The sequence below is a fragment of the Oncorhynchus kisutch genome, linkage group LG18 (genome assembly GCF_002021735.2).
Source record: "Oncorhynchus kisutch isolate 150728-3 linkage group LG18, Okis_V2, whole genome shotgun sequence".
NCBI lineage: Eukaryota > Metazoa > Chordata > Actinopteri > Salmoniformes > Salmonidae > Oncorhynchus > Oncorhynchus kisutch.
The window spans coordinates 4,357,983-4,502,161 of record NC_034191.2 but is presented as its reverse complement, the minus strand read 5'-3'; the positions used below and the strand labels follow the sequence as shown (position 1 = coordinate 4,502,161).

Here is a 144,179-nt window from a genome sequence, read left to right as displayed (position 1 = left end):
CTGCAGTCTACCCAAGAGCCTCTCGGTGGATGCTGCAGTCTACCCAAGAGCCTCTAGGTGGATGCTCCAGTCTACCCAAGAGCCTCTCGGTGGATGCTGCAGTCTACCCAAGAGCCTCTCTGTGGATGCTGCAGTCTACCCAAGAGCCTCTAGGGGGATGCTGCAGTCTACCCAAGAGCCTCTAGAGGGATGCTGCAGTCTACCCAAGAGCCTCTAGAGGGATGCTGCAGTCTACCCAAGAGCCTCTAGGGGGATGCTGCAGTCTACCCAAGAGCCTCTAGGGGGATGCTGCAGTCTACCCAAGAGCCTCTCGGTGGATGCTGCAGTGTACCCAAGAGCCTCTCGGTGGATACTGCAGTGTACCCAAGAGCCTCTAGGGGGATGCTGCAGTGTACCCAAGAGCCTCTCTGTGGATGCTGCAGTGTACCCAAGAGCCTCTCGGTGGATGCTGCAGTCTACCCAAGAGCCTCTAGGTGGATGCTGCAGTCTACCCAAGAGCCTCTAGGGGGATGCTGCAGTCTACCCAAGAGCCTCTCGGTGGATGCTGCAGTGTACCCAAGAGCCTCTCGGTGGATGCTGCAGTCTACCCAAGAGCCTCTCGGTGGATGCTGCAGTCTACCCAAGAGCCTCTCGGTGGATGCTGCAGTCTACCCAAGAGCCTCTCGGTGGATGCTGCAGTCTACCCAAGAGCCTCTCGGTGGATGCTGCAGTCTACCCAAGAGCCTCTCGGTGGATGCTGCAGTGTACCCAAGAGCCTCTCGGTGGATACTGCAGTCTACCCAAGAGCCTCTAGGGGGATGCTGCAGTGTACCCAAGAGCCTCTCTGTGGATGCTGCAGTGTACCCAAGAGCCTCTCGGTGGATGCTGCAGTCTACCCAAGAGCCTCTAGGTGGATGCTGCAGTCTACCCAAGAGCCTCTAGGGGGATGCTGCAGTCTACCCAAGAGCCTCTCGGTGGATGCTGCAGTGTACCCAAGAGCCTCTCGGTGGATGCTGCAGTCTACCCAAGAGCCTCTCGGTGGATGCTGCAGTCTACCCAAGAGCCTCTCGGTGGATGCTGCAGTCTACCCAAGAGCCTCTCGGTGGATGCTGCAGTGTACCCAAGAGCCTCTAGGGGGATGCTGCAGTCTACCCAAGAGCCTCTAGGGGGATGCTGCAGTGTACCCAAGAGCCTCTAGGGGGATGCTGCAGTGTACCCAAGAGCCTCTAGGGGGATGCTGCAGTGTACCCAAGAGCCTCTCGGCGGATGCTGCAGTGTACCCCAGAGCCTCTCGGTGGATGCTGCAGTGTACCCAAGAGCCTCTCGGTGGATGCTGCAGTCTACCCAAGAGCCTCTCGGTGGATACTGCAGTCTACCCAAGAGCCTCTCGGTGGATGCTGCAGTCTACCCAAGAGCCTCTCGGTGGATGCTGCAGTGTACCCAAGAGCCTCTCGGTGGATACTGCAGTGTACCCAAGAGCCTCTCGGTGGATGCTGCAGTCTACCCAAGAGCCTCTAGGTGGATGCTGCAGTCTACCCAAGAGCCTCTAGGGGGATGCTGCAGTCTACCCAAGAGCATCTAGGTGGATGCTGCAGTGTACCCAAGAGCCTCTCTGTGGATGCTGCAGTGTACCCAAGAGCCTCTCGGTGGATGCTGCAGTCTACCCAAGAGCCTCTAGGTGGATGCTGCAGTCTACCCAAGAGCCTCTCGGTGGATGCTGCAGTCTACCCAAGAGCCTCTAGGTGGATGCTCCAGTCTACCCAAGAGCCTCTCGGTGGATGCTGCAGTCTACCCAAGAGCCTCTCTGTGGATGCTGCAGTCTACCCAAGAGCCTCTAGGGGGATGCTGCAGTCTACCCAAGAGCCTCTAGAGGGATGCTGCAGTCTACCCAAGAGCCTCTAGGTGGATGCTGCAGTCTACCCAAGAGCATCTAGGTGGATGCTGCAGTGTACCCAAGAGCCTCTCTGTGGATGCTGCAGTGTACCCAAGAGCCTCTAGGTGGATGCTGCAGTCTACCCAAGAGCCTCTCGGTGGATGCTGCAGTCTACCCAAGAGCCTCTAGGTGGATGCTCCAGTCTACCCAAGAGCCTCTCTGTGGATGCTGCAGTCTACCCAAGAGCCTCTAGGGGGATGCTGCAGTCTACCCAAGAGCCTCTAGAGGGATGCTGCAGTCTACCCAAGAGCCTCTAGGGGGATGCTGCAGTCTACCCAAGAGCCTCTAGGGGGATGCTGCAGTCTACCCAAGAGCCTCTCGGTGGATGCTGCAGTCTACCCAAGAGCCTCTCGGTGGATACTGCAGTGTACCCAAGAGCCTCTAGGGGGATGCTGCAGTGTACCCAAGAGCCTCTCTGTGGATGCTGCAGTGTACCCAAGAGCCTCTCGGTGGATGCTGCAGTCTACCCAAGAGCCTCTAGGTGGATGCTGCAGTCTACCCAAGAGCCTCTAGGGGGATGCTGCAGTCTACCCAAGAGCCTCTCGGTGGATGCTGCAGTGTACCCAAGAGCCTCTCGGTGGATGCTGCAGTGTACCCAAGAGCCTCTCGGTGGATGCTGCAGTCTACCCAAGAGCCTCTAGAGGGATGCTGCAGTCTACCCAAGAGCCTCTCGGTGGATACTGCAGTCTACCCAAGAGCCTCTCGGTGGATGCTGCAGTCTACCCAAGAGCCTCTCGGTGGATGCTGCAGTGTACCCAAGAGCCTCTAGGTGGATGCTACAGTGTTCCAAGTGGCGTCAGGAGCAACTGCTTGCACGCGCGTTACCACTCCACTATGTCTCCCTGTCATGGATCTTGTTCCATCAGTACAGATACCAACACATCTTGACCACCAAAGATCACTTGATGTCACAAAGCTGTCCAGTACTTTAGAAAAATCCTCTCCTGTTGTCCTGGTTTCCAGAAGAGGATGTCTTCCTTAATTGACCCCCCATAAACATAGCAGACATATACCAGGAGCTGTGCCAGGCCCGGCACGTCTATTGACTCCTCCAGATGTAACAGACATATACCAGGAGCTGTGCCAGGCCCGGCACGTCTGTTGACTCCTCCAGATGTAACAGACATATACCAGGAGCTGTGCCAGGCCCGGCACGTCTGTTGACTCCTCCAGATGTAATGGACATATACAGTGCCTTGCGAAAGTATTCGGCCCCCTTGAACTTTGCGACCTTTTGACACATTTCAGGCTTCAAACATAAAGATATAAAACTGTATTTTTTTGTGAAGAATCAACAACAAGTGGGACACAATCATGAAGTGGAACGACATTTAGCCACTCCTCTACAATAGTATGGGGCTTGCCTGTCCTAGCCACTCCTCTACAATAGTATGGGGCTTGCCTGTCCTAGCCACTCCTCTACAATAGTATGGGGCTTGCCTGTCCTAGCCACTCCTTTACAATAGTATGAGGCTTGCCTGTCCTAGCCACTCCTCTACAATAGTATGGGGCTTGCCTGTCCTAGCCAGTCCTCTACAATAGTATGGGGCTTGTCTGTCCTAGCCACTCCTCTACAATAGTATGGGGCTTGTCTGTCCTAGCCACTCCTCCACAATAGTATGGGGCTTGCCTGTCCTAGCCAGTCCTCTACAATAGTATGGGGCTTGCCTGTCCTAGCCAGTCCTCTACAATAGTATGGGGCTTGCCTGTCCTAGCCAGTCCTCTACAATAGTATGGGGCTTGCCTGTCCTAGCCACTCCTCTACAATAGTATGGGGCTTGCCTGTCCTAGCCACTCCTCTACAATAGTATGGGGCTTGCCTGTCCTAGCCAGTCCTCTACAATAGTATGGGGCTTGCCTGTCCTAGCCAGTCCTCTACAATAGTATGGGGCTTGCCTGTCCTAGCCAGTCCTCCACAATAGTATGGGGCTTGCCTGTCCTAGCCAGTCCTCTACAATAGTATGGGGCTTGCCTGTCCTAGCCAGTCCTCCACAATAGTATGGGGCTTGCCTGTCCTAGCCAGTCCTCTACAATAGTATGGGGCTTGCCTGTCCTAGCCAGTCCTCCACAATAGTATGGGGCTTGCCTGTCCTAGCCAGTCCTCCACAATAGTATGGGGCTTGTCTATCCTAGCCAGTCCTCCACAATAGTATGGGGCTTTGCCTGTCCTAGCCAGTCCTCCACAATAGTATGGGGCTTGTCTGTCCTAGCCACTCCTCTACAATAGTATGGGGCTTGCCTGTCCTAGCCAGTCCTCTACAATAGTATGGGGCTTGCCCGTCCTAGCCACTCCTCCACAATAGTATGGGGCTTGTCTGTCCTAGCCAGTCCTCTACAATAGTATGGGGCTTGCCTGTCCTAGCCAGTCCTCTACAATAGTATGGGGCTTGCCTGTCCTAGCCAATCCTCCACAATAGTATGGGGCCTGTCTGTCCTAGCCAGTCCTCTACAATAGTATGGGTCTTGTCTGTCCTAGCCACTCGGTAGCTCACCATATTTGACGCCTCCAGCCCATTGCAATGCTGTAGACTGCCTGTCACTACCTGTAGACTGCCTGTCACTACCTGTAGACTGCCTGTCACTACCTGTAGACTGCCTGTCACTACCTGTAGACTGCCTATCAGCACCTGTAGACTGCCTCTCAGCACCTGTAGACTGCCTCTCAGCACCTGTAGACTGCCTCTCAGCACCTGTAGACTGCCTCTCAGCACCTGTAGACTGCCTCTCAGCACCTGTAGACTGCCTCTCAGCACCTGTAGACTGCCTGTCAGCGCCTGTAGACCGCCTATCACTACCTGTAGACTGCCTGTCACTACCTGTAGACTGCCTATCAGCACCTGTAGACTGCCTATCAGCACCTGTAGACTGCCTCTCAGCACCTGTAGACTGCCTCTCAGCACCTGTAGACTGCCTCTCAGCACCTGTAGACCGCCTGTCAGCGCCTGTAGACTGCCTATCACTGCCTGTAGACTGCCTATCAGCGCCTGTAGACTGTAGACTGCCTATCAGCGCCTCCTTGTTCTACACACATATAGACATGGCTCCTTGTTCTACATACATATAGAATAGACATGACTCCTTGTTCTACACACATATAGACATGACTCCTTGTTCTACATACATAGACATGACTCCTTGTTCTACATACATATAGACATGACTCCTTGTTCTACATGCATATAGGCATGACTCCTTGTTCTACATACATATAGACATGACTCCTTGTTCTACATACATATAGAATAGACATGACTCCTTGTTCTACACACATATAGGCATGACTCCTTGTTCTACATACATATAGGCATGACTCCTTGTTCTACATACATATAGACATGACTCCTTGTTCTACATACATATAGAATAGACATGACTCCTTGTTCTACACACATATAGACATGACTCCTTGTTCTACATACATATAGAATAGGCATGACTCCTTGTCCTACATACATATAGACATGACTCCTTGTTCTACATACATATAGACATGACTCCTTGTTCTACATACATATAGAATAGACATGACTCCTTGTTCTACATACATATAGAATAGACATGACTCCTTGTTCTACATACATATAGAATAGACATGACTCCTTGTTCTACATACATATAGAATAGACATGACTCCTTGTTCTACATACATATAGAATAGACATGACTCCTTGTCCTACATGCGTATTTCTATCTGAACGTAACAAAACGTCGTCCTGCTGAAAGCAGTTCAGAGGATTCGTTTACATTGTCCTTCATGGTGACACCTTTTCCTGTTGTTTGTGTCATGGCGTTAATTATTTACACGAGGTTGAATCAAAACCGTAGTGAAGAGCATTCGAGCACCAGTCGTGGGTTCTTTCTTTCATATGAGAATAGTACAGTCTGGACCCTACAAGTCCACAGCTAACCTGACACTGCTCTGTTCCATTCCAACTCACATCCATCCCACTGTTATCAAAGTAGATTTTCAGAGCTGATCTGATTGGTCAAAAGACCAATTTGGTGAGGGGGGGGGGGGGGAGATCAGAATTGTTCTGGGTGTGTAAACACAGCTGAAGCCTCTTGTGGCAGACCAGCGTGAGATTAATACAGTTTAAACTAGATCTGCCCTGACACTGTCCTCTCTTCCACGTGTTCTGATGAATACAATAGTAGTTGAATTGAAACCATGATCAACAGCATTCCAGGACCAGAAGGCATGTTAGGAGAAACAGTTACCACACCTTCCACTGACATTCTCCTTCCGTCCCATCCCTCAGGATTGGTCACCACAGCACCAGCGACGACAGCTCGGCCTACCGCTCCGTAGATGAGGTGAACTACTGGGACAAACAGGACCACCCCATCTCTCGGCTGCGCCACTACATGACGGCCCGCTCCTGGTGGTCCGAGGAGGACGAGAGGAGCTGGAGGAAACAGAGCCGTAAGATGGTGATGGAGGCGTTTGAGAAGGCCGAGAAGAGACACAAGCCCCACCCTGACTTGATGTTCTCTGACGTGTATGAAGAGATGACCCCTAACCTGGTCAAGCAGAAGGAGGCCATGTGGAGGCACGTCCAGCAGTATAAAGAGCATTATCCCCTGGATGCCTACGCCAAGTAAACACAGGAGTACGCTACAAAAAGCAGGTTCAATGAGTTAGCCGGCTAACTTTTGATAAGCAACCAGTAAAAAAAATAAACTTTTTGTTTGTTGAATCAATTAGACCAAGTTTATTTGTCTAAACAAAATATAATATTTAGGCTAGTTAGCTGGCTAACTCGTTGGTCCTGCTGATAGTATATCCTTCAGGTTCTGACAGAGTACCACATGGCATCCTACTCTAGATGGCACCCTATTCCCTACTCTAGATGGCACCCTATTCCCTACTCTAGATGGCATCCTACTCTAGATGGCACCCTATCCCTACTCTAGATGGCATCCTACTCTAGATGGCATTCTACTCTAGATGGCACCCTATTCCCTACTCTAGATGGCATCCTACTCTAGATGGCACCCTATTCCCTACTCTAGATGGCATCCTACTCTAGATGGCACCCTATTCCCTACTCTAGTTGGCACCCTACTCTAGATGGCACCCTATTCCCTACTCTAGATGGCATCCTACTCTAGATGGCTCCCTATTCCCTACTCTAGATGGAACCCTATTCCCTACTCTAGATGCACCCTATTCCCTACTCTAGATGCACCCTATTCCCTATTCTAGATGGCACCCTATTCCCTACTCTAGACAGAAGTAGTGCACTATATATGGAATAGGGTGCCATTTGGTAAACACTGTACAGCGTTGCAGGTAGAAATGTCACAAATAGAACTGACATGATTCCTTTTGCTTCCTTGTCAGAGAGGCATGTTTGTTCTATATAAAATATTTCTATCTGAACGTTCCACAACATTGTGCCATGTTGAATGTGGCCTAGGCTGGAGCAGGGTGTGGAGGCGAGGAGAGGCTGCTGGGTTAGATGGGACTGTTGTTGCACACTTTGTATTCTACTGTTCTGCATAGAGTTATAGTTCTGGTATTCTGACCAGGCTAGAATTCTTTTCTGGTATTCTGACCAGGCTAGAATTCTTAGCATTCTGCCCAGTAGTGGGAGGGAGTGGCTAATGTTAAGGATGGTTTTGTTCTAATTGACCACTTTGGGCCTCTAGTTTTTTTGTGTGAATGAGAGTCTGACCCAGTCAGTCCTGTGGTTTTTGTTGTTAACCCCTCCTCGGCGACACCCAGCTTTTATCAGTGTATTTAAACAACTTCAGAGCTAACACACGATTATCAGACGCCGTGATTTCAGGGTTAAAACATCTGTGAGTTCCAGGGGAGAGGTTTGAGTTAGTCGGTTGATTCTAGTAGGCAGACCGTATTTAAAAAAAAAAAAACACCTGTGTTAAAACAGGATTTTCCTGCTGGCTCAACAAATGAGTAGTTGAATGGTCTTCATTAGTCATTTATCAGTGCATGAGTCTACCCAATGAGCAAAAGGCATATAAATCCATTTTTTCCTCACTGGTTATTCATACCTGAGTGATGCAGGCTGGGGGAAATAGGACTGAACATGACTTAATCTACCCACACCAGTGGTGTTGTCATGCATACCTAGAACTCTTAGCCAATTTCCTCTTTTACAGAGAACGTTTATTCGGCAATACTGTAGCCTCCCACTCGTTTCGTATGCATAGTTTTCTAGCTGTTTGGTATCGGGGTCTATGGCTGAGGTGTTTGAGTTTAATAAAAGTTTGACTATACTCCCAAAAATGTGTCCAGGTTACTGAATAAACATCTAGAAAGCAGCTGACTGATCAGTTGGGACGGGGACAGATGGCACACAAAGCCATAATGAACTGTTGAGACTACTTGTTGGTGTTATAATATACACCACAGTGCAAAACCAACCATGACCCTCCATCTGGCATTGTGATTTAATTTGAAACGGTCTTGTGAATTTTAACCACCCTTTTTCCTCCCCAATTGGTAGTTTACGATCCTGTTTTTTTTTTATCGCTGCAACGTTCATACATATTTTTCATGAGAATAGTACAGTCTGGACCTACAAGTCCACAGCTAACCTGACACTGCTCTGTTCCATTCCAACTCACATCCATCCCACTGTTATCAAAGTAGATTTTCAGAGCTGATCTCATACGTACATGCTCTGTTGCTTAACACAGTGCTCAGTTTATTACATTCTAGTTAAATAATCGCCTTCCCATAACACACAACGAAAAGTTTCAAATTAAATGACTGCAAGATTTATTTTTTCACGCTCAAGTCATATTTTTAGACAATCATTTCACTTTTAAAAAATTAATTGTAGGTCACTGACATTCGCCCTAGTTGTTTTGAAAGGAACAATGAGTTTCACAGTATTTTATTACATTTTCTGAATAATGAAAAGTACAGTCCTTAGTCCCCTGAGGAGAATATCAAACCGATCTGTTACATATAACTACATCTTTACGTAATGTCAGACTTTTTTTTTTTATCCACCTCCCCACTCAGAAATAAAACATTTAAATAATTTACAATAAAGTATACAACATTTTATTGTCCTCAGGCAGTAAAACACATCCTGGATGTAATTTAGAACAGTGTCCCCCCCCCAACAGCATATTTATGTTGACGTCCCAAACGTACTGCCCTGATTGAGGGCTTGATGATTAGTTGAATCAGGTGTGCTGGTGAAGTTACTCGAGGACTTGTGTTGGGGATAAACGATCTAGAACAGTATGCAGACACAAAACTCACCAATAAAAGATGTCAACTGGTACTTGAATGGAAAACCTTTTATAATAATCTTGTGAGTTCAGTTTAAAAAAACAACAACAAAAAAAAAAAAACACCTGAAGCATTGCCCAACATATTTACATATAAACCTTTACCTGGTAATCCAGTACACCTGTAGAAACAGTTCCAGTACATCGTTGATCGGACAGAGTCGTGCCTCGGGTTGAAAAAAAAAAATCGCCTGGTTTTCAAGAAGAAAACACACTTCCTAAAAACAAGGAGTGAATAAAGGGGAGTCCTCCAACCAGGATTTCTGGGAAAGTTACTGGATTTTTTTGACACCGTTGTCGTGGAAACCATCCCTGAGTGAGTGAAGCTAAAAAGGTAGAGGTGGCCCTCAGATCAGATCTTAACCATTAGGGGGTGGAAAGAGGTGGCCCTCAGATCAGATCTTAACCATTAGGGGGTGGAAAGAGGTGGTCCTCAGATCAGATCTTAACCATTAGGGGGTGGAAAGAGGTGGCCCTCAGATCAGATCTTAACCATTAGGGGGTGGAAAGAGGTGGCCCTCAGATCAGATCTTAACCATTAGGGGGTGGAAAGAGGTGGTCCTCAGATCAGATCTTAACCATTAGGGGGTGGAAAGAGGTGGCCCTCAGATCAGATCTTAACCATTAGGGGGTGGAAAGAGGTGGCCCTCAGATCAGATCTTAACCATTAGGGGGTGGAAAGATATGTCTCAATCAGGCCATTCAGCATATGAACAAGGCTTGTGTGGTCAGCTGCAACAAACAAAAACAAATCTGGTTGCAAAATTTCACAAAATTCCCTGGTTTTCCCGAATCCCGGTTGGCAGATTCCCGCAATCAGGAAGGAATATGCAGGCAATCCAGGGACCCTCCAACCAGGATTTCTGGAAAACTTGGGAATTTATTGAACATTCCCAAAAAACATGCAACCATAGTTCAGCATATGAATTGAGGAAACTGGTTATTTAATATCTGACCCTGTGTCAGTGGTGAGGGGTCAACATCTACCACCGAGGCTCAGTGAGACCCTAGCCCTCAACATGGGGGGGTCAACATATGAGCACGGGGTTGTGTATGCTCCGCCACAGTCTAATGATCTGCCGCGGGCTCCGCCGGTGCACCAGCAGCAGTTCCTTATGGACGCACGGGTTCTCCCGGTCCTGCTCGCGAATGTCAAACGTCTGGAAGCCATCGTGTGCCTCTGGAAGTATTCCCAGTGCGTTGAAGCACATCCCAGAGTAGACGTCGTCGATGGGGTAGAAAGGGAGGAACTTGGAGACGCTGTAAAGCGGTCTGATCAACGACCCCGAGAAGAGGTAACCTCCTCCTCCGGCGTACGCAGGGTAAGGCCCGTCATAGAAGGTCGGGGGGATGTAGTACTTGCTCTTAGAGTCGCGGAGGGGACTAGCAGTGGAGATGATCTGGCCCAGGTAGAGCGTTGAGTTCTTGTTAGGCTCCAGGGACTGCAGGTAGCCCAGTATGGCCTCAGTGTTGGCGAAGACGTCGTCGTCCCCTTTAAAGACAAAGGAGACTTTAGGACAGCGGCTCAGGACCCACCTGTAGAACACCTGCTCCTTTAGCGTGAGGTTGAAGAACGAGTCGTGGAAGTCCCATTGGAGGAGGTCGCCGTGGTGATGCGCCTCAAGCACCAGTAGCTGGCTCAGGTCGGGCTCGTCCAATGACGAGGATCCCAGCAGGAACACTATACGAACTCTGACCCCTCCTCCATACAGCGCTTCTCGCCCCCACGTCTCCCGTACCGCCTGTCTCTGCTCAAAGTTCCTCGGGGTCGACTTGATGGCGAAGAGGAGGAAGGTTTCTCCGTCTTCCGAGGTGCACTTCTCTGGTTGGTCAATCAGGATAGGAGGGTTTCTACACTCCATCCCAAGCAGGAAGTCCTGGTGGAGTTCTGGATAGGAAGTAAAGTCATGAATGTTTGTCCGCAGCTGCTCGGTGTCGTGTCGGCAATGGGACCAGTCCAGTCCCTCCGGTCTTGTTGAGTTTCCCCCCTTGTCCAGTCGTCTGATGCCAGAGTAGAAAACACGGTTCCAATAGGCTGTGTTCTGAGGTATAGCCTTCTTGAGGGCGGCAAAGACAGCAGCTTGGTGGAGATCAGGAGTAGGTGTAACAGTGACCTGAATAGGGACACTTTTTGTACTGTCCTTGGTAAGGGTCAGTCTGGGGTAAGTTGGGACCGGCTTGGCGGACAGTGTTTCAAAGCTGATCTCGGACCTGGGGTTGGCTGAGACTTCCAGTAGAGCTCTGTGTCTGTGGGCCAGATGGAGGTTGAGTGAGGAGTACAAGAAGATGAGGCAGAGGCTGCACAGGAAGGCCATGACGACGAGGGCCTTGATACGTCTCATCCTCTGGGTCCTGGGTGGGGTTCACCTGCAGTACAGCATGGGAGTGGGAGGGTTCTAGAATGAGGCAGGATTCTAGAATGGAGGCAGGGTTCTAGGAATATAACCATCCAGATATCCCAGACAATCCTGTTTGTGATCCTTCAGTTTGATTCTGCAGTGCCTGTTGTCTTGTGTTTCCCTGGTGACGAGAAAGCAAACAAAATCTTTAAAAAGTCAGTGTTCATTTTGTCTAGTTGTAAAAGCACTTGTCTTTCACAGCTTAGTAAAGAATCCAAACTATCTGCCATCAAATGGTCTTTTAAGGGATAGGGGGATAGAACCCTCTGTTTGGCTATAGGCTAGTCTCAGTACAATGTTCCAAAGCCTTAGCTTGCTACAATGACTTCTATCAAAAGGGCAAGCGGTGGACACAAAAGGAAAACTAAAACGAGTTGGCTGATTTGCAGAAACTAAAAGTCGAGCAGGAAGACAGTCAAATGGAGAGTGTAGAGGTTTTCCTGTGGTTTATACTGTGGTCTAAATGTGTCACGAGAGAAAGAACTGCTGTGTGCTGATAAAGACTAAAAACAAATCCAACATAACCCAGAAACAGTGTTGAACATGAGGATAATAGATGAGGTTTAAGACGGGGCTTGTCAATTCCAGAGTAATACTTTAACTGGAATAGGTGGGAGCTCAAACTGGACAGGCCACTGGAGAGAGGGCAACATGTACAGTGTATTCAGACCACACTGGACAGGCTACACTGGACAGAGGGCAACATGTACAGTGTATTCAGACCACACTGGACAGGCCACTGGAGAGAGGGCAACATGTACAGTATATTCAGGCTACACTGGACAGGTAAGTAGAATTGTACCAATACAATGTTGTTATTTGTGTAGGAGATTCCAATTCCATTTCAAAATGTAACCAGCAAGCTACACTGGAGAGAAGGCAACATGTACAGTGTATTCAGGCTACACTGGAGAGAAGGCAACATGTACAGTGTATTTAGACCACACTGGACAGGCTACACTGGACAGAGGGCAACATGTACAGTGTATTCAGACCACACTGGACAGGCCACTGGAGAGAGGGCAACATGTACAGTATATTCAGGCTACACTGGACAGGTAAGTAGAATTGTACCAATACAATGTTGTTATTTGTGTAGGAGATTCCAATTCCATTTCAAAATGTAACCAGCAAGCTACACTGGAGAGAAGGCAACATGTACAGTGTATTCAGACCACACTGGACAGGCCACTGGAGAGAAGGCAACATGTACAGTATATTCAGGCTACACTGGAGAGAAGGCAACATGTACAGTGTATTCAGACCACACTGGACAGGCTACACTGGAGAGAAGGCAACATGTACAGTGTATTCAGACCACACTGGACAGGCCACTGGAGAGAGGGCAACATGTACAGTATATTCAGGCTACACTGGAGAGAGGGCAACATGTACAGTGTATTCAGACCACACTGGACAGGCCACTGGAGAGAAGGCAACATGTACAGTATATTCAGGCTACACTGGAGAGAAGGCAACATGTACAGTGTATTCAGACCACACTGGACAGGCTACACTGGAGAGAAGGCAACATGTACAGTGTATTCAGACCACACTGGACAGGCCACTGGAGAGAGGGCAACATGTACAGTATATTCAGGCTACACTGGAGAGAAGGCAACATGTACAGTGTATTCAGACCACACTGGACAGGCTACACTGGAGAGAAGGCAACATGTACAGTGTATTCAGACCACACTGGACAGGCCACTGGAGAGAGGGCAACATGTACAGTATATTCAGGCTACACTGGAGAGAAGGCAACATGTACAGTGTATTCAGACCACACTGGACAGGCCACTGGAGAGAAGGCAACATGTACAGTGTATTCAGGCTACACTGGAGAGAGGGCAACATGTACAGTGTATTCAGACCACACTGGACAGGCTACACTGGAGAGAAGGCAACATGTACAGTGTATTCAGACCACACTGGACAGGCCACTGGAGAGAAGGCAACATGTACAGTGTATTCAGGCTACACTGGAGAGAGGGCAACATGTACAGTGTATTCAGACCACACTGGACAGGCCACTGGAGAGAAGGCAACATGTACAGTGTATTCAGGCTACACTGGAGAGAGGGCAACATGTACAGTGTATTCAGGCTACACTGGAGAGAGGGCAACATGTACAGTGTATTCAGACCACACTGGACAGGCCACTGGAGAGAAGGCAACATGTACAGTGTATTCAGACCACACTGGACAGGCTACACTGGAGAGAAGGCAACATGTACAGTGTATTCAGACCACACTGGACAGGCCACTGGAGAGAAGGCAACATGTACAGTGTATTCAGGCTACACTGGAGAGAGGGCAACATGTACAGTGTATTCAGACCACACTGGACAGGCCACTGGAGAGAAGGCAACATGTACAGTGTATTCAGGCTACACTGGAGAGAAGGCAACATGTACAGTGTATTCAGGCTACACTGGAGAGAGGGCAACATGTACAGTGTATTCAGACCACACTGGACAGGCCACTGGAGAGAAGGCAACATGTACAGTGTATTCAGACCACACTGGACAGGCCACTGGAGAGAAGGCAACATGTACAGTGTATTCAGGCTACACTGGAGAGAGGGCAACATGTACAGTGTATTCAGACCACACTGGACAGGCCACTGGAGAGAAGGCAACATGTACAGTGTATTCAGGCTACACTGGAGAGAGGGCAACATGTACAGTGTATTCAGGCTACACTGGAGAGAGGGCAACATGTACAGTGTATTCAGGCTACACTGGAGAGAGGGCAACATGTACAGTGTATTCAGACCACACTGGACAGGCCACTGGAGAGAAGGCAACATGTACAGTGTATTCAGGCTACACTGGAGAGAGGGCAACATGTACAGTATATTCAGGCTACACTGGAGAGAGGGCAACATGTACAGTGTATTCAGACCACACTGGACAGGCCACTGGAGAGAGGGCAACATGTACAGTATATTCAGGCTACACTGGAGAGAGGGCAACATGTACAGTGTATTCAGACCACACTGGACAGGCCACTGGAGAGAGGGCAACATGTACAGTGTATTCAGGCCACACTGGAGAGAGGGCAACATGTACAGTGTATTCAGGCCACACTGGAGAGAGGGCAACATGTACAGTATATTCAGGCTACACTGGAGAGAGGGCAACATGTACAGTGTATTCAGACCACACTGGACAGGCCACTGGAGAGAGGGCAACATGTACAGTGTATTCAGGCCACACTGGAGAGAGGGCAACATGTACAGTGTATTCAGGCCACACTGGAGAGAGGGCAACATGTACAGTATATTCAGGCTACACTGGAGAGAGGGCAACATGTACAGTGTATTCAGACCACACTGGACAGGCCACTGGAGAGAGGGCAACATGTACAGTGTATTCAGGCCACACTGGAGAGAGGGCAACATGTACAGTGTATTTCAGGCCACACTGGAGAGAGGGCAACATGTACAGTGTATTTCAGACCACACTGGACAGGCCACTGGAGAGAGGGCAACATGTACAGTGTATTCAGGCTACACTGGAGAGAGGGCAACATGTACAGTGTATTCAGACCACACTGGACAGGCCACTGGAGAGAGGGCAACATGTACAGTGTATTCAGACCACACTGGACAGGCTACACTGGAGAGAGGGCAACATGTACAGTGTATTCAGACCACACTGGACAGGCCACTGGAGAGAGGGCAACATGTACAGTGTATTCAGGCTACACTGGAGAGAGGGCAACATGTACAGTGTATTCAGGCTACACTGGAGAGAGGGCAACATGTACAGTGTATTCAGGCCACACTGGAGAGAGGGCAACATGTACAGTGTATTCAGGCTACACTGGAGAGAGGGCAACATGTACAGTGTATTCAGGCCACACTGGAGAGAGGGCAACATGTACAGTGTATTCAGGCCACACTGGAGAGAGGGCAACATGTACAGTGTATTCAGGCCACACTGGACAGGCCACTGGAGAGAGGGCAACATGTACAGTGTATTCAGGTCGTGAAGTGAACCAGTCCCTCCTGCAGTAAAGCACCTCCACAACATGATGCTGCCTCCCCCTGTGCTTCGCGGTTGGGATGGTGTTCTTCAGCTTGCAAGCCTCCTATTTCCTCCAAACATAACGATGGTCATTATGGCCAAACAGTTCTATTTTTGTTCCATCAGATCAGAGGACATTTCTCCAAAAATAAGATCTTTGTTCCCATGTGCAGTTGCAAACCGTAGTCTGGCTTTTTAATGGCGGTTTTGGAGCAGTGGCTTCTTCCTTGCTGAGCGGCCTTTCAGGTTATGTCGATATAGGACTCGTTTTACTGTGGATATAGATACTTTTGTATCGGTTTCCTCCAGCATCTTCACAAGGTACTTTGCTGTTGTTCTGGGATTGAGTTGCACTTTTCGCAACAAAGTACGTTCATCTCTAGGAGACAGAACTCGTCTCCTTCCTGAGCGGTATGACGGCTGCGTGGTCCCATGGTGTTTATACTTGTGTGCTATTGTTTGTACAGATGACCGTCGTACCTTCAGGCGTTTGGAAATTGCTCCCAAGGATGAACCAGGAGGTCTACAATTTATTTTCTGAGGTCTTGGCTGAAAAAGAAAATGTCAATTAGCCTGAGTGAATTGGAGGTGTATCTGTGTATGTCAACTAGTTTTAATGACTCCAACCTGAGTGGATGTAAACTAGTTTTAATGACTCCAACCTAAGTGTATGTAAACTAGTTTTAATGACTCCAACCTGAGTGGATGTAAACTAGTTTTAATGACTCCAACCTGAGTGGATGTAAACTTCAGACTTCAACTGTTACATTATGTCAGGATATTTTACTGTTAACCATCAGGGATCCTCTGGGAGGAGAAGAGACAGTCTGGTACCAGTCACCATGACAGCCGTGAGATGGGGAGGAGTGAGCACTTTGGGGTGAGAGGTCAGGTCATATGAAGTGAGGAAGAACAGATATCACTAAGGTTGTCTAGCAACAGAGATGCATTGGCTGTTTAGATGTGTAGGAGGAGACTCAGCATAGGAGGAATGGTTAAATATCAGTGCGTGTGTGAATATGGTCTTTTTCGATTCAGCTGCTCGATCCTTCGGGAAGAATAAATGTAATAAACATTGAGTTCTTACTCTAATAATTAAAACCTATCCCATAATGACAAAAGCAAAAACAGGTTTTCAGAAATGTATTCAGAACCTTTGCTATGAGACTCAAGATTGAGCTCAGGTTCATCCTGTTTCCATTGATCATCTTTGAGATGTTTCTACCTGTGGTAAATTCAATTGATAGGAAAGGCACAGACCATATAAAAGGTTCCACAGTTGACAGTGCATGTCAGAGAAGAAAAACAACCCATGAGGTTGAAGGAATTGTCCGTAGAGCTCCGAGACAGGGTTGTGTCGAGGCACAGATCTGGGGAATGGGACCAAAACATTTCTGCAGCATTGAAGGTCCCCAAGATCTTGCAAATCATTACAGACTACAAAATGGAAGCACAGCTGAAAGCTGCTCAGTGACCTGAGACTACCAGACGAGCTAAACTACTTCTATGCTTGCTTCGAGGCAAATAACACTGAAACATGCATGAGAGCACCAGCTGTTCTGAAAGGCTGATCACGCTCTCCGCTACGACCTTTAAACAGGTCAACATTCACAAGGCCGCAGGGCCAGACGGAGTACCAGGACGTGTACTGCGAGCATGCGCTGACCAAATGGCAAGTGTCTTCACTGACATTTTCAACCTCTGAGACTGTAATACCAACATGTTTTAAGCAGACCACCATAGTGCCTGTGACCAAGAACACTAAGGTAACCTGCCTAATTGACTACCGACCCATAGCACTCACGTCCGTAGCCATGAAGCGCTTCGAAAAGCTATTCATGGCTCACATCAACACTATCATCCCAGAAACGCTAGACCCACTCCAATTTGCATACCGCCCAAACAGATCCACAGATGATGCAATCTCTATTGCACTCCACCCTGCCCTTTCCCAGCTGGACAAAGGGAACACCTATGTGAGAATGCTATTCATCGACTACAGCTCAGCGTTCAACACCAGTGCCCTCAAAGCTCATCAATAAGCTAAGGACCCTGGGACTAAACACCTCCCTCTGAAACTGGATCCTGGACTTTGATGGGCCGCCCTCAGGTGGTAAGGGTAGGCAACACCACATCCGCCACGCTGATCCCCAACACAGGGGCCCCTCAAGGGTACATGCTCAGTCCCCTCCTGTGCTCTCTGTTCACTCATGACTGCACGGCCAGGCACGACTCCAACGCCATCATTAAGTTTGCCGGTGACAACAATGGAAGGCCTGATCACCGACAATGACGAGACAGCCTATATGGAGGTCAGAGACCTGGCCGTGTGGTGCCAGGACAACAACCTCCCTCAACATGATCAAGACAAAGGAGATGATTGTGGACTACATTAAAAAGAGGACCGAGCACGCCCCCATTCTCATCGACGGGGCTGCAGTAGAGTAGGTTGAGAGCTTAAAGTTCCTTGGTGTCCACATCACCAACAAACTAACATGGTCCAAGCACACCAAGACAGTCGTGGAGAGGGCACGACAAAACCTATTCGCCCTCAGGAGACTAGAAAGATAACTACATGTACATATTACCTCAACTAATCGGTGCCCTTTCTATAGAGAGGCGTACCGGTACATAGTCTCGCAATTGTTATCTCTCTGCTGCTCTTTAATTACTTGTTACTTTTATTTCTTATTCATATTTTTTCAAACTGCATTGTTGGTTAGGGGCTCGTAAGTAAGCATTAAACTTAAAGGTCTACTACACCTGTTGTATTCGGCACATATGATGAATACAATTTGAACAGTGGCCTCCATCATTCTTAAATGGAAGAAGTATGGAACCACCAAGACTCCCAGAGCTGGCCACCCGGCCAAACTGAGCAATCAGAGGAGAAGGGACTTGGTCAGGGAGGTGACCAAGAACCTGATGGTCACTGACAGAGAGCCAGAGTTCCTCTGTGGAGATGGGAGAACCTTCCAGAAGGACAACCATCTCTGCAGCACTCCACCAAATCAGGCCCTTATAGTAGAGTGGCCAGACGGAAGGCACATAACAGCCCGCTTGGAGTTTGCCAAAAGGCACCTAAAGGACTCACTGACCATAAGAAACAATACTTTTTGGTCTGAATGCCACACCTGGAGGAAACCTGGCACCATCCCAATTGTGAAGCATGGAGGTGGCAGCATCATACTGTTGGGATGTTTTTCAGTGGCAGGGACTGGGAGACTAGTTGGGATCGAGGGAAAGATGAATGGAGCAAAGTACAGAGAGATCCTTGATGAAAACCTGCTCCAGAGCACTCAGGACCTCCGACTGGGGTGAATGTTCACCTTCCAACAGGACAACAACCCTAAGCACACAGCAAAGACAACGCAGGAGTGGCTTCGGGACAAGTCTCTGAATGTCCTTGAGTGGCCCAGCCAGAACCCGGACTTGAATCCAATCAAACATCTCTGGAGAGACCTAAAATAGCTGTGCAGCGTCGCTCCCCATCCAACCTGACAGAGCTTGAGAGGATCTGCAGAGAAGAATGGGAGAAACTCCCCAAATACAGGTGTTCCAAGCTTGTAGTGTCATACCCAAGAAGACTCAAGGCTGTAATCGCTGCCTAAGGTCCTTCAACAAAGTACTGAGTAAAGGGTCTGAATACTTATGCAAATATGATATTTAAAGAAAACAATGCTTTGTCATTATAGGGTATTGTGTGTAGATTGATGGGAGAAAAACAATTGAATCAATTTTAGATTAAGACTAACATAAAATGTGGAAAAGGTAAAAGGGTCTGAATACTTTTCAAAATACACTAAATATCAAGATTGTATGCATGTAAATAAAAAGGTATGTTGAACAGTTAGAATATCTAGAGAGGACTGCACCTTGTGTACTCCACCTCACCTGTGAGTCATTAGGAACTCCTACAGGCAGAGTAATCAACAGTTCTCATTCCTGAGGGGCCAGCTAGAGTCAACACCTAGAGAACAGAGGCTTTTGCATCCTACATGAAACCCTATTCCCTACATGAAACCCTATTCCCTACATGAATGCACTACATGGCACCCTATTCCCTACATGAATGCACTACATGGCACCCTATTCCCTACATGAATGCACTACATGGCACCCTATTCCCTACATGAATGCACTACATGGCACCCTATTCCCTACATGAATGCACTACATGGCACCCTATTCCCTACATGAATGCACTACATGGCACCCTATTCCCTACATGAATGCACTACATGGCACCCTATTCCCTACATGAATGCACTACATGGCACCCTATTCCCTACATGAATGCACTACATGGCACCCTATTCCCTACATGAATGCACTACATGGCACCCTATTCCCTACATGGCACCCTATTCCCTACATGAATGCACTACATGGCACCCTATTCCCTACACGGCACCCTATTTAATACACTACTTTTGACCAGGGTTTGGGACACAACCAGGACCTTGTGTTTGCTATTGTGAGAGACGAGAAGGAGGGAGAGGGGAAGGAGGGAGGGAGAGGGGAGAAGGAGGGAGGGAGAGGGGAGAAGGAGAGAGGGAGAGGGGAGAAGGAGAGAGGTAGAGGGGAGAAGGAGGGAGGGAGAGGGGAGAAGGAGAGAGGTAGAGGGGAGAAGGAGGGAGGTAGAGGGAGAAGGAGAGAGGTAGAGGGGAGAAGGAGAGAGGTAGAGGGGAGAAGGAGAGAGGTAGAGGGGAGAAGGAGAGAGGTAGAGGGGAGAAGGAGAGAGGTAGAGGGGAGAAGGAGAGAGGTAGAGGGGAGAAGGAGGGGGAGAAGGAGGGGAGAAGGAGGGAGGGAGAGGGGAGAAGGAGGGAGGGGGGGGGTGGAGGGAGAGGAGAAGGAGGGAGGGTAGTGTTTGTTATTGTGAGAGAGGAGAAGGAGGGAGAGGAGGGATGAGGGGGAGGGGTAATACCTCAACTGTCGTTAAGGAAAAGGCACCATCCACTTGCCCAGATTAAAAATATTGAAATGGAAAATGTGGATTATAATAGTTGTACAGCATCCATATAACACAGATTAAAAATAACTAACCCACCGCCAGGCAGATATAACGACACAGATCAAACTAACCCACTGCCAACACAGATACCACTGCCAACACAGATACAACAGGTGCCACTGCCAACACAGATACAACAGGTGCCACTGCCAACACAGATACAACAGGTGCCACTACCAGGCAGATAAAACGACACAGATTAAACTAACCCACCGCCAGGCAGAGTGAGACGTGGGAAAGGTCACCTGACCAACGAATCGATTTGTAGGTTAAGCAGTTACTAGGGAATAGTCTTCACAGAACGTTTCTCTGAAGGGGATTTACTTTGGCTTTTCTTTATAAAAAAATAAAATAGCTTAGTCATGTGGTTGGGTTAATCATTTAACAACTATTATTTCCAAGGAGAGTCCCGAAATAAAATAACTGTATTGCACCAATCAAAGCCCTACCGGCAATAACCTCGTTTAAATTTGTCAAAAGTTGGCTAATGACCTAACAGTGAAACAATGGTTCATGTCTACGTCTCTGTAACTGTACATGTAGCAATGTAAACTAGGGACCGTGCGCTGAAATAAGTGACTATCGTGCAATCTCGGTGACGTTTTTAAAAGAAAAGTATATTGGACTGTGAATAATATGTCAGTCTGCCCGAGCGACCAATCGTAGACGAATCCGTCTTTGTAACCTCGAATTAAATATGTTAGAATTAAAATAATTATATGGGGGTAGATGGATTTAAAATTGTTTAGTAGCTCCAACTTCATTATAATGTTGTTTCTGGCGATAAATGTCTTTAGGCATAGTTCAAATGCAATATTTTATAACATAATTAGTATACAACGGTTACAATTCACAGAAAGCTAGGGTGGAAAAAAAACGTTACTTACGGTACGGGAACTTTTCCTCCAGTTCCTTCCTTTTCAGTGTCGGCTGATCATGTCCCTACGGTGTCAAAAACGTTTTGTAGGCTGCATTTGATCAACCGCAGGACTGACAAGCAAAAAGACTTCCCATAATTATCTCAAGGAGTGGCAACAGCATATTTTCCGGCAAGCTCACACAGGCACAGGAGCTGCGACCAGCACCATAGAGAATGATAGAGGCCTCTAGTGGCCTAAAAGCTATTTTGCCATGGGCACTGCCATTGAAGGGCTTTCACCATGCTGCAGCCATTTTAAAGTAGTCAAGTTGGTGGGAATTCCTATGTGTTGTAGTCTCAATGGCGCTGCCCATGCTGTCACAGATGCTATAGCAGCACAGATGTAAAGATGAGTCCTCTATCTACCTCTATGGCGCTGCCTTCTGCGTGTGTGGGATCCTACTGGGCAGGGTGGCAACATCAATTAACATGTCCAAACAACTGCCTATCACACTGAAATAATCTCAATTGCATACTCCTCTGGTCCTCTCTCCTCCCCACCTCCTCAAAAACCATTTGAGGAACAGGTCAGAGGGGCAGACCTCTGTCTTTCTCATCCAATTGGTTGAGGAGAGAGGACTCCAGGAGTATGCAATTGAAATTCCCATATTGAATAACCAGCAATGGAGGCTGGTGGGATGAGCTATAGGAGGACAGGTGTAACAGTTTAGCTTCCCGTCCCTCTCCTCGCCCCTACCCGGGCTCGAACCAGGGACCCTCTGCACATCCGTTACACCAGCACCACCGCTAACTAAGCTAGCCGTTTCGTATCCGTTACACCAGCACCACCGCTAACTAAGCTAGCCATTTCACATCCGTTACACCAGCACCACCGCTAACTAAGCTAGCCGTTTCACATCCGTTACACCAGCACCACCGCTAACTAAGCTAGCCGTTTCGCATCCATTACACCAGCACCACCGCTAACTAAGCTAGCCATTTCGCATCCGTTACACCAGCACCACCGCTAACTAAGCTAGCCGTTTCATATCCGTTACACCAGCACCACCGCTAACTAAGCTAGCCATTTCACATCCGTTACACCAGCACCACCGCTAACTAAGCTAGCCGTTTCGCATCCGTTACACCAGCACCACCGCTAACTAAACTAGCCATTTCGCATCCGTTACACCAGCACCACCGCTAACTAAGCTAGCCGTTTCGCATCCGTTACACCAGCACCAACGCTAACTAAGCTAGCCGTTTCACATCCGTTACACCAGCACCACCGCTAACTAAGCTAGCCGTTTCACATCCGTTACACCAGCACCACCGCTAACTAAGCTAGCCGTTTCACATCCGTTACACCAGCACCACCGCTAACTAAGCTAGCCGTTTCACATCCGTTACACCAGCACCACCGCTAACTAAGCTAGCTGTTTCACATCCGTTACACCAGCACCACCGCTAACTAAGCTAGCCGTTTCACATCGTTACACCAGCACCACCGCTAACTAAGCTAGCCGTTTCACATCCGTTACACCAGCACCACCGCTAACTAAGCTAGCCGTTTCACATCCGTTACACCAGCACCACCGCTAACTAAGCCAGCCGTTTCACATCCGTTACACCGGCACCACCGCTAACTAAGCTAGCCGTTTCACATCCGTTACACCGGCACCACCGCTAACTAAGCTAGCCGTTTCACATCCGTTACCCCAGAACCACCGCTAACTAAGCTAGCCGTTTCACATCCGTTACACCAGCACCACCGCTAACTAAGCTAGCCGTTTCACATCCGTTACACCAGCACCACCGCTAACTAAGCTAGCCGTTTCACATCATTTACACAGGATCATTGTAATGGCTAAAATGTAATAAATGGAACGGGATGGAACGCGTGGTTTCCATGTGTTTGATACGTTTCACTTAAATCCATTCCAACCATTCCAATGAGGCCGTCCTCCTATAGCTCCTCCCACCAGCCCCCCTCTGATATGCAGGTAGCCTACGGATACAGACAGTCCTCGACTTCCTCGATCTGCCGCTCTTGCTCTCTCACTCTCGTACATCTAAGTAGCCTATGGAATACCATTGGTGTGAGTCTTAATACCCATAAAACCTAGCGGTCAAACGAGGGAAATACATTCCATCCCTTTTTCCCATAGTTTTTTTTTAGAAACACTTGAAATAAGTGTTTGTGTTTTGTGACATAACCTGGAATGTTGTTTTGCTAACCTTGTACATTTCTCTCGGAAATGGGGATTGGAAATCATTTCCGTTTGACCGCTAGGTGTTATGGGTATTATGACACCTCCACTGTGGGTCTCTATTACATTCGCCAGTTGAGAACACCTTTATTTAACCAGGTAGGCCAGTTGAGAACACCTTTATTTAACCAGGTAGACAAGTTGAGAACAAGTTCTCATTTACAATTGCGACCTGGCCAAGATAAAGCAAAGCAGTGCGACACATACAACAACACAGAGTTACACATGGAGTAAAACAAACATACAGTCAATAATACAGTAGAAAATGGTGGCAAAGTAATTACAATATAGCAAATAAACACTGGAATGGTAGGATGTGCAGAGGATGAATGTGCAAGTTGAGATACTGGGGTGCAAATGATCAAGATAAATAAATAAATACAGCAAGGGGATGAGGTAGTTGGATGGGCTATTTACAGATGGGCTATGTACAGGTGCAGTGATCTGTGAGCTGCTCTGACAGCTGGTGCTTAAAGCCAGTGAGCCACAGACCCGTAGCACTCATGTCCGTAGCCATGAAGTGCTTTGAGAGGCTGGTCATGGCTCACATCAACACCATCATCCCAGACACCCTGGACCCACTCCAATTTGCATACCGCCCCAACAGATCCACAGATGACGCAATCTCTATTGCACTTCACACTGCCCTTTCCCACCTGGACAAAAGGAACACCTTTGTTAGAATGCTATTCATCGACGACAGCTCAGCGTTCAACACCATAGTGCCCTCAAAAGCTCATCACTAAGCTAAGGACCCTGGGACTAAACACCTCCCTCTGCAACTGGATCCTGGACTTCCTGACGAGCCGCCTCCAGGTGGTGAGGGTAGGTAGCAACACATCTGCCACGCTGATCCTCAACACGGGTGGGGGCTCCTCAGGGGTGCGTGCTCAGTCCCCTCCTGTATTCCCTGTTCACCCACAACTGCATGGCCAGGCACAACTCCAACACCATCATTAAGTTTGCAGACGACACAACAGTGGTAGACCTGATCACCGACAACGATGAGATAGCCTATAGGGAGGAGGTCAGAGACCTGGCCGGGTGGTGCCAGAATAACAACCTATCCCTCAACGTAACCAAGACTACGGAGATGATTATGGACTACAGGAAAAGGAGGACCGAACATACCCCCATTCTCATCGCCGGGGCTGTAGTGGAGCAGGTTGAGAGCTTCAAGTTCCTTGGTGTCCACATCACCAACAAACTAGAATGGTCCAAACACACCAAGACAATCGTGAAGAGGGCACAACAATGCCTATTCCCCCTCAGGAAACTAAAACGATTCGGCATGGGTCCTCAGATCCTCAAAAGGTTCTACAGCTGCAAAATCGAGAGCATGGTTGCATCACTGCCTGGTACGGCAATTGCTCGCAAGGCACTACAGAGGGTAGTGCGTACGGCCCAGTACATCATTGGGGCAAAGCTGCCTGCCATCCAGGACCTCTACACCAGGCGGTGTCAGAGGAAGGCCCTAAAAATTGTCAAAGACCCCAGCCACAGACTGTTCTCTCTACTACCGCATGGCAAGCGGTACCGGAGGACCAAGTCCAGGACAAAAAGGCTTCTCAACAGTTTTTACCCCAAAGCCATAAGACTCCTGAACAGCTAATCAAATGGCTACCCGGACTATTTGCATTGTGTGCCCCCCCAGCCCCTCTTTTACGCTGCTGCTCTCTGTTCATCATATATACATAGTCACTTTAACTATACATTCATGTACATACTACCTCAATCAGCCCGACGAACCGGTGTCTTTATATAACCTCTCTACTGTATATAGCCTCTACTGTTATAGCCTCTCTACTGTATATAGCCTCTCTACTGTATATACTGTATATAGCCTCACTACTGTAGCTAGCCTCTACTGTATATACTGTATATAGCCTCTCTACTGTATAGAGCCTCTCTACTGTATATACTGTATATAGCCTCCCTACTGCATGTAGCCTCTCTACTGTATATAGCCTCTCTACTGTATATAGCCTCCCTACTGTATATAGCCTCTCTACTGCATGTAGCCTCTCTACTGTTATAGCCCCTCTACTGTATATAGCCCCTCTACTGTATATAGCCTCTACTGTATATAGCCTCTCTACTGTATATAGCCTCTACTGTATGTAGCCCTTCTACTGTATGTAGCCTCTACTGTATATAGCCTCTACTGTATATAGCCTCTACTGAATATAGCCTCTACTGAATATAGCCTCTACTGTATATAGCCTCTACTGTATCTAGCCTCTACTGTATAAAGCCTCTCTACTGTATATAGCCTCTCTACTGTATATAGCCTCTCTACTGTATATAGCCTCCCTACTGTATATAGCCTCTCTACTGCATGTAGCCTCTCTACTCTTATAGCCCCTCTACTGTATATAGCCCCTCTACTGTATATAGCCTCTACTGTATATAGCCTCTCTACTGTATATAGCCTCTACTGTATGTAGCCCCTACTGTATGTAGCCTCTACTGTATATAGCCTCTACTGTATAAAGCCTCTACTGAATATAGCCTCTACTGAATATAGCCTCTACTGTATATAGCCTCTACTGAATATAGCCTCTACTGTATATAGCCTCTACTGTATATAGCCTCTCTACTGTATATAGCCTCTCTACTGTATATAGCCTCTCTACTGTATATAGCCTCACTACTGTTATAGCCTGCCTACTGTATATAGCCTCTCTACTGTATATAGCCTCTCTACTGTATATAGCCTCCCTACTGTATATAGACTCTCTATTGTATATAGCCTCTACTGTATATAGCCTCTACTGTATATAGCCTCTCTACTGTTTACAGCCTCTCTACTGTATATTGCCTCTCTACTGTATATAGCCTCTCTACTGTTTATATCCTCTCTACTGTATATAGCCTCTACTGTATATAGCCTCTCTACTGTATATAGCCTCTCTACTGTTATAGCCTCTACTGTATATAGCCTCTACTGTATATAGCCTCTCTACTGTATATACTGTATATAGCCTCACTACTGTATCTAGCCTCTACTGTATATACTGTATATAGCCTCTCTACTGTATAGAGCCTCTCTACTGTATATACTGTATATAGCCTCACTACTGTATCTAGCCTCTACTGTATAAAGCCTCTCTACTGTATATAGCCTCTCTACTGTATATAGCCTCTCTACTGTATATAGCCTCCCTACTGCATGTAGCCTCTACTGTTATAGCCCCTCTACTGTATATAGCCCCTCTACTGCATGTAGCCTCTCTACTGTTATAGCCCCTCTACTGTATATAGCCCCTCTACTGTATATAGCCTCTACTGTATATAGCCTCTCTACTGTATATAGCCTCTACTGTATCTAGCCTCTACTGTATATAGCCTCTACTGTATATAGCCTCTACTGTATATAGCCTCTACTGAATATAGCCTCTACTGTATATAGCCTCTACTGTATATAGCCTCTACTGAATATAGCCTCTACTGTATATAGCCTCCACTGTATATAGTCTCTACTGTATATAGCCTCGACTGTATATAGCCTCTCTACTGTATATAACCTCTCTACTGTATATAGCCTCTACTGTATATAGCCTCTCTACTGTATATAGCCTCTAAACTGTATATACTGTATATAGCCTCACTACTGTATCTAGCCTCTACTGTATATACTGTATATAGCCTCTCTACTGTATAGAGCCTCTCTACTGTATATACTGTATATAGCCTCACTACTGTATCTAGCCTCTACTGTATAAAGCCTCTCTACTGTATATAGCCTCTCTACTGTATATAGTCTCTCTACTGTATATAGCCTCCCTACTGTATATAGCCTCTCTACTGCATGTAGCCTCTCTACTGTTATAGCCCCTCTACTGTATATAGCCCCTCTACTGTATATAGCCTCTACTGTATATAGCCTCTCTACTGTATATAGCCTCTACTGTATATAGCCTCTACTGTATATAGCCTCTCTACTGTATATAACCTCTCTACTGTATATAGCCTCTACTGTATATAACCACTCTACTGTATATAGCCTCTCTACTGTTATAGCCTCTCTACTGTATATAGCCTCTCCACTGTTATAGCCTGCCTACTGTATATAGCCTCTCTACTGTATATAGCCTCTCTACTGTATATAACCTCTACTGTATATAGCCTCTCTACTGTATATAGCCTCTCTACTGTATATAGCCTCTACTGTTATAGCCTCCCTACTGTATATAGACTCTATTGTATATAGCCTCTACTGTTATAGCCCCTCTACTGTATATAGCCTCCCTACTGTATATAGCCTCTCTACTGTTATAGCCCCTCTACTGTATATAGCCCCTCTACTGTATATAGCCTCTACTGTATATAGCCTCTCTACTGTATATAGCCTCTACTGTATGTAGCCCCTCTACTGTATGTAGCCTCTACTGTATATAGCCTCTACTGTATATAGCCTCTACTGTATATAGCCTCTACTGAATATAGCCTCTACTGAATATAGCCTCTACTGTATATAGCCTCTCTACTGTATGTAGCCTCTCTACTGTATATAGCCTCTACTGTATATAGCCCCTCTACTGTATATAGCCTCTCTACTGTTTATAGCCTCCCTACTGTATATAGCCTCCCTACTGTATATAGCCTCTAGTGTATATAGCCTCTACTGTATTAAGCCTCTACTGTATATAGCCTCTACTGTTTATAGCCTCTACTGTATATAGCCTCTCTACTGTATATAGCCTCTACTGTATATAGCCTCTCTACTGTATATAGCCTCTCTACTGATATAGCCTCTACTGTTATAGCCTCTCTACTGTATATAGCCTCTACTGTTTATAGCCTCCCTACTGTATATAGCCTCCCTACTGTATATAGCCTCTAGTGTATATAGCCTCTACTGTATTAAGCCTCTACTGTATATAGCCTCTACTGTTTATAGCCTCTACTGTATATAGCCTCTCTACTGTATATAGCCTCTCTACTGATATAGCCTCTACTGTATGTAGCCCCTCTACTGTATGTAGCCTCTACTGTATATAGCCTCTACTGTATATAGCCTCTACTGTATAAAGCCTCTACTGAATATAGCCTCTACTGAATATAGCCTCTACTGTATATAGCCTCTACTGAATATAGCCTCTACTGTATATAGCCTCTACTGTATATAGCCTCTCTACTGTATATAGCCTCTCTACTGTATATAGCCTCTCTACTGTATATAGCCTCACTACTGTTATAGCCTGCCTACTGTATATAGCCTCTCTACTGTATATAGCCTCTCTACTGTATATAGCCTCCCTACTGTATATAGACTCTCTATTGTATATAGCCTCTACTGTATATAGCCTCTACTGTATATAGCCTCTCTACTGTTTACAGCCTCTCTACTGTATATTGCCTCTCTACTGTATATAGCCTCTCTACTGTTTATATCCTCTCTACTGTATATAGCCTCTACTGTATATAGCCTCTCTACTGTATATAGCCTCTCTACTGTTATAGCCTCTACTGTATATAGCCTCTACTGTATATAGCCTCTCTACTGTATATACTGTATATAGCCTCACTACTGTATCTAGCCTCTACTGTATATACTGTATATAGCCTCTCTACTGTATAGAGCCTCTCTACTGTATATACTGTATATAGCCTCACTACTGTATCTAGCCTCTACTGTATAAAGTCTCTCTACTGTATATAGCCTCTCTACTGTATATAGCCTCTCTACTGTATATAGCCTCCCTACTGCATGTAGCCTCTACTGTTATAGCCCCTCTACTGTATATAGCCCCTCTACTGCATGTAGCCTCTCTACTGTTATAGCCCCTCTACTGTATATAGCCCCTCTACTGTATATAGCCTCTACTGTATATAGCCTCTCTACTGTATATAGCCTCTACTGTATCTAGCCTCTACTGTATATAGCCTCTACTGTATATAGCCTCTACTGTATATAGCCTCTACTGTATATAGCCTCTACTGAATATAGCCTCTACTGTATATAGCCTCCACTGTATATAGCCTCTACTGTATATACCTCGACTGTATATAGCCTCTCTACTGTATATAACCTCTCTACTGTATATAGCCTCTACTGTATATAGCCTCTCTACTGTATATAGCCTCTAAACTGTATATACTGTATATAGCCTCACTACTGTATCTAGCCTCTACTGTATATACTGTATATAGCCTCTCTACTGTATAGAGCCTCTCTACTGTATATACTGTATATAGCCTCACTACTGTATCTAGCCTCTACTGTATAAAGCCTCTCTACTGTATATAGCCTCTCTACTGTATATAGTCTCTCTACTGTATATAGCCTCCCTACTGTATATAGCCTCTCTACTGCATGTAGCCTCTCTACTGTTATAGCCCCTCTACTGTATATAGCCCCTCTACTGTATATAGCCTCTACTGTATATAGCCTCTCTACTGTATATAGCCTCTACTGTATATAGCCTCTACTGTATATAGCCTCTCTACTGTATATAACCTCTCTACTGTATATAGCCTCTACTGTATATAACCACTCTACTGTATATAGCCTCTCTACTGTTATAGCCTCTCTACTGTATATAGCCTCTCCACTGTTATAGCCTGCCTACTGTATATAGCCTCTCTACTGTATATAGCCTCTCTACTGTATATAACCTCTACTGTATATAGCCTCTCTACTGTATATAGCCTCTCTACTGTATATAGCCTCTACTGTTATAGCCTCCCTACTGTATATAGACTCTATTGTATATAGCCTCTACTGTTATAGCCCCTCTACTGTATATAGCCTCCCTACTGTATATAGCCTCTCTACTGTTATAGCCCCTCTACTGTATATAGCCCCTCTACTGTATATAGCCTCTACTGTATATAGCCTCTCTACTGTATATAGCCTCTACTGTATGTAGCCCCTCTACTGTATGTAGCCTCTACTGTATATAGCCTCTACTGTATATAGCCTCTACTGTATATAGCCTCTACTGAATATAGCCTCTACTGAATATAGCCTCTACTGTATATAGCCTCTCTACTGTATAAAGCCTCTCTACTGTATATAGCCTCTACTGTATATAGCCCCTCTACTGTATATAGCCTCTCTACTGTTTATAGCCTCCCTACTGTATATAGCCTCCCTACTGTATATAGCCTCTAGTGTATATAGCCTCTACTGTATTAAGCCTCTACTGTATATAGCCTCTACTGTTTATAGCCTCTACTGTATATAGCCTCTCTACTGTATATAGCCTCTACTGTATATAGCCTCTCTACTGTATATAGCCTCTCTACTGATATAGCCTCTACTGTTATAGCCTCTCTACTGTATATAGCCTCTACTGTTTATAGCCTCCCTACTGTATATAGCCTCCCTACTGTATATAGCCTCTAGTGTATATAGCCTCTACTGTATTAAGCCTCTACTGTATATAGCCTCTACTGTTTATAGCCTCTACTGTATATAGCCTCTCTACTGTATATAGCCTCTCTACTGATATAGCCTCTACTGTATATAGCCTCTCTACTGTATATAGCCCCTCTACTGTATATAGCCCCTCTACTGTATATAGCCTCTCTACTGTATATAGCCTCTTTACTGTATATACTGTATATAGCCTCACTACTGTATATAGCCTCCCTACTGTATATAGCCCCTCTACTGTATATAGCCTCTCTACTGTATATAGCCTCACTACTGTATATAGCCTCCCTACTGTATATAGCCCCTCTACTGTATATAGCCTCTCTACTGTATATAGCCCCTCTACTGTATTTAGCCTCTCTACTGTATATAGCCCCTCTACTGTATGTAGCCCCTCTACTGTATGTAGCCCCTCTACTGTATGTAGCCTCTACTGTATATAGCCTCAACTGTATATAGCCTCTACTGAATATAACCTCTACTGTATATAGCCTCTACTGTATATCGTCTCTACTGTATATAGCTTCTCTACTGTTTATAGCCTCTCTACTGTATGTAGCCTCTCTACTGTATATAGCCTCTACTGTATATAACCTCTCTACTGTTATAGCCTCTACTGTATATAGCCTCCCTACTGTATATAGCCTCTCTACTGTATATAGCCTCCCTACTGTATATAGCCTCTCTACTGCATGTAGCCTCTCTACTGTTATAGCCCCTCTACTGCATATAGCCCCTCTACTGTATATAGCCTCTACTGTATATAGCCTCTCTACTGTATATAGCCTCTACTGTATGTAGCCCCTCTACTGTATGTAGCCTCTACTGTATATAGCCTCTACTGTATATAGCCTCTACTAAATATAGCCTCTACTGAATATAGCCTCTACTGTATATAGCCTCTACTGAATATAGCCTCTACTGTATATAGCCTCTACTGTATATAGCCTCTACTGTATATAGCCTCTACTGTATATAGCCTCTACTGTATATAGTCTCTACTGTATATAGCCCCTCTACTGTATATAGCCTCTCTACTGTTTATAGCCTCCCTACTGTATATAGCCTCTACTGTATGTAGCCCCTCTACTGTATGTAGCCTCTACTGTATATAGCCTCTACTGTATATAGCCTCTACTAAATATAGCCTCTACTGAATATAGCCTCTACTGTATATAGCCTCTACTGAATATAGCCTCTACTGTATATAGCCTCTACTGTATATAGCCTCTACTGTATATAGCCTCTACTGTATATAGCCTGTCTACTGTATATAGCCTCTTTACTGTATATACTGTATATAGCCTCACTAATGTATATAGCCTGTCTACTGTATATAGCCTCTTTACTGTATATACTGTATATAGCCTCACTACTGTATATAGCCTCCCTACTGTATATAGCCCCTCTACTGTATATAGCCTCTCTACTGTATATAGCCTCACTACTGTATATAGCCTCACTACTGTATATAGCCCCTCTACTGTATATAGCCCCTCTACTGTATGTAGCCTCTCTACTGTATATAGCCCCTCTACTGTATGTAGCCTCTACTGTATATAGCCTCAACTGTATATAGCCTCAACTGAATATAACCTCTACTGTATATAGCCTCTACTGTATATCGTCTCTACTGTATATAGCCTCTCTACTGTTTATAGCCTCTCTACTGTATGTAGCCTCTCTACTGTATATAGCCTCTACTGTATATAACCTCTCTACTGTTATAGCCTCTACTGTATATAGCCTCCCTACTGTATATAGCCTCTCTACTGTATATAGCCCCTCTACTGTATATAGCCTCTACTGTATATAGCCTCTCTACTGTATATAACCTCTCTACTGTTATAGCCTCTACTGTATATAGCCTCCCTACTGTATATAGCCTCTCTACTGTATATAGCCTCTACTGTTATAGCCTCTCTACTGTATATAGCCTCTCTACTGTATATAGCCTCACTACTGTATATAGCCTCCCTACTGTATATAGCCCCTCTACTGTATATAGCCTCTCTACTGTATATAGCCCCTCTACTGTATGTAGCCCCTCTACTGTATATAGCCCCTCTACTGTATGTAGCCCCTCTACTGTATGTAGCCCCTCTACTGTATGTAGCCCCTCTACTGTATGTAGCCTCTACTGTATATAGCCTCAACTGTATATAGCCTCTACTGAATATAACCTCTACTGTATATAGCCTCTACTGTATATCGTCTCTACTGTATATAGCTTCTCTACTGTTTATAGCCTCTCTACTGTATGTAGCCTCTCTACTGTATATAGCCTCTACTGTATATAACCTCTCTACTGTTATAGCCTCTACTGTATATAGCCTCCCTACTGTATATAGCCTCTCTACTGTATATAGCCCCTCTACTGTATATAGCCTCTACTGTATATAGCCTCTCTACTGTATATAGCCTCTACTGTATGTAGCCCCTCTACTGTATGTAGCCTCTACTGTATATAGCCTCTACTGTATATAGCCTCTACTGAATATAGCCTCTACTGTATATAGCCTCTACTGAATATAGCCTCTACTGTATATAGCCTCTACTGTATATAGCCTCTACTGTATATAGCCTCTACTGTATATAGCCTCTCTACTGTATGTAGCCTCTCTACTGTATATAGCCTCTACTGTATATAGCCCCTCTACTGTATATAGCCTCTCTACTGTTTATAGCCTCCCTACTGTATATAGCCTCCCTACTGTATATAGCCTCTAGTGTATATAGCCTCTACTGTATTAAGCCTCTACTGTATATAGCCTCTCTACTGTATATAGCCTCTCTACTGATATAGCCTCTACTGTTATAGCCTCTCTACTGTATATACCCTCTACTGTTTATAGCCTCTCTACTGTATATAGGCTCTCTACTGTTTATAGCCTCCCTGCTGTATATAGCCTCCCTATTGTATATAGCCTCTAGTGTATATAGCCTCTACTGTATTAAGCCTCTACTGTTTATAGCCTCTACTGTATATAGCCTCTCTACTGTATATAGCCTCTCTACTGATATAGCCTCTACTGTATATAGCCTCTCTACTGTATGTAGCCTCTCTACTGTATATAGCCTCTACTGTATATAACCTCTCTACTGTTATAGCCTCTCTACTGTATATAGCCTCCCTACTGTATATAGCCTCTAGTGTATATAGTCTCTACCGTATTAAGCCTCTACTGTATATAGCCTCTACTGTTATAGCCTCACTACTGTATATAGCCTCTCTACTGTATGTAGCCTCTCTACTGTATATAGCCTCTACTGTATATAACCTCTCTACTGTTATAGCATCTCTACTGTATATAGCCTCCCTACTGTATATAGCCTCTAGTGTATATAGCCTCTACCGTATTAAGCCTCTACTGTATATAGCCTCTACTGTTATAGCCTCACTACTGTATATAGCCTCTCTACTGTATGTAGCCTCTCTACTGTATATAGCCTCTACTGTATATAACCTCTCTACTGTATATAGCCTCTCTACTGTATATAGCCTCTTTACTGTATATAGCCTCTCTACTGTATATACTGTATATAGCCTCTCTACTGTATATAGCCTCTCTACTGTATATACTGTATATAGCCCCTCTTACTGTATATAGCCTCTCTACTGTATATAGCCTCTCTACTGTATATACTGTATATAGCCTCTCTACTGTATATAGCCTCTCTACTGTATATAGCCTCTCTACTGTATATAGCCCCTCTACTGTATATAGCCCCTCTACTGTATATAGCCCCTCTACTGTATATAGCCTCTCTCCTGTATATAGCATCTCTACTGTATGTAGCCCCTCTACTGTATATAGCCCCTCTACTGTATATAGCCCCTCTACTGTATATAGCATCTCTACTGTATGTAGCCTCTCTACTGTATGTAGCCCCTCTACTGTATGTAGCCTCTACTGTATATAGCCTCTACTGTATATAGCCTCTACTGAATATAGCCTCTACTGTATATAGCCTCTACTGTATATAGCCTCTACTGTATATAGCCTCTACTGTATATAGCCTCTCTACTGTATGTAGCCTCTCTACTGTATATAGCCTCTACTGTATATAGCCCCTCTACTGTATATAGCCTCTCTGTTTATAGCCTCCCTACTGTATATAGCCTCCCTACTGTATATAGCCTCTAGTGTATATAGCCTCTACTGTATTAAGCCTCTACTGTATATAGCCTCTCTACTGTATATAGCCTCTCTACTGATATAGCCTCTACTGTTATAGCCTCTCTACTGTATATACCCTCTACTGTTTATAGCCTCTCTACTGTATATAGGCTCTCTACTGTTTATAGCCTCCCTACTGTATATAGCCTCCCTATTGTATATAGCCTCTAGTGTATATAGCCTCTACTGTATTAAGCCTCTACTGTATATAGCCTCTACTGTTTATAGCCTCTACTGTATATAGCCTCTCTACTGTATATAGCCTCTCTACTGATATAGCCTCTACTGTATATAGCCTCTCTACTGTATGTAGCCTCTCTACTGTATATAGCCTCTACTGTATATAACCTCTCTACTGTTATAGCCTCTCTACTGTATATAGCCTCCCTACTGTATATAGCCTCTAGTGTATATAGCCTCTACCGTATTAAGCCTCTACTGTATATAGCCTCTACTGTTATAGCCTCACTACTGTATATAGCCTCTCTACTGTATGTAGCCTCTCTACTGTATATAGCCTCTACTGTATATAACCTCTCTACTGTTATAGCATCTCTACTGTATATAGCCTCCCTACTGTATATAGCCTCTAGTGTATATAGCCTCTACCGTATTAAGCCTCTACTGTATATAGCCTCTACTGTTATAGCCTCACTACTGTATATAGCCTCTCTACTGTATGTAGCCTCTCTACTGTATATAGCCTCTACTGTATATAACCTCTCTACTGTATATAGCCTCTCTACTGTATATAGCCTCTTTACTGTATATAGCCTCTCTACTGTATATACTGTATATAGCCTCTCTACTGTATATAGCCTCTCTACTGTATATACTGTATATAGCCCCTCTTACTGTATATAGCCTCTCTACTGTATATAGCCTCTCTACTGTATATACTGTATATAGCCTCTCTACTGTATATAGCCTCTCTACTGTATATAGCCTCTCTACTGTATATAGCCTCTCTACTGTATATAGCCCCTCTACTGTATATAGCCCCTCTACTGTATATAGCCCCTCTACTGTATATAGCCTCTCTCCTGTATATAGCATCTCTACTGTATGTAGCCCCTCTACTGTATATAGCCCCTCTACTGTATATAGCCCCTCTACTGTATATAGCATCTCTACTGTATGTAGCCTCTCTACTGTATGTAGCCCCTCTACTGTATGTAGCCTCTACTGTATATAGCCTCTACTGTATATAGCCTCTACTGAATATAGCCTCTACTGAATATAGCCTCTACTGTATATAGCCTCTCTACTGTATATAGCCTCTCTACTGTATGTAGCCCCTCTACTGTATATAGCCTCTCTACTGTATATAGCCCCTCTACTGTATATAACCTCTCTACTGTATATAGCCTCTACTGTATATAGCCTCTACTGTATATAGCCTCTACTGTTTATAGCCTCTCTACTGTATATAGCATGTGTACTGTATATAGCCTCTCTACTGTATATAGCCTCTACTGTATATAGCCTCTCTACTGTATATAGCATCACTACTGTATATAGCCTCTCTACTGTATATAGCCTCACTACTGTATATAGCCTCTCTACTGTATATAGCATCACTACTGTATATAGCCTCTCTACTGTATATACTGTATATAGCCTCACTAGTGTATATAGCCTCTCTACTGTATATAGCATGTGTACTGTATATAGCCCCTCTACTGTATATAGCCTCACTAGTGTATATAGCCCCTCTACTGTATATAGCCCCTCTACTGTATATACTGTATTCAGCATTTCACTGTGAGGTCTACTACACCTGTTGTATTCAGCATTTCACTGTGAGGTCTACTACACCTGTTGTATTCAGCATTTCACTGTGAGGTCTACTACACCTGTTGTATTCAGCATTTCACTGTGAGGTCTACTACACCTGTTGTATTCAGCATTTCACTGTGAGGTCTACTACACCTGTTGTATTCAGCATTTCACTGTGAGGTCTACTACACCTGTTGTATTCGGCATTCACTGTGAGGTCTACTACACCTGTTGTATTCAGCATTTCACTGTGAGGTCTACTACACCTGTTGTATTCAGCATTTCACTGTGAGGTCTACTACACCTGTTGTATTCAGCATTTCACTGTGAGGTCTACTACACCTGTTGTATTCAGCATTTCACTGTGAGGTCTACTACACCTGTTGTATTCAGCATTTCACTGTGAGGTCTACTACACCTGTTGTATTCAGCATTTCACTGTGAGGTCTACTACACCTGTTGTATTCGGCATTTCACTGTGAGGTCTACTACACCTGTTGTATTCAGCATTTCACTGTGAGGTCTACTACACCTGTTGTATTCAGCATTTCACTGTAAGGTCTACTACACCTGTTGTATTCAGCATTTCACTGTAAGGTCTACTACACCTGTTGTATTCGGCATTTCACTGTGAGGTCTACTACACCTGTTGTATTCAGCATTTCACTGTGAGGTCTACTACACCTGTTGTATTCAGCATTTCACTGTGAGGTCTACTACACCTGTTGTATTCAGCATTTCACTGTAAGGTCTACTACACCTGTTGTATTCAGCATTTCACTGTAAGGTCTACTACACCTGTTGTATTCAGCATTTCACTGTAAGGTCTACCTACACCTGTTGTATTCGGCACACGTGACAAATAAACTTAAGATTTGATCTGCTTATTAGCCCCACCCCACAGAGGTTCCTTTGCCAACCAGAGGAGGATGTTACATGTTGTCTTGGCAACGGAACCACCTTAGGCAGGGCGAGGGCAATAAACAGACCAGATCGCAGCCCCACCTCACCATCGCTCAACCTGCTCCACTACAGCCCCCACCTCAAGTAGAGACACCCCCCCCCCCCCCCCCCCCCCCCAATTGCTAAAGGCCTGTATGAACTATGCATAGAGAATGATAGAGGCCAAAAAGCCATTTGAGAAACAGGTCAGAGAAAAGCATGCGCAGTACCATTGAGAGTTTCCACCATTTTTAATGTAGTCAACTGGGTGAGACTTCCCAACTTCATTGGCTGATCCCTCCTGGTGACCCTGTTGGACATGACCCTACGATCAGCCAATCGTAAAGAAGAACATGTTGTACAACTTCAAAATGGAGATAAGAGAGAGTCTCAATGGCACTGGCCATTCTGTCACAGACTCGATAATGGCACAGCTACAAAGATAGGGTGATAGAACAATTCTGCATTTACCTATTTGTTATTAAATGGTTAACAATTAATACTTAACTAATAGTAAGACATTTCTGTCCTGCTAGTGTCTGTGTTTATAATGGTCTCCACTCTAGTTCCCTGCAGCTAATCTGGGCGTATGGTCACTAGAGATGTTTTGAGCCGACAAAATGAGTTAAAGACTGCATTACATAGACAATAATGTGTTTTATTAGCGTATGGGGGGGGGTAGAATAATCCCTCATGGTCTCTAAATTGCCCTTGCATCTGGGAAACTAAGCCAGGGTGGGGTTAAGACAACCCAGGACAATGATAGGATGAACCCAGAGTGGCTTATGATGCTCCTTGGTCTGCATGGGGGGAGGGGGGGCTAAATTATTGAACCAAACATTCCTGAGCATTCTTAGTGTCAGCTATATAAAGAACTCTGCATTTGTGTAAAGGTTTGGTTACTCAGTCCAACACTCAAGGATGGGGGGGGGGGGGTCGACCAGCCTCATTATTGCAATAATTTATCGATTTGAAATAAAGATGATTGTTTTTGAAGAAATGACAGAGTCTCTCAGTATGAATTTCTCTCTCAGTATGAACTCACCATCTTTATAAACGGCATATGTTGCCTGGCTGCCCATACCCCTTGCTCCAGGCAAACACGCTACACCACAGACAGCGTTGACCTGTAAGAAACGGATCTAAACCCTACTGCTTACCGACCTAACTTCAAAATGGGGGTAGACTCCGATAGAGCAGCTGGAGAATTCAGTTTGAGTCGTCAAAACAACGTGATCATACGTTTTATTTTCCACAACAATTCTTTATTTAAATGTTTTTAATTACAGAGTCACAACCGTCTCTGTCTTTATAGGTTTAATTCATCTGTGCTCGTCTGTATTGAAGAGAAAGAGACCAATATTTATACACGGACTTAAACAACGTCCTTTAATCAAATGCTTGTCTATCTTTACATGTCAAAATAAGTTGAAATCAAATCGCTTTCCCAATAAAAAATAAAAATAAGCTTTTTAAAGTATAGTAAGCTGGTATAGTCAGTAACACAAAGGAGAGAGGAGATGAATGGACATAAAACACAGGTAGTATTGAAGGAAAATAAAGAAATAAGAGAATTGGAATAGAAATGGGAAAACTGAAAAAAATTAATTGTAAAACCATAACTAGGATATTTTCTGTATGGGTAATTGATTCATCTATATCTGTAACCTGGTTTAAAAAGACTTTGTAAATGACATTTTATTATCAATTATTAAAGGTCTTTGAAGGCCACTGTGTGAATACATGTATTTCCTCAATCGGGTTCAGCAGTCCAGCATTCCTGAGGTCCCAAAGCAGAAAGAGTACAGGGTTTAATCAGGGACATTCCCCTTCCGATTAGCTCTGCACTTTGTCGTGTGCAGTCCACAGCACATCATGATTGTCTGGTTTCATTCTGAAAGGCACTCTGCAGTAACTCTCCCACTATGGTACAGTCCACAAGTTAGTGTTCTGATTAGCGTCTGATGGCCACAGCCATCACTGTCGGTGGTACAGTTTGGCACCATGTTCAGCAGAACAGGAGAGGCACTGGGACTAGCGTTGATGACCTGATCAACACCGGGGTGATGAGAGGAGATACACTGCAAAGGCAAGATGAGCTACCCTGCAAAGGCAAGATGAGCTACCCTGCAAAGGCAAGATGAGCTACACTGCAAAGGCAAGATGAGCTACACTGCAAAGGCAAGATGAGCTACACTGCAAAGGCAAGATGAGCTACACTGCAAAGGCAAGATGAGCTACACTGCAAAGGCAAGATGAGCTACACTGCAAAGGCAAGATGAGCTACACTGCAAAGGCAAGATGAGCTACACTGCAAAGGCAAGATGAGCTACACTGCAAAGGCAAGATGAGCTACACTGCAAAGGCAAGATGAGCTACACTGCAAAGGCAAGATGAGCTACACTGCAAAGGCAAGATGAGCTACACTGCAAAGGCAAGATGAGCTACACTGCAAAGGCAAGATGAGCTACACTGCAAAGGCAAGATGAGCTACACTGCAAAGGCAAGATGAGCTACACTGCAAAGGCAAGATGAGCTACACTGCAAAGGCAAGATGAGCTACACTGCAAAGGCAAGATGAGCTACACTGCAAAGGCAAGATGAGCTACACTGCAAAGGCAAGATGAGCTACACTGCGGCAAGATGAGCTACACTGCAAAGGCAAGATGAGCTATCTGCTGTAAAAAAAAAAGGCACAAGAGTAGAAGCCAGGGTGTAGGGCCTGAGGCAACGGGGGGGGGGGGGGGGGGGGGGGTGGCAGCGTTTCCCTAACTCGGTCCTCGGGACCCCCTAGCACTACACAACACATTCAAAATGATTAAAGCTGGATGCTTAGTTGGTTATTTAAAAAAAATCAGCTGTGTAGTGCAAAAACCCAAAACATGACCCCCTTTGTGGTCCGGAGGACCGAGTTTAGGAAACCCTAGGGTAGGGCTGTGACGGTCATTAAACACGTTAAGCATCTTCTCCGGGCCGACCACTGACGCGGACCATCGTTGTCATGCTTCTACTGGAACGTCTACATTTTTGGGGGTAAGAAAAAAAAAGTCTAATTCATTCAATATAGCCGACTCTATCACCATAAATTCATTAATGAATCATTTTTTATATAATAATAATAATAATTAATAATTTGGGCATCATTCCCAGGTGATTCATATTTTCACCCATCAGACTATTTTCCATTAAACTTTACAAATACTAAATAATGTGTGTGAAACGAGTTCTGATTTAGAATGGCCCATTAACATGCACCGGTCTGAACGGGCAATTTAAAAATAAAAAAAAGTCATCTGTATGCACTCGAATGGCAAATGGAGGACGCGTTTCCCATGGTTCAATTTCATGCCAGCCAGGACGACGACTCCGGTTGTAACGTGCTTAATAATATTAGTAAAGTTGAGAAATAAATAGTCGGCCTAGCCTATAGAAAGCTGATGGGATCCTCCTCTTTTTAACAGAGGCCATCAAAACTGTTTTCCTCACGCAATTGCATAACATAGGCTTTAGAAATGTTGCCCCAAAAGAGCACATATTTAACTCCATGCATCAACCAGCTATGAGGAGCTGGCTCTCGCTGCCCAACAGGTGATCCTATTCCACTCAACTCTTGACTGCCAGGGCTCTCAGGAAGTGTTTGATTTGATTCTCCACTGTATTTGCATTAAGTGATTGCAGGGACAATAGAGCGCCGATTACCAATTACCAACAGCGGCATTACAGCTCAGTTTTGGAGAAGCCTAGTTTTACCTTGACTCATGGGGAATTTGACTGCAATCATGACTGGTGACTGCTGGGGAGGTGGGAATACGGTCGCCTTAACCGCCCTAGGTATGGATGAGGTTTTGGTCGGAGAAATGGGTATAGGGGTTTGGGTGGGGGGGGGGGGGGGTAGGTGTCTAGTGACATTAAGGCCATTAACGCAGGTCACTCTCGTCTTCCTCTATGGTCTTCTTGATGCGGAGGAGCATAGTGGTCAGCCACTGGTCCAACCTAGAGATAGTGTCATATTCCTTCACCTGAGAGAGAGGAGAGAAGAGACGGAGAGGAGAGAAGAGAGACAAACAGAGCGATGGGGAGGGAGAGAGGAGACAGAGTTCATGTCAGACTTCCTCAGTGGCGGACCAGCGTTTGCGGTCTTTTCATGTATTTGCATGACTTCAGTAACTTCCTCATTCACAAATAAAGACACAAAACTAAAAAACTTTGAGAGTAACTACTCACGGCATCAGTATATACATCCACATTCTGTTCTTCACACGCATCTAGAAGTTTCTGCAGAGAAATAAAGACATTTATTCTATTAGAAAACATATAGTTTGGAGTTGAAAGACCTTAAGAGAAAAGACAACAAAAAAAGTGGATGAGCTTGGTAAAGATGAGGGGTTAGATAAGACTAAACAGACTTCCTTACCTTCAGCAGTTTACATTCCCGAGAATCTGAGAAGGCAGGGAACATTTCTTCGTACTTCTGCAAGGCCAGCTAGATGGCAGGAGATAGGGTTGTTTAGTCAAGAGAAGAAACCTAGAAACCTCGTGGAGGATTTGAAACAGACGTCAGAAGTCAGTTTTAGGGCGTACTTTGGCATTGAGCATGTCCACACAGAAGTGGCAGAGAGCTGCCTTGAAGAAGTAGTCCTTAGCGCTGTACTTTAGCAACGTGCTGTCCATCGCATTGGTCCCAACCTTTAATACAACACACACACACACACACACACAAAACATATTTACAAGGAACTGTCATTGACAGATCTCACCTGTTCGCAGATCTCACCTGTTCGCAGATCTCACCTGTTCGCAGATCTCACCTGTTCGCAGATCTCACCTGTTCGCAGATCTCACCTGTTCGCAGATCTCACCTGTTCGCAGATCTCACCTGTTCATAGATCTCACCTGTTCATAGATCTCACCTGTTCATAGATCTCACCTGTTCATAGATCTCTATGGCCTTCTGGTACTGTTCCAGTTGAGCTGCATAGACAGCCACCTTCAGAAGGCACTTGTTAGCAGAGCTGAGAGGACATGGAGAAAGGGGAGGTAGAGGTACAGGGAGAGTAATTATAACAACCAGTCACAAAACATACAGGCAAATATAACAGGGTCTGATTCAGTAGGACAGAACAGCCCAAATATAACAGGGTCTGATTCAGTAGGACAGAACAGCCCAAATATAACAGGGTCTGATTCAGTAGGACAGAACAGCCCAAATATAACAGGGTCTGATTCAGTAGGACGGAACAGCCCAAATATAACAGGGTCTCAATAAGCTCACAGTAAGGGGTCACGTGGACTCACAGTACGGGGCCACGTGGACTCACAGTACGGGGTCACGTGGACTCACAGTACGGGGCCACGTGGACTCACAGTAAGGGGTCACGTGGACTCACAGTACGGGGTCACGTGGACTCACAGTACGGGGTCACGTGGACTCACAGTACGGGGTCACGTGGACTCACAGTACGGGGTCACGTGGACTCACAGTACGGGGTCACGTGGACTCACAGTACGGGGTCACGTGGACTCACAGTACGGGGTCACGTGGACTCACAGTACGGGGTCACGTGGGCTCACAGTACGGGGTCACGTGGGCTCACAGTACGGGGTCACGTGGGCTCACAGTACGGGGTCACGTGGGCTCACAGTACGGGGTCACGTGGGCTCACAGTACGGGGTCACGTGGGCTCACAGTACGGGGTCACGTGGGCTCACAGTACGGGGTCACGTGGGCTCACAGTACGGGGTCACGTGGGCTCACAGTAAGGGGTCACGTGGGCTCACAGTACGGGGTCACGTAGACTCAGTACGGGGTCACGTGGACTCACAGTACGGGGTCACGTGGGCTCACAGTACGGGGTCACGTGGGCTCACAGTACGGGGTCACGTGGGCTCACAGTACGGGGTCACGTGGGCTCACAGTACGGGGTCACGTAGACTCACAGTAAGGGGTCACGTAGACTCACAGTAAGGGGTCACGTGGACTCACAGTACGGGGTCATGTGGGCTCTATTCATTACATTTCTGTCTCTCTGTAGCTCCCACCATAGATATAAAACCCTACAGAGATGATGTGCGGTCCAGCGGTATGAGCCGCTGACCCCATGTATGCCAGAGTCGGAGTGGGTTGGAATCCAGACCACTGCCCTTCGACCCCCCCTCCCCAACACTGTTCAAGCTCTTTAATTAAGCTACACGATTAAGGATTGGGAATACCATACTCCTTCAAAAAAGACCTTTCCCCCAAAAATGATGAATATAGTGTCTGCGGTTCTACCTTGTGGACTCTTCTCCTTTGTAGTAGTCTGCTGCCTGTTCATAGTGAGCTATAGCCTGCAGACAGAGACAACATTTAGACATGCCTGACCCACACAGTCCCCCCCCCTCACACCTGACCCACACAGTCCCCCCCCCCCCTCACACCTGTCCCACACAGTCCCCCCCCTCACACCTGTCCCACACAGTCCCCCCCCCTCACACCTGTCCCACACAGTCCCCCCCCCCCTCACCTGTCCCACACAGTCCCCCCCCCCCTCACACCTGTCCCACACAGTCCCCCCCCTCACACCTGTCCCACACAGTCCCCCCCTCACACCTGTCCCACACAGCCCCCCCCCTCACACCTGACCCACACAGTCCCCCCCCTCACACCTGTCCCACACAGTCCCGCCCCCTCACACCTGTCCCACACAGTCCCCCCCCCTCACACCTGTCCCACACAGTCCCCCCCTCACCTGTCCCACACAGTCCCCCCCCCTCACCTGCCCCACACAGTCCCCCCCCCTCACACATGACCCACACAGTCCCCCCCCCTCACACATGACCCACACAGTCCCCCCCCTCACCCACACAATCCCCCCCTCACACCTGACCCACACAGTCCCACCCTCACACCTGACCCACACAATACCCCCCTCACACCTGACCCACACAGTCCCCCCCTCACACCTGACCCACACAATACCCCCCTCACACCTGACCCACACAATCCCTATATAAAAGGCTAGCTGGAAGACAGATACAGGCTGTGTGCCCCCCCCCCCCCCCAATCCCTATTTAAAAGGCTAGCTGGAGGACAGATACAGGCTGTGTGCCCCCCCCCCAATCCCTATTTAAAAGGCTAGCTGGAGGACAGATACAGGCTGTGTGCCCCCCCCCCAATCCCTATATAAAAGGCTAGCTGGAGGACAGATACAGGCTGTGTGCCCCCCCCCAATCCCTATTTAAAAGGCTAGCTGGAGGACAGATACAGGCTGTGTGCCCCCCCCCCCAATCCCTATTTAAAAGGCTAGCTGGAGGACAGATACAGGCTGTGTGCCCCCCCCCCCCCCCCCCCCCCCCAATCCCTATTTAAAAGGCTAGCTGGAGGACAGATACAGGCTGTGTGCCCCCCCCCCCAATCCCTATTTAAAAGGCTAGCTGGAGGACAGATACAGGCTGTGTGCCCCCCCCCCCCCATATAAAAGGCTAGCTGGAGGACAGATCTGACCGTATCAATGTCCACCAGCTCCGTCTCGTAGATCTCTGCGATGGAGATGTGATGTTTGGCTGCGATGGTGAACCGTCCCTAACGAGTCCAAATAGACAGGGGGAAAACACAGAGGAAGCAGAACGGGAGGAGGGAAAACACAGAGGAAGCAGAACAGGAGGAGGGAAAACACAGAGGAAGCAGAACGGGAGGAGGGAAAACACAGAGGAAGCAGAACGGGAGGAGGGAAAACACAGAGGAAGCAGAACGGGAGGAGGGAAAACACAGAGGAAGCAGAACGGGAGGAGGGAAAACACAGAGGAAGCAGAACGGGAGGAGGGAAAACACAGAGGAAGCAGAACGGGAGGAGGGAAAACAGAGGAAGCAGAACGGGAGGAGGGAAAACAGAGGAAGCAGAACGGGAGGAGGGAAAACAGAGGAAGCAGAACGGGAGGAGGGAAAACAGAGGAAGCAGAACGGGAGGAGGGAAAACAGAGGAAGCAGAACGGGAGGAGGGAAAACAGAGGAAGCAGAACGGGAGGAGGGAAAACAGAGGAAGCAGAACGGGAGGAGGGAAAACAGAGGAAGCAGAACAGGAGGAGGGAAACACAGAGGAGGAAAACAGGAAGCAGAAAGGGAGGAGGGAAACAGAGGAAGCAGAAAGGGAGGAGGGAAACAGGAAGCAGAAAGGGGAAACAAAAAGAAGGATGAGAGAAGCAACAGAACACCAGACCTAGGCTCATATCAGCTCTCTATGGTACTGTGCTTCAGATACAAGCTGCCCATTGTTTTACTGTGTTGAACCAATAGGTACAGTCAAAGAGGAGGGTATCATCGGGCCTCTATCCATACTAACACTTCTCACCATGTCTGTGTAGATCTCGATGGCTCGGTTCAGACAGTTGATTGCCTCTGTAGGGAGGATACATCAGATGCATTATCAACTCACAGAGAGACCCCTTTTATTCACTCTGATCTGCAGGAAAATACCAAGATAATGTTTCATTTCTTTGGAGAAATATTAACTGCTCTCTTAGCGTTTGGTTGAGTGTCTACAGTGGTAGGAGGGGAGGGAGGGGGGGTAATGTTTCTCAGAAGAAATGAAACATTAACCAAAATGCTGAAAGAACAGTTGAGTGTCTACAGTGGTAGGGTAAAGACAGCCCTAACATGGGAGGTAATGGTTGTAAAGTCCATGGTGAGATACACAGAGAGAGGGAGAGACAGTGGAATACCTTGTGGGTCAGCTTTTTTGAAGGCGTTTCCAGCGTCTATGAAGTTAGTAGCGGCATCGTGTTTACTCTGCATCTGCAGGTGGAGCCGGGCCGCCTGGGAGAACGCATTACCTGCAGCTGGAAACACAGACACATTGCCACAATACAGACACATTATCACAATACAGACACATTATCACAATACAGACACATTATCCAACTATCACAACACAGACACATTATCCAACTAACACACACATTATCCTACTATCACAACCAACTATCACAACACAGACACATTATCCAACTATCACAACACAGACACATTATCCAACTATCACAGACACATTATCACAATACAGACACATTAACTATCACAACACAGACACATTATCCATCGCAACACAGACACATTATCCAACTACCGCAACACAGACACATTATCCAACTACCGCAACACAGACACATTATCCTACTATCGCAACACAGACACATTATCCTACTATCACAACAGACATTATCCTACTATCACAACCAACTATCACAATACAGACACATTATCCAACTATCACAACACAGACACATTATCCAACTATCACAACACAGACATGATCCTACTATCACAACACAGACATATTATCCAACTATCACAACACAGACATATTATCCAACTATCACAATACAGACACATTATCCAACTATCACAATACAGACACATTATCCAACTATCACAATACAGACACATTATCCAACTATCACAACACAGACATATTATCCTACTATCACAACACAGACATTATCCTACTATCACAACCAACTATCACAACAGACATATTATCCAACTATCACAACACAGACACATTATCCAACTATCACAACACAGACATATTATCCAACTATCACAACACAGACATATTATCCAACTATCACAACAGACATATTATCCAACTATCACAACAGACATATTATCCTACTATCACAACACAGACACATTATCACAACACAGACACATTATCCTACTATCACAACACAGACACATTATCACAACACAGACACATTATCCAATTCAGACCCCTTGACAACCCCCCCCCCCACACACACACATTTTGTTATGTTACAGCCTTATAAAATTAATTACAACAAAATTACTAATCTACACACCATAATGACAAAGTGAAAACAGGTTTAGAAATGTATTACAAATAATAAACAGAAATACTGAACAGAAATAATTTACATAAGTATTCAGACCCCTTTACTATGAGACTAGAAATTGAGCTCAGGTGCATCCTGTTTCCATTGATCATCCTTGAGATGTTTCTACAACTTGATTGGAGTCCACCTGAATAAGGGGAAATGTCAAAGGGTCTGAATACTTTGAATGCACTACATCCACTACGACAACGCAGCCGTATCCACTACGACAACGCAGCCGTATCCACTACGACAACGCAGCCGTATCCACTACGACAACGCAGCCGTATCCACTACGACAACGCAGCCGTATCCACTACGACAACGCAGCCGTATCCACTACGACAACGCAGCCGTATCCACTACGACAACGCAGCCGTATCCACTACGACAACGCAGCCGTATCCACTACGACAACGCAGCCGTATCCACTACGACAACGCAGCCGTATCCACTACGACAACGCAGCCGTATCCACTACGACAACGCAGCCGTATCCACTACGACAACGCAGCCGTATCCACTACGACAACGCAGCCGTATCCACTATGACAACGCAGCCGTATCCGCTATGACAACGCAGCCGTATCCACTTCAAGATCCTTCTTCTTTGGCACCAAAAATCGACGTTGTCGTTAAAACTAGCGTCGCTCGTGTTTCTCCGACTCTCATTCTGCCTACGATGGAGCTACGGCGAGGAGGGGCCCTTTCTCTCCTCACCGGCATCTAACGCCACGCTGTTATCCGAATTCAAATCGTGCCGCCCTAGAAGGAGTTCATTTTGAAGAAGAAGTGACTGCTAAAACGCTAACTCCTTTCTGTATATAAACTGGCAGCATAGCACAGCTAGCATGAATCAAATTGGGTGGTGGTAGCCAGTCGTTTTTTTAACTGCAATGCGGTTGCTTGGTGACGAGCGGTATATATATATTCTGCTTTTTACCTCAACATAGAGACAATAACCTAGATGAGGAGATTCATAATCTTTCCAACACGTGTTTCATTCCCATTGTTTTGGTCGCGTTCCATTGATCTCACTACCGCATCTATATAGATAAACAGTAGTATTTTCGCTAAACCGATTCTTTTATGGACGCAGTCTATCACAGTGCCATCCGTTTTGTCACCAAAGCCCCATATACTACCGACCGCTGTGACCTGTACGCTCTCGTTGGCTGGCCCTCGCTTCATATTCGTCGCAAGAACCCACTGGCTCCAGGTCATCTACAAGTCTTTGCTAGGTAAAGCTCCGCCTTATCTCAGCTAACTGGTCACCATAACAACACACACCCGTAGCACGCGTTCCAGCAGCTATATCTCACTGGTCATCCCCACACCAGTTCTATATGGCTACTAGACAGTGTTCCCCCCCCCACACCAGTTCTATATGGCTACAAGACAGTCCCCCCCCCCCCCCCCCCACACCAGTTCTATATGGCTACAAGACAGCCCCCCCCCCCCCCCCACACCAGTTCTATATGGCTACAAGACAGTCCCCCCCCCCCCCCCCCACACCAGTTCTATATGGCTACAAGACAGTCCCCCCCCCCCCCCCCACACCAGTTCTATATGGTTACATGACAGTGTTCCCCCCCCACACCAGTTCTATATGGCTACAAGACAGTGCCGCCCCCCACACCAGTTCTATATGGCTACAAGACAGTGTTCCTCACCACACCAGTTCTTCGCCATCTTGTACATGTTGGCAGCCCTGGCGTACATATCACAGGCCTCCTCCATCTTGGATGAGCCTCTGCATCAACAGAAGAAGAGTAAGCAATGAGCCAGAGGCACTAAACCGGTGGTATCAGGACTAGTAACAGTGTAGGAACAATCATAAGGTATAGGCTTCGTTTAAAACATTGTCAAGTATAATCACTGAGTGTATTGGTAAAAGAACTACCGTCAGAATAGCAGTTCAAATGTGTGCATGAGATGACAACAATTATCATTAATTAGACCTATTAACTAACCAACCCAAGGCAGTCGTATGATTGAGAAACATTATGAGTAAGAAATCATTGTTGATGTTTACAATAAAGTGTGAAGACAAAAAAAAAAAGGTCTTCAGTAGTGGAATGGGGAACAGAATGTAACAGCCAGACCCTAACGTAGACGTCATCATTTCCAAAGCAGCTGATGAAGTCATTTCCCAATAGCAGCATATTATGCTGGCTGTGTAGTCGCAGGATCTTTTATTATTATTATTTTTCAAAATAAGTGTCCACCTGCAGAGACTTCCTAACTTTGGGAATATCACATATTTTTTTACATTCTAGCACCTAAGGGGATAATTTAATACATTTTCGTTTGAATATTGTATTATTCATACCAGTATTTCTTTGAAAGTTTACACAAATAGGGGGTGGCAGGGTAGCCTAGTGGTTAGAGTGTAGAGGTGGCAGGTAGCCTAGTGGTTAGAGTGTAGAGGCGGCAGGGTAGCCTAGTGGTTAGAGTGTAGAGGTGGCAGGTAGCATATTGGTTAGAGTGTAGAGGCGGCAGGTAGCATATTGGTTAGAGTGTAGAGGCGGCAGGTAGCATATTGGTTAGAGTGTAGAGGCGGCAGGTAGCCTAGTGGTTAGAGTGTAGAGGTGGCAGGTAGCCTAGTGGTTAGAGTGTAGAGGTGGCAGGTAGCCTAGTGGTTAGAGTGTAGAGGCGGCAGGGTAGCCTAGTGGTTAGAGTGTAGAGGCGGCAGGTAGCCTAGTGGTTAGAGTGTAGAGGAGGCAGGTAGCCTAGTGGTTAGAGTGTAGAGGCGGCAGGTAGCCTAGTGGTTAGAGTGTAGAGGAGGTAGGGTAGCCTAGTGGTTAGAGCGTAGAGGAGGTAGGGTAGCCTAGTGGTTAGAGCGTAGAGGAGGTAGGTAGTCTAGTGGTTAGAGCGTAGAGGAGGTAGGGTAGCCTAGTGGTTAGAGCGTAGAGGAGGTAGGTAGTCTAGTGGTTAGAGTGTAGAGGTGGCAGGTAGCCTAGTGGTTAGAGTGTAGAGGCGGCAGGGTAGCCTAGTGGTTAGAGTGTAGAGGCGGCAGGGTAGCCTAGTGGTTAGAGTGTAGAGGCAGCAGGTAGCCTAGTGGTTAGAGTGTAGAGGTGGCAGGTAGCCTAGTGGTTAGAGTGTAGAGGTGGCAGGTAGCCTAGTGGTTAGAGTGTAGAGGTGGCAGGTAGCCTAGTGGTTAGAGTGTAGAGGCGGCAGGGTAGCCTAGTGGTTAGAGTGTAGAGGCGGCAGGTAGCCTAGTGGTTAGAGTGTAGAGGTGGTAGGTAGCCTAGTGGATAGAGTGTAGAGGTGGTAGGTAGCCTAGTGGTTAGAGCGTAGAGGTGGTAGGTAGCCTAGTGGTTAGAGCGTAGAGGTGGTAGGTAGCCTAGTGGTTAGAGCGTAGAGGAGGTAGGTAGTCTAGTGGTTAGAGTGTAGAGGTGGTAGGGTAGCCTAGTGGTTAGAGTGTAGAGGTGGTAGGTAGCCTAGTGGTTAGAGTGTAGAGGTGGTAGGTAGCCTAGTGGTTAGAGTGTAGAGGCTGCAGGGTAGCCTAGTGGTTAGAGTGTAGAGGCTGCAGGGTAGCCTAGTGGTTAGAGTGTAGAGGTGGCAGGATAGCCTAGTGGTTAGAGCGTAGAGGCGGCAGGGTAGCCTAGTGGTTAGAGCGTAGAGGCGGCAGGGTAGCCTAGTGGTTCGAGCGTAGAGGCGGCAGGGTAGCCTAGTGGTTAGAGCGTAGAGGCGGCAGGGTAGCCTAGTGGTTAGAGTGTAGAGGAGTGTTGGACTAGTAACCGGAAGGTTGCAAGTTCAAACCCCCGAGCTGACAAGGTACAAATCTCTCGTTCTGCCCCTGAACAGGCAGTTAACCCACTGTTCCTAGGGTCGTCATTGAAAATAAGAATTTGTTCTTAACGGACTTGCCTAGTTAAATAAAGGCAAAATAAATAACTAAAATACTGGTATGCTGAAAGCTAATTGTGTAGGACAGGCTATATTGAAAATAAATATACTATAAAAAAATATATATATTTACTCAATAGAGTCTGCAGAACTTAAATGGGTCTCTTGTGATTTGTGCTGGGCAACGGGTTTAATACAGTGTACTGAGGATTCCTTACTCCACCCACTGCAATGCAATACAGGGTATATGGGATACTTATTGGCTTGTAGAGAGAACATTTATACCCGTCTTTTTAAGGCCAATAAAAAAAAAGACAGTGATACTGGTGTGTTGAGAATATTGGACTGTAGAGAACGTTTCTGCCTGTCTCAGATAAGGTGGGTGGGAAATACTCAGCAGGGTCTCTAACCAAATAGGGTTAGTTTGGGGGGGGGGGGGTCAGTCCCCCTCCAAAACTAATCCGATTTGGTTAGAGACCCTGCTGAGTATTTCCCACCCACTTCAGCTCAGACAGGCAGAAACGTTCTCAACACACCAGTATCACTGTCTTTTTTAATTAAAAAAGAAATGTAGGCATCTTTCCTATTTCTTTTCATAAAATACTTACTAGATATTTTTTGCACTATAAAAAAGTAGATATTGATTAAAATCCCAATATCTTTTGAACGAGTTATCCACAAGGCAATGTTTTTGAAATGCAGACTTCTATTTGAAAGATGTCGTCATGACCCTACCAACGTGACGTCATCCGTCTGTACTGCTGGCAGAAAACCATGAGCCATAAAATAAAATATCAAAATAGGTTTCCTTTTACTTTACTCTCCTGTGTTACCAACCAATATAGAAATACAACTTAATCCACGTAAAAAATAAAAAAAAGCTTTTCAAAAACCTCACCTAATTTCAACTGTTATTAGGTAACTTTTTGTTGTTGTCCAACAGGCTAAAGTTAGCTAGCTAAATTACCTTGTTGACTTGTTTGCTAGCTAAGCTAACTGCTGTTAGCTGGATGAGGAAATTGCACTAACGTTAGTAGACCAATACTATATAACTTTTTTCCATCGACAATAAACGTTAAATTGTAGTTGGTAACTAATAGCGACCAGTACCTAACTTTCTTCACTGTACTATTTGCGATTTTTAGCAAAACTACCAGAGACTGGCTAGCTGGAATGCTCACCCAAACAACGCCCCGAAAAACGACTGAGAAGATTTCAGTTTCTTTTCAGCCTCAGCGATCAGAGCCGAGGCTTCCTTCTCTTTTCCAGAGTTGTCCATGTTTGTAACAACTAGGTATACTTTAGAAATGTAGTAAAGCAGCAGTTGATGTCTTGTTCTTGGTCTTCTTCTTCTTCTGTGGATTTTTTCTTTTTTAATGTCAGTTGGCAACCAACTTTAAGGTGCTTTACCGCCACCAACTGGACTGGAGTGTAGACCAGAGACAGGAAAGGTCTTAACTCAACCAATATTCTTGTCTCGCTAAGGAAACGAAATACATCATTAAATACTACATCCCCTGGTGATTTCCCCAGCAGTTCACTTAATCCTGGCTGTTAAACCCCATTACTCCACAAATCTAATAACAATCGCTCCCCTTTCCCTCACATATTTCTGGCACTGAAGTAGAACGTGTTCCACTGATTCCATCTCCTCCTGACAATGATCACACCTCACAGTGGGATGTTTCACCACCAATTCAACTGTACTATTGAGCTTTGTGTGTCCCAGTTTCAGCCTTGTGATTACACTTTCCTTCCTTCTCTCTCGGCTTGATGACCTCTCCCGGCCCCCACCTTTTCCCGAATCTTAGAAAGGTGTCTTCCTTTTGCCTCTCTGTTCCACAACTCTTTTGCCGTTTGTTTTTAACCACTGTAACCTAATGAGGATGATCCATACCTGTTAACAGTCTAGATTAACCTAATGATGGCCCATACCATGGCCATGGCTGACAAGGTAAAAAGAAAACTGTCATTCTACCCCTGAACAAGTCCGTTAACCCACTGTTCCTAGGCCGTCATTGAAAATAAAAACTTGCCCAAGTTAAATAAAGTTTGATCTTTCTTTTTTAAATACCTGCCAACAACTTAGATGAACCTAGGGAGTTTTCCCTTCCCTAGGGAGTTTTCCCTTCCCTAGGGAGTTTTCCCTTCCCTAGGGAGTTTTTCCTAGGGAGTTTTCCCTAGGGAGTTTTCCCTAGGGAGTTTTCCCTAGGGAGTTTTTCCTAGGGAGTTTTCCCTAGGGAGTTTTCCCTAGGGAGTTTTTCCTAGGGAGTTTTCCCTAGGGAGTTTTCCCTAGGGAGTTTTTCCTAGGGAGTTTTCCCTAGGGAGTTTTCCCTAGGGAGTTTTTCCTAGGGAGTTTTCCCTAGGGAGTTTTTCCAAGCCACCGTGCTTCTACACCTGCATTGCTTTGCTGTTTGGGGTTTTAGGCTGGGTTTCTGTACAGCACTTTGAGATATCAGCTGATGTACGAAGGGCTTTATAAATCAATTTGATTTGATTTGATTTGATGAACCTAATCGTCATGGCGATGGAGAACCTCGACACATTGAAATCAGCCCAAGGCCAGCCTTGATATGGGCCCCAAAAAAATGCATCAGGTCAATCGCTTGGCCTGACAAAAACACATATCGAAAAAACAAATCATGTTGCTATAGGTTTATATCACCGCAATCATGCATAGCCTTCCAGCAATTTTGTTAAACCCACCATTAGTTACAATTCATGGATAATAGCCCATCTCTACAAAATTGTAATTTGTGAGAAAATACAAGTGATCACTTGCCCTTTTAGCAACATCAATGTGTAGCGTTCCACTTCCAAACACAACATTGACGTTCTTTTAAAGCAAATGATTACAAAATGTAAAGGTATTACAAAAGTGACATACAGTAAGTGTGCAGCATTGATCAGTAGACCAGCCGTTTGGACTAGCACTCCAGATATTCTTGAACTTTCTGTTTCTCTCGTGGAAGATCAAAAGTCACCATTGTAATGTGAAACGCTGTATCCCCATCTCACTTTAATGACCTTCCAGCAGTTGGCGAAGACAGGTTGACCTACCGATAGAGCTCAGGAATCTGTCATTCGGGGATAAACAAAAGGACACCAGTGGGGCCCGTCTTTATATTTGACTCTCTTAATTATTACAGCTGATAATCATCATCTCTATAGAATCTACAAACATTGAGGACCCAGCAGGAATTCTAGAGTTTTATGAATAATGTAATGAGTTCCGGAATTGACGTTATTCCATTATGTAACTATTTCCTCCAGCCTCTTGAGGGTAAAACCTTTCCTGTTTTGACATTTCTGAAGAAAATATCCACTTTCAAAGAATGTCACAAAAGGATGACTTAATTAAAGCAAACCGTGTGAGTCCAAATCAGCAATTGAGCAAAGTCATTTCACAGTTGGATGCAGGGAAAACTGGACAGACTACACAGACATTTCTTCAACACAGCGATATGTGTGTCATTGTAAATTATTTTGTGAAGGAAATGCTACCTGCATATTTATTAGCTAATGTTCTCCTCCACATGTACAGTTTATGCTCCCCAAATTGCAGTCAGTGCAAGAAACCCATGTATTGCCAGGGTATTTTTTTTTTTTAAATAGTTGAAACAAGTCATATTTGAGAAAGAGGTGTCAAAGATTTAATTTCACTCCAAGCATCACAAGAAAACTAGATTTGTAAACAACTTTCAGTTGTCAAGCTTTAATGTAATCCTTGTTTCATATATTACTTGTGAAGGTACAGTAGACAGGCCAGCAGAGAGCTGTTTAAAGAAGAGCTTGAATTTGTTTTGAATTTTTTATTTCACCTTTATTTAACCAGGTAGACCAGATCACCTTTATTTAACCAGGTAGACCAGATCACCTTTATTTAACCAGGTAGACGCCAGATCACCTTTATTTAACCAGGTAGACCAGATCACCTTTATTTAACCAGGTAGACCAGATCACCTTTATTTAACCAGGTAGACCAGATCACCTTTATTTAACCAGGTAGACCAGATCACCTTTATTTAACCAGGTAGACCAGATCACCTTTATTTAACCAGGTAGACCAGATCACCTTTATTTAACCAGGTAGACCAGATCACCTTTATTTAACCAGGTAGACCAGATCACCTTTATTTAACCAGGTAGGCCAGTTGAGAACAAGTTCTCATTTACAACTGCGACCTGGCCAAGATAAAGCAAAGCAGTGTGAACAGACAACAACACAGAGTTACACATGGAGTAAACAACAACACAGAGTTACACATGGAGTAAACAACAACACAGAGTTACACATGGAGTAAAACAAACATACAGTCAATAATACAGTAGAAAAAAAGAAAGTATATATACAGTGTGTGCAAATGGTGTGAGGAGGTAAGGCAATAAATAGGCCATAGTAGCGAGGTAATGAAAGTTTAGCTAATGAACACTGGAGTGATAGATGTGCAGATGATGATGTGCAAGTAGAAATACTGGGGTGCAAAAGAGCAGAAAAGTACATTTAATTTAAGCAATATGGGGATGAGGTAGGTAGATTGGATGGGCTGTTTACAGATGGACTATGTACAGCTGCAGCGATCGGTTAGCTGCTCAGATAGCTGATGTTTAAAGTTAGTGAGGGAGATATGAGTCTCAAGCTTCAGTGATTTTTGCAGTTCGTTCCAGTCACTGGCAGCAGAGAACTGGAAGGAAAGGCGACCAAAGGAAGTGTTGGCTTTGGGGAGGATCAGTGAGATATACCTGCTGGAGTACATGATACGGGTGGGTGTTGTTATGGTGACCAGTGAGCTGAGATAAGGCAGAGCTTTACCTAGGATAGACTTATAGATGACCTGGAGCCAGTGGGTCTGGCGATGAATATGTAGCGAGGACCATCCGACTAGAGTGTACAGGTCGCAGTGGTGGGTAGTAGAAGGTGATTTGGTAACAAATCGGACGCCACTGTGATAGACTGCATCCAGTTTGCTGAGTAGAGTATTGTAAACTATTTTGTAAATGGCATCGCCGAAGTCGAGGATCGGTAGGATAATCAGTTTTATGAGGTTATGTTTAGTGGCGTGAGTGAAGGAGGCTTTGTTGCGAAATAGGAAGCCAATTCTAGATTTAATTTGGGATTGGAGATGTTTAATATGAGTCTGGAAGGAGAGTTTACAGTCTAACCAGACCAGACACCTAGGTATTTGTAGTTGTCCACATATTCTAAATCAGAACCGTCCAGAGTAGTGATGCTGGGCGGGCAGGTGCATTTGGTTTTACTAGCGTTTGAGAGTAGTTGGAGGGCACGGAAGGAGTGTTGTATGGCATTGAAGCTCATATGGAGATTAGTTAACACAGTGTCCAAAGAAGGGCCAGAAGTATACAAAATGGTGTCGTCTGCGTAGAGGTGGATCAGGGAATCACCAGCAGCAAGAGCGACATCATTGATATATACAGAGTCGGCCCGAGAATTGAACCCTGTGGCACCCCCATAGAGACTGCCAGAGGTCCGGACAATAGGCAATAGGCCCTCCGATTTGACACTCTGTCTGAGAAGTAGTTGGTGAACCAGGTGAGGCAGTCATTTGAGAAACCAAGGCTGTTGCTGCTGCCGATAAGAATGCGGTGATTGACAGAGTTGAAAGCCTTGGCCAGGTCGATGAAGACGGCTGCACAGGACTGTCTTTTATCGATGGCGGTTATGATATCATTTAGTACCTTGAGCGTGGCTGAGGTGCACCTGTGACCAGCTCGGAAACCGGATTGCACAGTGGAGAAGGTCAAGTGTGACCTCACCTCCTGGCTACACTAGTGACCATATCCCCCGTGCATCCCGCAAAGGCGGAGGTGTTGCTAACATTTACGATTTCAATTTACCCAAAAAATAAAGAAAAATACATTTTCGTCTTTTGAGCTTCTAGTCATGAAATCTATGCAGCTACTCAATCACTTTTTATAGCTACTGTTTACAGGCCTCCTGGGCCATATACAGCGTTTCTCACTGAGTTCCCTGAATTCCTATTGGACCTTGTAGTCATAGCAGATAATATTCTAATCTTTGGTGACTTTAATATTCACATGGAAAAGTCCACAGACCCACTCCAAAAGGCTTTCGGAGCCATCATCGACTCAGTGGGTTTTGTCCAACATGTCTCTGGACCCACTCACTGTCACAGTCATACGCTGGACCTAGTTTTGTCACATGGAATAAATGTGGTGGATCTTAATGTTTTTCCTCATAATCCTGGACTATCGGACCACCATTTTATTACGTTTGCAATTGCAACAAATAATCTGCTTAGACCCCAACCAAGGAACATCAAAAGTCGTGCTATAAATTCACAGACAACACAAAGATTCCTTGATGCCCTTCCAGACTCCCTCTGCCTACCCAAGGACGCCAGAGGACAAAAATCAGTTAACCACCTAACTGAGGATCTCAATCTAACCTTGCGCAATACCCTAGATGCAGTTGCACCCCTAAAAACTAAAAAAATGTCTCATAAGAAACTAGCTCCCTGGTACACAGAAAATACCCGAGCTCTGAAGCAAGCTTCCAGAAAATTGGAACGGAAATGGCGCCACACCAAACTGGAAGTCTTCCGACTAGCTTGGAAGGACGGTACCGTGCAGTACCGTAGAGCCCTTACTGCTGCTCGATCATCCTATTTTTCTAACTTAATTGAGGAAAATAAGAACAATCCAAAATTCCTTTTTAATACTGTCGCAAAGCTAACTAAAAAGCAGCATTCCCCAAGAGAGGATGACTTTCACTTTAGCAGTGATAAATTCATGAACTTCTTTGAGGAAAAGATTATGATTATTAGAAAGCAAATTACGGACTCCTCTTTAAACCTGCGTATTCCTCCAAACCTCAGTTGTCCTGAGTCTGCACAACTCTGCCAGGACCTAGGATCAAGAGAGACGCTCAAGTGTTTTAGTACTATATCTCTTGACACAATGATGAAAATAATCATGGCCTCTAAACCTTCAAGCTGCATACTGGACCCTATTCCAACTAAACTACTGAAAGAGCTGCTTCCTGTGCTTGGCCCTCCTATGTTGAACATAATAAACGGCTCTCTATCCACTGGATGTGTACCAAACTCACTAAAAGTGGCAGTAATAAAGCCTCTCTTGAAAAAGCCAAACCTTGACCCAGAAAATATAAAAAACTATCGGCCTATATCGAATCTTCCATTCCTCTCAAAAATTTTAGAGAAGGCTGTTGCGCAGCAACTCACTGCCTTCCTGAAGACAAACAATGTATACGAAATGCTTCAGTCTGGTTTTAGACCCCATCATAGCACTGAGACGGCACTTGTGAAGGTGGTAAATGACATTTTAATGGCATCGGACCGAGGCTCTGCATCTGTCCTCGTGCTCCTAGACCTTAGTGCTGCTTTTGATACCATCGATCACCACATTCTTTTGGAGAGATTGGAAACCCAAATTGGTCTACACGGACATGTTCTGGCCTGGTTTAGATCTTATCTGTCGGAAAGATATCAGTTTGTCTCTGTGAATGGTTTGTCCTCTGACAAATCAACTGTAAATTTCGGTGTTCCTCAAGGTTCCGTTTTGGGACCACTATTTGTTTTCACTATAAATTTTACCTCTTGGGGATGTTATTCGAAAACATAATGTAAACTTTCACTGCTATGCGGATGACACACAGCTGTACATTTCAATGAAACATGGTGAAGCCCCAAAATTGCCCTCGCTAGAAGCATGTGTTTCAGACATAAGGAAGTGGATGGCTGCAAACTTTCTACTATTAAACTCGGACAAAACAGAGATGCTTGTTCTAGGTCCCAAGAAACAAAGAGATCTTCTGTTGAATCTGACAATTAATCTTAATGGTTGTACAGTCGTCTTAAATAAAACTGTGAAGGACCTCGGCGTTACTCTGGACCCTGATCTCTCTTTTGAAGAACATATCAAGACCATTTCGAGGACAGCTTTTTTCCATCTACGTAACATTGCAAAAATCAGAAACTTTCTGTCCAAAAATGATGCAGAAAAATTTATCTATGCTTTTGTCACTTCTAGGTTAGACTACTGCAATGCTCTATTTTCCGGCTACCCGGATAAAGCACTAAATAAACTTCAGTTAGTGCTAAATACGGCTGCTAGAATCCTGACTAGAACCAAAAAATTTGATCATATTACTCCAGTGCTAGCCTCTCTACACTGGCTTCCTGTCAAAGCAAGGGCTGATTTCAAGGTTTTACTGCTAACCTACAAAGCATTACATGGGCTTGCTCCTACCTATCTCTCTGATTTGGTCCTGCCGTACATACCTACACGTACGCTACGGTCACAAGACGCAGGCCTCCTAATTGTCCCTAGAATTTCTAAGCAAACAGCTGGAGGCAGGGCTTTCTCCTATAGAGCTCCATTTTTATGGAACGGTCTGCCTACCCATGTCAGAGACGCAAACTCGGTCTCAACCTTTAAGTCTTTACTGAAGACTCATCTCTTCAGTGGGTCATATGATTGAGTGTAGTCTGGCCCAGGAGTGGGAAGGTGAACGGAAAGGCTCTGGAGCAACGAACCGCCCTTGCTGTCTCTGCCTGGCCGGTTCCCCTCTTTCCACTGGGATTCTCTGCCTCTAACCCTATTACAGGGGCTGAGTCACTGGCTTGCTGGGGCTCTCTCATGCCGTCCCTGGAGGGGGTGCGTCACCTGAGTGGGTTGATTCACTGTTGTGGTCATCCTGTCTGGGTTGGCGCCCCCCCCCCTTGGGTTGTGCCGTGGCGGAGATCTTTGTGGGCTATACTCAGCCTTGTCTCAGGATGGTAAGTTGGTGGTTGAAGATATCCCTCTAGTGGTGTGGGGGCTGTGCTTTGGCAAAGTGGGTGGGGTTATATCCTTCCTGTTTGGCCCTGTCCGGGGGTGTCCTCGGATGGGGCCACAGTGTCTCCTGACCCCTCCTGTCTCAGCCTCCAGTATTTATGCTGCAGTAGTTTGTGTCGGGGGGCTGGGGTCAGTTTGTTATATCTGGAGTACTTCTCCTGTCCTATTCGGTGTCCTGTGTGAATCTAAGTGTGCGTTCTCTAATTCTCTCCTTCTCTCTTTCTTTCTCTCTCTCGGAGGACCTGAGCCCTAGGACCATGCCCCAGGACTACCTGACATGATGACTCCTTGCTGTCCCCAGTCCACCTGGCCATGCTGCTGCTCCAGTTTCAACTTCCACCTGACTGTGCTGCTGCTCCAGTTTCAACTGTTCTGCCTTATTATTATTCGACCATGCTGGTCATTTATGAACATTTGAACATCTTGGCCATGTTCTGTTATAATCTCCACCCGGCACAGCCAGAAGAGGACTGGCCACCCCACATAGCCTGGTTCCTCTCTAGGTTTCTTCCTAGGTATTGGCCTTTCTAGGGAGTTTTTCCTAGCCACCGTGCTTCTACACCTGCATTGCTTGCTGTTTGGGGTTTTAGGCTGGGTTTCTGTACAGCACTTTGAGATATCAGCTGATGTACGAAGGGCTATATAAATAAATTTGATTTGATTTGATTTGATTTGATTCAAAATGGTCAGTGATCTGTTAATTAACTTGGCTTTCGAAGACTTTCGGAAGGCAGGGCAGGATGGATATATGTCTATAACAGTCTGGGTCTAGTGTCCCCGCCTTTGAAGAGGGGGTTGACCGCAGCAACTTTCCAATCTTTAGGGATCTCGGACGATACGAAAGGGAGGTTGAACAGACTGGTAATAGGGGTTGCAACAATGGCATCGGGATAATTTTAGAAAGAGAGGGTCCAGATTGTCTAGCCCAGCTGATTTGTACGGGTCCAGGTTTTGCAGCTCTTCCAGAACATCTGCTGTTTGGATTTGGGTGAAGGAGAAGCTGGGGAGGCTTGGGCAAGTAGCTGTGGGGGGTTCGGAGCTGTTGGCCGAGGTTGGAGTAGCCAGGAGGAAGGCTTATTGAAATTCTAGATTATCGTGGATTTATCGGTGGTGACCATGTTACCTAGCCTCGGTGCAGTGGGCAACTGGGAGGAGGTGCTCTTGTTCTCCATGGACTTTACAGTGTCCCAGAACTTTTTTGGGGTTAAAGCTACAGGATGCAAATTTCTGTTTGAAAAAGCTAGACTTTGCTTTCCTGACTGACTGCGTGTATTGGTTTCCTGACTTCCCTGAAAAGTTGCATATCGCGGGGACTATTTGATGCTAGTGCAGTCCGCCACAGGATCTATCCTGCATATATAACATACAGTACATGTCTTAGAATTCTGTAGCATTATAGCATTTTATAGCATTTGATAGCATTTTATAGCATTTGATAGCATTTTATAGCATTTGATAGCATTTTATAGCATTTGATAGCATTTTCATATAATTACATTTGTGATGTCACTACATGACACGTTCTGCTATATCGACTCAAGTATCAACATTATTATTTACCCTTATTTCAACAGGGAGGTCATATTGAGACTAAAGTCTTTCTTACAAATGAGCCCTGCACAATACAAAAAGAAGTCCACACAACAGGCAAGTACAGATCAACATAAACATAGACAATATACACATTAAGATACAAAACAGTCAATTAAAACAAACACATTCTTCATGATTGAAAATCCTCTTTCAGCTGTATGTATGTATGTATGTATGTATGTATGTATGTATGTATGTATGTATGTATGTATGTATGTATGCCCTAGGGACTTCAAAGCATCCAATTAAAACATATTTTGTAGATTAGTCAATCACGACTCAGGATATGACCCAGGTGCAGACATGGGAGGCGGTTAGTACGGTTCTCAGATTATTCATTAGAAACACGGGGCAGGCAAAGGGCAGGTTGAGGGCAGGCAAGGGTTCGTAATCGGGTCAGAGTCAGGCAGGTACAGGATGGCGGGCAGGCTCGGGGTCAGGGTCAGGGTCAGGGTAGGCAGAATGGTCAGAACCCGGGAAAAACTAGGAAACAGAACTAGAGAAACAGGAAGGCGAGAAAGAACGCTGATAAGACCTGACAAGACAAGACGAACTGGCAGCAGACAAACAGAGAACACAGGTATAAATACACTGGGGATAATGGGGAAGGTGGGCGACACCTGGAGAGGGGTGGAGACAAGCACAAAGACAAGTGAAACAGATCAGGGTGTGATGTATTCCAAACATAGGGTGCAAGGGAGTTGCAAAGGAGTTTTCAACGTTAACCAACCCTGTGAACAGGTTTGATAACTTGTTAAATCTTAACAATGATGTTAGGTAAGTCCATAAGCCATAAGTCCATAAACAAACATAATGTAATGATGTGATTGGTCTGCACGACTTTAACGAGGTCCAGACAACTTTTTGGGTAAAGAATGCAGTAATAAAACTGTCTCCTGTGATAAAACGAAGGGAGCTCATAAACGGCATCCAGAGGTTTAAGACTAGTATTACCATAATCAAGAACAGCTAGAAAGGTTGACTGCACAATGTGCTTCCTGCCGACTAGAGAGAGGCAAGATAAAAAAATATTTAAAAAAGACTACTTTAAATCTTAGCTTCTTAACAAGCTCATTCTTATGCTTTTTAAACATTAAATCATTGTCAAGGTTTTACAGTCCACTTCACGCTAAAAATGTGTCTGACAGCAATATCCAGGAATTTCACAGGATCAAGGTCAATGTGTAATTAAATTGTTAAAATGCTTTGTATGTGACATAACAATGAACAACAGGATCATCAACGCAAGGAAAGAAAGACAGTGTTTTGTGTCACACGATATTTGCCAAACCTTGTGACAACTCCAAGCACGAGAAAGGCTTTAAACACAGGGTTTTCGATTCAACTCGTGAATTATATTGAATGTATCTATGTTCCCCCTTTATATCTTACTCACATTTTTCTATTGTGTTATTTGGCTATATGTTTGTTTACGTGTAACTCTGTGTTGTTGTTTACTCCATGTGTAACTCTGTGTTGTTGTTTACTCCATGTGTAACTCTGTGTTGTTGTTTACTCCATGTGTAACTCTGTGTTGTTGTTTACTCCATGTGTAACTCTGTGTTGTTGTTTACTCCATGTGTAACTCTGTGTTGTTGTTTACTCCATGTGTAACTCTGTGTTGTTGTTTACTCCATGTGTAACTCTGTGTTGTTGTTTACTCCATGTGTAACTCTGTGTTGTTGTTTACTCCATGTGTAACTCTGTGTTGTTGTTTACTCCATGTGTAACTCTGTGTTGTTGTTTATTCCATGTGTAACTCTGTGTTGTTGTTTACTCCATGTGTAACTCTGTGTTGTTGTTTACTCCATGTGTAACTCTGTGTTGTTGTTTATTCCACGTGTAACTCTGTGTTGTTGTTTACTCCATGTGTAACTCTGTGTTGTTGTTTACTCCATGTGTAACTCTGTGTTGTTGTTTACTCCATGTGTAACTCTGTGTTGTTGTTTACTCCATGTGTAACTCTGTGTTGTTGTTTACTCCATGTGTAACTCTGTGTTGTTGTTTACTCCATGTGTAACTCTGTGTTGTTGTTTACTCCATGTGTAACTCTGTGTTGTTGTTTACTCCATGTGTAACTCTGTGTTGTTGTTTACTCCATGTGTAACTCTGTGTTGTTGTTTACTCCATGTGTAACTCTGTGTTGTTGTTTATTCCATGTGTAACTCTGTGTTGTTGTTTACTCCATGTGTAACTCTGTGTTGTTGTTTACTCCATGTGTAACTCTGTGTTGTTGTTTACTCCATGTGTAACTCTGTGTTGTTGTTTACTCCATGTGTAACTCTGTGTTGTTGTTTACTCCATGTGTAACTCTGTGTTGTTGTTTGTGTCGAACTGCTTTGCTTTATCTTGGCCAGGTCGCAGTTGTAAATAAGAACTTTTTCTCAACTGGCCTACCTGGTTAAATAAAGGTGACCTGGCCTACCTGGTTAAATAAAGGTGTTCTCAACTAGCCTACCTGGTTAAATAAAGGTGACCTGGCCTACCTGGTTAAATAAAGGTGACCTGGCCTACCTGGTTAAATAAAGGTGAAATATATATTTTTATTAAATAATACAAATTATGAGCATGCTGTTACTGTAATTGTTTAGCTGACAGATATAGCCTAGCTACCTAGCTAACCATTGGTCATCTTATTAAATGATGCTACACAGCAAAAACCAACAGTATCTATTGCTAGATTAGAGATATGCCCTAGTTATAGAGTACGACAGTACAAGTCATAATACCCATAAAACCTAGCAGTCAAACAAGGAAATGGTTCCAATTGTTTTTCCACCATTAATTTTTCCCATAGGGGATTTTGGAAGTGCTTAAAATAATGGCTGTGTTGTGTGTAGGCTTACCCTGGCATGACGTTCTAATAACCTAGACAAGGTGACTTTTATCAATATATTTGGATGTATTTACCCCCCCCAAAATGTAATGCTTATTAGCTGCTAATGTGGCTATCATAAAGAACTACAAATGCCATGATGTTCTGGACGAAACTGCCGAATTGAGACAAAGGTAGTAATCTCTGGATTAACTATCTAATGTTAGCTCAATTTAGTAATTAATAAATTGGCTACATTTCTTTAAATGTACAATTCTGTGAACTGTCTTTTGCAAGTTTGTGTCAGCTCGAGATGAGGTGCAGGAGCTTGCTAGGATTTGTAGTTTTACATGATGTCTATTTTGGTTCTAATTAGCATTTTCTATTCTGAAAGTAAATCGAGCTGAATATATTGATAAAAGTCTTCTTGTCCTCGAGAGATTTACCTGGTTATCAAAACATCAGACCAACACGAAACACAGCCCTTATTTTAAGCGTTTCTAAAATCCCCTATGGGAAAAATTCATGGTGGAAAAATGATTGGAACCATTTCCCTGTTTTAGACCACTAGGTTTTATGGGTATTATGACACCTCCACTGTGGGGCTCTATGGTTAGTCAGTGGTTGCACATCTAACTAGCTGGAATGCAGCAACGGTGTGAATAATAGACTAAATATAAGTCATTCACTGTTTACAGCATGTCTCCAGCTACCCAGACCTGTCTGATCAGCCTGTTTGGGTGCAGTAGGTGTGTCCAGTTTACACCTGTGAAAATATGTGTGTGTGTGTATAGCAATGGAATGAAGTGTTTTGGGTTCCTGTCCAGAAACAACCCTGAAATCCTACCCCTAGACACCTGTGGAGATCTGAGAGAATTAGATAGGTGTATAGCAATACCACCAAAATTCCACCAAACCTTTCAGAGGGTAAGGTGGAGCTCTCACCATGTCACCACCCATCAATCCCTCTCAGATCTCCACACGTGTCTAGCCTCTGGACAGTAGGGGCTGGGGGTTGTTTCTGGACAGGCCATGGGTATTATAGTAGCTCAGTCAGTCACTGTCATCAGTTCCTCTCAGTGTCTAGACTCTGGACAGTAAGGGGCTAGGGGTTGTTTCTGGACAGGCCATGGGTATTATAGTAGCTCAGTCAGTCACTGTCATCAGTTCCTCTCAGTGTCTAGACTCTGGACAGTAAGGGGCTCGGGGTTGTTTCTGGACAGGCCATGGGTATTATAGTAGCTCAGTCAGTCACTGTCATCAGTTCCTCTCAGTGTCTAGACTCTGGACAGTAGTGGCTAGGGGTTGTTTCTGGACAGGCCATGGGTATTATAGAAGCTTAATCTGTTATAGTAGCTGTCAAATACTTGCTTCGTCTGTCCTTGGGAGAATCTAAATTGCATTTCCTTGATTTGTTGGGTCCTCTTGTCTCCTTCTCAAAACCCATTGAATGAGAAGGTCAAAGGTCCCTCCCCTCTCACTTTCTTATCCAATGAGTTTTGGGAAGGAGGTGAGGAGAGAGGACCTGAGGAATCAAGGAAACGCAATTGAGATTCTCCCCTGGTTTCATCCATTCCTCACCTCCTTCTCAAAAGCTCATTGGGGGAGAGGAGGGACGGTTCCTCCCCTCAGGCTTCTCTGCACATTCAAGGAGAGGCAAGGAGTGGAGGAAACAAGGACAGAGGAAGCAAGAATGTGATGTCTAGATTTCAGACACACACACAATGCTTGGAAGTGTTTACATATTATAATGATTTGGTTATTATTATTATTGTCATTGATTTGTTGACAGAACCCATTGTATTATATTACTGTATTATATTATTTTATATCAATGATTAAAATATATAGAAATGCTGTTGTTTATCTTTTTCATTCTTCTGAAAGGTTTAGCGTGGCTATGGATGATAGAGAAGTTGACTCAAGCACAAGCAGACCTGGTTACTAGGCAGGACAAAGAAACATGCATGTTTCAAGTGACATTTTTGAATGACATGTAGATGTTGTTGTTGCTAGGCGTTATGGTCTCATTGTGCCCATCTAGACTCTTATTCCTGCAACTACACATGTGAAGCTGCAAAAAAATCCTATTTAAGTTAAATGTATATCAAACTATTTTGAAATGTTGACTCTGATGTCACACATTGGCCCCTTTTATTTATAGAAAGACACCCATAACCACAAACTCACTTCGTTAACAACTTTCTTCACAACAACTCTGGTCTGCTCAGGGAAACGCAAGGAGTCTGAATGCCCTGACTTCTGCAGAGGCCGCATCGCAGTAAACACTGTACGGCCAACGCAGATCGCCAGAACGACCATAAACCGTTTTTTAGGGTAGGGTTAAGGTTTGGTTAAGGGTAGGGACATCCCAAGGATACCAGATAGCACTAAACATACTTTGATGCAAGCTGAATTTCTCTAAATTATGGAAAATGATGATTATCATTTTGGCAGACCATTTTTATTTTATTGATTGTTAGCTACACAATTATCCAGTTGCTGCGTATTGCTTCCAGAAGCAGATTGTGGGCAGGACCACATAATGCTATTGATATGTGATACACTTATTTCACGCTAATCCGATACGAAGTGATTTTCGTAGCAGGTAAGGAGAGCATTATCGCTAAACCCAAACTGTTTTTCCTAACCTCTGCTTCGTAAGTTCTCCTTAACCTGCTACGAAAAGTAACAAAAGTGGCATGAAAAGAGTGTTTCTCAAATTGATATAACTGCTGTAGCACGCAGCTGCTGATAACAGGCATGAAGGCTCTGGTCTGGATAATATGATTTACTACCTGTCCTTGAAAATGCTGCTGAAATCAATCGGTTTGTGCCCTCTAGTGGAGAATGTATGTAAAATAGAGGTGCAGAAGACATGAGGACATCATCTGTGTATGTTAAATTCATAACCGTAAATTTCTAAATGCTTGGTTAATTAACAGTGCCGATTTTAGCAAGTACATCTGGCTAAAATCGGCACAAACAAAAATTGGGGGATGCATGCCAGCACAACACTAAACAATACATTAATTGCACTATATCGGTGACAAACTGTGACCACAAACTGTTTGGGCCAACATAAAGCTGTCCCAACAGCAGAGTCCCAACACCTTACCACTGCTACACCTGGCTATCAGTGGAGCCTTGTCTGGAAGCTAAACAGTTAATTCAGCCTCATTTACTGACAGGTAAAAAAACATAGCTGATATGGCTGACGTGCTTAAATAAATGTGGTTTCTACTGACAATTGAGATGTACAAACTATGGCATAAGGGGATGACAAGTGGATAAGAGGCCATCCGTAATTTAAATTAAGACACAAATGAGCGAGCTAAGATGGACATAGTCAATATAACTATTTATTCAGCACTTTTGAAATGTACAGTGACAAAATGTAAAACATGGGCCGTTCTTACAGTGTTCTCCCTGTACACCAAGTCAGAACTGTAAGATAAATAAAGGGGGCATATAAGCAGACAATTAAAGCTCTTACAATATTAGATGATGACATTTCTCTAAAACAGGTTATAGGCTACAGGTGAAAATAAGAGGGGAAATAGACCAAATAATTAGGGTGAGGCACATGGGCTACTATCAGCTTACTACACAACATACACTTAGTATTATTTTCTTAGCTACAGTATACATATCTCCCTGGCATATTACATCATTCATGCAGCAGAATACAATACATGTTTGGATTCACCTTGTTGTGCTGTGCTCACTTGAACAGGACGGTGGAGTGGCGGTCCTTTGTGGGAAAATTTTGCCATCATAATTTGTCATCAAAGTCTGGCATTCTCTGGATTTATTGTGCTTTCAAGACAACTGGGAACTCTGAAGAAAAAAAACCAAGGTTGAATCATGATGATGTCATTGATCTTCATGCCGTAGCTCTAGAAAGAGACCCGAGTTCCCAATTTACAATTCCGAGTTGGACGACCAATCAAAACGTATTTTACCAGTCGAAGCTAAATTTTTTCCAGAGTTCCCAGTTGTCTTGAACTCACTGAAGTCAGATTTCTCAGTTCCAAGTTAACAGTTGTTTTGAGCACGGCAGAAATCATGCTGGATTGACAGCATGGCCAATGTTGAATGTTTATAATTTTAAGCTTGGAAAAGAGACCCTTAAACACAGAATTGGTACCACACACACACTCCATTGAATAGCAGGCTAGTGATTGCCTTGCAATGCTTGCAGTTAACCACTGATTACTTCCAAACCACTCATTGTTGAATTTGCAATTTCCAACTTGTTGTGTAATGTTTATGTCCAATGGCCGATGAGCACTGATACATTTTATCTATAATTTCTCTTCATTATTTCTCTTCATATGACAACGATTTGCCAGTAGATTGTCGACTTGATTCATTGCTAGCTAAGATTTTGAAAGTATGACGTTGACATGATCAGTCCAATCAAAGCTACGGTAGATATCACGTGATTTGACGTCATTTTATCTGTGGACAATGACCTTGAGCCTTCTTGGATGGGCACTTCTAATGTAACTCTATGGCAGCACTCAAGGGGCTTGAATTTTCGAGCTCTACCCTTAGATTGTGCGTTGACGTAGTGTCCCCATGAGTGACAGAACACAGAGCCAATCACAGTGCAACCAGAGAACATTACCAACCCTTACGCTCCGTATTTTCCGCTGGCTGCCCAAACCACCACAGAAAGCACTGAGCTGGACTGAAACACCTGCATTTTGGAGCTGCCAAACCACCACAGAAAGCACTGAGCTGGACTGAAACACCTGCATTTTGGAGCTGCCAAACCACCACAGAAAGCACTGAGCTGGACTGAAACACCTGCATTTTGGAGCTGCCTTACTCAATCAAGCAAAAAAGAGACCATGTTTGTATGCGGCTTTATTAACTCAGTGAATTATATATATTTTTTTGCATTGTTTGCAAACTGATATGTAACACATATTAATGCCAAAATAACATACAAAACAGGCAACCCCCTGAAGGACGGCTCACCACTGATGGTTTAAACATGCATAGATATCAAGGAAGTAGCTCGCAAAATACCTTTGCTCGTAATCGTATGCTGAGTGATATGACCTTTCTCAGAGTTGGCCACATGCCAGTGGTCGGATATTCTAAATGTCCTCTAAATGCTGCATTCACATGACATGTTTCATTCAACACCATGGGTGTATGATTTTTATGACAAGGCCAATGTGTGTAAAATTTTCATAATATATGATTAGAATGTAGTGTCAAAATCAGCTAGAAGAACATTCTGTAACCACACCCAAATGGACAAACGATCTCTGAGTCCTCATTCAAATTCAACCAATCACTGAGTGTAAACAACAACCCAAACCACGCCCCTAGGAAAAATAGCTCTTTAAAACTGCCCATCACTTTCCCTGTATGCTGGAGGGAAATGACCTAACACACATCTTTTTGTAGTCATCATTTGAACTGATCATGCCCCCTTTTTTATAAAAAAAACAATGTGTTATTGATATTGGCCAATCACATAACAAGATATATTTAATCACAAATAAAATAGCTTTGTCACTAATGCAGCTCCGAGGCAGAGGTGGATAGGCTGTGTATTTACTTCAGGACACATACCTACTGGTATTTTAATGCTATGGACAAAACATTAAGAACACCTGCTCTTTCCATGACATGGGCTGACCAGGTGAAATCTATGATCATTGTTAAATCCACTTCAGTGTAGGTCAGTGTTCTCCAACTGGAGCAAAAACAACAACATTTATTTATTTTCATGTTTGGACATAAAACACTGTACAAACTTAAGGAAATCAACTCCCAAGTTATTTTCATTTTTACAAATATGTTCCCTAGTATTCTCACGCATAATAGAGACACGTGATTGTATGCAAATGTAAACAAGGTTTGAAATTATTAGGTTTTAGTCAAATATTATATATGTTTGGGCTTCTTGCATTCAATTTGCAGTCTACAAATGATCTGTAGTTATGTTCGGGACCCTGACCATCCGCCGAAGAAAAAAACTCGTCCTGCAGCTGAAGATGAAGGGGAGAAGACAGGTTAAAGAAGGACGTTTAAGCCTTGAGACGTGGATTGGTTACTACCACAATCTCAGACATAAAATGCTAATAGCATTACCGTAACCCAGTTGAATTATGATGGAAAATACAAGTGATAATGTCTCTATTAGTTTCTAACAGTGAATATACACTTGAAGCTATTACAAAACTGCACACTGTTTAAATGTTTTGTTTATTGACAGTAAAATAAAGGTTTGCAACCATATACTCATCTGTATGACAGAGAAATCATTTGAAACCTAAACTAACATTTTTTACTTGCCTAAACTGGATCATTGGCTGTTTTACTATGATCGATAAACTGGCGCTCAGGGTTCATGAAAGGTTGAGGGATTTTTTTCTATTGAATGAATGCACACAAAACAATGATTTTTGGGCAGGCGAACTCAACGGTCCTCTGTTTCCTGCCTGTATCCGGGTCCTGTATGGAAGCCCGTGCGAGGCTGTCCCGGAGACCCCGCGCTGCCTGCACCTCTATCGTCTCGGGTGAGTTTGTTACAATGTAGCAATTTCTCTATTAATCTGAATAACTATATTAAAGCTGCAACATTTGCGTACTGCAAGCGGATTGCAAACCTCGCATCTGCCTTGATCTAAATCCCGTAGTCCTGTACGGCGAGACAAACCGTTTCATTTTCCAACGAATTCCCAAGCAAATACCCCCTGGTCCAAGAGTATTCCAACATTAACTCATATTTTGCTTGCAAGGAGAGCTGGCTTACGCAATTGCATTTTATTAAGGCAAACAAAATAATGCATCGGGAAAGCTAGGATGCAACGCTACCGTGCATTACAAGCGTTTCGATAGTAAACCCTCTTGTGACGTTTTTACTTGTCAAATGTCTGAATCTGTTAACACCAGAATGTTGATAGAATGTTAGCTACTTAGCAGCTAATGCTAACGAAATGAACGCTATGCATCAAAAGGCTCACAAATAGCTAGCCGATTCAGACAAATAGACATCAAACGAACACGCGAATTGTTTTAGAGGAAACCCAGTAGCAACAGGGCAAAAACAATTATATGATCGTGTCACTACATTGGAGGCATTCAACGTTAAGTGAAAGCACCTAAACTAGCCAGCCGCTCGCAGTGTCCCTCCCATTCATATGCTGCGCACCGCTCTTCCTCTCTGCCCTGCTGGCTGTGCAATGGCTACGACCGCTTTAGCTACCAACCAACATTATGGAGAGCGGCAAATGGAGATTTGTCCTCTATATATATATATATCTAAGTGGGTTTTTTTTTTCTCTCGGCGCAAGTCCGCTGCTGCTCGTCTCCGCCTCTCTGATCTCAGAATCTACTAGTTTATGTCGAGACGATACGAGCAGAGAGATTTAAAACATAGCTGGTTTCAGCAACATCTCCGTACTGTTTACTGGTAACATGAACAATCGGCCTCTCTGACTATAGCTATTATTCTTCTATCTACTCGTGTATGTGTGTGTGTGTATATATATATATATATATATGAGGGATTTTACATTATTATATATATATATATATAATAAAATGTAAATAAATCTGAACATTGAATGATAACCGAGTGAGTGAAAAACGCGCGTTTTTAACCCAGAAGGTGGTTTGCTCAAGGAAAGAGTATCACATTTGATTGTGATCAGATCGTGGTGACATTCAAGCAGAGGTGTTATGTTGTATGCATGCTTAACTTGGCCTACAAAAATAACTTTCTTATTGTAATGCTCACATTTTTTTTGGGGGGGGGGGGATTTAATAGCAAGATAACTAATTCAAGAGCATCAATTAAGATTTCAGATCACTGATCATCAATAGGCTATGTATGTCATTAGTCCTGACCTTCTGGGCGAGACAAGTTAAATAAATCTGGAAAGTAAAAAAACTAAAACATTTTTCCTGTCCTATCTATATTTCAACCTGGTTGTTCTCTGGTGGTTTTAGTGTGGCGAAAACAACATAGCTCTGTTCTGCTCAGATCTGTGACGAATCGTAAGTAGCTCGTTTGATCTTGTTCTTGATACCACGAGGTGTTTTGACTGATGTCACGTTTATGCTAATATTTGTTAGTAAGTAAACGTCAACCAACTGTAACGATGTATTTGAGAGACAAGTGCACATTGTGCCACTTTAATTATGTTTTCAATAAACATTGGAGACAAAATATAGTTTCCATGTTAACAACCTAAGCCAACCCCATCTGTTTTGCCCCAACCCCTGTGCAACTGTGGGGCAGAACAGACAACACTTAAACTCAATTTAGTCTCGAAATGTTTATAAAAATATAAATACATTTGCGCTTGTATCTCAAATACATTGTTAGTTGTTGGTTAGCTTGCTAGCGAATTTGAGCCATATTAGCATAGACATGACATCAGTCAAAACATCTCAAAACAAGACGTGGTATCAAGAACAAGATGCAACTAGCTGAAAGAACCACCTACAACTCGCCACTTGACAGCTTCTTGTCATTGTTGCTAGATATCTGACCATTCAGAATCACAACAATGAAAGCCTTCCGGACACATCAATGCGCTGGCATCATTTTGGTGACGTTTTATTTTGGGGGGGGGGAATCGAAGTATCGTGGTATCGCAAAGCTTTGTTTATATTCCCGCCCCTTGTGACTAACATACTGTATCCTAGGACCTCGGTGCAAATATTTATTTTATTTTTTATATCGAACAGAAAATGTAGAAAAATAAAACAACTTCCCCCTAAAAAACGGTTATCAGACTGTCACCGTAGCCAAGTTGGAAGAACAATCACACAGAGAACCTCACACAGCACTTCCTGGATGGTTGGATTCTGGGAACTTATAAAGCCCCTTTAAAGAGATGCACGTTAGAATGCACTACCCCCCCCCCCCCCTTATTTATACTGGAGTGGTGAATGCAATGATTGATGTATTGAACTAAATATTATTGGGGGGATGTTTAATGTGTTTTCAGTTGACATGGACGATGAAGATGGCAGGTGCCTGCTAGATGTCATTTGGTGAGTTCATATATCCAAGCTATTCATCCTCGTCAAACTATTGATTTATATTCTACTATCCACTGTACACAACATCTAGTATACCTGACCAAGAAATTGGTTTAGTCTATGTTGTAGGCTTGGGCAGGTATACTACCCCTATACCTAAGGGGGGGGGGGGTGTATTTCTAAAATAGCCACAGGATGTTGTTGTTTTTAATACCGTCACAGGGTTCGACATTAATGCTTGTCAAGTAAAACAGATTATCCATTACTCAGATCATAGAGACTAACAGTGGAAATTATATTTCAATCTATGGACAACTTGTTACAGCTGTTGAAAAGTCATTTGATAATAATCTGCCAGTTATTTTCATGTAATTACATTTAAGATATATTTGGGAACATGGGTATATTCTAGAGGTCGACTGATGATGATTTTTCAATACCGATACCGATTATTGGAGGACCCCCCCCCCCCCCCCCCAAAAGCCGATACCGATTAATCGGCCGATTTAAAAAAAAAAAAAAATTTTTTATTTGTAATAATGACAATTACAACAATACTGAATGAACACTTATTTTAACTTAATATAATCCATCAATAAAATACATTTAGCCTCAAGTAAAATGAATGAAACATGTTCAATTTGGTTTAAATAATGCAAAAACAAAGTGTTGGGGAAGAAAGTAAAAGTGCAATATGTGCCATGTAAGAAAGCTAACATTTCAGTTCCTTGCTCAGAACATAAGAACATATGAAAGCTGGTGGTTCCTTTTAACATGAGTCTTCAATATTCCCAGGTAAAAAGTTTTAGGTTGTAGTTATTATAGGACTATTTCCCTCTATACCATTTGTATTTCATATACCTTTGACTATTGGGTGTTCTAATAGGCACTTTAGTATTGCCAGTGTAACAGTATAGCTTCCATCCCTCTCTTCGCTCCTCCCTGGGCTCGAACCAGCAACACAACAACAACAGCCACCCTCGAAGCAGCGTTACCCATGCAGAGCAAGGGGAACAACCACTCCATGTCTCAGAGCGAGTTGAAACGCTATTAGCGCGCACCCCGATAACTAGCTAACCATTTCACATCGGTTACACCAGCCTCATCTCGGGAGTTGATAGGCTTGAAGTCATAAACAGCTCAATGCTTGAAGCACAGGGAAGACACAGGAAAGTGCTGTTTGAATGAATGCTTACGAGCCTGCTGCTGCCTACCACCACTCAGTCAGACTGCTCTATCAAATCATAGACTTAATTATAATATAATAACACACAGAAATGCGAGCCTTTGGTCATTAATATGGTTGAATCCGGAAACAAGACGTTTATTCTTTCAGTGAAATACGGAACTGTTTCGTATGGGTGGCATCCAAGTCTAAATATTGTACAAGCTTCAATGTTATGTCATAATTATGTAAAATTCTGGCAAATTAGGCGGCCCAAACTGTTGCATATACACCGACTCTGCGTGCAATGAACGCAAGAGAAGTGACACAATTTCACCTGGTTAATATTGCCTGCTAACCTGGATTTCTTTTAGCTAAATATGCAGGTTTAAAAATACATACTTCTGTGTATTGATTTTAAGAAAGGCGTTGATGTTTATGGTTTGGTACACATTGGAGCAACGATACGAACAGCATTGATTATATGCAACGCAGGACACGCTAGATAAACTAGTAATATCATCAACCATGTGTAGTTAACTAGTGATTATGATTGATTGTTTTTTATAAGATAAGTTTAATGCTAGCTAGCAACTTACCTTGGCTTACTGCATTCACGTAACAGGCAGGCTCCTCGTGGAGTGCAACGAGAGGCAGGTGGTTATAGCGTTGGACTAGTTAACTGTACGGTTGCAAGATTGGATCCCCCGAGCAGACATGGTGAAAATCTGTCGTTCTGCCCCTGAACAGGCAGTTAACCCACTGTTCCTAGGCCGTCATTGAAAATAAGAATGTGTTCTTAACTGACTTGTCTAGTTAAATACTAGACAAGTCAGCCATTCCGATTAATCGGTCGACCTCTGGTATATTCAATACAATTCACGAGTTGATTTAAAAATCTAAGCTTAACCCTTTATCGTGGTTGGTTTCTTGACAGATTTGTCCAAAATGGTCTGATGTAGAACATTTACTTTTCTGTCCTTGCATTTATGGCAGTGAAAGATGTTCTTATATCATAGATGAATCAGTTAAATTAGACATTGAATCCTGGATCGGACAGTTGTCGGACATAATCTCATAACATTCAGTGTTTCCTTTTGTTACACAACAGTTTTCAACAACAGGCTCGCAAATCCCCAAAAATGTACGCAATTGCAAAATCGAATGCTTCACGCCGAAAGAGTCACCTTACCTTGATACTTAAAATCCAAGTCGATAGTGTCATTAACGTGGCAGAATACCTATGCACGGACCAACTGGCGAGTGTCTTCACTGACATTTTCAACCTCTGGTCATGGTTCACATTAACACAATCATCCCAGAAACCCTAGACCCACTCCAATTTGCATACCACCCCAACAGATCCACAGTACAGATGATGCAATCTCTATTGCACTCCACACTGCCCTTTCTCACCTGGACAAAAGGAACACCTATGTGAGAATGCTGTTCATTGACTACAGCTCAGCATTCAACACCATAGTGCCCACAACACTTATCACTAAGCTAAGGACTCTTGGACTGAACACCTCCCTCTGCAACTGGATCCTGGACTTCCTGACGAGCCGCCCCCAGGTGGTGAGGGTAGGCAACAACACTTCTGCCATGCTGATCCTCAACATGGAGGTCCCTCAGGGGTGCGTGCGCAGTCCCCTCCTATACTCCCTGTTCACCCACGACTCCAACACCATTACAGCGGTAGGCCTGATCACCAACAACGATGAGCCGGCCTATATGGAGGAGTGGTGCCAGGACACCAGCCTCCCTCAACGTGATCAAGACAAAGGAGCTGATCGTGGACTACATCGATGGGGCTGTAGTGGAGCAGGTTGAGAGTTTCAAGTTCATTGGTATCCATATTCCCAACAAACTATCATGATATAAACACACCAAGACAGTCGTGAAGATGGCACGACAACGCCTATCAGGAGACTGAAAAGATTTGGCATGGGTCCCCGATCCTCAACTAACCTGTACCCCCGCACATTGTACTGGTACCCGGTACCCCCTGTATATAGTCTCCACATTGACTCTGTACTGGTACCCCCTGTATATAGCCTCCACATTGACTCTGTACCGGTACCCCCTGTATATAGCCTCCACATTGACTCTGTACCGGTACCCCCTGTATATAGCCTCCACATTGACTCTGTACCGGTACCCCCTGTATATAGCCTCCACACTGACTCTGTACCGGTACCCCCTGTATATAACCTCCACACTGACTCTGTACTGGTACCCCCCTGTATATAGCCCCCACATTGACTCTGTACCAGTACCCCCTGTATATAGCCTCCACATTGACCCTGTACCGGTACCCCCTGTATATAGCCTCCACATTGTACTGGTACCCCCTGAATTTAGCCTCCACATTGACTCTGTACCGGTACCCCCTGTATATAGCCTCCATATTGACTCTGTACCTGGTACCCCCTGTATATAGCCTCCACATTGACTCTGTACCGGTACCCCCTGTATATAGCCTCCACATTGACTCTCTACCGGTACCCCCTGTATATAGCCTCCACATTGACTCGGTACTGGTACCCCCTGTATATAGCCTCCACATTGACTCTGTACCGGTACCCCCTGTATATAGCCTCCACATTGACTCTGTACTGGTACTCCCTGTATATAGCCTCCACATTGACTCGGTACTGGTACCCCCTGTATATAGCCTCCACATTGACTCTGTACCGGTACCCCCTGTATATAGCCTCCACATTGACTCTGTACTGGTACCCCCTGTATATAGCCTCATTATTGTTATTTTATTGTTACTTTCTATTACATTTTTTACTTTAGTCTTTTTAGTAAATATTTTCTTAACTCTATTTATTGAACTGCCTTGTTGGTTAAGGCCTTGTAAGTAAGCATTTCACGGTACGGTCTACACTTGTATTCCACACATGTGACAAATACGATTTGATGTCGAGCTGTTTTTAATTAAGTTGTGATATTTTCACACATCATCTGATTTTTTATTTTTAATGACAGTCAAGTGATGAAAAGAGGATGTTGCATTGGATGCACTAACAGCCCATGTCAAGTGATGAAAAGAGGATGTTGCATTGGATGCACTAACAGCCCATGTCAAGTGATGAAAAGAGGATGTTGCATTGGATGCACTAACAGCCCATGTCAAGTGATGAAAAGATGATGTTGCATTGGATGCACTAACAGCCCATGTGAACCCCAAAAGAATGTCAGAGAGGAATATCCATGATAATGTTGCAATCTTATTTGTTATATGGTGAAAACGTCCCTAGTGACTTGATGTTGATTATCCGTTGCTGTCTGCTTCATTTACAGCAGGGTCTCGTTAGATTTAACAGAGAAAGCGTCAATGTAATATTTTCATATGTTTTTGCACCTCGGATTGGACACAGAGCCTCCTGTGGATCACTACTGGCTGTAAGCGAACGAGTGATGCGCGTTTGTAAGCGAACGATACTGGCTGTATCCAAGGCTCAGCCAATCGTTCCCATATTAACAGAATGCAGCAGGAGACTGAAGAGAGAAGAGACAACCAATTTACTCATTACAGCATCAAAAAGACAACAGTTTGTCATTTAATTTACAGCAGCGCGTCCCCTGAACGATAACGAAGAGGTAAGCGAGAAGCCTGACCACGGAGACCGGGGTAAGAAGGTGATGAAGCCTACTTCATGAGCTGTAACCAGGAAAAACAACTGGCTTTTTGGAAAGTTTGAGATGAGGGAGAAAGTGTGTTGGAACAAGTCTTTTTTTGCATTGTTAAGTAATCTTGCTATAGTAGCTGGATCGAATTCTCCCGTTAGCTAACCAGAGAAATGTTGGGCAACATTAGCCAATTTAACTGATCAAATCATTGAGTTTGTTTGACAATTAGCTGATTAATAAAGTCAGACAGCCAGCTAGTTAATGTTACAACATCAGGTAAGCTAACGGTGGGTTAGGGTTAGGGTTACCAGCTAACGGTGGTAACCAGCTAACGGTGGTAGCCGGCGTCGGTAACCGATGGGCCGGCGTCGGTAACCGATGGGCCGGCGTCGGTAACCGATGGGTGGTAACCATTGCTGCAACTTGCTTGCTAGTTGTTTCTGCTCAGTTTAACATACATATCACTGATCTTAGTAGCAGAATTTGTATTTATTTGTGTCCTTCAAGGCAGCTGTCAATGATCACGTTAGGCTGCGTTTAATTCCTTTTCTTTATGGCGGTTTGATCATGGTGTAGGCGCTAGTAATGTTTGCGGTTTTAGGGTTTGGCTATTTGTTTCAAGTTTATTAGTCTATAAATAGATCTCTTTGCCAAAATTCATCATCTCTCCCATGTCTCATTCAACTAGTAGTTGTTGTGAAATGTTTATTGCTTGCGTTTCACTCACTCTGTTTAATATAACACACATTAATTACCCCCCCCCCTTCATTTCACTCACTCTGTTTAATATAACACACATTAATTACCCCCCCCCCTTCATTTCACTCACTCTGTTTAATATAACACACATTAATTACCCCCCCCCTTCATTTCACTCACTCTGTTTAATATAACACACATTAATTACCCCCCCCTTCACTCACTCTGTTTAATATAACACACATTAATTACCCCCCCCCTTCACTTCACTCACTCTGTTTAATATAACACACATTAATTACCCCCCCTCCCCCCTTCACTTCACTCACTCTGTTTAATATAACACACATTAATTACCCCCCCCCTTCACTCACTCTGTTTAATATAACACACATTAATTACCCCCCCCTTCACTTCACTCACTCTGTTTAATATAACACACATTAATTACCCCCCCCCTTCATTTCACTCACTCTGTTTAATATAACACACATTAATTACCCCCCCCCTTCATTTCACTCACTCTGTTTAATATAACACACATTAATTACCCCCCCCTTCACTCACTCTGTTTAATATAACACACATTAATTACCCCCCCCCTTCACTTCACTCACTCTGTTTAATATAACACACATTAATTACCCCCCCTCCCCCCTTCACTTCACTCACTCTGTTTAATATAACACACATTAATTACCCCCCCCCTTCACTCACTCTGTTTAATATAACACACATTAATTACCCCCCCCTTCACTTCACTCACTCTGTTTAATATAACACACATTAATTACCCCCCCCCCTTCACTTCACTCACTCTGTTTAATATAACACACATTAATTACCCCCCCCCTTCACTCACTCTGTTTAATATAACACACATTAATTACCCCCCCCCCCCCTCACTCTGTTTAATATAACACACATTAATTACCCCCCCCCCTTCTATTTTGGGACTGCAAGGCCTGGCACACTTCAGAATAATGTTCGTAGCTCCAGTAGTGTGTGCCACAGAAAGTATTTGACTCTAGCCACAAAATGTAAGGGAATTAGAAGGGGGGGGGGGGGGTGGATTTCGGCAGGCAAGAAAATGCCCCCCCTCTAATTTTCTTACATTTTGTGGCTAGAGTCAAATGGCTATGCCAAATTTTGGCAGGGGGGAAGAATTTAGGCACAACACAGTTCCTGAAGTTATAACGTATTAGTTGCTTACTGGACCCTGGCAATCTGTGGGAAATGTTAACTAGCTAACGAACTGTCTGTGAACTCATGTTTTCCCTCTACAGTATGTGGTTAATTTTCAGAATGAGAGAATTAGGTGAAAAAATGAGGCGTTGCTTGTTAAACAAGTGGATTCAGGGATCAAGTGTAGCTGAAGCTGGGCCTGGTTTAAACTGGATGCCACTATAGAGGTGAAAGGAACCCCATACACTTTCCCTCTTTCAATACAGTGGATAAGAATACAGGGGATAAGAATACAGGGGATAAGAATACAGGGGATAAGAATACAGGGGATAAGAATACAGGGGATAAGAATACAGGGGATAAGAATACAGGGGATAAGAATACAGGGGATAAGAATACAGGGGATAAGAATACAGGGGATAAGAATACAGGGGATAAGAATACAGGGGATAAGAAGGGGTATGCCAGGTGTGTTCTCTGCCTGAAAGACAAAGAGATCAATTATACCAACGAAGGGTCTCCTCCTCTGCTGGCACTTTGTAGAACAGATGTCCCCATGGCAGAAAGTGTGTTAGTGTGTTAGTGTGCAGTGTGTTAGTGTGCAGTGTGTTAGTGTGCAGTGTGTTAGTGTGCAGTGTGTTAGTGTGCAGTGTGCCGTGTGTTAGTGTGCCGTGTGTTAGTGTGTAGTGTGTTAGTGTGCAGTGTGTTAGGGTGCAGTGTGTTAGGGTGCAGTGTGTTAGTGTGCAGTGTGCCGTGTGTTAGTGTGCCGTGTGTTAGTGTGCCGTGTGTTAGTGTGCCGTGTGTTAGTGTGTCAGTGTGCTAGTGTGCAGTGTGTTACTGTGCAGTGTGCAGTGTGTTGGTGTGTTAGTGTGTTAGTGGTTAGTGTGCAGTGTGCTAGTGTGCAGTGTGCTAGTGTGCAGTGTGTTAGTGTGCAGTGTGTTAGTGTGTTAATGTGTAGTGTGCAGTGTGTTAATGTGCAGTGTGTTAATGTGCAGTGTGCAGTGTGTTAGTGTGCAGTGTGTTAGTGTGCAGTGTGTTAGTGTGTTAGTGTGCAGTGTGTTAATGTGCAGTGTGTTAGTGTGCAGTGTAGCCCAAAGAGAGGTGTTTTTATTGTGTTGAACTTGACAGTAACACGTGTGAGTGGGGGGGGCAGGGTTATTATATGGTGTTGCGCAACACAACACCATATATGTGAAGCCCTATATGTACAACTATTATATAAATTATACAATTATATAACATTGAGGTCTTTCGAAATTACAATTTAAGTGCTTAAAAAAGTTGCTGAAAGTCATTGAATTTTACTTGCCAATATCTGTATGCGCTTAACATGTTATAGTCCTGTGTTTTTGTGTTTGTGTAGTAATGGATATATATATATATATATATATATATATATATATATATATATATATATATATATATATATATATATATATATATATATATATATATATATATATATATATATATATATATATATATATATATATATATATATATACCTCTAAGTACACACAAGGAACTGCATAAATATCCTTTGTATTTTTCTGTTTCAATCCATTTTGACATTTTGATTTCGATGTCAAACATTGGCCCCGAGTTCCAAACTGCCTCTTGAAGCAACGTCGGCACAATAACTGTTCGTCGGGAGCTTTGTGAAAATGGGTTTCCGTGGCCGAGCAGCCGCACACAAGCATAAGATCACCATGCGCAACGCCAAACTTCAGCTGGAGTGGAGTAAAGCTCCCCGCCATGGGCAGTGCCTTCAGGATGTATTCATACCCTTTGACCTCTTCCCACTTTTTGTTGTGTTAAATGTACTAAATTTCAAATGGATTTCTCACCCTACACACATATACACTATACATCCCATAATGACACAGTGAAATGTTTTTAGAAATGACTGCTAATTTATTGAAATTATTATTTTTATTTTTTTTCTGGTAAACTCTCCCGTCCTTAACAATGACGACAAGCATACCCATAACATGATGCAGCCACCACTATGCTTGAAAACATGGAGAGTGGTACTTTTGTAATGTGTTTTATTGGATTTCCCCCAAACATAACGTTTTGTATTCAAGACAAAAAACGTATTTGGGCTGTAACACAACAAAATGTGGAATAAGCCAGGCTAAACGCAGGCTAAACTCCAGTCATGTTTGATTAATGTACAATAATGACAAATAATTACAATTTTAACATCTACAGACTTAATTATGTGGACATAAGCGAGGCTCTGGTTCTGATCAAATGGTCACAAGACCCAAGAGTAAAGGGCCGTGCCACCTTGAATCAGAGCAGAGGCCGTCAGTATTTGGAAGCAATTTAACCATAAAGTTAATTGTTTAAAACCTGGGATGTTTTATGTAATTTTATGAACCATGTCTGCCGTAGTTTCAAACTATCCTCGCTAAAATACGGCCATAGAAACGTTGAGGGAATTATTTCATAAAAACATAATGTTGAAACCAGCTTTTTCTCTCATGTTCTATTTTCAAATCTACTTTCATTTATTGTCCAGCAGCCAAAGGCATAATCCTGGTTTTATTAATCCTGGTTTTATTAATCCTGGTTTTATTAATCCTGGTCTGATTGATGCGTCTTTCAGATCTCCTCGCTTCATTTCTAATTAATATTTTCATCTCCGTCACATGAAACAGCTTGTGCCTGTGGTGGTCTTTTGTGTTTATCCGCTTATTTCATTATTTAGTTAGGCTACCAAGTGTGTTATTTAGTTAGGCTACCAAGTGTGTTATTTGGTTGTAATTGTAATGTTTTGATAGGCTACCAAGGGTGGCCAACCATCCTCCAGGATAAACTTAAAGGGGCAGTGTTGTCTTTTGAGACGGGCTTGAATATGGAGAGAAGCCAATGGGCAGAGTGTGGCCTCCATTTAGTTTTATTCTCTATGTTAAAAAGTATGGTAATGGATTTTTATTTTTTGGGGGGGGAGGACACACAAGTGACGAGCTTTCGTAAAAAACAATCTTGCCTACTTAATGTTAAAACAATTTCTTTGAAGTTTTTCAATACATTTGAATATATGTAGCTACTAAAGTAAATACCTGCAGTCCACTTGTGCAATACGTTAGGAGATAAAGGGTTCTTCATTTCACCTGTCACATTATTTGACATTATGGAGCTCACCGTAGTTCCCCAGAACAGTTGAGCCAGTCACGTGTTGTTTTTGTTGTTGTAAATGGCTCAACGGGAGAATGTGTGAATCCAGGTGTGTAACTTGCTAGTTATCTCAGTAAGTAGCTGAATTAATAAGGAGACGGGGGGGCATCGTATCACAGGAGGTTGGTGGCACCTTAATTAGGGAGGATGGGCTCGTGGTAATGGCTGGAGCAGAACGGTATCAAATATATCAAACATGGTTTCCACGCCGTTCCATTCGCGCCGTTCCAGACATTATGATGAGCCGTCCTCCGGTGCATCATACATAAAGTGATAGATTTCTGTTGTGTTTTGAGAAGTCCTAGGGCTTTGGATGAATTTTGTCCCTCTCACCTTTTTTACATTTTGGTTAGCGTTCTGATAATAAATGTGGGTGGTTGTTTTAGCGCCCCCTTGTGAATTTCGTCAGTAATAGCGTAAATCCCAGGATGAGAGAAGGATGGTAATGACGATATGAACATCTGGATAACGGTTCAACTCTACTAGGTAGTAAGTGTGGATACTGGGACAGAGAAATAGACCTCAATGACTACCTGTCTGACCAATGTTCCTCTCTCCACAGTGACCCAGAAGCACTCAACGATTTTCTTCATGGATCAGAGATACATGTACGTGGCTGCTAATTAACCTGCATGGATGGTTATGATGCTTCTATTGTACTTACCAAAGCTAAGGAGGTAGCTGGATTGTGTTTCATAGCAGTTGACTTGACAATGAGGATGGGTGTGATTGACGTCCAAGTACCAGATATCAGCTAACAGAACAGGCTACTTCTCTTGGGCCGTAGCGTCAGTGACACATTGAGGTCAACACGTACACTGGCTACCACACACACACACACACACACACCTCCCCGTCCCTCCAACGGGGTTTCTGCGTCCATGGCTCTGCTACTGCTTATGGTTTCTTGCTTTGTGTCTGGTCTGTGTGGTGGATCCGTGTGTCTGGTCTGTGTGGTCGGTCTGTGTGTCTGGTCTGTGTGGTGGATCCGTGTGTCTGGTCTGTGTGGTCGGTCTGTGTGTCTGGTCTGTGTGGTGGATCCGTGTGTCTGGTCTGTGTGGTGGATCCGTGTGTCTGGTCTGTGTGGTGGATCCGTGTGTCTGGTCTGTGTGGTGGATCCGTGTGTCTGGTCTGTGTGGTCGGTCTGTGTGTCTGGTCTGTGTGGTGGATCCGTGTGTCTGGTCTGTGTGGTGGATCCGTGTGTCTGGTCGGTCTGTGTGTCTGGTCTGTGTGGTGGATCCGTGTGTCTGGTCTGTGTGGTGGATCCGTGTGTCTGGTCTGTGTGGTGGATCCGTGTGTCTGGTCTGTGTGGTGGATCCGTGTGTCTGGTCTGTGTGGTGGATCCGTGTGTCTGGTCTGTGTGGTGGATCCGTGTGTCTGGTCTGCGTGGTGGATCCGTGTGTCTGGTCTGCGTGGTGGATCCGTGTGTCTGGTCTGTGTGGTGTGTCTGGTCTGCGTGGTCGGTCTGTGTGATTTCAACCCTGCCTTGTCACCTGATTAATCCACCAGGTCTGTATGGTGGATCCGTGTGTCTGGTCTGTGTGGTTGGTCTGTGTGATTTCAACCCTGCCTTGTCACCTGATTAATCCACGATGACCAGTACTAGTCTAACACTAGCCCTCTTCTGCTTCGCTTTCCTCCCTCCCTCCCTCCCTCCCACCTTTAAACCACTTTGCTGCCCCTCCTCAATTCCGGGTCATTGGTGGGTTTGTCTGTCTGTCTCGCTCTCCCTGTCTGTCTCGCTCTCCCTGTCTGTCTCGCTCTCCCTGCATTTTTTGGCTGTCCATGTGGTGTGACCTCCCTCCGGCCTATCCTGTCTGTCGTTCTGTCCTATCCTGTCTGTCGTTCTGTCCTATCCTGTCTGTCGTTCTGTCCTATCCTGTCTGTCGTTCTGTCCTATCCTGGCTGCGTCTGTCGTGTCTGTCTGTAGCTGGACACTGACGACCTTTTGGATGGCTCTAACGACCCCTCCAGCTCGTTCTTCTCTTCTGTTGGGGTGAGTAACGGCTCTTCCCCACTCTGACCTCTGACCCTCCTGTCTCCATTCATATATGTAGCATGCATCTCTCCCCCACCCTGCCAGTAACACACATCCACACACACCAAGCTCTGATGGCCCTGGGCTGGTTGGTAGGAGCCATGACACTGTGGGGGTCTAAGGGTCCTGTCTGGTCAACATCTCCACGTGTGAGGCCTGTCCGGTCAACATCTCCACGTGTAAGGCCTGTCAGGCCTGCTCCGTTCAACCCATTCCTTCCCATGTCTCCTCATCTCTCCTCTCCTCATCTCTCCTCTCCTCCTCTCTCCTCATCTCTCCTCTCTCCTCATCTCTCCTCTCCTCATCTCTCCTCTCCTCATCTCTCCTCTCCTCATCTCTCCTCTCCTCATCTCTCCTCTCCTCATCTTTCCTCTCCTCATCTTTCCTCTCCTCATCTTTCCTCTCCTCATCTTTCCTCTCCTCATCTTTCCTCTCCTCATCTTTCCTCTCCTCATCTTTCCTCTCCTCATCTTTCCTCTCCTCATCTTTCCTCTCCTCATCTTTCCTCTCCTCTCCTCATCTTTCCTCTCCTCTCCTCATCTTTCCTCTCCTCATCTCTCCTCTCCTCATCTTTCCTCTCCTCAGCTCTCCTCTCCTCATCTTTCCTCTCCTCTCCTCATCTTTCCTCTCCTCAGCTCTCCTCTCCTCATCTTTCCTCTCCTCATCTTTCCTCTCCTCTCCTCATCTTTCCTCTCCTCTCCTCATCTTTCCTCTCCTCAGCTCTCCTCTCCTCTCCTCAGCTCTCCTCTCCTCTCCTCAGCTCTCCTCTCCTCATCTTTCCTCTCCTCTCCTCTCCTCAGCTCTCCTCTCCTCATCTTTCCTCTCCTCATCTTTCCTCTCCTCTCCTCATCTTTCCTCTCCTCATCTTTCCTCTCCTCATCTTTCCTCTCCTCATCTTTCCTCTCCTCTCCTCATCTTTCCTCTCCTCTCCTCATCTTTCCTCTCCTCAGCTCTCCTCTCCTCATCTTTCCTCTCCTCATCTTTCCTCTCCTCATCTTTCCTCTCCTCTCCTCATATTTCCTCTCCTCATCTTTCCTCTCCTCTCCTCATCTTTCCTCTCCTCTCCTCATCTTTCCTCTCCTCAGCTCTCCTCTCCTCATCTTTCCTCTCCTCTCCTCATCTTTCCTCTCCTCAGCTCTCCTCTCCTCATCTTTCCTCTCCTCATCTTTCCTCTCCTCTCCTCATCTTTCCTCTCCTCAGCTCTCCTCTCCTCTCCTCAGCTCTCCTCTCCTCTCCTCAGCTCTCCTCTCCTCATCTTTCCTCTCCTCTCCTCTCCTCAGCTCTCCTCTCCTCATCTTTCCTCTCCTCATCTTTCCTCTCCTCTCCTCATCTTTCCTCTCCTCATCTTTCCTCTCCTCATCTTTTCTCTCCTCATCTTTCCTCTCCTCTCCTCATCTTTCCTCTCCTCAGCTCTCCTCATCTTTCCTCTCCTCTCCTCATCTTTCCTCTCCTCAGCTCTCCTCTCCTCATCTTTCCTCTCCTCATCTTTCCTCTCCTCATCTTTCCTCTCCTCTCCTCATATTTCCTCTCCTCTCCTCAGCTCTCCTCTCCTCAGCTCTCCTCTCCTCAGCTCTCCTCTCCTCTCCTCAGCTCTCCTCTCCTCAGCTCTCCTCTCCTCTCCTCATCTTTCCTCTCCTCTCCTCATCTTTCCTCTCCTCAGCTCTCCTCTCCTCATCTTTCCTCTCCTCATCTTTCCTCTCCTCTCCTCATCTTTCCTCTCCTCTCCTCTCCTCAGCTCTCCTCTCCTCATCTTTCCTCTCCTCTCCTCATCTTCCTCTCCTCTCCTCTCTCAGCTCTCCTCTCCTCATCTTTCCTCTCCTCTCCTCATCTTCCTCTCCTCTCCTCATCTTCCTCTCCTCTCCTCATCTTTCCTCTCCTCTCCTCATCTTTCCTCTCCTCATCTTTCCTCTCCTCTCCTCATCTTTCCTCTCCTCAGCTCTCCTCATCTTTCCTCTCCTCTCCTCATCTTTCCTCTCCTCAGCTCTCCTCTCCTCATCTTTCCTCTCCTCATCTTTCCTCTCCTCTCCTCATATTTCCTCTCCTCTCCTCAGCTCTCCTCTCCTCTCCTCAGCTCTCCTCTCCTCATCTTTCCTCTCCTCTCCTCAGCTCTCCTCTCCTCAGCTCTCCTCTCCTCTCCTCATCTTTCCTCTCCTCAGCTCTCCTCTCCTCTCCTCAGCTCTCCTCTCCTCAGCTCTCCTCTCCTCAGCTCTCCTCTCCTCTCCTCAGCTCTCCTCTCCTCAGCTCTCCTCTCCTCTCCTCTCCTCTCCTCTCCTCTCCTCTCCTCTCCTCTCCTCTCCTCTCCTCTCCTCTCCTCTCCTCTCCTCTCCTCTCCTCTCCTCTCCTCTCTCCTCTCCTCTCCTCTCCTCTCCTCTCCTCTCGTCCTCCATCACAACGCTTCACTGTTCTTCCTTCTCTCTCCTTCATAGTGCCACGTTCCAGAGGTCCCACCCCCAGTCCAGCTGTCGTCCAATGAGCAGCAAGGCCTGCCCCGGGTCAGCGTGGACCTGGACTTCCTGGAAGATGATGTCATCCTGGGCGGGTCGCCGGGCGACGACGGTAGCAACGCCATGGAGCCATGCGACATCCTGCAGCAGAGCCTGGCGGAGGCTAACATTACAGAGCAGTCCCTGCAGGAGGCCGAGGCAGAGCTGGACCTGGGCTCCTTCGACCTCACCATGCCAGGTCTGACTCAGGTGGTCCAGACCCTGCCCTGTACAGACAGCCTGACTGGGTCTGGAGGGACCGCTGTGGGGGTGGGGCTCTCCATCTTCCCTGAAGCTCAAGGCTCCTCCCCTCCCCAGGCCACAGCTGACATGCTGGGCTCGGTGCTGGCCCAACAGGGCCTGGAGTTTGGGCCACAGGTCATGAACAAGGCCCAGGCCATCAGTATGCAGCCTTTCATGCAGCAGGTGGCAGGCCTGGGTAACGTCACCCTTCAGCCAATCACCTCCCTCCAGGCTCTACCTAACGGCTGTCAGTCAGGACACCTGGGGCTGGGACTGGGGCAGATACAGGTGATGGGCCAGCCCACTGTGATGACTATGAACCAATCAGGACAGTCCATCCTGGCCAAGGGTATGGGAGGATACCAGCTGCACCAGCCTGGCCCCGAGGTACAGGGGGCTGGTGGGCAGGGTGGACTTGGAGGAGGACTTCTGATCCAAGGGGGAAAAGCCACTCTGGGACCTCCTGCTTTAAACGGACCAGCGGTGTGCGGTACCACAGGAACCTTGGTTGGGTTCAGTAGCCCCGGACTGGCACAACATGGGCAGAACCATCCCCAAGGACAGATCATGCAGAACTTGATCGTCCAGCGAACTCCGACCCCCATCCAACCCAAACCCCCTCAGGGGGGCGCAGCCATCCAGCCCAAACTGTTTAAGCAGCAGCAGCAGGCCCAGCCACACGCCTTCCAGAATGAAGCCAACAAGGCTCTAGGGGTGCAGCATGTCCCTGTCTCCACTGCCCAGAATGTAGCCTTCCTGACAGGCAAGCCTGGCGCCAACGTGGTCCTGACCTCCCAGGCAGGGCTTCCCCAACAGGCTCTGTTCAAACAGCAGACAGCCCACCACCCTTCTGGGAAAGCACTCAGTGTCCACCTGCTCAACCAGCCCGGCAGCATCATGCTGGGGGGCCAGAACCACCAGTTCCTCCTGCCACAGCAGCTAGCCGGGGGTCAGATCCTCACGCAGCACCCTGGGGGCCACATCATCACCTCCCAGGGGCCTGGGGGCCAACTGATAGCCAATCAGATCCTGGCTCAGCACCAGAACATCAACCTGGGCCAGGTGCTGATGTCTCAGGGCCACATCCAGCTGCAGCCGGGTCAGATGGGTGTGGGACATCAGCTTTTCCAGATGCCTGTTACCCTCTCCCAGAGCCAGACCCACCCGGTCACGGGCCACCAGGCCCACACGGTGATCCAGGGCATGCCCCTGCAGAACTCCCTGGCCATGCTGAGCCAGGTGGAGGGGGTGAGTCCTGCTGTCAGCCTGCAGCCCGCTCTGCAACCGCAGCCGGGGGGCGTTCCCAGCAGCGGGATGGGTGGGGCAGCTGCCATGGCACAGGGCCAGCCTGGGGAGAGTGGGAGCTGTACAGACCAGGCAGCCCATCCTGGACAACCCCCCCAACACTCCTCCATCCTTTCTATGCAGACTGGGCCCTCTGTCTCTGTGGCTGTCTCTGTCTCCTCCTCTTCTCCATCCTTATCTGTGTCCTCCACGTCAGCCCAGCAACAACACAGCCCCGGGAGCAGGGTGCTCTTCACAGGGCCACAGGGCTCTAGCATGATCCTCAGCCAGGAACACCTACAGATGTTTCTCCAGCAGGTCAGTATGGCCCAGCATCTACCCCACCTTTCTACCTCTCTACCTCACCATCTCTCTACCTTTCTACTGCTCTACCTCACCATCTCTCTACCTCACCATCTCTCTACCTCACCACCTCTCTACCTCACCACCTCTCTACCTCACCACCTCTCTACCTCAACACCTCTCTACCTCACCACCTCTCTACCTCTCTACCTCTCTACCTCACCACCTCTCTACCTTTCTACCTCTACCTCACAATTCTACCTCTCTACCTTTCTACCTCTCTATGTCACAATTCTACCTTTCTACCTCTACCTTTCTACCTCTACCTCACAATTCTACCTCTCTACCTTTCTACCTCTCTACCTTTCTACCTCTACCTCACAATTCTACCTCTCTACCTCTCTACCTCACCACCTCTCTACCTTTCTACCTTTGTACCTCTACCTCACAATTCTACCTCTCTACCTTTGTACCGCTCTCCGTCACAATTCTACCTTTCTACCTCTCTACCTCACCACCTCTCTACCTTTCTACCTCTCTACGTCACAATTCTACCTCTCTACCTTTCTACCTCTCCACGTCACAATTCTACATCTCTACCTTTCTATCTCTACGTCACAATTCTACCTCTCTACCTTTCTACCTCTCTACCCCTCTACCTCACCACCCCTCTACCTCTCTCTTTCCCCCCCCACCTCTCTACTTGGGCGGTGGCGGTCATGACATGTTGTCAGCCAGTTATTGTCATGAAAAGTCTGCCGGTTTAATGGTAATCGACTGTTAATGAACAAACCCGTTGAGCATCTCCAGGCCTCCACACAAACAGGCTGTTCACCCGCGCCTTAGGAGCATCTCTATTTCCTACTGTATGTTATCTGGCTATTCTCCATGGTACAGACTGTAGGCTTGATACTGTATGTTACCTGGCTATTCTCCATGGTACAGACTGTAGGCTTGATACTGTATGTTACCTGGCTATAGACTCTAGATGTGTTCATTTATCAGACTAGATACTGTATGTTATCAGACTAGATACTGTATGTTATCAGACTAGATACTGTATGTTATCAGACTAGATACTGTATGTTATCAGACTAGATACTGTATGTTATCAGACTAGATACTGTATGTTATCAGACTAGATACTGTATGTTATCAGACTAGATACTGTATGTTATCAGACTAGATACTGTATGTTATCAGACTAGATACTGTATGCTATCAGACTATAGACTGTAGGCTTGTTCATTTATCAGACTAGATACTGTATGTTATCAGACTAGATACTGTATGTTATCAGACTATAGACTGTAGGCTTGTTCATTTATCAGACTAGATACTGTATGTTATCAGACTATAGACTGTAGGCTTGTTCATTTATCAGACTAGATACTGTATCTTATCAGACTATAGACTGTAGGCTTGTTCATTTATCAGACTAGATACTGTATGTTAACAGGCTATAGACTGTAGGCTTGTTCATTTATCAGACTAGATACTGTATGTTATCAGACTAGATACTGTATGTTATCAGACTAGATACTGTATGTTATCAGACTAGATACTGTATGTTATCAGACTAGATACTGTATGTTATCAGACTATAGACTGTATGTTATCAGACTATAGACTGTAGGCTTGTTCATTTATCAGACTAGATACTGTATGTTAACAGGCTATAGACTGTAGGCTTGTTCATTTATCAGACTAGATACTGTATGTTATCAGACTAGATACTGTATGTTATCAGACTAGATACTGTATGTTATCAGACTAGATACTGTATGTTATCAGACTAGATACTGTATGTTATCAGACTATAGACTGTAGGCTTGTTCATTTATCAGACTAGATACTGTATGTTATCAGACTAGATACTGTATGTTATCAGACTATAGACTGTGGGCTTGTTCATTTATCAGACTAGATACTGTATGTTATCAGACTATAGACTGTAGGCTTGTTCATTTATCAGACTAGATACTGTATGTTATCAGACTAGATACTGTATGTTATCAGACTAGATACTGTATGTTATCAAGACTATAGACCTGTAGGCTTGTTCATTTATCAGACTAGATACTGTATGTTATCAGATAGATACTGTATGTTATCAGACTATAGACTGTGGGCTTGTTCATTTATCAGACTAGATACTGTTATGTAATCAGACTAAGACTGTAGGCTTGTTCATTTATCAGACTAGATACTGTATGTTATCAGACTAGATTACTGTATGTTATCAGACTAGATACTGTATGTTATCAGACTAGATACTGTATGTTATCAGACTAGATACTGTATGTTATCAGACTAGATACTGTATGTTATCAGACTAGATACTGTATGTTATCAGACTAGATACTGTATGTTATCAGACTAGATTACTTATGTTATCAGACTAGATACTGTATGTTATCAGACTAGATACTGTATGTTATCAGACTAGATACTGTATGTTATCAGACTAGATACTGTATGTATCAGACTAGATACTGTATGTTATCAGACTAGATACTGTATGTTATCAGACTAGATACTGTATGTTATCAGACTAGATACTGTATGTTATCAGACTAGATACTGTATGTTATCAGACTAGATACTGTATGTTATCAGACTAGATACTGTATGTTATCAGACTAGATACTGTATGTTATCAGACTAGATACTGTATGTTATCAGACTAGATACTGTATGTTATCAGACTAGATACTGTATGTTATCAGACTAGATACTGTATGTTATCAGACTAGATACTGTATGTTATCAGACTAGATACTGTATGTTATCAGACTAGATACTGTATGTTATCAGACTAGATACTGTATGTTATCAGACTAGATACTGTATGTTATCAGACTAGATACTGTATGTTATCAGACTAGATACTGTATGTTATCAGACTAGATACTGTATGTTATCAGACTAGATACTGTATGTTATCAGACTAGATACTGTATGTTATCAGACTAGATACTGTATGTTATCAGACTATAGACTGTATGTTATCAGACTAGATACTGTATGTTATCAGACTAGATACTGTATGTTATCTGGCTATATACTGTATGTTATCAGACTAGATACTGTATGTTATCAGACTAGATACTGTATGTTATCAGACTAGATACTGTATGTTATCAGACTAGATACTGTATGTTATCAGACTAGATACTGTATGTTATCAGACTAGATACTGTATGTTATCTGGCTATAGACTGTATGTTATATTTTATATTTTATGATTTTATAGTAAGAAGAATATAATTGAACTTAGCTTAATAAAATATAAAGGATATTTTTCCCATTCGGAAGTGTCTGTCCATGGGCGTCTGTCCATTCGGAAGTGTCTGTCCATGGGCGTCTGTCCATTCGGAAGTGTCTGTCCATGGGCGTCTGTCCATTCGGAAGTGTCTGTCCATGGGCGTCTGTCCATTCGGAAGTGTCTGTCCATGGGCGTCTGTCCATTCGGAAGTGTCTGTCCATGGGCGTCTGTCCATTCGGAAGTGTCTGTCCATGGGCGTCTGTCCATTCGGAAGTGTCTGTCCATGGGCGTCTGTCCATTCGGAAGTGTCTGTCCATGGGCGTCTGTCCATTCGGAAGTGTCTGTCCATGGGCGTCTGTCCATTCGGAAGTGTCTGTCCATGGGCGTCTGTCCATTCGGAAGTGTCTGTCCATGGGCGTCTGTCCATTCGGAAGTGTCTGTCCATGGGCGTCTGTCCATTCGGAAGTGTCTGTCCATGGGCGTCTGTCCATTCGGAAGTGTCTGTCCATGGGCGTCTGTCCATTCGGAAGTGTCTGTCCATGGGCGTCTGTCCATTCGGAAGTGTCTGCCATGGGCGTCTGTCCATTCGGAAGTGTCTGTCCATGGGCGTCTGTCCATTCGGAAGTGTCTGTCCATGGGCGTCTGTCCATTCGGAAGTGTCTGTCCATGGGCGTCTGTCCATTCGGAAGTGTCTGTCCATGGGCGTCTGTCCATTCGGAAGTGTCTGTCCATGGGCGTCTGTCATTCGGAAGTGTCTGTCCATGGGCGTCTGTCCATTCGGAAGTGTCTGTCCATGGGCGTCTGTCCATTCGGAAGTGTCTGTCCATGGGCGTCTGTCCATTCGGAAGTGTCTGTCCATGGGCGTCTGCCCATTCGGAAGTGTCTGTCCATGGGCGTCTGCCCATTCGGAAGTGTCTGTCCATGGGCGTCTGCCCATTCGGAAGTGTCTGTCCATGGGCGTCTGCCCATTCGGAAGTGTGCGGATATGAAGTGTCTGTCCATGGGCGTCTGTCCATTCGGAAGTGTGCGGATATGAAGTGTCTGTGTTGAGCATAAAAGTCATCATTTGAAACAGGTCTTATACGCTAGATTTAGAGATATTAAACAACTTTAGTTGTAAATTATACAAACCTTAGAATGTGTTAGAAATCAAAAGATATATCGGCTGCATGCTGGGACTATCGACTACTGATGATTTCAGTAAGTTTGCTGTCTGTTCCTTGCCTCAGGCTGCACAAACTGTTCTCTCATCAAGAGATCACATTTTCACCTATCAGACTATCCTCAGTTGAATATTGTCTTTGTTCATATTTATTTAATTATTAATATGTACAATTAGTTGTGGTTTCAAATGGCCAATTTATCAAATGGACAAAGACAGGGGCGAGACAAAGACACATTATGCGACTGGAGGCCACTTTTCCTCCGTTTTTCATTCATGTCAGGCTGGCTACTCCAGTGGTTTTGCTGTGGGACAGGTGAACATCCCAAACTGTGATGTTGCTGTGGGACAGGTGAACATCCCAAACTGTGATGGTGCTGTGGGACAGATGACATCCCAAACTGTGTATACCGTGATGTTGCTGTGGGACAGGTCACATCCCAAACCGTGATGTTGCTGTGGGACAGGTTACATCCCAAACCGTGATGTTGCTGTGGGACAGGTGGCATCCCAAACTGTGATGTTGATGTGGGACAGGTGACATCCCAAACTGTGTATACTGTGATGTTGCTGTGGGACAGGTCACTTCCCAAGCCGTGATGTTGCTGTGGGACAGGTCACATCCCAAACTGTGTATACCGTGATGTTGCTGTGGGACAGGTCACATCCCAAACCGTGATGTTGCTGTGGGACAGGTGACATCCCAAACTGTGTATACCGTGATGTTGCTGTGGGACAGGTGACATCCCAAACCGTGATGTTGCTGTGGGACAGGTAGAATCCCAAACTGTGATGTTGCTGTGGGACAGGTAACATCCCAAACCGTGTATACCGTGATGTTTTTGCGGGACAGGTGGAATCCCAAACTGTGATGTTGCTGCGGGACAGGTGACATCCCAAACTGTGTATACCATGATGTTGCTGTGGGACAGGTGACATCCCAAACCGTGATGTTGCTGTGGGACATGTGCCATCCCAAACTGTGCTTACCGTGATGTTGCTGCGGGACAGGTGACATCCCAGACCGTGATGTTGCTGTGGGACAGTTGTATCCCAAACTGTGATGTTGCTGTGGGACAGGTAACATCCCAAACCGTGTATACCGTGATGTTTTTGCGGGACAGGTGACATCCCAAACCGTGTATACCGTGATGTTTTTGCGGGACAGGTGACATCCCAAACTGTGTATACCATGATGTTGCTGTGGGACAGGTGACATCCCAAACCGTGATGTTGCTGTGGGACATGTGCCATCCCAAACTGTGCTTACCGTGATGTTGCTGCGGGACAGGTGACATCCCAGACCGTGATGTTGCTGTGGGACAGTTGTATCCCAAACTGTGATGTTGCTGTGGGACAGGTAACATCCCAAACCGTGTATACCGTGATGTTTTTGCGGGACAGGTGACATCCCAAACCGTGTATACCGTGATGTTTTTGCGGGACAGGTGACATCCCAAACTGTGTATACCGTGATGTTTTTGCGGGACAGGTGACATCCCAAACTGTGTATACCGTGATGTTTTTGCGGGACAGTTGAAATCCCAAACTGTGTATACCGTGGGCACTCCAACCCTGCAGCCCAGTGCTTCATTTGAGGAAACTAAGTGAAATCTGTTAGAGAACATCAATAGTAATGTGTTTTCACAACATTACAGAGTGTTTTTCACAGATTTCTAAAATTAAATGGTGTTTTTAATTTTTGTTTTTCACAGGGCAATCAGAAAGTATTCAGACCCCTATATATCCACATTGTGTTACGTTACAGCCTTATTCTAAAATGGATTAAGTTGTTTTTTCCCCCTCATCAATCTACACACAACACCCCATAATGACATCACAATACCCCCTAATGACATCACAATACCCCATAATGACATCACAATACCCCACAATGACATCACAATACCCCATAATGACATCACAATACCTCATAATGACATCACAATACCCCATAATGACATCACAACACCCCATAATTACATCACAACACTCCATAATGACATCACAACACTCCATAATGACATCACAATACCTCATAATGACATCACAACACCCCATAATTACATCACAACACTCCATAATGACATCACAACACCCCATAGTGACATCACAATACCCCATAGTGACATCACGATACCCCATAATGGCAAAGCAAAAACTGATTTTTAGACTTTTATTTCTAATTTATTAAAACTAAAATATCACATTTACATAAATATTCAGACTCTTTAATCAGTACTTTGTTGAAGAACCTTTGGCAGCGATTACAGCCTCAAGTCTTCTTGGGTATGAAGCTACAAGCGTGGTACATCTGTATTTGGGGAGTTTCTCCCATTCTTCTCTGCAGATCCTCTCAAGCTCTGTCAGGTTGGATGGGGAGTGTTGCTGCACAGCTATTTTCAGGTCTCTCCAGAGATGTTCAATTGGGTTCAGGTCCGGGCTCTGGCTGGGCCACTCAAGGACATTCAGAGACTTGTCCCAAAGCCACTCCTGCGTGGTCTTGGCTGTGTGCTTAGGGTCGTTGTCCTGTTGGAAGGTGAACCTACACTCCAGTCTGAAGTCCTGAGCGCTCTGGAGCAGGTTTTCATCAAGGATCTCTCTACTTTACTCAGTTCATCTTTCCCTCGATCCTGACTAGTCTCCCAGTCCCTGCTGCTGAAAAACATCCCCACAACATGATGCTGCCACCACCATGCTTCACCGTAGGGATGGTGCCAGGTTTCCTCCAGATGTGACGCTTGGCATTCAGACCAAAGAGTGCAATCTTGGTTTCATCAGACCAGAGAATCTGGCTAACTCCAAGTGTGCTCTCATGTGTCTTTTACTGAGGAGTGGTTTCCGTCTGGCCACTCTACCATAAAGGCCTGAGTGGTGGAATGCTGCTGAGATGGTTGTCCTTCTGGAAGGTTCTCCCAACTCCGCAGAGGAACTCTGGAGCTCTGTCAGAGTGACCATCAGGTTCTTGGTCAACTCCCTGACCAAGGCCCTTCTCCCCCGATTGCTCAGTTTGGCCGGGTGACCAGCTCTAGGAAGAGTCTTGGTGGTTCCACACTTCTTCAATTTCAGAATGATGGGGGCCACTGTGTTTTTGGCAACCTTCAATGCTGAATTATTTTTGATATCCTTCACCAAATCTGTGCCTCGACACGAACCTGTCTCTGTGCTCTATGGACAATTCCTTCAACCTCATGGCTTGGTTTTTTGCTCTGACTTGCACTGTCAACTGTGGGACCTTATATAGACGTGTGTGCCTTTCCAAATCATGTCCAATCAATTGAATTTACCACAGGTGGAAACAGGATGCACCTGAGCTCTATTTTGAGTCTCATAGCAAAGGGTCTGAATACTTCGATTTTTTTCAAAAATGTCTAAAACCTGTATTCACTTTGTCATTATGGGGCATTGTGTGTCTTGATGTTTAATAAAAAATAGTTTCAATTTTAGAATAAGGTTGTAATGTGGAAAAAGGTCATTAGGACCTGATGGTAGTTAGAGCCCTGAGTACCAGGCCATGAGGGCCCGCTGGTCGTTAGAGCCCTGAGTACCAGGCCATTAGGACCTGATGGTAGTTAGAGCCCTGAGTACCAGGCCGTGAGGGCCCGCTGGTCGTTAGAGCCCTGAGTACCAGGCCATTAGGACCCGATGGTCGTTAGAGCCCTGAGTCCCGGGCCATGAGGGCCCGCTGGTCGTTAGAGCCCTGAGTCCCGGGCCATGAGGGCCCGCTGGTCGTTAGAGCCCTGAGTCCCGGGCCATGAGGGCCCGCTGGTCGTTAGAGCCCTGAGTCCCGGGCGCCCGCTGGTCGTTAGAGCCCTGAGTACCAGGTCGTTAGTACTACCAAGGTCTGTCCAGAGTGCATAAGAGGAGATTACAGTGGTTCAATGGTCACATATAATTTGAATGTGGTCAGGACCCATGACTGCCGCTATGGCAGGAATACTGTCACCGCAACAGCCCTCCTCTCTACCTCCCCTCTCTACCTCTCCTCTCTACCTCTACCTCCACCCCTCCTCTTTGCCTCTCCTCTCTACCTCTACCTCCACCCCTACTCTCTACCTCCACCCCTACTCTCTACCTCTCCTCTCTACCCCTCCTCTCTACCTCTACCTCCACCCCTCCTCTCTACCCCTCCTCTCTACCTCTACCTCCACCCTCCTCTCTACTCCTCCTCTCTACCTCCACCCCTCCTCTCTACCTCTACCTCCACCCCTCCTCTCTACCCTCTACCTCCACCCCTCCTCTCTACCTCTACCTCCACCCCTCCTCTCTACCTCTACCTCCACTCCTCCTCTCTACCTCTCCTCCTCTACCTCTCCTCTCTACCACTCCTCCTCTACCTCTCCTCTCTACCACTCCTCCTCTGCCTCTCCTCTCTACCACTCCTCCTCTGCCTCTCCTCTCTACCACTCCTCCTCTGCCTCTCCTCTCTACCACTCCTCCTCTGCCTCTCCTCTCTACCACTCCTCCTCTGCCTCTCCCCTCTACCACTCCTCCTCTGCCTCTCCTCTCTACCACTCCTCCTCTGCCTCTCCTCTCTACCACTCCTCCTCTGCCTCTCCTCTCTACCACTCCTCCTCTGCCTCTCCTCTCTACCACTCCTCCTCTGCCTCTCCTCTCTACCACTCCTCCTCTGCCTCTACCTCCACCCCTCCTCTCTACCTCTCCTCTTTACCTCTACCTCCACCCCTCCTCTCTATCTCTCTTTACCTCTACCTCCACCCCTCCTCTCTATCTCTCTTTACCTCTACCTCCACCCCTCCTCTACCTCTCCTCTTTACCTCCACCTCCACCCCTACTCTCTACCTCTCCTCTCTACCTCTACCTCCACCCCTCCTCTCTACCTCTCCTCTCTACCTCTCCTCTTTACCTCTTTACCTCTACCTCCACCCCTCCTTTCTACCTCTCCTCTTTACCTCTACCTCCACCCCTACTCTCTACCTCTCCTCTCTACCTCTACCTCCACCCCTCCTCTCTACCTCTCCTCTCTACCTCTCCTCTTTACCTCTACCTCCACCTCTCCTCTCTACCTCTCCTCTTTACCTCTACCTCCACCCCTACTCTCTACCTCTCCTCTTTACCTCTACCTCCACCCCTACTCTCTACCTCTCCTCTCTACCTCTCCTCTCTACCTCTCCTCTCTACCTCTCCTCTCTACCTCCACCTCTCCTCTCTACCTCTCCTCTCTACCACTCCTCCTCTACCTCTCCTCTCTACCAATCCTCCTCTACCTCTCCTCTCTACCACTCCTCCTCTACCTCTCCTCTCCTCACTATCTCTACCACTCCAGTCTCTGTTGACATTGTTGTTGATCTGAAGTGAACAGTTAATATTGGCCAACGAGATAACAGAGTGATGCATCATGGATCATAGACTGATTCCAATGGTACCTGACCTACCTACCTCTGGTTTCCTATTTTACTCATCTTCTCCATTTCTCTCTGGTCTCCCTACCTTCCTCTCTCTCTCTCTCTCTCTCTCTCCCCCCCCTCTCCCTCTCTCTCTATCCCCTTCCCTGCCTGCCTCCCCCTCTGCCCCTCTCTCCATCTCTCTCTCTCTCTCTCTCTCTCTCTCTCTCCCCTGCCCCTCTCTCTCCCTGCCTCTCTCTCCCTGCCTCTCTCTCCCTGCCTCTCTCTCCCTGCCTCTCTCCCTCCCTGCCTCTCTCTCTCTCTCATCTCTCTCTCATCTCTCTCTCATCTCTCTCTCATCTCTCTCTGCCTCTCTCTCCTCCCTCTCTTCTTGAATCGTTAATGTGCCCATGTCAGGACCAGCGACAGACAGAGAATGACCCCCGCCCCCTCTGTCTCAGTGGGCGTGCCAGCGTCCGTTATCGTCAGCAGCAACAGCAGCTCTGGCAACACACCCTCGGGCCTTGACAGCCAATTAGCTGAGGCAGCAGTGGTAAACCAGGTAGACAATATGCCCCTTAATGCTAAGCCCCACCCCCTGTTGCTGCCACTCTGTTAGGACATTGTCTGCCTCTCTCACTCCCTCTCACTCCCTCTCACTCTCTCTCACTCACTCCCTCTCACTCTCTCTCACTCTCTCTCACTCACTCCCTCTCACTCTCTCTCACTCTCTCTCACTCTCTCTCACTCTCTCTCTCTCTCTCTCACTCTCTCTCACTCTCTCTCACTCTCTCTCTCTCTCTCCTCACTCTCTCTCTCTCTCTCACTCCCTCTCTCTCTCTCACTCTCTCTCACTCTCTCTCACTCTCTCTCTCTCTCACTCCCTCTCACTCCCTCTCACTCTCTCTCACTCTCTCTCACTCTCTCTCACTCCCTCTGCACAATTTGTTTTCTCTAAATCACCAGTCCGTTGTCATAACTCTCACTTTGTTTCACATGCATGTGTTCCTGAATGTGACATCACTACTCATGTATAATACTAGACCTGTCATATCTCATCATACTAGACCTGTCATATCTCATCATACTAGACCTGTCATGTCTCATCATACTAGACCTGTCATATCTCATCATACTAGACCTGTCATATCTCATCATACTAGACCTGTCCATATCTCATCATACTAGACCTGTCATGTCTCATCATACTAGACCTGTCATATCTCTGTATAATACTAGACCTGTCATATCTCATTGTATAATACTAGACCTGTCATATCTCATTGTATAATACTAGACCTGTCATATCTCATTGTATAATACTAGACCTGTCATATCTCATTGTATAATACTAGACCTGTCATATCTCATCATACTAGACCTGTCATGTCTCATCATACTAGACCTGTCATGTCTCATCATACTAGACCTGTCATGTCTCATCATACTAGACCTGTCATGTCTCATCATACTAGACCTGTCATATCTCATCATACTAGACCTGTCATATCTCATCATACTAGACCTGTCATATCTCTGTATAATACTAGACCTGTCATATCTCATCATACTAGACCTGTCATATCTCATTGTATAATACTAGACCTGTCATATCTCATTGTATAATACTAGACCTGTCATATCTCATTGTATAATACTAGACCTGTCATATCTCATCATACTAGACCTGTCATATTTCATTGTATAATACTAGACCTGTCATGTCTCATCATACTAGACCTGTCATATCTCATCATACTAGACCTGTCATATCTCATCATACTAGACCTGTCATATCTCATCATACTAGACCTGTCATATCTCATCATACTAGACCTGTCATATCTCATCATACTAGACCTGTCATATCTCATCATACTAGACCTGTCATATCTCATCATACTAGACCTGTCATGTCTCATCATACTAGACCTGTCATATCTCATCATACTAGACCTGTCATATCTCATCATACTAGACCTGTCATATCTCATTGTATAATACTAGACCTGTCATATCTCATTGTATAATACTAGACCTGTCATATCTCATCATACTAGACCTGTCATATCTCATTGTATAATAATAGACCTGTCATATCTCATCGTATAATACTAGACCTGGCATATCTCATCATACTAGACCTGTCATATCTCATCATACTAGACCTGTCATATCTCATCATACTAGACCTGTCATATCTCATCATACTAGACCTGTCATATCTCATCATACTAGACCTGTCATATCTCATCGTACTAGACCTGTCATATCTCATCGTACTAGACCTGTCATATCTCATCGTACTAGACCTGTCATATCTCATCGTACTAGACCTGTCATCCTCATCGTACTAGACCTGTCATATCTCATCGTACTAGACCTGTCATATCTCATCGTACTAGACCTGTCATATCTCATTGTATCATACTAGACCTATCATATCTCATTGTATAATACTAGACCTGTCATATCTCATCGTACTAGACCTGTCATCTCATCGTACTAGACCTGTCATATCTCATCGTACTAGACCTGTCATATCTCATCGTACTAGACCTGTCATATCTCATTGTATCATACTAGACCTATCATATCTCATTGTATAATACTAGACCTGTCATATCTCATTGTATAATACTAGACCTGTCATATCTCATTGTATAATACTAGACCTGTCATATCTCATCATACTAGACCTGTCATATCTCATCGTACTAGACCTGTCATGTCTCATCGTACTAGACCTGTCATATCTCATTGTATAATACTAGACCTGTCATATCTCATTGTATAATAATAGACCTGTCATATCTCATTGTATAATAATAGACCTGTCATATCTCATTGTATAATACTAGACCTGTCATATCTCATTGTATAATACTAGACCTGTCATATCTCATCGTACTAGACCTGTCATATCTCATCGTACTAGACCTGTCATATCTCATTGTATAATACTAGACCTGTCATATCTCATCGTACTAGACCTGTCATATCTCATCGTACTAGACCTGTCATATCTCATTGTATAATAATAGACCTGTCATATCTCATCGTGCTAGACCTGTCATATCTCATCATACTAGACCTGTCATATCTCATTGTATAATACTAGACCTGTCATATCTCATTGTATAATACTAGACCTGTCATATCTCATTGTATAATACTAGACCTGTCATATCTCATCATACTAGACCTGTCATATCTCATTGTATAATACTAGACCTGTCATATCTCATTGTATAATACTAGACCTGTCGTATCTCATTGTATAATAATAGACCTGTCATATCTCATTGTATAATAATAGACCTGTCATATCTCATCGTACTAGACCTGTCATATCTCATCATACTAGACCTGTCATATCTCATTGTATAATAATAGACCTGTCATATCTCATCGTACTAGACCTGTCATATCTCATCATACTAGACCTGTCATATCTCATTGTATAATACTAGACCTGTCATATCTCATCGTACTAGACCTGTCATATCTCATTGTATAATAATAGACCTGTCATATCTCATCGTGCTAGACCTGTCATATCTCATCATACTAGACCTGTCATATCTCATTGTATAATACTAGACCTGTCATATCTCATTGTATAATACTAGACCTGTCATATCTCATTGTATAATACTAGACCTGTCATATCTCATCATACTAGACCTGTCATATCTCATTGTATAATACTAGACCTGTCATATCTCATTGTATAATACTAGACCTGTCGTATCTCATTGTATAATAATAGACCTGTCATATCTCATTGTATAATAATAGACCTGTCATATCTCATCATACTAGACCTGTCATATCTCATTGTATAATAATAGACCTGTCATATCTCATCGTACTAGACCTGTCATATCTCATCATACTAGACCTGTCATATCTCATTGTATAATACTAGACCTGTCATATCTCATTGTATAATAATAGACCTGTCATATCTCATTGTATAATAATAGACCTGTCATATCTCATCGTACTAGACCTGTCATATCTCATCGTACTAGACCTGTCATATCTCATCGTACTAGACCTGTCATATCTCATCGTACTAGACCTGTCATATCTCATCGTACTAGACCTGTCATATCTCATCGTACTAGACCTGTCATATCTCATCGTACTAGACCTGTCATATCTCATCGTACTAGACCTGTCATATCTCATTGTATAATACTAGACCTGTCATATCTCATTGTATAATACTAGACCTGTCATATCTTATCTCATTGTATAATACTAGACCTGTCATATCTCATTGTATAATACTAGACCTGTCATATCTCATTGTATAATACTAGACCTGTCATATCTCATTGTATAATACTAGACCTGTCATATCTCATTGTATAATACTAGACCTGTCATATCTCATTGTATAATACTAGACCTGTCATATCTCATTGTATAACTATCTCATTGTATATACTAGACCTGTCATATCTCATTGTATAATACTAGACCTGTCATATCTCATTGTATAATACTAGACCTGTCATATCTCATTGTATCATACTAGACCTGTCATATCTCATTGTATAATACTAGACCTGTCATATCTCATTGTATAATACTAGACCTGTCATATCTCATTAATACTAGACCTGTCATATCTCATTGTATAATACTAGACCTGTCATATCTCATTGTATAATACTAGACCTGTCATATCTCATTGTATAATACTAGACCTGTCATATCTCATTGTATATACTAGACCTGTCATATCTCATCATACTAGACCTGTCATATCTCATTGTATAATACTAGACCTGTCATATCTCATCATACTAGACCTGTCATATCTCATTGTATCATACTAGACCTGTCATATCTCATTGTATCATACTAGACCTGTCATATCTCATTGTATCATACTAGACCTGTCATATCTCATTGTATCATACTAGACCTGTCATATCTCATTGTATCGTACTAGACCTGTCATATCTCATCGTACTAGACCTGTCATATCTCATTGTATAATACTAGACCTGTCATATCTCATTGTATAATACTAGACCTGGCATATCTCATTGTATAATACTAGACCTGGCATATCTCATTGTATAATACTAGACCTGTCATATCTCATTGTATAATACTAGACCTGTCATATCTCATTGTATAATACTAGACCTGTCATATCTCATCGTACTAGACCTGTCATATCTCATCGTACTAGACCTGTCATATCTCATTGTATAATAATAGACCTGTCATATCTCATTGTATAATACTAGACCTGTCATATCTCATTGTATAATACTAGACCTGTCATATCTCATCGTACTAGACCTGTCATATCTCATTGTATAATACTAGACCTGTCATATCTCATCGTACTAGACCTGTCATGTCTCATTGTATAATACTAGACCTGTCATATCTCATTGTATCATACTAGACCTGTCATATCTCCCTCCTTGCTCCTCTCCCCTCCTACGGCTCCTTGCTCCTCTCCCCTCCTGCTCCTCTCCCCTCCTACGGCTCCTTGCTCCTCTCCCCTCCTGCTCCTCTCCCCTCCTGGCTCCCTGCTCCTCTCCCCTCCTACGGCTCCTTGCTCCTCTCCCATCCTGCTCCTCTCCCCTCCTGCTCCCTGCTCCTCTCCCCTCCTCTCCCCTCCTGCTCCTCTCCCCTCCTCCGGCTCCCTGCTCCTCTCCCCTCCTGCTCCTCTCCCCTCCTACTCCTCTCCCCTCCTTGCTCCTCTCTCCCCCTCCTCTCCCCCCCTCCTCTCCCCTCCTTGCTCCTCTCCCCCTCCTCTCCCCTCCTTGCTCCTCTCCCCTCCTTGCTCCTCTCCCCTCCTGCTCCTCTCCCCTCCTACGGCTCCCTGCTCCTCTCCCCTCCTGCTCCTCTCCCCTCCTACGGCTCCCTGCTCCTCTCCCCTCCTGCTCCTCTCCTTGCTCCTCTCCCCTCCTAAACCTCCCCTCCTACGGCTCCTTGCTCCTCTCCCCTCCTGCTCGTCTCCCCTCCTACGGCTCCCTGCTCCTCTCCCCTCCTACGGCTCCCTGCTCCTCTCCCCTCCTACGGCTCCCTGCTCCTCTCCCCTCCTACGGCTCCCTGCCCCTCTCCCCTCCTACGGCTCCCTGCCCCTCTCCCCTCCTACGGCTCCCTGCTCCTCTCCCCTCCTGCTCCTCTCCTTGCTCCTCTCCCCTCATACGGCTCCTTGCTCCTCTCCCCTCCTGTTCCTCTCCCCTCCTCTTCCTCTCCCCTCCTCTCCCCTCCTACGGCTCCTTGCTCCTCTGTTGACTACAGTGACTGTGATACCCCCCCTTTGCTACAGTCTCTCTACCCCTCTCATGCAACAACTGGGTTTTGCCCCAAACCTAGATGCCCACCCCCTTCTATTCCCAGAAACCCTTGGCTTAAACCTTCCCAGAACCCGCGTCCACCGGTTCCCCTCAGCATAATAACACAAGATCATCTCTCCTCCTTTCAACTGTCTCTCGCAGGCCAGGCAGAATGCTACACCTTTCTGGTTTCTCATCGTGTTGTGTTTCAGGTTGGAGGATGGACTTGTTCTTTTCCACAGGCAGTAGTGTAACACTAGCCCTAGTTTTCCTGTAGAAACTGACCAGCAGGGTGCTTGTGTCGCTGTGTGGTCCTCACAACCTCTTCTCTCTGAAAGTTGATCATGTGTGTCATCATGCTGTCCCCCTGTATATAGCCTCCACATTGACTGCTGTTTTCTGCCTGATGTCCTGTATCTGCTTGTCCTCTCCTCCTCTCTCCTGCTTTCCTCCTCCTTTCTGTCCTCTCTCTCTCCTCCTCTCTGTCCTCTCTAATCCTCTCTCTTCTGCTCCTCTCTCTCCTCCTCTGCTCTCCTCCTCGCTGCTCTCCTCTCGTCCTCTCCTCCTCTGTCCTCGCTCCTCTCTGCTCCTCTCCTGTTTTTGCTTGATGTCCTCTACCTGCCCCTGCTCCTCCTCTGCTCCTCCTCTGCTCCTCCTCTGCTCCTCCCTGCTCCTCCTCTGCTCCTCCCTGCTCCTCCTCTGCTCCTCCTCTGCTCCTCTCTGCTCCTCCTCTGCTCCTCCCTGCTCCTCCCCGCTCCTCCTCTGCTCCTCCCTGCTCCTCCTCTGCTCCTCCCTGCTCCTCCCTGCTCCTCCCTGCTCCTCCTCTGCTCCTCCCTGCTCCTCCCTGCTCCTCCTCTGCTCCTCCCTGCTCCTCCTCTGCTCCTCCCTGCTCCTCCTCTGCTCCTCCCTGCTCCTCCTCTGCTCCTCCCTGCTCCTCCTCTGCTCCGCCTCTGCTCCTCCCTGCTCCTCCCTGCTCCTCCTCTGCTCCTCCTCTGCTCCTCCCTGCTCCTCCTCTGCTCCTCCCTGCTCCTCCTCTGCTCCTCCCTGCTCCTCCTCTGCTCCTCCCTGCTCCTCCTCTGCTCCTCCTCTGCTCCTCCCTGCTCCTCACTGCTCCTCCTCTGCTCCTCCTCTGCTCCTCCCTGCTCCTCCTCTGCTCCTCACTGCTCCTCCCTGCTCCTCCTCTGCTCCTCCCTGCTCCTCCTCTGCTCCTCCCTGCTCCTCCTCTGCTCCTCCCTGCTCCTCCTCTGCTCCTCCCCTGCTCCTCCTCTGCTCCTCCCTGCTCCTCCTCTGCTCCTCCTCTGCTCCTCCCTGCTCCTCCTCTGCTCCTCCCTGCTCCTCCTCTGCTCCTCCCTGCTCCTCCTCTGCTCCTCCTCTGCTCCTCCCTGCTCCTCCTCTGCTCCTCCTTGATGATGTTATAATGCTGTTTTCAGATGTCTTAAAGTCTGGTATTATTTGGAGCCTCTGATGTCTGATGTGTTTCCTGTCTGTTTTGACCCCTAGATGCCCCAGGCGGCTGGACAGCAGTTGAAGCTCCAGAGCCTGTCCCCCTCCCAGCCCCTGGCCTCCCACACTGCTCCCCCTCTGTCGGACAGCCCTCAGCCCTCCCCCTTCCCCCTGCAGTCCCCCCACCACCATGGCCAGTCCCGCACCCCCTCCCAGCCACAGACCCCTGTCCGCTCCTGCACCCCCTCATCTCTTCCCCCAATGTTCATTATCCACAACCAGATCCCTGGCTCCCCCCAGCCTGCACAACAACAACAACAACAGCAGCAGCAACAGATGCACATCCAGTCCCGGCCCCCCTCCCAGCCTGCTCCCTACCAACCTGACGTCCCCCCTCCCACCTGCTCTCCCAAACCCTCCCAGACTCTCCAGGGCCCTCCTGCAGGGTTCCAATTTACGGTGCCTGAGGTGGGGGCCCCCGGGGGTGGAGTGGTGAAGACCCAGGCTCAGCCCATCGCTCAGCCCTCTCCACAACAGAAACTACAGCAGGTCTGAAGTGACACACCCTTATCTTGCTGCTCAGATATTTTGATTGGATGTTAAGTTATCACATCTTATCAAATCACAGTTTATTTGTCACATGCGCCAAATACAACAGTGAAATGCTGAATACAACAGGTGTAGTAGACCTTACAGTGAAATGCTGAATACAACAGGTGTAGTAGACCTTACAGTGAAATGCTGAATACAACAGGTGTAGTAGACCTCACAGTGAAATGCTGAATACAACAGGTGTAGTAGACCTTACAGTGAAATGCTGAATACAACAGGTGTAGTAGACCTTACAGTGAAATGCTGAATACAACAGGTGTAGTAGACCTTACAGTGAAATGCTGAATACAACAGGTGTAGTAGACCTCACAGTGAAATGCTGAATACAACAGGTGTAGTAGACCTCACAGTGAAATGCTGAATACAACAGGTGTAGTAGACCTCACAGTGAAATGCTGAATACAACAGGCGTAGTAGACCTCACAGTGAAATGCTGAATACAACAGGTGTAGTAGACCTTACAGTGAAATGCTGAATACAACAGGTGTAGTAGACCTCACAGTGAAATGCTGAATACAACAGGTGTAGTAGACCTTACAGTGAAATGCTGAATACAACAGGTGTAGTAGACCTCACAGTGAAATGCTGAATACAACAGGTGTAGTAGACCTCACAGTGAAATGCTGAATACAACAGGTGTAGTAGACCTCACAGTGAAATGCTGAATACAACAGGTGTAGTAGACCTCACAGTGAAATGCTGAATACAACAGGTATAGTAGACCTCACAGTGAAATGCTGAATACAACAGGTGTAGGTAGACCTCACAGTGAAATACTGAATACAACAGGTGTAGTAGACCTCACAGTGAAATGCTGAATACAACAGGTGTAGTAGACCTCACAGTGAAATGCTGAATACAACAGGTGTAGGTAGACCTTACAGTGAAATGCTGAATACAACAGGTGTAGTAGACCTTACAGTGAAATGCTGAATACAACAGGTGTAGGTAGACCTTACAGTGAAATGCTGAATACAACAGGTGTAGTAGACCTTACAGTGAAATGCTGAATACAACAGGTGTAGTAGACCTCACAGTGAAATGCCGAATACAACAGGTGTAGTAGACCTCACAGTGAAATGCTGAATACAACAGGTGTAGTAGACCTCACAGTGAAATGCTGAATACAACAGGTGTAGTAGACCTCACAGTGAAATGCTGAATACAACAGGTGTAGTAGACCTCACAGTGAAATGCTGAATACAACAGGTGTAGGTAGACCTCACAGTGAAATACTGAATACAACAGGTGTAGTAGACCTCACAGTGAAATGCTGAATACAACAGGTGTAGTAGACCTCACAGTGAAATGCTGAATACAACAGGTGTAGGTAGACCTTACAGTGAAATGCTGAATACAACAGGTGTAGTAGACCTTACAGTGAAATGCTGAATACAACAGGTGTAGTAGACCTTACAGTGAAATGCTGAATACAACAGGTGTAGGTAGACCTTACAGTGAAATGCTGAATACAACAGGTGTAGTAGACCTCACAGTGAAATGCCGAATACAACAGGTGTAGTAGACCTCACAGTGAAATGCTGAATACAACAGGTGTAGTAGACCTCACAGTGAAATGCTGAATACAACAGGTGTAGTAGACCTCACAGTGAAATGCTGAATACAACAGGTGTAGTAGACCTTACAGTGAAATGCTGAATACAACAGGTGTAGTAGACCTTACAGTGAAATGCTGAATACAACAGGTGTAGTAGACCTCACAGTGAAATGCTGAATACAACAGGTGTAGTAGACCTCACAGTGAAATGCTGAATACAACAGGTGTAGTAGACCTCACAGTGAAATGCTGAATACAACAGGTGTAGACAGTGAAATAACAATTCATACAGTCAATGTGGAGGCTATATACAGGGTATTACGGTACAGAGTCAATGTGGAGGCCATATACAGGGTATTACGGTACAGAGTCAATGTGGAGACTATATACAGGGGGTACCGGTACAGAGTCAATGTAGAGGCTATATACAGGGGGTACCGGTACAGAGTCAATGTGGAGGCTATATACAGGGTATTACGGTACAGAGTCAATGTGGAGGCTATATACAGGGGGTACCGGTACAGCGTCAATGTGGAGGCTATATACAGGGGGTACCGGTACAGAGGCAATGTGGAGGCTATATACAGGGGGTACCGGTACAGAGTCAATGTAGAGGCTATATACAGGGGGTACCGGTACAGAGTCAATGTAGAGGCTATATACAGGGGGTACCGGTACAGAGTCAATGTGTAGGCTATATACAGGGGGTACCGGTACAGCGTCAATGTGGAGGCTATATACAGGGGGTACCGGTACAGAGTCAATGCGGAGGCTATATACAGGGGGTACCGGTACAGAGTCAATGCGGAGGCTATATACAGGGGGTACCGGTACAGAGTCAATGCGGAGGCTATATACAGGGGGTACCGGTACAGAGTCAATGAGGAGGCTATATACAGGGGGTACCGGTACAGCTTCAATGTGTAGGCTATATACAGGGTGTTACGGTACAGAGTCAATGTGTAGGCTATATACAGGGTGTTACGGTACAGAGTCAATGAGGAGGCTATATACAGGGGGTACAGGTACAGAGTCAATGTGTAGGCTATATACAGGGGGTACCGGTACAGAGTCAATGTGGAGGCTATATTCGGGGGGTACCAGTAGAATGTGGAGGCTATATACAGGTGGCACCGGTACAGAGTCAATGTGGAGGCTATATACAGGGGGTACCGGTACAGAGTCAATGTGGAGGCTATATACAGGGGGTACCGGTACAGAGTCAATGTGGAGTTCATATACAGGGTATTACGGTACAGAGTCAATGTGGAGGCTATATACAGGGGGTACCGGTACAGAGTCAATGTGGAGGCTATATACAGGGGTACCGGTACAGAGTCAATGCGGAGGCTATATACAGGGGGTACCAGTACAGAGTCAATGTAGAGGCTATATACAGGGGGTACCGGTACAGAGTCAATGTGGAGGCTATATACAGGGTATTACGGTACAGAGTCAATGTGGAGGCTATATACAGGGGGTACCGGTACAGAGTCAATGTGGAGGCTATATACAGGGGGTACCGGTACAGAGTCAATGCGGAGGCTATATACAGGGGGTACCGGTACAGAGTCAATGCGGAGGCTATATACAGGGGGTACCGGTACAGAGTCAATGAGGAGGCTATATACAGGGGGTACAGGTACAGAGTCAATGAGGAGGCTATATACAGGGGGTACCGGTCCAGAGTCAATGTGGAGGCTATATACAGGGGGCACTGGTAGACAGTCAATGTGGAGGCTATATACAGGGGGTACTGGTACAGAGTCAATGTGGACGCTATATACAGGGGGTACCGGTACAGAGTCAATGCGGAGGCTATATTCAGGGGGTACCGGTACAGAGTCAATGTAGAGGCTATATACAGAGGGGTACCGGTACAGAGTCAATGCGGAGGCTATATACAGGGGGTACCGGTACAGAGTCAATGCGGAGGCTATATACAGGGGGTACAGGTACAGAGTCAATGAGGAGGCTATATACAGGGGGTACCGGTACAGCGTCAATGTGTAGGCTATATACAGGGTGTTACGGTACAGAGTCAATGAGGAGGCTATATACAGGGGGTACAGGTACAGAGTCAATGAGGAGGCTATATACAGGGGGTACCGGTCCAGAGTCAATGTGTAGGCTATATACAGGGTGTTACGGTACAGAGTCAATGAGGAGGCTATATACAGGGGGTACAGGTACAGAGTCAATGAGGAGGCTATATACAGGGGGTACCGGTCCAGAGTCAATGTGTAGGCTATATACAGGGTGTTACGGTCCAGAGTCAATGTGTAGGCTATATACAGGGGGTACCGGTACAGAGTCAATGTGGAGGCTATATACAGGGGGTACCGGTACAGAGTCAATGTAGAGGCTATATACAGGGGGTACCGGTACAGAGTCAATGTGGAGGCTATATACAGGGGGTACTGGTACAGAGTCAATGTAGAGGCTATATACAGGGGGTACCGGTACAGAGTCAATGTGGAGGCTATATACAGGGGGTACCGGTACTGAGTCAATGTGGAGGCTATATACAGGGTGTTACGGTACAGAGTCAATGTGGAGGCTATATACAGGGGGTACCGGTACAGAGTCAATGTGGAGGCTATATACAGGGGGTACCGGTACAGAGTCAATGCGGAGGCTATATACAGGGGGTACCGGTACAGAGTCAATGCGGAGGCTATATACAGGGGGTACCGGTACAGAGTCAATGCGGAGGCTATATACAGGGGGTACCGGTACAGAGTCAATGTAGAGGCTATATACAGGGGGTACCGGTACAGAGTCAATGTGGAGGCTATATACAGGGGGTACCGGTACAGAGTCAATGTGTAGGCTATATACAGGGGGTACCGGTACAGAGTCAATGTGGAGGCTATATTCGGGGGGTACCAGTAGAATGTGGAGGCTATATACAGGGGGCACCGGTACACAGTCAATGTGGAGGCTATATACAGGGGGTACCGGTACAGAGTCAATGTGGAGGCTATATACAGGGGGTACCGGTACAGAGTCAATGTGGAGTTCATATACAGGGTATTACGGTACAGAGTCAATGTGGAGGCTATATACAGGGGGTACCGGTACAGAGTCAATGTGGAGGCTATATACAGGGGGTACCGGTACAGAGTCAATGCGGAGGCTATATACAGGGGGTACCAGTACAGAGTCAATGTAGAGGCTATATACAGGGGGTACCGGTACAGAGTCAATGTGGAGGCTATATACAGGGTATTACGGTACAGAGTCAATGTGGAGGCTATATACAGGGGGTACCGGTACAGAGTCAATGTGGAGGCTATATACAGGGGGTACCGGTACAGAGTCAATGCGGAGGCTATATACAGGGGGTACCGGTACAGAGTCAATGCGGAGGCTATATACAGGGGGTACCGGTACAGAGTCAATGAGGAGGCTATATACAGGGGGTACAGGTACAGAGTCAATGAGGAGGCTATATACAGGGGGTACCGGTCCAGAGTCAATGTGGAGGCTATATTCGGGGGGTACCAGTAGAATGTGGAGGCTATATACAGGGGGTACTGGTACAGAGTCAATGTGGAGGCTATATACAGGGGGTACTGGTACAGAGTCAATGTGGAGGCTATATACAGGGGGTACCGGTATAGAGTCAATGTGGAGGCTTTATACAGGGGGTACCGGTACAGAGTCAATGTACGGGGGGGCACCGGTTAGTTCAGGTAGGATGTACATGTAGGTAGAGCTAATTAAAGTGCCTATGCATAGATGATACTAGCAGCGGTGTAAAAGAGAGAGGGGGGGGGGGGGGGTGCTAATAGTTTGGGTAGCCATTTGATTAGATGTTCAGGAGTTGAATGGTTTTTAAGCTGTTTAGAAGCCTCTTGGTCCTAGACTTTCTCTATTATGTTATTCACTGTATGTTTTGTTTACTCCATGTGTAACTCTGTGTTGTTGTTTGTGTCGCACTGCTTTACTTTATCTTGGCCAGGTCGCTGTTGTAAATCAGAACTTGTTCTCAACTAGCCTACCTGGTTAAATAAAGGTGATCTGGTGTCTACCTGGTTAAATAAAAGGTGATCTGGCGTCTACCTGGTTAAATAAAGGTGATCTGGCGTCTACCTGGTTAATTAAAGGTGATCTGGCGTCTACCTGGTTAAATAAAGGTGATCTGGCGTCTACCTGTTAAATAAAAGGTGATCTGGCGTCTACCTGGTTAAATAAAGGTGATCTGGTGTCTACCTGGTTAAATAAAAGGTGATCTGGCGTCTACCTGGTTAAATAAAGGTGATCTGGCGTCTACCTGGTTAATTAAAGGTGATCTGGCGTCTACCTGGTTAAATAAAAGGTGATCTGGCGTCTACCTGGTTAAATAAAGGTGATCTGGCGTCTACCTGGTTAATTAAAGGTGATCTGGCGTCTACCTGGTTAAATAAAGGTGATCTGGCGTCTACCTGGTTAAATAAAGGTGATCTGGCGTCTACCTGGTTAAATAAAGGTGATCTGGCGTCTACCTGGTTAAATAAAGGTGATCTGGCGTCTACCTGGTTAAATAAAGGTGATCTGGCGTCTACCTGGTTAAATAAAGGTGATCTGGCGTCTACCTGGTTAATTAAAGGTGATCTGGCGTCTACCTGGTTAAATAAAAGGTGATCTGGCGTCTACCCGGTTAAATAAAGGTGAAATAAAATCCAAATAAAGACTCCGGTACCGCTTGCCGTGCGATAGCAGAGAGAACAATCTATGACTTAGGTGGCTGGAGTCTTTGACAATTTTTAGGGCCTCCTGACACCGCCTGGTATAGAGGTCCTAGATGGCTGTCAGCTTGGCCTCAGTGATGTACTGGGCTGTACGCACTACCCTCTGTAGCACCTTGCGGTCGGAGGCCGAGCAGTTGCCATATCAGGCAGTGGTGCAACCAGTCAGGAGGCTCTCGATGGTGCAGCTGTAGAACCTCTTTGAGGATCTGAGGACCCATGCCCAATCTTTTCAGTCTCCTGAGGGGGGAATAGTTGTGAAGAGGGCACGACAAAACCTGTCTTCTACTTGCATGTTTTTTTGCCTGATATGTGAGTGGTGTCTTAGTCCAGCAAAACCATCTTTTCAATCATTATATATGTCAGAATCAAAGTATTTCTACTCAATCTGTCCATTATTCACTCTCAGGTCCAACAGAACATTTTACTACAGGCCAAACAACAGCAGCACAGCCAACCCCAAACTCCACCCCAACAACAAGCCCAGTTCAGCTCACAGCAAGATGTGCCTGCTCTTCTGATCCCACAACAGGCCCAGTCCAGCTCACAGCAAGATGTGCCTGCTCTTCTGATCCCACAACAGGCCCAGTCCAGCTCACAGCAAGATGTGCCTGCTCTTCTGATCCCACAACAGGCCCAGTCCAGCTCACAGCAAGATGTGCCTGCTCTTCTGATCCCACAACAGGCCCAGTCCAGCTCACAGCAGGCGTCTGTGCTGGTCAAGACTCCTGCCACAGGTCAGAAAGAAACAACATTCACAGCTGCCAAAAACAACAACCCTGATGAAGACCAAAATCCCAACACGCTTTGCTTCTACTTTTGCTTTTAGCAATAAATAAGATTTGTTTTAATTGAAATCCATTGTCCTCCAAGTGTTACTGAATCTCTTCACTTCTTCAGTTTGGTTGGCAGTGATCTCTTCATTAAAAAACACAACTACAGTGAAATGTTTGACTTCTCTCTTTCAGCATCCAATGACGTGCAGGTGTTCTCCGGAGTGCAGGGTCAAGGCGGAGTTGAGGTGAACCAAGGGGGCGTGGCTCCAGCTAGTTTTAACCATCCTCCCGGTCAACAGTCACTACACCAGTCTGTGCAGGTGGGTAGTACCTACTGACGCTCAGTGCTCCTTTCAACCATTTCATAGAAGTAGTGATTGAAAAGGAAAGATATATTGTCCATCCAATTGACATAAATAAGAATTTGGTCTTAACTGACATACCTGGTTAAATAAGAAAAATATGTAAGAAAACAACATGATTATTTTGTTTCTACTGCTCCCCCAGTCAAAGACTGAAGGACTGATCGGTCAGATGGGGGTGAGGAGCCTGGGGATGATCCAGGTGATCGGGTCAGGTCTGGGTCAAATGACGTCAACACAGCAGCACACCCCTGGTCTGGTCTCGCTACAAACACAGGTGAGGAGACCCTCAACCGATCCTACTGGGTTCCATTTTGTTCATGTTCTTAATCCTGGTTCTGAGACCCAAAGGGCTGTACATGGTTGTTCTTGCCTGAGCAGTACCACCTCTGATTTAAAAAATGATCAATGGCTTGGTGGTGATTAGTGGTATACGGAGTGTACTGCTAGGGGGAAAACAACAGAGAACAGCCCTTTGGGTTTCTGGGACGCGGATTAAGAACCACTGTTGTATGTAATGCTATTTGTCACATTCGCCAAATACCTTACAGTGAAATACTGACTTACAAGCCCTTAACCAACAATGCAGTTTTAGGAAAAGGGGGGAAAAAAGTGGGAAGTATTTACTTAAACTGAAAGAAAGAAAACATTTAAAAATAAGTTTATTTTTTAAATAACAAGTAATTAAAGAGAAACAATAAAATAACAATAGCGAGGCTATATACAGGGGGTACCGGTACAGAGTCAATGTGGAGGCTATATACAGGGGGTACCGGTACAGAGTCAATGTGGAGGCTATATACAGGGGGTACCGGTACAGAGTCAATGTGGAGGCTATATACAGGGGTACCGGTACAGAGTCAATGTGGAGGCTATATACAGGGTATTACGGTACAGAGTCAATGTGGAGGCTATATACAGGGGGTACCAGTACAGAGTCAATGTGGAGGCTATATACAGGGGGTACCGGTACAGAGTCAATGTGGAGGCTATATACAGGGGGTACCGGTACAGAGTCAATGTGGAGGTTATATACAGGGGGTACCGGTACCGAGTCAATGTGGAGACTATATACAGGGGGTACCGGTACAGAGTCAATGTGGAGGCTATATACAGGGGGTACCGGTACAGAGTCAATGTTGAGGCTATATACAGGGGGTACCGGTACAGAGTCAATGTGGAGGCTATATACAGGGGGTACCGGTACAGAGTCAATGTGGAGGTTATATACAGGGGGTACCGGTACAGAGTCAATGTGGAGGCTATATACAGGGGGTACCGGTACAGAGTCAATGTGGAGGCTATATACAGGGGGTACCGGTACAGAGTCAATGTGGAGGCTATATACAGGGGGTACCGGTACAGAGTCAATGTTGAGGCTATATACAGGGGGTACCGGTACAGAGTCAATGTGGAGGTTATATACAGGGGGTACCGGTACAGAGTCAATGTGGAGGTTATATACAGGGGGTACCGGTACAGAGTCAATGTGGAGGCTATATACAGGGGGTACCGGTACAGAGTCAATGTGGAGGCTATATACAGGGGTACCGGTACAGAGTCAATGTGGAGGCTATATACAGGGTATTACGGTACAGAGTCAATGTGGAGGCTATATACAGGGGGTACCAGTACAGAGTCAATGTGGAGGCTATATACAGGGGGTACCGGTACAGAGTCAATGTGGAGGCTATATACAGGGGGTACCGGTACAGAGTCAATGTGGAGGTTATATACAGGGGGTACCGGTACCGAGTCAATGTGGAGACTATATACAGGGGGTACCGGTACAGAGTCAATGTGGAGGCTATATACAGGGAGTACCGGTACAGAGTCAATGTTGAGGCTATATACAGGGGGTACCGGTACAGAGTCAATGTGGAGGCTATATACAGGGGGTACCGGTACAGAGTCAATGTGGAGGTTATATACAGGGGGTACCGGTACAGAGTCAATGTGGAGGCTATATACAGGGGGTACCGGTACAGAGTCAATGTGGAGGCTATATACAGGGGGTACCGGTACAGAGTCAATGTGGAGGCTATATACAGGGGGTACCGGTACAGAGTCAATGTTGAGGCTATATACAGGGGGTACCGGTACAGAGTCAATGTGGAGGTTATATACAGGGGGTACCGGTACAGAGTCAATGTGGAGGTTATATACAGGGGGTACCGGTACAGAGTCAATGTGGAGGCTATATACAGGGGGTACCGGTACAGAGTCAATGTGGAGGTTATATACAAGGGGTACCGGTACCGAGTCAATGTGGAGACTATATACAGGGGGTACCGGTACAGAGTCAATGTGGAGGCTATATACAGGGGGTACCGGTACAGAGTCAATGTGGAGGCTATATACAGGGGGTACCGGTACAGAGTCAATGTGGAGGTTATATACAAGGGGTACCGGTACCGAGTCAATGTGGAGACTATATACAGGGGGTACCGGTACAGAGTCAATGTGGAGACTATATACAGGGGGTACCGGTACAGAGTCAATGTGGAGACTATATACAGGGGGTACCGGTACAGAGTCAATGTGGAGGCTATATACAGGGTGTACCGGTACAGAGTCTATGTGGAGGCTATATACAGGGTGTACCGGTACAGAGTCTATGTGGAGGCTATATACAGGGGGTACCGGTACAGAGTCTATGTGGAGGCTATATACAGGGGGTACCGGTACAGAGTCAATGTGGAGGCTATATACAGGGGGTACCGGTACAGAGTCAATGTTGAGGCTATATACAGGGGGTACCGGTACAGAGTCAATGTGGAGGTTATATACAGGGGGTACCGGTACAGAGTCAATGTGGAGGTTATATACAGGGGGTACCGGTACAGAGTCAATGTGGAGACTATATACAGGGTGTACCGGTACAGAGTCTATGTGGAGGCTATATACAGGGGGTACCGGTACAGAGTCTATGTGGAGGCTATATACAGGGGGTACCGGTACAGAGTCAATGTGGAGGCTATATACAGGGGGCACTGGTACCCCCCCATTCAGCTGAAAATGTGGCGTGGGGAATTCAAAAATATTCTTTAGCCATATTTAACTTTCAGACATTAACAAGTCCAATACAGCAAATGAAAGATAAACATCTTGTTCATCATGTCTGATTTTTAAAAATGTTTTACAGCGAAAACACAACATGTATTTATAAAATAAAATAAACATTTTTCCCAGCCAAAGATAGTCACAAAAGCAGAATTAGAGATAAAATGAATCACTAACCTTTGATAATCTTCATCAGATGACACTCATATGACATCATGTTACACAATACATTTATGTTTTGTTCGATAATATGCATATTTATATCCACAAATCTCGGGTTACATTGACGCCATGTTCAGAACTGCCTCCAAAATATCCGGAGGAATTATAGAAAGCTACGCCAGATAACAGAAATACTCATCATAAACTTTGACTAAAGATACATGTTCTACATATAATTAAAGATACACTGGTTCTTAATGCAACCGCTGTGTCAGATTTATTTTAAATGTTACGAAAAAAGCCTACCATGCAATAATCTGAGACGGCGCTAAGACGTAAATATATTTCTCCGCCATGTTGGAGTCAACAGAAATACGAAATTGCATCATAAATTCCCTTACCTTTGATGATCTTTCATCCGAATGCAGTGCAAGGAGTCCTAGTTCCACAATAAATCGTTGTTTTGTTCCATAATGTCCATTACTAGTGTCTGATTAGCTGCATTTGCTAGCACTTTCAGCTCACGTGCCCAAAAACTGACGCTGGTCCAGGCGAACTCGGACGAAAACTTCAAAAATATATATTCCAGGTCGAATAAACTGGTCAAACTAAGTAGAGAATCAATCTTCAGGATGTTATTTTCATATATATCCAATAACGTTCCAACCGGAGCATACGTTTTCATCTGCAGCCAAATGGAACGATGGTGACACCCACAGAGAAAAATGCGCAACAGGGAAATTGCATTCTGTCAGGACAGAGACTCATTCCCCTCCCATTCGGTCAAAGTTCACACCAGAGGCTCCATTCCACGTTCTACTGAATGAGGACATCTAGTGGAAGGTGTAGGAAGTGCTAACCGATCCATATCTTATTTGGAAGTGAGGAGGCGATGTCTTAAAATTAGACACTCATTCAGAATTTCACTTCCTGTTTGGAAGATTGCCTGCCCTGTGAGTTCTTTTATACTCACAGACATAATTCAAACAGTTTTAGAAACTTCAGAGTGTTTTCTATCCAATAGTAATAATAATATGCATATATTAGCAATCTAGGACAGAGTAGGATGCAGTTCACTATGGGCACGCAATTTATCCAAAGTGAAAGTACTGCCCCCTATCCTCAACAAGTTAAGGAGACTTTTGGACTTAGACTTGGCGCTCTGGTACCGCTTGCCGTGCGGTAGAAACGGCAGCTCTACCCTTTAGCTCAGTGCGGATGTTGCCTGTAATCCATGGCTTCTGGTTGGGGTATGTACGTACAGTCACTGTGGGGACGACATCCTCAATGCACTTATTGATAAAGCCAGTGACTGATGTGGTATACATATTCCAGTCTGTGCTAACAAAACAGTCCTGTAGCCTAGCATCTGTGTCATCTGACCACTTCCTTATTGAGTGAGTCACTGGTACTTCTTGCTTGAGTTTTTTCTTGTTATCAGGAATCAGGAGGATAGAGTTGTGGTCAGATTTACCAAATGGAGGGCGAGAGAGCTTTGTATGCATCTCTGGTAAATTGTGTGGTCTACAGCTTATCACGAGATACTCTTACCTCAGGCGAGAAAAACCTTGAGACTTCCTTAATATTAGATTTTGTGCACCGGCTGTTATTGACACAGACCACTACCCCCTTATCTTACCGAAGGCAGCTGTTCTATCTTGGCGACGCCCCGAAAACCCAGCCAGCTGTATGTTTACATGTCGTCGTTCAGCCACGACTCTGAGAAACAACATAAGATATTACCGTTTTTAAATGTCCCGTTGGTAGGATAGTCTTGATTGGACCTCATCCGTTTTGTTATCCAATGATTTTGCGCGTTGGATAATAGGACTGATGGTAGAGGGGGGGGGGTTACTCCCTTCTATGTGAATTTGACCATATAGATGGGTCTGTGTTCTAATGCTGTGATGTCGTGGATGCTGTGATGTCGTTGTTGCTGTGATGTCGTGGATGATGTGATGTCGTGGATGATGTGATGTCGTGGATGCTGTGATGTCGTGGATGCTGTGATGTCGTTGTTGCTGTGATGGTGTGTTGCTGTGATGGATGCTGTGATGTCGTGGATGCTGTGATGTCGTGGATGCTGTGATGTCGTGGATGCTGTGATGTCGTTGTTGCTGTGATGGTGTGTTGCTGTGATGGATGCTGTGATGTCGTGGATGCTGTGATGTCGTGGATGCTGTGATGTCGTGGATGCTGTGATGTCGTGGATGTCGTTGTTGCTATGATGTCGTTGATGCTGTGATGTCGTGGATGCTGTGATGTCGTTGTTGCTGTGATGGTGTGTTGCTGTGATGGATGCTGTGATGTCGTGGATGCTGTGATGTCGTGGATGCTGTGATGTCGTTGTTGCTGTGATGGTGTGTTGCTGTGATGGATGCTGTGATGTCGTGGATGCTGTGATGTCGTGGATGCTGTGATGTCGTGGATGCTGTGATGTCGTTGTTGCTGTGATGGTGTGTTGCTGTGATGGATGCTGTGATGGTGTGTTGCTGTGATGTCATGGATGCTGTGTCTTGTTCACCTGACAGACTGCTACTATGAAGATGCCTTTCAGTATTGCTGAACCCAGCAAGGAAGCCAGGTATGCTATTACATCATCATTCTGTATTATATTCCTGTATCGTCATTCTGTATCGTGGTCCTGTATCGTGGTCCTGTATCGTCATTCTGTCCTGACCCTGGTTTTACATAGTAGCATGATAGGTGTTGTTGTACAGGGTCAGTCATAGTAGTACGATAGGTGTTGTTTTACAGGGTTACCATGCCAATCCAGCCTTGTGACCTATGTTCTCTGACTGTGTGTGTGTGTGTGTGTGTGTGTGTGTGCAGGATGTTGGAGCAGCTGAGGAAGCAGCAGGGTTCAGTCCTCCACCCAGACTACAGCTCTTCCTTCCAGTGTTTTGAAGACACCCTGACCCGCCTGGTGCCTTACCACCTCTACCAGGGCACCGCCACCGCACCACACGACTACCACAGAGGTACACACACCCTGACCCGCCTGGTGCCTTACCACCTATACCAGGGCACCGCCACCGCACCACACGACTACCACAGAGGTACACACACCCTGACCCGCCTGGTGCCTTACCACCTCTACCAGGGCACCGTCACCGCACCACACGACTACCACAGAGGTACACACACCCTGACCCGCCTGGTGCCTTACCACCTCTACCAGGACACTGCCACCACACGACTACCACAGAGGTACACACACCCTGACCCGCCTGGTGCCTTACCACCTCTACCAGGGCACCGTCACCGCACCACACGACTACCACAGAGGTACACACACCCTGACCCGCCTGGTGCCTTACCACCTCTACCAGGACACTGCCACCACACGACTACCACAGAGGTACACACACCCTGACCCGCCTGGTGCCTTACCACCTCTACCAGGGCACCGCCACCGCACCACACGACTACCACAGAGGTACACACACCCTGACCCGCCTGGTGCCTTACCACCTCTACCAGGACACTGCCACCACACGACTACCACAGAGGTACACACACCCTGACCCGCCTGGTGCCTTACCACCTCTACCAGGGCACTGCCACCCCACCACACGACTACCACAGAGGTACACACACCCTGACCCGCCTGGTGCCTTACCACCTCTACCAGGGCACCGCCACCGCACCACACGACTACCACAGAGGTACACACACCCTGACCCGCCTGGTGCCTTACCACCTCTACCAGGGCACCGCCACCGCACCACACGACTACCACAGAGGTACACACACCCTGACCCGCCTGGTGCCTTACCACCTCTACCAGGACACTGCCACCACACGACTACCACAGAGGTACACACACCCTGACCCGCCTGGTGCCTTACCACCTCTACCAGGGCACCGCCACCGCACCACACGACTACCACAGAGGTACACACACCCTGACCCGCCTGGTGCCTTACCACCTCTACCAGGGCACCGCCACCGCACCACACGACTACCACAGAGGTACACACACCCTGACCCGCCTGGTGCCTTACCACCTCTACCAGGACACTGCCACCACACGACTACCACAGAGGTACACACACCCTGACCCGCCTGGTGCCTTACCACCTCTACCAGGGCACCGTCACCGCACCACACGACTACCACAGAGGTACACACACCCTGACCCGCCTGGTGCCTTACCACCTCTACCAGGACACTGCCACCACACGACTACTACAGAGGTACACACACCCTGACCCGCCTGGTGCCTTACCACCTCTACCAGGGCACCGTCACCGCACCACACGACTACCACAGAGGTACACACACCCTGACCCGCCTGGTGCCTTACCACCTCTACCAGGACACTGCCACCACACGACTACCACAGAGGTACACACACTTGTTTTTCTATCCTCGTGGGGACTTAATGTGATTTCAGGTCCCCATGAGGATAGAAGAACAAGACCCCCCCCCCCCCCTTACACCTATTGGGACAGTGACATATTATTTTTGGGGGGGTCTGTACTCCAGCACTTTGGATTTAAAATGATACAATGACTATGAGGTTAAAGGTCAGACTGTCAGCTTTATTTTGAGGGTATTTTCATGCATATCGGGTGAAACGTTTAGAAATTACAGCCCTTTTGGTACAACTATGTCACTGTCCCAATAGTTTGGGTGTTCACCTTCCGTGCATTAGGAAGGTATTCAGACCCCTTGACATTTGTTACATTACAGCCTTATTTTAAAATGGATTAAGTATTTTTTTCTCTCAACAATCTACACACAATACCCCATAATGACATCACAATACCACATGACATCACAATACCCCATAATGACATCACAATACCACATGACATCACAATACCCCATAATGACATCACAATACCACATGACATCACAATACCCCATAATGACATCACAATACCACATGACATCACAATACCCCATAATGACATCACAATACCCCATAATGACATCACAATACCCCATAATGACATCACAATAACCCATAATGACATCACAATATCCCATAATGACATCACAATACCCCATAATTGCAAAGCAAAAACAGGTTTCTATTAGTGATGCACCGATATGCCATTTTTGGCCGATATCCGAATATTTTTCTTTCCAATAACAAACCAATACCGATAACCGATATTTAACATTTTAACGGCCTTTCCAGTGCAGTTTAATAGTTAACACACACACATGGATGCAGCGGTCTAAGGCACTGCATCTCAGTGCTAGAGGTGTCGCTACAGTCAATGGTTCGAATCTGGGCTGTATCACATCCGGACGTGATTGGGAGTCCCATAGGGTGGCGCACAATTAGCCCAGCATCGTCCGGGCTGTCATTAACTGACTTGCCTAGGTTAAATAAAGGTTACACACACACCACACACATACACACACACCACACTGACCAAAAAGTTATTTTGTTGGTATTTACGTATGTCCCCATTACCAGTAAAACATCATCAAAACCTATTTCTTTCACTTAACTTGAGGTGCTGTTTCATTGTTCAGTCGTTTAATTCTCAACCAGAATTTCTATGGAACGCCATTTGGTTCTTCTTTGTCAAATAAGATACAGTTCAAATAACACAACATAATCTGTTTCAGTAGCTATAGTTAGCTAGCTAATATAGCTAGGTGTTATCATCTAAAATATCCCTAATTTAAACAACAGTTTTCATTTGATTAATGGTGGTCGGACCCATCTATGTGAAGCTAGCCACAATGAGGATTAGCCACAATGGTGGACTTTGCGGTTAGCCTTCAAAATAAAAGTATGGCGTAATTCTACTATTTGTATTAATTTGCATCACTGGCAATGACATACTTTTATTTTGAAGGCAAACTCAAATTCCACTATTGTGCCTGATCCTTGTCCCAAAGCCACTCCTGGGCTGTGTGCTTAGGGTCATTTTTCTGCTGCCTGATTCTGAGGTCCTGAGCGCTCTGGAGCAGGTTTGAACCTTTTATTTAACGAGGCAAGTCAGTTAAGAACAAATTCTTATTTTCAATGACGGCCACTATTATTGTACAATGTAGAGTAGGTGTGTCCAAACATTTCACTGTTAACTGTGTGTAAATTTATGTCTACTGCAACTTGACAAGAGAGCATGAGAAAATTAGTTTTCATCAGTTAACTTTTGAGTGTGTGTGTGTGTGTGTGTGTGTAAATATTTATTTATTTATTTTTGTAAATATTTGTTGCTCGGTGGTGTTGCTAGTCGTCTGTTCCTTTGCCAAAATTCGTTCTCGGTTTTATTTTAAAAATAAACATGTTTTCACCACTTTATTTCATATATATTCAAGCATATTTATAAATAAAACCTTCTCATTGTCTCGTTGCAGCAGACGTATAAGTGAGCAATATGTTTGGGACATCGAATCACATTAAAAATTAGCAATACATATAGAATCGTGAGGTCCCTGGTAATTCCCAGCCCTAATGTGTATGGTCGGGAGTGACCACATGACCTGACCAGAAACTCCAGTGTTTGATTACACATGTTCCATTCTCTCCCTCTCTGCCCCTCTCAGTGGATGATGAGTCTGATTACACATGTTCCATTCTCTCCCTCTCTGCCCCTCTCAGTGGATGATGAGTCTGATTACACATGTTCCATTCTCTCCCTCTCTGCCCCTCTCAGTGGATGATGAGTCTGATTACACATGTTCCATTCTCTCCCTCTCTGCCCCTCTCAGTGGATGATGAGTCTGATTACACATGTTCCATTCTCTCCCTCTCAGTGGATGATGAGTCTGATTACACATGTTCCATTCTCTCCCTCTCTGCCCCCCTCAGTGGATGATGAGTTTGAGAGTGTTTCCAGCCAGCTCCTGAAGAGAACGCAGGCCATGCTGGATAAATACAGACACCTGCTTTTTGAGGAGTCAACGGTAAGTAATTCATATTATATTACCTTATTATCAACAGTAAGTAATTCATATTGTTACCTTATTAACTATTTTTTCTCACATTGATCTCAATGGTTCTTGTCCTTCTCCTCCTCCTTCTATTAAGGTCTGTCTCCTTACTCAGCCCTCCACTGTTCAGCGTGTTCTTTCTCTTCCTCCACTAACTGATGTGCTGTGGCGCATTGATTGATTGATTGATTGGCTGGTTGGCTGTGTTTCTGTTGTATGTTTCATAGCGCCTTGGCCCGTCAGCTGAGATGGTAATGATGGACAGGATGTTTATTCAGGAGGAGAAGATCTCTCTTGGACAGGACCGCATCCTCGCCAGGGACAGACCTGGTAATACTATACTGTGTGTGTGTGTGTGTGTGTGTGCAGTTGAAGTCAGAAGTTTACATACACCTTAGCCAAATGTGAAAGACTGAGTTTGAATGCAATTCCTGACATTTAATCCCAGTAAAAAAATCCCTGTTTTAGGTCAGTTAGGATCACCACTTTATTTTAAGAATGTGAAATGTCAGAATAATAGTAGAGATTTATTTCAGCTTTTATTTCTTTCATCACATTCCCAGTGGGTTAGAAGTTTACATACACTCAATTAGTATTTGGTAGCATTGCCTTTAAATTGTTTAACTCAGGTCAAATGTTTTGGGTAGCCGTCCACAAGCTTCCCACAATAAGTTGGGTGAATTTTGGCCCATTCCTCCTGACAGAGCTGGTGTAACCGAGTCAGGTTTGTAGGCCTCCTTGCTCGCACATGCTTTTTTCAGTTCTGCCCACAACTTCCTGACTGATGTTTTGAGATGTAGCTTCAATATATCCACATAATTGTCCTTTCTCATGATGCCATCTATTTTGTGAAGTGCACCAGTCCCTCCTGCAGCAAAGCACCCCCACAACATGATGCTGCCACCCCCTGTGCTTCACGGTTGGGATGGTGGTGTTCAGCTTGCAAGCCTCCCCCTTTTTTGTAACTTTTTTTTTAAACTTCCGACTTCAACAGTTGGTTCCCTCTACTGCTATAACAGCCTATTCCATTCTGGGATGGCTTTCCACTATATTTTTGCATATTAATGCAGGGGACTTACTTCCATTCAGCAACAAGAGCATTAGTGAGGTCGGCACTGATGTTGGGCGATTAGGCCTGGCTTGCAGTCTGCGTTCCAATTCATCCCAAATGTGTTCGATGGGGTTGAGGTCAGGGCTCTGTGCAGGCCAGTCAAGTTCTTCCACACCGATCTCGACAAACAATTAATTTCTGTATGAACCTCGCTTTGTGCACGGGGGCATTGTCATTGCGTAAGTGGCCAGCTGAGGGCTCTCAAAGTGATTCTTGCATAAAAGACAGAGGTAGTCATTTTTCCTCTCGCTCCTATTGAAAAGTCAGTTGTCCCGGTTGATATATTATCGAATAGATATTTGAGGATTGATTATAAAAAACGTTTGCCATGTTTCTGTCGATATTATGGATATAATTTGACATTTTTTTTCGCCGTTGTCGTGACCTCTATTTCCGGTGGATTTCTGAACATAATGTGAGAAGCAAACGGAGGAATTTTGGGTATAAAAATAATCTTTATGGAACAAAAGGAACATTTGCTGTCTAACTGGGAGTCTCTTGAGTGAAAACATCCGAAGATCATCAAAGGTAAACGGTTAATTTGATTGCTTTTATGATTTTTGTGACCAGGTTACCTGCTGCTAGCTGGACATAATGCTATGCTAGGCTATCGATAAACTTACACAAACGCTTGTCTTGCTTTGGCTGTAAAGCATAATTTCAAAATCTGAGATGACAGGGTGATTAACAAAAGGCTAAGCTGTGTTTCATTATATTTCACTTGATTTCATGAATATTAATATTTTCTAGTAATATTTTTTGACCGTTGCGCTATGCTAATTAGTGTAGTTGATGACAATTCTCCCGGATCCGGGATGGGTAGTTCTTCCGTTCATCTTTCCCCTCGATCCTGATCCTGGGATCCCTCGATCCCAGTTCTGGCCATTGAAAAACGTCCCCACAACATGATGCTGCCACCACCATGCTTCACCGTTGGGATGGTGCCAGGTTTGCTCCAGATGTGACGCTTGACATTCAGGCCAAAGAGTTAAATCTTGGTTTCATCAGAGCAGAGAATCTTGTTTCTCATGGTCAGAGTCTTTAGGTGCATTTTGGCAAACTCCAAGTTGGCTGTCATGTGCCTTTTACTGAGGAGTGGCTTCCGTCTGGCCGCTCTACCATAAAGGCCTGATTGGTGGAGTTCTGCAGAGATTGTTGTCCTTCTGGAAGAGTAACTCTAGAGCTCTGTCAGAGTGACCATCAGGTTCTTGGTCACCTCCCTGACCAAGGCTCTTCTCCCCGATTGCTCAGTTTGGCCAGGCTGCCGGCTATAGAAGAGTCTTGGTGGTTCCAAACTTCTTCCATTTCAGAATGATGGAGATCACTGGTTTCTTGGGGACCTTCAATGCTGCAGAAATGTTTTGGTACCCTTCCCCAGATCTGTACCTTGACACAATCAGGTCTTGGAGCTCTACGGACAATTCCTTTGACCTCATGGCTTGGTTTTTGCTCTGACATGCACTGCCAACTGTGGGACCTTATATAAGACAGGTGTGTGCCTTTCCAAATCATGTCCAAATCAATTGAATTTACCACAGGTGGACTCCAATCAAGTTGTGGAAACGGGATGCACCTGTGCTCAATTTCCGGTCTCATAGTAAAGGGTTTGAATATCAGTTTTTTTATTCTAAATAAATTTGCAAAAAATTTATCTAAACCTGTTTTTGCTTCATCATTATTGGGTATTGGATTCTTTTCATTTAATCCCTTTTAGAATAAGGCTGTAACTTACCAAAATTGATCTGAATTCTTTCTGAGTGGGGGTGAGGGGGGGGTCTATATATGTATTTGACACACACACACAGGGGTTGACATTTCGGATCGGTGTCCTGCTAGCGTTCCACTACGACGACAACAGGTGAAATTGCAGAGCGCGAAATTCAAAATACAAAAAAAATCGTAATATTAAACATACAAGTGTCTTAAATCGTTTAAAAGCTTAACTTCTTGTTAATCCGTCAGATTTCAAAAAGGCTTTACGGCGAAAGCACACCATGATTATCTGAGGACAGCGCCACACATCAAAATACTTTTTCAAACCAGCACAGGCGTCACAAAATCACAAATAGCAATGAAATAAACCACTTAACTTTGAAGATCTTCCTCTGTTTGCAATCCCAAGGGTCCCAGCTACACAATGAATGGTCGTTTTGTTCGATGAAGTCCCTCTTTATATCCAAAAAATGTCAATTTTATTTGGCACAATTGATCTCAGTAATCCACTTGTTCAACATGCATGCAAACGAATCCAACACGTTACCGATAAAAGTTTGTCTAAACAAGTCAAACGATGATTCAAATTCATCTTCAGGTACTCTTATGTCTAAATAAACGATACAATTTAAGACTGAGAATAGTATGTTCAATAGGGAAGTTAAATAATGAAGAGCGCGCACCTCATTCACGGGCGCAAAAAGACTACTTTTCTAATGAGGGACACCTTGGAAAAACTACAACTACTTATTCATTTTTCAAAAAACAACTCTGAAACCCTTTCTGAGGACTGTTGACATCTAGTGGAAGCCATATGAACTGCAGTCTGGGTCTTAGCCTATGGGATAAAGAAATAGGTATCATTGAAATGGCTTGTGACCTCAAAAAAACAATGTCCGAATGGATTGTCCCTCACAGACATTATTTTAACAGTTGTTTTTATGCTGCTCAATTGTAACAGTCTATCCAATGTTACCAAATTACATGCATATCCTAGCTTCTGGGCCTGAGTAACAGGCAGTTTACTTTGGGCACATCATTCATCCGAACTTCTGAACACTCCCCCCGAGCCTTAACTATTGAAGGCACCAATAATTCTGGACCCCAATGTATATCTAACATACCTTACCTTTTTTATATATAAAAAATATATAATAATGATATATATTATATACTTTACGAAAAATATAAACGCAACAAATTTACTGCACCAGAGTTAATATAAGGAAATCAGTCAAATTTTTTATACATTCATTGGGTCCATATCTATGGATTTTCCATGACTTGGCAGGGGCGCAGCCATGGGTGGGCTCTTGAAGGGCATAGGCCCACCCCCTGGCTGGGCCTGGCTTCCCAATCAGACTGGCCCACCCAATGTGGAGAAATTGTCTTTTTTTTTGTGCGTATGGAATATTTCTGGGATATTTTATATCAGCTCACGAAACACGGGACCAACACTTTACGATGTTGTGTTTTATATTTTAGTTCAGTGTATATTTATATATACAGACACACAGTTATATTTGAGATTCTTCAAAGTAGCCACCCTTTGCCTTGATGACAGCTTTGTACACTCTTTGCATTCTCTCAACCAGCTTCATGAGGTAGTCACCTGGAATGCATTTCAATTAACAAATGTGCCTTTTTAATTTGTGGAATTTCTTTTCTTCTTAATGCGTTTGAGCCAATCAGTTGTGTTGTGAGAAGGTAGGGTTGGTATACAGAAGATAGCCTTATTTGGTAAAAGACCAAGTCCATATGGCAAGAACAGCTCAAATAAGCAAAGAGAAACGACAGTCCATCATTACTTTAAGACATGAAGGTCAGTCAATGTGGAACATTTCAAGAACTTTTAAAGTTTCTTCAAGTGCAGTCGCAAAAAAAAATTAGGCGCTATGATGAAACTGTCTCATGAGGACCAAGTAACCAGTCTCAGAAATCGGCAATTAACTGCACCTCAGAAATTGCAGCCCAAATAAATGCTTCACAGTGTTCAAGTAACTGACACATCTCAACATCAACTGTTCAGAGGAGACTGTGTGAATCATGTCTCCATGGTCAAATTGCTGCAAGAAACCACTATTGAAGGACACCAATAAGAAGAACAGACGTTCTTGGGCCAAGAAACACGAGCAATGGACATTAGACCAGTGGACATGTATCCTTTGGTTGAGGAATCAAAATTTTAGATGTTTGGTTCCAACCTCTGTGTCTTTGAGAGACGCAGAGTAGGTGAACAGATGATCTCTGCATGTGTGATGGTGTGGGGGTGCTTGGCTGGTGACACTGTCAGTGATTTATTTAGAATTCAAGGCACACTTAACCAGCATGGCTACCACAGCATTCTGCAGCGATACGCCATCCCATCTGGTTTGGGCTTAGTGGGACTATCATTTGTTTTTCAACAGGACTCTGACCCAACACAACTCCAGGCTGTGTAAGGACAATTTGACCAAGAGGAGAGTGATGGAGTACTGCATCAGATGACCTGGCCTACACAATCACCCAACCTCAACCCAATTGAGATGGTTTGGGATGAGTTGGACGGCAAAGTGAAGGAAAAGCAGCCAACAAGTGCTCAGCATATGTGGGAACTCCTTCAAGACTGTTGGAAATGCATTCCAGGTGAAGCTGGTTGAGAGAATGCCAAGAGTTTGCAAAGTTGTCATGAAGTCATCAAGACAAAGGGTGGCTACTTTGAAGAATCTCAAATGTAAAAAATATATTTTATAGTGCTCATAAAATATAGTTTGATTTGTTTAACATTTCTTTTGGTTACTACATGATTCCATGTGTGTTATTTAATAGTTGTGATGTCTTCACTATTATTCTACAATGTAGAAAACAGTCAAAATAAAGAAAAACCCTTGAATGAGAAGGTGTTCTAAAACTTTTCAGCGTGTGGATCTTTAAAAAATTTTTTTTTTACCTTTTATTTAACTAGACAAGTCAGTTAAGAACAAATTCTAATTTTCATTGACGGCCTAGGAACAGTGGGTTAAACTGCCTTGTTCAGGGGCAGAACGACAGATTTGTACCTTGTCGGCTGAACTTTCGGTTACTAGTCCAACGCTCTAACCACTCGGCTACCCTGCCGCCTCTACACTCTAACCACTAGGCTACCCTGCCGCCTCTACACTCTAACCACTAGGCTACCCTGCCGCCTCTACACTCTAACCACTCGGCTACCCTACAGTGCATATAGAAAGTATTCATGTTTAATGGTTTCAACGAGGCCAGAGAATCTAGTTTCTCATGGTCAGAGACTCCTTTAGGTGCCTTTATGGGGTATTGTGGATGTGTTTTATCACTTATCATGAATGTGTTATCCCTGGTGGGTGTGTTATCCCTGGTGGGTGTGTTATCCCTGGTGGGTGTGTTATCCCTGGTGGCTGTGTTATCCCTGGTGGCTGTGTTATCCCTGGTGGCTGTGTTATCCCTGGTGGCTGTGTTATCCCTGGTGGCTGTGTTATCCCCTGGCCAGTGTCTTGGTGGATGTGTTATCCCTGGTGGATGTGTTATTCCCTGGCCAGTGTCCTGGTGGATGTGTTATCCCTGGTGGATGTGTTATCCCCTGGCCAGTGATCAACCTCTTGGGGATTGAGAGAATTGACAATAATTACAAGAGATCAGCAAGGAGAAGCTTTGTAACATTTCTATTGGTCAGTCTGTCCCTCATGTATAGCAGAGCAGCACATAGCTAATCAGATTAGTGTTTGAGGTAGCTTTGTCTTCGGTTAGGTCTCTCCTCTCTGCCTCATCTTATAACATCTCTTACTCTCTCTCTCTCGCTCTCTCTGTGTCTCTCTCTCTCTGTCTCTCTCTCTATCTCTGTGTCTCGCTCTCTCTCTCTGTGTGTCTCGCTCTCTCGGTCTCTCTCTGTCTCTCTTCTCTGTCTCTCTTCTCTGTCTCTCTCTCTTCTGTCTCTCTCTCTTCTCTGTTTCTCTCCCTCTCTGTCTCTCTGTCTGTCTCTCTCTCCAGAGGAGTACGTTGCCAACTCGAAGCTGCTGGAGCGGGAGAGTGTAGCTGCCAGGGTGCCCCAGTCTGCTGAGCCCAGCGTCGTGTGGAGTCGTGTATCTGTGGCAGGGACAGATACAGGTCCTACCCCCATCACAGCTTCAACACCGGCCCACTTCCCCTCCACCAAGCTGGTGATAAAGCAGGGAGGAGCGGGGGCATCTGCCTCCTGGTCCAGCTCCCCAGCTCCTGTAGCCAGGTCGGGGTCAGGGGTCAGACAGACAGTTGACACCCAGAGTCACAGCTCCTCCTTCAGCCACGGTCCTCCGCCTCCTTCCTCATCCAGCTCCTCCTACCGCTCCTTCTCCTCCAACTCCTCCTACCGCCCCTCCTCTCGTCCAGCTGATGATGATGATGATTCTCTCCCCCAGAGGACCAGTAAACCTCCCATGAAGACTTACGCCGCCCGCCCACGCATCGGCTTGAAGCTCAAGATCAAACAGGAAGCGGGGTTTAGTAAGGTGGTACACAACACCGCCCTCGACACACCATCCACACCCCAGCCTCAAGCCCAACTACACCCCACCACCCAGCCACAATCAGCACTGACGCACCCAAAAGCCCGAGCCGTAGCAGCACTAGCCACGCCTCCTTCTATAACTACTGTCATTAGGACTCCACCCCCTACCTGTAATGCCACTTCCTCGGCAACGGTCTCCATAGAAACCACACAGGCGACCCCCATCCCCCTCCAGAGAGTCACAGCCCCCCCACCCCCCTCCTCCTATCACCCTTGGTCTTCATCATCAACGACAACACCATCCTCATCCTCTTTCACTGCTCAGATTAACGGAACGTTAGAACATCACAATGTGGGTGGAGTCGAGCGTAACCCCGCCTCCACGGTCACTCCTCCTCAGACCACTTGCCGCCTACCGCTAAGGAAGACTTACCGGGAGAACATCAGCCCGCGCGTCCGACCGGGCGTACCGGGAGGAGGAGGAGACAGTGTCCCGTACCCCCGTCCCTCCCCCTCACCCCCCAAATCTCCCCTCCCGCCCTCCTCACCCTCTGCCCTCTCGGAGCGGACAGTGATCGCCAACGTGAAGTTGGAGAAGAGAGGAGGCAGCTCCAGGGAGGTGGGCTCCCACGCCCACACAGAGCCCAGCCGAGAGGCCCCAAGGCTGGGGAACTCCACCTCCTCCTCCCCTGGCTTAGGTCTGGAGGTGTTGTACCGCGGCATCAAAAACACAAACACCCACCCTCACCTCTCAGACAGAACCAGAGACGGTGAGGGGGAGCAGGGGGACAGAGGAGGGGACAGAGGAGGGGACAGAGGAGCGGACAGAGGGGGGGACAGAGGAGCGGACAGAGGGGGGGACAGAGGAGCGGACAGAGGGGGGGACAGAGGAGCGGACAGAGGGGGGGACATGGGGAGGTGTAAAAGGGTGAGCAGTAAAAACCATCAGAGGTCAGGGAGTGGAACGTTCAGAATGGACCAGCATGCCCCTGGGCCCCCGTCCACGCCGCCAGATGCTTCCTGTTACAGAGACTCATCACTTCCTGCTAAGCGCTGTAAGTCGGACTCCCCTGACATGGACAACGCCTCCTTCTCCTCCGGTTCCCCGCCACACGATGAGTCTCTTAACGAGCACCTGCAGTGTGCTATCGACTCCATCCTCAACCTGCAGGGCCAGGTCCAGGGGCCCCCGCCGCGCGGGTCTAAAGGGGGCCCCGTCAGGCCACAGCGCGCCATGGGCCCCCAGTCCTCCTCAAACACACACAGACCCTCCTCCTCTTCCTCATCCTCCTCCTCTTCTCAGGTTGGAGGCAGAGGACGCAATGGCGGCCTGGTGCCACAGACTCAAGGCAGATAACACACACACACACACACACACGGGACAGTAGAGACTGAAGAGGAGGAGAGGCGGACAGAGACGTCTCGCTGTGTTTTAATGAACCGTTTGTCCATTTAAATGTAGTCTACTTTACAACATGACCCAATGCTCACAGTCTCTCCATGGATGAGTGGATGATGACTCTCTCTCTCTCTCTCTCTGTGTGTAAAAAGGTATCGTGTTTTACTCTGGAAGTCTCCTCTGCTCTCTCTCCAATCCACGCTCAATCATTCATTAGAATAATTAGTCTTGGTTTTTCATTCACAGGCTGTATTCCCATTACATTCCTTAGGTCGTCATGGTCTGTCTGTCTGTCTCCTGGTGAAGAAATAACACCGTGGTCATGTTCACTAGGTGAAACAGGTGAAAAAGAATCTGAAACTATACAAACTAGTCCAATAAGAACACAGATTTTGTTTTTCTGTTGCAAACGGTTTTACTACGGTGTGCCCTACTGAACACTATTGAGGGGACACTCCCTACAGCCTGCGGTCACTAGGTAGCCCACACCAGGAAGAGAGAGGTCTGGTTTAGAACGCCCTACAGCCTGCTGTCACTAGGTAGCCCACACCAGGAAGAGAGAGGTCTGGTTTAGAACGCCCTACAGCCTGCGGTCACTAGGTAGCCCACACCAGGAAGAGAGAGGTCTGGTTTAGAACGCCCTACAGCCTGCTGTCACTAGGTAGCCCACACCAGGAAGAGAGAGGTCTGGTTTAGAACGCCCTACAGCCTGCTGTCACTAGGTAGCCCACACCAGGAAGAGAGAGGTCTGGTTTAGAACGCCCTACAGCCTGCGGTCACTAGGTAGCCCACACCAGGAAGAGAGAGGTCTGGTTTAGAACGCCCTACAGCCTGCTGTCACTAGGTAGCCCACACCAGGAAGAGAGAGGTCTGGTTTAGAACGACCTACAGCCTGCTGTCACTAGGTAGCCCACACCAGGAAGAGAGAGGTCTGGTTTAGAACGCCCTACAGCCTGCTGTCACTAGGTAGCACACACCAGGAAGAGAGAGGTCTGGTTTAGAACACCCTACAGCCTGCTGTCACTAGGTAGCCCACACCAGGAAGAGAGAGGTCTGGTTTAGAACGCCCTACAGCCTGCTGTCACTAGGTAGCCCACACCAGGAAGAGAGAGGTCTGGTTTAGAACGCCCTACAGCCTGCTGTCACTAGGTAGCCCACACCAGGAAGAGAGAGGTCTGGTTTAGAACGCCCTACAGCCTGCTGTCACTAGGTAACCCACACCAGGAAGAGAGAGGTCTGGTTTAGAACGCCCTACAACCTGCTGTCACTAGGTAACCCACACCAGGAAGAGAGAGGTCTGGTTTAGAACGCCCTACAGCCTGCTGTCACTAGGTAGCCCACACCAGGAAGAGAGAGGTCTGGTTTAGAACGCCCTACAGCCTGCTGTCACTAGGTAGCACACACCAGGAAGAGAGAGGTCTGGTTTAGAACGCCCTACAGCCTGCTGTCACTAGGTAACCAACACCAGGAAGAGAGAGGTCTGGTTTAGAACGCCCTACAGCCTGCTGTCACTAGGTAACCAACACCAGGAAGAGAGAGGTCTGGTTTAGAACGCCCTACAGCCTGCTGTCACTAGGTAGCCCACACCAGGAAGAGAGAGGTCTGATTTTACCGTATCATCACATACAGATCCATGTGTCTTCTTTCCATATCGGGATTTCTATCAGCATCACAAATAGAGTTTCTGGTTCAGCCTGTTGTCCATGTGTCCCCCAGGTCAACTGTCCTCTTCTCCTGTTGTCCATGTGTCCCCCAGGTCAACTGTCCTCTTCTCCTGTTGTCCATGTGTCCCCCAGGTCAACTGTCCTCTTCTCCTGTTGTCCATGTGTCCCCCAGGTCAACTGTCTTCTTCTCCTGTTGTCCATCATCATATTCATGGTGTATCACTGGTTTTAATAGTGAGGTGACTGCTCTCTGACTGACTGTTGTGGGTTGACTGTTGTGGCTTCTCTCTGACTGACTTGTGGGTTGACTGTTGTGGGTTGACTTGTGGGTTAATCTCTGACTGACTGTTGTGGGTTGACTGTTGTGGGTTGACTACTGTGGGTTGCTGTCTGACTGACTGTTGTGGGTTGACTTGTGGGTTAATCTCTGACGGACTGTTGTGGGTTGACTGCTGTGGGTTGCTGTCTGACTGACTGTTGTGGGTTGACTGTTGTGGGTTGACTGCTGTGGGTTGACTGCTGTGGGTTGACTGTGGGTTGCTCTCTGACTGACTGTTGTGGGTTGACTGTTGTGGGTTGCTCTCGGTCTCTAATGGAACCACATTACTGTATTGGTGAGGTGCTAATGAAGACGTGGTGATGAAATCGCCTGTATGGTAAAACACATCTCTTCTGTTGTGAATGTCTCTGGTTGTCCTGGCAACTGGTCTTTCTGTCCGGTTCAATATGTTCGATGCATTTCAGTCAACACACAGACGGCCACCCTTACCCCCCCATCAATGTCCATCCATCCCTCTCTTCCTCCATGTCATCCCTCTCTTCCTCCATGTCATCCCTCTCTTCCTCCATGTCATCCCTCTCTTCCTCCATGTCATCCCTCTCTTCCTCCATGTCATCCCTCTTCAAAGCCCAGTGGAGAAGTCAAACCCAAACGCAGCGAGAGCAACAACAACAACAACATGGACAAACAAACTAATGTACAACAAAACCTGAAGAGAATTGGTAGTATATTATTACAGATTAATTTTGTATTGTATTTATTGTGTATAATGACACTTTTTAAAAAATAAATGTACATTTAGTAAAACTGTAAATCAAACCTGGCTTCTTTTCTAAAAGAGTTGATGTAAAAATTTAGGTAGACGCCAGATCACCTTTATTTAACCAGGTAGACCAGATCACCTTTATTTAACCAGGTAGACCAGATCACCTTTATTTAACCAGGTAGACCAGATCACCTTTATTTAACCAGGTAGACCAGATCACCTTTATTTAACCAGGTAGACCAGATCACCTTTATTTAACCAGGTAGACGCCAGATCACCTTTATTTAACCAGGTAGGCCAGATCACCTTTATTTAACCAGGTAGACCAGATCACCTTTATTTAACCAGGTAGGCCAGATCACCTTTATTTAACCAGGTAGACCAGATCACCTTTATTTAACCAGGTAGACGCCAGATCACCTTTATTTAACCAGGTAGACGCCAGATCACCTTTTATTTAACCAGGTAGACGTCAGATCACCTTTTATTTAACCAGGTAGACGTCAGATCACCTTTATTTAACCAGGTAGGCCAGTTGAGAACAGTTCATGTACAACTGCGACCTGGCCAAGGTAAAGCAAAGCAGTTCAACACAATACAACAACACAGAGTTACACATGGAATAAACAAACATACAGTCAATAACACAATAGAGAAAGTCTATATACAGTGTGCAAATGAGGTAGGATACGCAAGGCAATAAATGGGCCATGGCGGCGAAGTAATTACAATATAGCAATTAAACACTGGAGTGGTAGATGTGCAGAAGATGAATGTGCAAGTAGAAATACTGGGGTGCAAAGGAGCAAAAATAAATAACATGGGGATGAGGTAGTTGGATGGGCTATTTACAGATGGGCTATGTACAGGTGCAGTGATCTGTGAGCTGCTCTGACAGCTGATGCTTAAAGCTAGTGAGGGAGATATGAGTCTCCAGCTTCAGTGATTTTTGCAGTTCGTTCCAGTCATTGGCAGCAGAGAACTGGAAGGAAAGGCGACCAAAGGAGGAATTGGCTTTGGAGATGACCAGTGAGATATACCTGCTGGAGCGCGTGCTACAGGTGGGTGCTGCTATGACGACCAGTGAACGGAGATAAGGCGGGGCTTTACCTAGCAGAGACTTATCGATGACCTGTAGCCAGTGGGTTTGGCGACGAATATGAAGTGAGGACCAGCCAACGAGAGCGTACAGGTTGCAGTGGTGGGTAGTATATGGAGCTTTGGTGACAAAACGGATGGCACTGTGATAGACAAATATTTTGTAAATGACATCGCCGAAGTCCAGGATCGGTAGGATGGTCAGTTTTACGAGGGTATGTTTGGCGGAATGAGTGAAGGAGGCTTTGTAGCGAAATAGGAAGCCAATTCAATATTTAATTTTGGATTGGAGATGCTTAATGTGAGTCTGGAAGGAGAGTTTGCAGTCTAACCGGACACCTAGGTATTTGTAGTTGTCCACATATTCTAAGTCAGAACCATCCAGAGTAGTGATGCTGGACGGGTGGGCAGGTGTGGGCAAACGATCGGTTGAAGACCAGGCATTTAGTTTTACTTGCATTTAAGAGCAGTTGTAGGCCACGGAAGGAGAGTTGTATGGCATTGAAGCTCGTCTGGAGGTTTGTTAACACTGTGTCCAAAGAAGAGCCAAAAGTATACAGAATGGTGTCGTCTGCGTAGAGGTGGATCAGAGAATCACCAGCAGCAAGAGCGACATCATTGATGTATACATAGAAGAGTCGGCCCGAGAACTGAAACCTGTGGCACCCCCATAGAAGACTGCCAGAGGTCCGGACAACAGGCCCTCCGATTTGACACACTGAACTCTGTCTGAGAAGTAGTTGGTGAACCAGGTGAGGCAGTCATTTGAGAAACCAAGGCTGTTGAATCTGCTGATAAGAATAATGTGATTTACAGAGTTGAAAGCCTTGGCAAAGGTCGATGAAGACGGCTGCACAGTACTGTCTCTTATCGATGGTGGTTATGATATCGTTTAGGACCTTCAGTGTGGCTGAGGTGCACCCGTGACCGGCTCTAGTGTCTCCCCCTTTGAAGAGGGGGATGACCGCGGCAGCTTTCCAATCTTTGGGGATTTCAGACAATACGAAAGAGGTTGAACATTCTAGTAATAGGGGTGGCAACAATTTCGGCGGGTCATTTTAGAGAGGGTCCGGATTGTCTAGCCTGGCTGATTTGTAGGGGTCCAGATTTTGCAGCTCTTTCAGAACATCAGCTATCTGGATTTGGGTGAAAGAGAAATGGGGGAGGCTTGGGCGAGTTGCTGTGGGGGATGCAGGGCTGTTGACCGGGGTAGGGGTAGCCAGGTGGAAAGCATGGCCAGCCGTAGAAAAATGCTTATTGAAATTCTCAATTATAGTGGATTTATCAGTGGTGACAGTGTTTCCTAGCCTCAGTACAGTGGGCAGCTGGGAGGAGGTGCTCTTATTCTCCATGGACTTTACAGTGTCCCAGAAGGAGGTGCTCTTATTCTCCATGGACTTTACAGTGTCCCAGGAGGAGGTGCTCTTATTCTCCATGGACTTTATAGTGTCCCAGAAGGAGGTGCTCTTTTTCTCCATGGACTTTACAGTGTCCCAGGAGGAGGTGCTCTTATTCTCCATGGACTTTACAGTGTCCCAGGAGGAGGTGCTCTTATTCTCCATGGACTTTACAGTGTCCCAGATGTTTTGGGAGTTTGTGCCGCAGGATGCAAATTCCTGTTAGAAAAAGCTAGCCTTTGCTTTCCTAACTGCCTGTGCATATTGGTTCCTAACTACCCTGAAAAGTTGCATATCGCTGGGGCTATTTGATGCTAATGCAGAACACCACAGGATGGTTTTGTGATGCTTCCATTACAGTGCCTTATGTTTGTTGATGTGATTTGACCAGGAAAAACTCTGGGCCTTTTACTTATTTCTACTTACTGTGGGACATTCAGGGCAGCCTGGAGTGGCCTTGGATGAGTAACGGTGTCGATTTGAAGGGGGAGAAGGATGCAAAGGATGCAATGTAGCTGAGAGCCAGCAGGAGGCGCCAGTGGTAGTGGAAACGGGTGGTGTGCCTGCGGGGTTTCGAGAGTTGCGGAGAGGAGGAGGAGCAGTGGAAAGAGGAGGAGAGTAGGAAGACAGTGGAAAATGTCTAAATGCTGGGAACTTAAACTAAGTCATGGGGTGGTCTCTGAGAATGTTTATTACATTTTTTTTATTTTTTATAAAAAAGAACTGGGGAAAACTATAACTGAATAATGCAACCATTGGCAGGATGTGTAATCTCAATTTTATCGACTCTTTAAGATCTGTTGAAGATCTCTGTATTGGGGTTGCCATCAAAGAAAGACTCCACCCAAATGATTTATCCAACTCCCCCATCGCACGTACACCCCGTGCTCTCCACCCTCCTCAACCTTCCCTGCCAGTACCCCACCCAACCTTTTTCCCAGCTCTAAACAGTAGAGATTCAGGGTTAGTCCCAGAGTTTTGCTTGGCATCGCTGGGAGAGGAGGTGCATTGAGAGAGAGAGAGAGAGAGAGGTGTAGTCAGTGTGTCCCTGTCTTCCTCCAGCTAGCAGAGAGAGGACCCCTTCATCTGAAACATATTCAACTCTGGAGAGAAACCATCCCACGGACTGACAGGCTTCTGGTTGCCCTTACCTCACAGGAGCACACTGAGTAGCTGGTATTTACTGACAGTACAGAGAGAGAGCACCCTCCTGAGTACCTGGTATTTACTGACAGTAGAGAGAGAGAGTACCCTCCTGAGTAGCTGGTATTAACTGACAGTAGAGAGAGAGAGCACCCTCCTGAGTAGCTGGTATTAACTGACAGTAGAGAGAGAGAGAGAGCACCCTCCTGAGTACCTGGTATTTACTGACAGTAGAGAGAGAGAGAGCACCCTCCTGAGTAGCTGGTATTTACTGACAGTAGAGAGAGAGAGCACCCTCCTGAGTACCTGGTATTTACTGACAGCATACATGCAGCAGCATTCTTCACCCTCCTGAAGGGAGGAGACGTTTCTCCCATCTTCTCCAGGTAAGGGTTTTGTTCTCTGACTTTTAAAACTCATGTTTCCTAAACTGTGTTAACAGGTTTCCGTATAAAGACCTAGGGTCACCCTGTTCCCACTGTTATAGTGAACTCCAAGATACATCGCCCTGTCTGTTAAAACTACCAAACGCTGTGTCTGTACAGTTCCCCACTGCGCCATCTCTGACCCCCCCCCCCCCCCCCCCGTCCGCCACGTCTATCTCTATGGCCTCTGTTAATTAATGATACAAACTGTTCACACCCCTATTTGTTTGGCAGAGAACATTTCACAGGTTTAAAGATAATTTCCTGCAATTCTGCACATTTTGATAAGGGGTGGAGAGAAAAACAATCTGTTTTAAAGTGCATTTCCTGCAATTATACACATTTTGCCCCACCCCCCCTCCCCTAGGTGCATCCCACAGTTTGTGGACCACTGCTCTAGAATATTCTATCTGCCAGTACTCTGGAATGTTCACTATAGATTCTGTTTGGCTCTGCCAGTACTCTAGAATGTTCACTATAGATTATATTTGGCTCTGCCAGTACTCTAGAATGTTCACTATAGATTCTGTTTTCCTCTGCCAGTACTCAAGAATGTTCACTATAGAGCCTCTGCCAGTACTCTAGAATGTTCACTATAGATTATGTTTGGCTCTGCCAGTACTCTAGAATGTTCACTATAGATTATGTTTGGCTCTGCCAGTACTCTAGAATGTTCACTATAGATTCTGTTTGGCTCTGCCAGTACTCTAGAATGTTCACTATAGATTCTGTTTGGCTCTGCCAGTACTCTGGAATGTTCACTATAGATTCTGTTTGGCTCTGCCAGTACTCTAGAATGTTCACTATAGATTATATTTGGCTCTGCCAGTACTCTAGAATGTTCACTATAGATTCTGTTTTCCTCTGCCAGTACTCAAGAATGTTCACTATAGAGCCTCTGCCAGTACTCTAGAATGTTCACTATAGATTATGTTTGGCTCTGCCAGTACTCTAGAATGTTCACTATAGATTATGTTTGGCTCTGCCAGTACTCTAGAATGTTCACTATAGATTCTGTTTGGCTCTGCCAGTACTCTAGAATGTTCACTATAGATTCTGTTTGGCTCTGCCAGTACTCTGGAATGTTCACTATAGATTCTGTTTGGCTCTGCCAGTACTCTAGAATGTTCACTATAGATTCTGTTTTCCTCTGCCAGTACTCAAGAATGTTCACTATAGAGCCTCTGCCAGTACTCTAGAATGTTCAATATAGATTCTGTTTGGCTCTGCCAGTACTCTAGAATGTTCACTATAGATTATGTTTGGCTCTGCCAGTACTCTAGAATGTTCACTATAGATTATGTTTGGCTCTGCCAGTACTCAAGAATGTTCACTATAGAGCCTCTGCCAGTACTCTAGAATGTTCAATATAGATTCTGTTTGGCTCTGCCAGTACTCTAGAATGTTCACTATAGATTATGTTTGGCTCTGCCAGTACTCTAGAATGTTCACTATAGATTATATTTGGCTCTGCCAGTACTCTAGAATGTTCACTATAGATTATATTTGGCTCTGCCAGTGATCTAGATAGAATGGTAACTTGCTTGTTTCCAGTCCAAGGACTGACTGACTGTGTTGCAATGTGTACAAACCCACAAGGCATTTTCCATGATCTTCAGCAGTGTGCTATGCTTTCATAAAGGAGCCTAACCCAAAACCCCGAGCTAGATGATAGTTAACCCATAGGAACCATTTTCTCCATATCCTATGTCTAGTACTGCTGTTTGGATTATGTCTCTCCTCTGTCACCATTTTGATTCTACCCCTCTGCCCCATTTAGTCTTCTGACATGGAAATCTCTCTCCCTCTCTCTCTCCCTTTCCCCCCACTAAACAACCAATAAAACCCACAAAGTGGATTAAAGACAAAAATAATCCGACATTAACAGTAAACATTACACACACGCACACACACACACACACACACACACACACACACACACACACACACACACGTTTCAAGAGAATAACATTTAAAATATATTATTAGCAGTAAAATAAATCTAGTTTGTGAAAATGTTGTTTGATTTCTTTGTGGATCTGTGTAATTTGAGGGAAATATGTGTCTCTAATATGGCCCTACATTTGGCAGGAGGTTAGGAAGTGCAGCTCAGTTTCCACCTAGCGCGCATGCTCGTTAATCATCTCATTCCAAAATCACGGGCATTAATATGGAGTTGTTTCCCCCCTTGCTGCTATAACAGCCTCCACTCTTCTGGGAAGGCTTTCCACTAGATGTTGGAACATTGCTGCTATAACAGCCTCCATTCTTCTGGGATGACTTTCCACTAGATGTTTCAATTCATCCCAACAGTGTTTAATGGGGTTGAGGTCAGGGCTCTGTGCAGGCCAGTCAAGTTCTTCCACAACGACCTCAACAAAACATGTCTGTATGGACCTCGCTTTGTGCACGTGGGGCATTGTCATGCTGAAACAGGAAAGGGCCTTTCCCTAAACTGTTACCACAAAGCTGGAAGCACAGAATCATCTAGAATGTCATTGTATGCTGTAGCATTAATATTTCCCTTCACTGGAACTAAGGGTCCCGAACCATGAAAACCAGCCCCAGACCATTATTCCTCCTCCACCAAACGTTATATTTGTCACTATGCATCAGGGCAGGTAGCTTTCTTCTGGCATCAGCCAAACCCAGATTTGTCCATCAGGCTGCCAGATGGTGAAGCGTGATTCATCACTCCAGAGAATGCATTTCCACTGCTCCAGAGTCCAATGA

General features: G+C 45.4%; 5 protein-coding genes across 14 annotated transcripts in view; 3 read left to right on the top strand and 2 right to left on the bottom strand.

Annotated features, from left to right (window-relative positions):
* The window catches only part of bckdha (branched chain keto acid dehydrogenase E1 subunit alpha), a 38,520-nt gene extending 30,355 nt beyond the window's left edge, over nucleotides 1-8,165 (top strand). Inside the window, exon 8 of the mRNA XM_031795335.1 lies at nucleotides 6,172-8,165. Within this exon, the coding sequence (XP_031651195.1) occupies nucleotides 6,172-6,514 (343 nt within the window). The 3' untranslated portion in view covers nucleotides 6,515-8,165. The remainder of the gene's footprint in view (nucleotides 1-6,171) is intronic.
* Nucleotides 7,851-21,735, bottom strand: b3gnt2l (UDP-GlcNAc:betaGal beta-1,3-N-acetylglucosaminyltransferase 2, like). Of its 2 annotated transcripts, XR_002254856.2 has the most exons (3): nucleotides 21,519-21,732; nucleotides 9,290-11,704; nucleotides 8,637-9,126 (listed from the first exon to the last, which is right to left on the bottom strand). XR_002254856.2 is itself a non-coding variant. In XM_020478451.2 (2 exons), exon 2 carries the CDS (start codon nucleotides 11,524-11,526, stop codon nucleotides 10,213-10,215), a length of 1,314 nt encoding a protein of 437 aa, XP_020334040.1. In that variant the 5' UTR covers nucleotides 11,527-11,704; nucleotides 21,519-21,735; the 3' UTR covers nucleotides 7,851-10,212. The 2 variants fall into 2 exon arrangements, 1 of the variants encoding a protein (XP_020334040.1); XM_020478451.2 differs by having other exon boundaries at nucleotides 7,851-11,704; nucleotides 21,519-21,735.
* Nucleotides 21,736-39,277: 17,542 nt separating this feature from the next.
* napab (N-ethylmaleimide-sensitive factor attachment protein, alpha b) lies at nucleotides 39,278-53,151 on the bottom strand. The gene is made up of 11 exons (XM_031795334.1): nucleotides 52,950-53,151; nucleotides 49,590-49,669; nucleotides 46,744-46,860; nucleotides 46,374-46,420; nucleotides 45,530-45,607; nucleotides 44,318-44,373; nucleotides 42,974-43,058; nucleotides 42,628-42,732; nucleotides 42,461-42,529; nucleotides 42,271-42,321; nucleotides 39,278-42,065 (listed from the first exon to the last, which is right to left on the bottom strand). The coding sequence occupies exons 1-11, from the start codon at nucleotides 53,045-53,047 to the stop codon at nucleotides 41,964-41,966; spliced, it is 888 nt and encodes a 295-aa protein (XP_031651194.1). The 5' UTR covers nucleotides 53,048-53,151; the 3' UTR covers nucleotides 39,278-41,963.
* Nucleotides 53,152-71,439: 18,288 nt separating this feature from the next.
* On the top strand, nucleotides 71,440-137,431 carry bicra (BRD4 interacting chromatin remodeling complex associated protein). Of its 9 annotated transcripts, none has more exons than XR_004203905.1 (15): nucleotides 71,440-71,559; nucleotides 74,002-74,047; nucleotides 84,475-84,520; nucleotides 85,843-85,908; nucleotides 88,377-90,278; nucleotides 107,859-108,350; nucleotides 115,114-115,441; nucleotides 115,673-115,800; nucleotides 115,988-116,119; nucleotides 121,599-121,651; nucleotides 121,900-122,048; nucleotides 125,852-125,946; nucleotides 126,201-126,303; nucleotides 132,779-135,151; nucleotides 135,213-137,431. XR_004203905.1 is itself a non-coding variant. In XM_031795332.1 (15 exons), the coding sequence occupies exons 1-15, from the start codon at nucleotides 71,499-71,501 to the stop codon at nucleotides 134,629-134,631; spliced, it is 5,352 nt and encodes a 1,783-aa protein (XP_031651192.1). In that variant the 5' UTR covers nucleotides 71,440-71,498; the 3' UTR covers nucleotides 134,632-137,424. The 9 variants fall into 9 exon arrangements, 5 of the variants coding, with proteins under 5 accessions (XP_031651192.1, XP_031651189.1, XP_031651193.1 ...); XR_004203908.1 differs by having other exon boundaries at nucleotides 132,779-136,029; nucleotides 136,274-137,431; XR_004203906.1 differs by having other exon boundaries at nucleotides 132,779-136,188; nucleotides 136,250-137,431.
* A 3,382-nt stretch (nucleotides 137,432-140,813) lies between these two features.
* Nucleotides 140,814-144,179, top strand: part of ehd2b (EH-domain containing 2b) — a 35,406-nt gene continuing 32,040 nt past the window's right edge. The window contains exon 1 of the mRNA XM_031795328.1: nucleotides 140,814-141,407. The gene's annotated coding sequence lies outside the window, so the exon portion shown is untranslated. The remainder of the gene's footprint in view (nucleotides 141,408-144,179) is intronic.

Bases quoted from the DNA above. Each gene is read 5' to 3' on its own strand.
- b3gnt2l (XM_020478451.2), bottom strand. From the start codon at position 11,526: ATGAGACGTATCAAGGCCCTCGTCGTCATGGCCTTCCTGTGCAGCCTC.
- napab (XM_031795334.1), bottom strand. From the start codon at position 53,047: ATGGACAACTCTGGAAAAGAGAAGGAAGCCTCGGCTCTGATCGCTGAG. The intron at 46,421-46,743 runs GTATTCCACTGT...TCCTCCCTACAG, and splicing joins CAAAAAAGCTGACCCACAAG to AGGCAATCAACTGTCTGAAC. The intron at 44,374-45,529 runs GTCAGATCTGTC...CTCTGTCTGCAG, and splicing joins AGCTGGTGGACATTGATACG to GCTATAGCTCACTATGAACA.
- bicra (XM_031795329.1), top strand. From the start codon at position 71,499: ATGGAAGCCCGTGCGAGGCTGTCCCGGAGACCCCGCGCTGCCTGCACC. The intron at 71,560-74,001 runs GTGAGTTTGTTA...ATGTGTTTTCAG, and splicing joins CTGCACCTCTATCGTCTCGG to TTGACATGGACGATGAAGAT. The intron at 125,947-126,200 runs GTAAGTAATTCA...TATGTTTCATAG, and splicing joins TGCTTTTTGAGGAGTCAACG to CGCCTTGGCCCGTCAGCTGA.